We start from the raw sequence: 144,179 nt of genomic DNA, 5'->3' as shown, positions 1-144,179 counted from the left end.
CACTTAACAGTTCACATCAACATTCTTCCAGTTCAAAGCAGCTGGTGTTAACTCATTCTATTCTTTTTTTCTAAAAACAGTTTTATGTCTATATTTTAATAAATTTATATGTAATTAATATATTTATAGTTATTTATTTAATATACATTTGTATATATTTTATATGTTTAATAGTACACCCCTGCCCCATAATGAATATTCAAGCTGCTTCCAGTTTATCCACTATAAATAATCCTGTGAAAATCATCTTTATATAAATGTTTGGTTTGGGTTTCCTTTTTTCTAAATTCTCATATATTTCAGCCATAATTTCATTGTATTCTTCTTCCAATTATTAACACGTAGTAATTATTTGTATAATAAAATATTTACATTGTGTCTGTGATTTTCTTTTCATTTTCCCCAGCTTACTGGTCAATTTCAAGCACTTTAAAATGATATCTTCATAAAATTAAAAAAATTACTAATAAACTCAAATATATCTTCTCCTTTATGGCCTCCATTTTTTCGCTACCAAATATACATGACAAACAGAAGATGTAGATATATAAACAAATACACTTTTGCTCTTATTTAAGTATTTAAACTTTTTGGAGGGAACTATGGAATAAATGTTTATGCTGAAGCCCTAACAATGAATATGATGGTATTTAAGGATATGTTTTTTAAGAAGAAATCAGATCAGGTAATGAGGGTGGATCCCTCATGAGGGATTATACCATTACAAAAAGAAGAGACTCAAGATCGATCTCCCCCTTGTAAAACTACCAAGGACAGGGCCTTCACCAGGAAAGGAGCCTGCGAGCATCTTGATGTTGGTCTTCCTAGCCTTCAGGACTGACAGAAATAAACGTTTGTTGTTTAAGCCACCTGTGGTATTCTGTTAAAAAAAAAATCCAAACTGATTAAGACAAAGAACACATTAGAATATGTAAACAGTGGGTTACCTCTGAGGGGAGGAACTAGAAGGAAGCCATTTTTCCCAGTATTTCTAATGTATATAATGGCAAATGTTCAAAGTTCTGCTCTAACACTAGCTGTGGGACTTCATCAACACTGGTTTATATTCGTATTTTGATAACATTAATTAATTAATAAGATGTATATTAGAATGCAGTCATTACAGCTGAAATAAGTCGGTGTGTGTAAAGCATTCAGAGTCTCAACAAGCAAATTATATAATTATAATTAGCTTTTTCAGTTTTTATATCACCAGAAACACTGAGAATGACTAACTATTAAAATAAGAATGGATATGACTACCGATGTTAAAAAAAGATAAACATAATTGAGTTTTCATTAATTTTACGAACTATTATATGTGATTGTATGACTAATTCAAGAGAACACGAAAGAATTCAAAGCCCCCCAAGAAGATGATGTGGGATACTTCACAGAGAAGCAATAAGAGCAGACATAGAAACAAAAATGGATTCACATGAAGGTACAAAACTATGCATTTAAACATAAAAATATCTCCAACAGATATTAAATTAAAAGAGGAACTGTTGAAAATTGTGTATAAAGTGCTATCATTTGTGTAAAATGTACATTCTTAGTGTCTAACATCTATATGAGTTGCAATTATATCTTTTATGTTCTGTCTTCTTACTCACTTAGTGACAAAAAAAAAGTAGTTAATTTTGATATAGTACAACTAACAATATTTTCAGTTACAGTTAATGCTTTTTGGCTCCCTGTTTTCAGAAATCTTTCCAGAACCTTCAAATCATGAAGTTATTATCTTAAGTAGAAACTATAATTTTATTTTCCACATTTATATGTATGACTTGCCTGAAAAGATTTTTATAAATGGTGTGAGGCAGATACCCAATTAATTTTTTTCTCCCTCAACACAAAATTTTCTCAGTATCACTTATATTTTAAAAAGATTATCTTTCCCCAAGGCTCTGCAGTGTCAAGTTCTTATAATCAGACATCCATTAATGTGTTCATATTTCTGGGTTCTATGTACTGCTGCAAAGATTTATTTTGTGGCAATATTACACCCAATTTTTATATCATTGTAATAATTCTTAATATCTCATAAAGAAGTCTCACACCTTCTTCTTCTATCAGAAGTCTGAAATAACATCAATCCTTTCTATTCCCATATATATCATGGAATTTATTTGCAAATTTATTTATAAAAGTAGTTCCCTGCTGGGTTTGTGTTCTCACAACTAAAAGGCTCAGGGGTCACTCCAGTTGAACTGGGCTGACTGGGCTGCGCAAAATAACCTCACAAGAGACACAAATACTTTTTCTTTGGGGTCCCTGTGATGTCTCATCTGACCTTAAGGGTCCGAAGGAAGAGAGAGAGCGAGAACATGCTCTGACCCCTTTTATTGAGGAGAAGCTATTCAAATGAGGCAAGGGGTCAGGTTTCAGGGGGCTGAGTCTATCTTCATGATGTCCACTGTCAGCAGGTTGACTGTCACCTGGGTAGGCCACACCCAAGGGCACAGTAAGAGAAGGGGACACACACAAGGCACTTCCATGGAAGATTCTATCCTAAACAGGGCAAGGGGTTATATTACAAAGGAACAGTTGAGCTTAGCTTCACCCATGGGGCTATAGCAAGACACACCCATGCACGAGACACTGACCCTCTCACCCAAGAAGGGTGGGGAAAGCTCTGCCACATTTCTGCGACTGAGCGCATCAGCACCCACCTGGGGAGGGGAGTGTGACTCAGTCACGTGTAAGGTTGGTCTCCCACAGTTCCCCACATAATAAAAAATTAAATTAAAAAAAATAAAACTGCAGATATTTGGAACTGACAATGTACTTTAACTACATGAATGTTTTTTATAATAATACTGAGCATCCCGATCTATGAACACAGTACAGCTCTTTTTTTTTTTAGATATTCTTTAATTTCTCTTAATAAAATCTAGACATTTACTCAAACATTACTGCGTATTTCTGCTATAACTGTTATTGGCCATTTTTAACTATCATAAATATATCTTTTGGAATTATGCTTCCTAATTTTCAGTGATACATGTGATACAATATGTGATCATTTTAATGATATATGTAATATATTGTGATTATTTGGATATTATTTCTAATAATTCATGCATATGTTTTATGTTCTTTTCATACTTAGCATTCATTTCACTCAGTATAACATTTTTATTTGTCTTTTGCCTGTCTGTATACCTTTCACCTCTTTTTTTTATGTTTAACTGGACTGATTAGGTCCTGCAGTAAAATGTTCAATAAAAGTTGTTGTTGTGTGTGTGTGTGTGTGTGTTTGCAGGGATGGTGTTTTAATTATACACAACTTTTTCTCAGAGGGAAAGTTTCAAACAATTTGCTATTAAGTTTAATCATTGTAAATACAAGGACAATTTTTATTAGGTTAAGGACTTCCCCTTTTATTTTCAGTTCTCTAATTCTGAATCAATGTTGAATTTCAGACAAAGCTTTGCAGTACAGGACAATGTGATTATATTATAATTTTTCTTATAATCTGCTAATTTGCTGGGCTACAATTGATTTTGTAATGTGAAATTAATCTTGCTGTCTCAGAATAAATCCAACTGAATGATGATGTACACAGACAGAAATAGATACAAATACAAAGAGACTGTTAAAAATACAAACTTTCAAAAAAATTATTTTAAAAGTCAGGTTGGCTTCTATTAGTGATTTATAAATTGAGGAAGCACCTCACCTAAAGATTTAGATAAGGCACTTCAATGAGCATCATAGAACATTCAGTTTTGATAAGAGAGTTTGAGCAGGAAGGAAATAACATAATACAAAAAATACTTCAGACTACTTTATTTGTAAGGTTAAAACAGAAGAAACTTCCTCATCATGCCAACTAAAACTTGCTTATTTGAGGATATGGTGTGTTCTCACTCCTATTTCTCTAAAAGTTAAATAAACAACTTAGTTTCAATTTGGAAACATGGAACTTTAGCATGAATGACTTCTTTTTAGATTTTCTATTAGAATCTAGTATACACACTCAGTCCAAATCAGTGACCTCCCACGGGTTGTTTTTTTTTTAATTGATTCAGTTTAGTTATGACAGTAGAATTCATTTTGATATCATTATAAAAGTGTGAAATATATCTTATTCTAATTTTATTTAATAAGATAAAAACATGTATATCATTGAATTCAATTTGATGCTACTTTTTCAGAATTTTTATAGCTATGTTAATAAGTAAAGTTGGCCCGTAATATTCTTTTTGCAGTTCAAGATTTGCATCCAGATTATGCTACCATCATAATATTAGGAAGAGAACATAATTTCTTTTTTGTTGTTGTTGATTGACAGAATTTGTATAAAGTTAGATTTTTGCTTTGTCATATGTCTACTTGAACTCTGGCAAAACCATCTGAACCTAGCATTTTTATCATAGATTATGAACAAAATTAATTATTTTCTCAATTTCTTACATAATAAAAGTATGATTCAATTTGTAGCAGCACAATTCACAATAGCTAAACTGTGGAACTAACCTAGATGCCCTTCAGTAGATGAATGGATAAAAAAAAATGTGGAATATTATTCAGCAATAAAAGAGAATAATATCATGGTATTTACAGGCAAATGGATGGAGCTGGACAATATAATGCTAAATGAAGTTAGCCACTCCCAAAAAAACAAATGCCGAATGTTTTATCTGATATAAGGAGGCTGATTCATAGTGGGTAGAGAGGAGGAGCATGGGAGGAATAGAGGAACTCTAGAGAGGGCAGAGGGTGGGGGGGGAAGAGACGGGGCAGGAGATTAGCAAGGATGGTGGAATGTGATGGACATCATTATCGAAAGTACATGTATGAAGACACAAATTGATGTCAACATACATTATATACAACCAGAGATATAAAAATTCGTGCTGTATATGTGTAAAAAGAAAGGTAATACATTCTGCTGTCATTTACTTTTAAAAATATCAATTAAATTTTTTTAAAAAAATGAAAGTGTTTCTTGGAATATTTTTAAGGATCTGTCCAGTTTATCTAAATTTTTCAAATGCATATGATAAAATTGTTTATAATAGCTTCTATTTTTGAATGGCTCTCATTTCTATAGTGATATTGCTTTTTTCCTGATATTCATTTTTTAATTATCTTTTTTTGTTTATCTTTTTCACCAAATGTTTTTCAAAATTCAAAACAAGATATCATCTTTTCATTATGTGGTTCCTTTATTTTTTATTTAACAATTTTATCTTTATTATATCCTTTTTGCAGTGTTTTTAGGTTTTATTTTGTTGTTTATTCTCTAATTTTTGAACTAAAATAATTCACTTATTAAATTTTTATCTTTCCTTTAACATATATAACTTTTGCATATATTTTTTCTTAGAACATAATTTCAGGTGCATCTCATAAATTTTAATCAGTAGTATTTTTGTTATCAATTAAAGAAATTTTTTAACTTAAAGCATATATCTTTAGAATTTCAAGTTGTTTCTTACATTTTTTTCATTTATATATGTATATGAAAACAAATATTTTTAAATCGCTCTATACTATATTTCTCATGATCTAATCTCTATTTTATTTGTTCTTTCTTCCACTGTACCAAGCAGCTGCCTATCACATCATTAAAATTTAAATTTCAGATACAATAATTTTTATTTCTAGAAGTCCTATTTCATTCTTTATCAAATCAGTTATTTGATAAATTGGCTTTTTATGAATTCCTATTATTTATAAACCCTTTGCTATTTTAGGTCATGTCTTTGAATATATTGGGCAATATTTTTCATAATTTAGATTAGAAAATTCTAATATCTGAAATTCAATGAAGGATATTAGGCTATTTACAATTTTTATTGGTTCTTATTACCAAAATCTATTTTCCCAAGATAACTGGTACTTTCATGAGAAGTTTCAAGTCCTTAAAAATTATTTTTAGGCTGGACATGGTGGGGCACACCTGTAATCCCAGCAGCTCCGGAGGCTGAGGCAGGAGGATCATGAGTTCAAAGCCAGCCTCAGCAATGGCGAGGCACTAAAGAACTCAGTGAGACCCTGTCTCTAAATAAAATACAGAATGGAGCTGGGGATGTGGCTCAGTGGTCCAGTGCCCCTGAGTTCAATCTATGGTACCAAAAAAAATTATTTTTAGAATCCACCACCCTACACCCACTCAAATAAAAGCACTGACATTTATTTCCCTCAGGAAAATTACATCAAATTCACAGGCTGCGGTTCCCTGGACCACCATGTTTTATATACCTAGCCTGAAAATTTGCAAATAATTAATCTGTAGCCAACACAGGTGGTTTTTGCTGCTCTCTTTACCCATCCCATCCTCTCGGATACATGATAAGAGAAAAATAATGTAATGATTTGAGGCATGTTCTTACCTTAGGTGTTGTCTTTTATAATCATTTAATCATAGCTTAATGTGTTAAGCACAATCTTCAAAAAGACCTGCCAGGCTTTGGGTCTTGGTTCCTGTTCTCTTTAATATGGTCACAAAACTGAAAACAAGTTACATGAAGCTGGAAATTCATTTAGGGTGAAAGTAAATCTGGATTCTTTTAATCTATTCTCAAATTTCAAGGGCAGATTTTTAATTGACCTAAAAACAGAATCTTGATCTGTCTTATTAGTTTTACATTATTTTTTTACTTGATTACTCATAAACTTAAAAAAAAGTAAAAATTACAGTCTCCATGATGACATCTATTTTCATTACTCACATGTCCTATCTTATTGGATTTTCTTTGCTATTGAATTGAAGAGTCTTAAAAATGTATATTACTATTTTAGAAATCATGTTTATTTCATTTATATTTATTAATAACAGTATAAATATTTGGTGTTACTTCATGTCATCTTGTCATTTCTGTTTGGAATGTAAATGAGATTGTGATGCAGTTGAATAAAGATTCCACCAGGCAAAGTGAGAGAATGTAAAGTATTTTTAGGTGAAAAGACTAAGGGAACTTTGGGAAGAGTTATATGATGGAGGAGCAATCATGGGATGCCTCTAGACTCCATGGTTTCTGTGTCCCCACAGGAACATGAAGATGTTGTAACTATCACTTACATGAAGTGGGCGTTCCTCTGTGCTTTTAAAAGATAATTTTTTATTTTCATGAACCACCTAAGCTTACAAAATCTGACTTCTTTCTTGCCTGCCCAACCAATGTAAGAAGCTGGTACAAACAGCCTTAGCTTTTCCCACAGTGTGTAGGCAGAGATAAGTAGAGTGAAGATCAGCTTCCCCAATGTACCATCCCTTAGCTGAACGAAACCTAAAGCCTGCCTGAAGTCTACTTTAACAGTCCTCCTTAATGACTGTAATGTTAATCTGCTTTGTCTGAATTCTTTCTTATTTTTCTTCCTTGCTTTCTTTTTGCTTTTACATTCACCTGTTATATTTTCATCAGTTTTAAAATATTTTGGCTTTTAACTGCCACTTTATTACATGTGTCTGCCTTAAAACATATCTATTGAATTAACATAATTCTGGTTATTTGATTGAGAAAATAATTCACTTGCTAAGATAATTCACATATCAATTATTTTCATTACATCTTAGTTTCCATTTACTATTTCCTTGCTATTTAACACATTTTATTATCTTTTCTTTACGCTTCATTAATCTTCTCAGCTTAAATCAACTTTCTATTCATTTTCTCTCCATGCCTTTTTTTCATATCAATTTTACAGTGTACCTATGCATTTTAATTTGGTAATGGTCATAATTAAGTCTATATTACTCCATTATTTAATAAAAAAACAACTATGTCTTTCTCTAATATCTCTTTTTAACTCTACCTATCTCCCACAATTGCACTGAGCTAAATTCTTTACAATCTAGATTTCCCATTAATAGAGCAGTCTGTGATAGCAAGAAAAGATAACCCCTCACATTTTAAAAGCAAGTATATGCTTAAAAAAATTAAAAACACCATTTTATTTTTATTTATGTATTTATTTGTTTATTTTTGGCAAATAACTAGAAAATTTTCATGTAAAGAAACATACTAGAATAGAATAAAGAGAGACCACAAAGGCAGGCTATTTTGTTTGGTAAAGCCAAAAGACTCACAGTAGTATAGAAACCATCTGTAGCCCACAGACCTGACGTTTAAATACCCACTTGGAGAGGCATGTCCAGGGCACAGGCTTTGTGCAATCATAAAGGCCAGCCCTGTTTCTGAAATAGAGAATCAAAAATTCTACCTATCTGCTTGAAGAAGTAAGCTGAATGCTTCTTTTTTCTTCAAGACATGGATAAAAATAGATTTATCTGTTAGAAATTAGAAACCCAAGAAGATACCTCTTGTGGAGAGCACAAACTGGAATATAAACCACCTGGGGTTTTGTTAAAATTCAGGTTCAGATTCAGTAAGAGCTCAAGATTCTACATTGCTAACACATTGCTAACAAGGATCCTATACTTTGACTAGCAAGAGCTGAATGAATCCTACTACTGAGAAATAAAGCCCTCAAATGAAGGAATTACTATAAAAGTTAACCTGCAATGAGTGAAAACTTCAAAAGCAAAAGTCAAACTACCTTGTATGGAACAAAGGACATCATTCACTGCAAACATTCTCCAAGTTGAATTCAGAATAAAAAAAATAACAAATCACAGTAAGAAACTAGTCAGCAAATGTGTTAAATTTATAAAACTACATCAAATACCTGAAGCAATCAACTTATAAATAGGAAAGTATTATTTTGACTCACAGTTTTGGAAGTTCTAGTCCATAGCCAATTGACCCCATTGTATTTGGTGAGACAGCACATCATGGTGATGCAGCAAATCATGATTGAAGTACACGGCAAAACAACATACATACCCTCATGGCTAGGGAGCAAGACAGCAGGGGAAAGAGGCCAAGAAGGTTTCACTATCCCCTTCAAGGATATGCCATCAATGTCCAAAAGACCTCCTACTAAGCCCTCTTCTTAAAATTCCTACCAATTCCCAACAGCAGCAAGCTAGGGATCAAGGTTTTAACATATGGACCCTTGGGAGACATTCCATACAACAACAGGCTTAAAAAATAAAAAGTGAATATTTCAAGAACTTCTATAATAATACAAATAGAAGCATATTTTATAAAAAGTATTTAAATTTTCAGAGAGCTTAAGGAAGGAATAGTAATCAAAGGCAAGTAAAAAGATAATGTTACAAAAATAACAAAATATAAGTCGAAAAGCAAGTATAGGTTTCAGTAATTTCTCAAACCTGAAGAATGAAATGAAAAATCAAATACAAGAGTCTTACAGAACCTCAGATGTACAGTTATAGCTCACCCACACCAAGACACATTACAATGAGAATGACTAACACAGAGATAAGGATAAAGATCTTAAAGGTCATGAGATTAAACAAATATGTATATAGCACCCCTTCCTGTTCAAAACACTAGAAAAACTAGGGATAGTAAGAACATGTTCAACATCATAAAATGTGCATCTGATAAACCAATGCCAACATAATTCTAAATGGAGAAAAATTAAAACAATTCCCTCTACAAACTGGAACAAGACAAGAATGCCCTCTTTACCATTTCTATTCAACATTGTCCTTGAAACTCTAGCCAGAGCAATCAGACAGGAGAAATAAATTAAAGAGATGTGAATATGAAAAGAAGAACTCAAACTATCAAACTATCACTATTTGCCAATGACATTATTATTCTATATTTAGTAGAGCCAAAAAATTCTACTAGGAAACTTCTAAAACTCATAAATGAATTCAGCAGAGTAGCAGATTATAAAATCAATACCCATAAATCAAATGCATTCCTACATATCAATGATGAATCTACTGAAAGAGAAATTAGAAAAACTACCCCATTCACAATAGCTTTAAAAAAATGAAATACTTGAGAATCAATCTAACAAAGGAGGTGAAAGACCTCTACAATGAAAACTACTAACAGTAAAGAAAGAAACTGAAAGACCTTACAAGATGAAACAACCTCCCATACTCTTGGATAAGCAGATTTAATATTGCCAAATAAGCATACTAACAAAAGATTTATACAGATTTAATGCAATTTCTATTAAAATCCCAATGACATTCTTCATAGAACTTGAAAAAGCAATCATGATACAGTTATTTCATACTAGATAAAGGCACCCAAAACATTCATTAGAGAAAAGATAGCCTATTCAATAAATGGTGCTGGGAAAACTGGAAATCCACAAGCAACAAAATGAAATTAAACCTCTACCTCTCATCCTGCATCAAACTCAAATCAAAGTGAATCAAATATTTAGGCACTAGACCATAGAACCTATGTCTAATAGAAGAAAAAAGTAGGCCTGATCTTCACCATGTTGGATTAGGATCTGACTTCTTAAAAAAAAACTCCTAAAATGCAAGAAGTAAAATCAAGAATCAATAAATGGAATGGATTCAAACTAAAAAGCTTCTTCTCAACAAAGGAAACAATCAATAACTTGAAGAGAGAGTCTACAGAATGGGAGAAAATCTACCACACACACCTCAGATGATCATTAATCTCCAGGATACATAAAAAACATAATACACACACACACACACACACACACACACACACACACACACACACACACATAACCTAATCAATAAATGGGCACAGAAAAAAATATAATTGATCAACAAATATATGAAAAAATGTTCAATATCTTTAGCAATTAGAGAAATGCAAATAAAAACTACTCTAAGATTTCATGTCACCCCAGTAAGAATGACAATTATGAAGAATACAAACAAGAGTAAATGTTGGTGAGGATGTGAGGGAAAAGATACATCCATTTCCACATTGCCTGAATGCAAATCAGTGCAACTATTATGGAAAACAGTATGGACATACCTCAGAAAACTTGAAATGGAACCACCATTTGACCCAGCTATTCCACTTTTTGTTTCATACCCAAAGGACTCAAAGTCAGCAATATTACAGTGATACAGCTACATCAATGTCTATAGCAGCTCAACTTACAATAGCTAAACTATGGAACCAACCTAGGTGCCTTTCAACTGATGACTGGATTTAAAAAAATGTGGTATATATACACAATGGAATATTACTCAGCCTTAAAGAACAATGAAATTATGGCATTAGCCAGTAATTGGATGGATCTGGAGAATATTATGCTAAGTGAAGTAAGCCAATCCCCCAAATCCAAAGACCTAATGTTTTCTCTGATATGCAGATGCTAATTCACAATGGTGGTGGGGGAGCTAGGAAAAAAATAGAGTTACTTTAGATTAGCTAGAGGTGCATGAAGGGAAGGGAGGGGGAGTGGGGATAGGAAGGAAAGTAGAATGAAACAGGTATCATTACCTTAGTAAATACATGACTGCATGACCAGTGTGATTCTACAACATATACAGTCAGAAAAATGTGAAATTATACTTCATTTATGTATGATATATCAAAATGCATAAATGTATTCTACTGTCATATATAACTAATTAGAAAGAATAAAAAAAATTTAAAAAGGTCTAGGAATGAAGCTAGTGGTAAACCACCCTTGGATTCAATCCTCTATAATGGGAAAAGAAAATCTTTGGAGATGAGCAAGAAAGTCCTTGGAGAGATGTTGGACACCAAGTCAGGAAGGAAAGTGAAAGTAAGTTTGTAACTTTGAAGCATATGTGGTTGGAAACAGTGAATCCAGTGAGTCCTACTGCTAGTTACCCAGTAACAAAATAATGAACAATTTTAAAACAAATGCCTTTAAAAAAAAAAAAAAAAAGGAGGGGGAAATGCTTGATCTGTAACACACTAAGCCAGAATCTTGAATCTTGTTTCCCTAAGTTTTTTCTCTGTGAAATAGTATGGACAAGAAGTAAATGTAGAAAAGAATGTATTTTTGGAGGATTAGTCATAAGATATAGCTGTTATTTTTATGGTCAGAGGTCTAGCAAGTAGCAAAGAAGTAGGATAATAATATATATGTATATATAGTCTATTCCCTGGAGCTGAGCAAACTGGAAAACACAAAGAAGCTTATATGTCCATAAGGATATTCTAACTGGGAGAAATAGGAGGAAAAATGACTACTAGCTTGAATACAGTGATTAATAAAGTACAAGGATTACTTCTAGTAACAAAAAGTTAAGAGTTGGTAGAGTTAGTTGGTGCAGATTAATCCAGCCTCTAGGCCCTAATGGTGCCATTAGAACTCTGATGGTTTTCATTTGGTAGGTATTTAGCCTCCAAGTTTTCCTCCCATGGTGACCAATAACTATTGTCATTGCAAGCAACACATCTCACCTGAACATGTCTGAAAATGAAAAAGTAGGGGAGGGACAATTCTCACATGTCTCTCTCCATTAAAAAGGAAAACCTACCTGGTAAGTTTCACCAAATGGCTCTACAGAACTTGCATAAATGTATAGAGATATCTCTATCCCAGCCACAGGAAAAGGATAATATGGTGAATGTTCTTGGCCTAGCTCTATTATGATTCATCTTCTGGTGCTGGAGAGGTTGGCCTTCTGATTCCCGATCCCTAGTCATAATTGGTGTTCTGTTCACTACAGAGAAGAGGGGAATGGCCATTGGTTAGTCAATAGTCCCCATTTAATGTTATTTATTTTTTTTAATTTGTAATTATTCTCTAATAAGATTGTTTCACCTGCCTGCAATGGAGGTTGTATCAGGGTGACAGTGAGAATATAAACTAGAATTTGGATGAAAGGCACATTCCTGTCTGATGTCCCAAAATTCCTTGTGCTACCTCTTAAGTTAGATTTGCATATAATCACTTTACATTATAGAAATGAAATAGAATTTGTAATTTTTTTCTGCAATGACAGAAAAAATAAGAAATATAATACTTAAGAAATTTGTTAGGACAAATGCCAAAATGTAGATGTGATATTGTTTAAATTTTGGACAATCTCTTTCATATATACATATTATATGACTTCTTTTATCCTTCAATGAAATACATTTTTAAAACATGAATTTAGTAAGAATATTTCAAGCTTTGACAGAAACCTGATAGCTGTCCAAGTTATAATGCTTGAGAGTTAATCTAACAAGAAATAAAATTCTGGTGACAAATCATGAGTCTACTAAAGATAATCACTTTATTAAAGTAACGTGTCAAAAGAGATTTACTGTCTTTCACTTTCTTAATATAATCCGCAGGAAAGTATAATATTAAGAAACTCAAGAAAGTTGATCTAACAGGTCATAGTTAGAGAGGTTCTAGTGTGTCTTCTTGTTTTTCAGAGAAAGCTAGTTTTGAGAATTAGAATATATTACCAAGAAAAAACAATATGTTTCAAAGTAACTGCACTCTCTACTCCTTAATGTGTGTGTGTGTGTGTGTTCATTCTGTTCTGTGCTAAGTCAAAAGTTTCTACTCAAAGGTCATGAAGGCTCAGAGACAGAACAAGATTAAAATATCTAACTTGCCTATTTGCTACTTCAATAAAAATGCAAGATATTCAAAAGTGCCTCTCAATTTGATGACCCTTCCTCACAGTTCAAATGAACAGGAAGAAACATATGATCTATCCTTCATAAATGCTATATGAATGAGTAAAAATAAAAATTCAAATTCCAGGCCTTATCTTGGCATATTGTCTCCTTCAATTCTCATCACAAATTTAGAGTTCTCTAAATGTTCTTGCTTTGTTGAGGTATATAATAAGGAAATAGATTTTCAGATCTAGGAGAGAACAGAACAGGTGGCTGTTGTTTCCAAAGCTAGAATTTGTGTAGGCTGTAGATGGAGTTCAAGCAGAGGATGTCATTTGAAATGTGAGGTAGGATTTGGGGAAAGCTACAGGAGTAACTATGCATATGGCAAGCAGTCAAAAGCATTTATGGAAACCCTACAGGGCACGTATCCATAGTTCAACTTTGTCAAGATTTTGTGGGTTCTACTTTGAATATATTAATGAGTAATAAATGCTTTATTTTTTTCTGAGAAATTCAAATTTGGGGTTTTCAATTATCACTACAGTAAACAATTATTTGTAAATTCATTATGAATATATTTCCACATGAGTCCCATCTATAATTTAAAAATGAAAAGTTCCCTGACCACACATATATTTGGAGAAATGAAAGAATTCCTTAGTTATGTGGCATTTTATAGTTTGGTGAAAAGTTAAAAATATAAAACGGGAAAAAAAGTGTTGTATGTCCATCATCTCTGACCTTCATAAAACTTTTGTAAAAAAGAGAAGAGTGAAGTTTAGCCTGGTTAGTTGGTTTTCCCAATGTCACAGCTAAAATGCCTTGAGTCATGAAGTTAAGGATTAGAACTTCAGGTCACTCTTCAACTAAAGGTCTCCCAACCTCAGATCTAATGCACATTCAATTTTGAATAACACCATGAGGTTGATTTTTTAACATAACACATTTTGTAAAACTGCACTGGTTAAACCAAACAGACCAGAAAAAGGGCACCAAGAATTTTCTTCCAAGTTGAATATTTCTCCCCCAAATATAAATGGGCAAGTGGGTAGGAAGAGCTTGTCCTTCTCCTCTTCTCTATCACTTTTCCTCTTTTTTTAGTATGTATTTTAATTGTTTGCCAAAAAAATCATATTTAACTAAATTGTCTCATATGAATAAAACTATTCAGGAATATAACTGCCTCTGTTTACTTTAAAGCAGTGAGTGTTACCATTTGTTTTGTTTCCTCTGGGATGTCCCTATATTACTTCATCTTATCAGGGATTCTTTTACCTTTGGAGACTTGAAGGTAGGAAGGAAAGGAGGAAGGAAGGAAGGTTGCTTGGTTGATTGTAATTCAAAAGTTTGTTTCCATTTTAATACTCGAAACAAAGAAGTAAATGTTCACAAGGTGGCAGATTGCAGGCAATGTGCACTCCCCTGCAGTGTTCCAAGCTCAATTTAAACAACAGGAAGATTGCACCTGAGGGTGGTGGGTGGATAAGGGAATTCACCAAAATCCAACTTTGGACAGTAAAATAATTATACAGACACAGAGAGATGAAAACTTTGAACATCAAATAAGAAATAATACACTAATATGCTAGAGAAGTTCCAGGCCATTGCAGAGGGGAGAGGAAGCACAGGCAGCGATAGAGGAAAGTGCAGTGAATAAATTTGGCTTGGGGGAACCTGTGCAATGGTGAAGAAGGCTGACCTTAACCAATTTACAAATGGTGAGGGAAGCTGGTAAGTGAAAAGCAACCAAAATCACTTGGCCAAAAGGCAGATAGTCCAGTGGGAATCAGAGTCATAGCAATGGAAAGAACCCTTTTCAAGCCACCATGCAACAGCAAGTAGAGGCAGGAGATCATGAATACATAAAGGAAGTGGCCAGCCTGACCCAGCAGTCAACTATATGGGGCCAGAGGGTGACAGAACCAGTGTAGTATATACTGGTGCAGAGAGAATTGTGCTTTGGATGATTCAGACTGGAGGTGCCAAAGAAACAAAGCCCCCTTTCCTATTGGTATCCCATACAAGCACTGGGAAAATGCCAGTCACTGGACAGACAGGCACATCTGCACTCCAAGCCTGATTCTGCGTAATTCACATTCGTGATTCTGAATATGTGGGCCTGTCAAGGTTTAGATTCCTCACCCTAAAAATGGAATTTTTAGGAGGCTTCTGAGACACAGATGTCCATCAGAAATCAGCATCTGCCCAGCAATAGAGAGCACACATCAAATCTCAAATACTCACCAAGAATTCTAAAGGTCAGCCAAGCACAAATACCACCTACTGGAACTTCCAGTTTAGAGCTCTTCACCAGCCCCACCATGGAATTACATCATTTGTTAGCACTCCGCATTTTATCCATCCTATTTCATGAGACAAGAAGATGAATATTACTATAACTAGTTTTGGCTCCTGACCACAGTGGCAGGTAGCTTGGTAGGAAACAGAGAAGCAGGACTCCACAACCCCCAGCCCTTGACCAAAGGGCCGCAAAGCCCCAAAATAAATAAATAAGTACATAAGTACAGAGATTGGCACAACACTACAAACAATGAGCATCCATCTCTGCCAACAGTTTTGACCACCTCAGTGAAAACAAGCCTTTATTTCTCATTAAGATTTTTGTTCCTTTCCACTCCTTTTCCTTTTCTTTAATTTTAAAACTTTTATTTTATTTTATTCTTGTACATTTCACAATCTGCATGATTATATGTGTGATTATGTTCTAGCTGTACCAATAGGTTAAAAAATTACTGACCCCATCATTCCTCTAAAGTGTTACAGATGTCAAAGTAGACACCAGACAGTATTTTTTAAAATTTATTTATTTATTTACTTATTTTTTAGTTGTTGATGGACCTTTATCTTTATTTATTTATATGCGGTGCTGAGGATCAAACCCAGTGCCTCACACATGCTAGGCAAGCACTCTACCACTGAGCCACAACCCCAGCCCAACTGGACATTTATTTTAAGGCTGTACATCAATTGCTAACATTATTGCTCATCCTTGCTCACCCTTTCTAGAAGAAGGGCTAGGAAATAGTGACTGGGATGCTTCAAGTTCACACAGTAGAGATTCTTCTGCTAAGCAACACTCACATGTCAGGCAAGGAAAGCAAATCTCCCTCCATACATGAATTAGCCCAAGTTGAGCCTCTACTATACTGCAATACACAGAACAGGAGAGACAAAACCCCCAAACCAATGACCAGATGCCAAGTAGGAACAATTAAAGTAGGACCTCAGGTTCCACTCCTGAACACCTATTCTGATTGCAAAACCAGAGAAGTCCTCCGGAACAAAAAAAGATAACTACATACCAAACAACACACACATAAAAGAGGAAAATGAATCCATCTCAACTGATGTACAAGTCTAAGACCTCTAAAAACACGAGGAAACAGGCAAACAAATCTTTCCCCATAATCAGAATCCTCCAACAAAAAAATCCACAGATATGGAAATGAATGAAATTTCAGGAAATATCTCCAAAGGTGTGATTATGAAAATGTTCAATGAACTAAAAGAAGATCTAAGGAACAAAGTAAGGGAACAAATATAGGAGGTCAAAGATCATTTCAATAAAGAAACATATATTGAAAAGAAACAAATCTTATGTCCTAGAAAGAAAAGACACAAAGAATCAAATTAAAAATTTACTTGAACATATTACCAACATATTAAGTCACATAGGAAATAGAACTTAAGTCTTGAAAATGAAACTTCAAGTCTTGAAAGACTGGATATGTGAACCTAAATGCTCAGTACTCAATAAAGGATAAAAACAAAAGAACACGATCAGAATATACAAGAACTCTGGGTCAGCATCAAAAGACCAAACATGAAAGTCATTTGGAGACACGTCATGGAGATAAAGGCTAATGGCATTAAGAACCTCTTCAGTGCAGGGTGGAGGGTGCAAGTTGCAACTCAGTGAGACCCTGTCTCTAAATAAAATAGAAAACAGGGGTGAGAATGTGGCTCGGTGGTCAAGTACCCTGAATTCAATCCATGGTACACCCCCCAAAAAAGAAAAGAACCTCTTTAGTGCCAGGTGTGGTTTCACACACCTGTAATCTCAGTAGCTCAAGAGGCTGAGGCAAGAGGATAACAAGTTCAAGGAAAGCCTCAGCAACTTAGCAAGGCACTCATTGAACTCAATGATACCCTGTCTCAAATAAAAAATAAAAATAAAAAGGGCAGGGAATGTGGCTCCATGGTTAAGTGCCCCTGGGTTCAATCCCTGGTACCAAAAAAACAAAACAAAGAAAAAAAAAAACCTCTTCAGTGAAATAATAGCAAGAAATTTTCCTAATCTAAGAAATGAGACAGACATCTACACATGGAACCCCAAATAGACAAGATAAAAAAAAAAACAAACACAAAACTCTATGATACAGATCATATTAAAAATGCTAAACATGCAAAATAAGGAAAGAATATTAAAAGCTGTGAGAAAAGAAACATTTGATCAAATTCAGATAGAAACCAATAAGGCTCACTTATGACTCATCTAATTAGACCATAAAAGCAAGGAGGGATTGAGGGGCTGGAGTTGCGGCTCAGGGGTAGAGTGCTTGCCTAGCAAGTGTGAGGCACTGAGGATCATCTCAGTACCATAAATAAATAAATATATATATATATATATATATATATATATATATATATATATATATATTCATTGACCACTAAAAAATATTTTAAAAAATCAAGGAGGGACTTAAATGAACTATTTCAAACTCTATAAGAAAAAAATTACTAGCCAATATTGCTATATTCAGCAAAGCTATTTTTCAGAATCAATGCAAAAATAAAACCTTTTCATGATAAGGATAAACTAAAAGAATTCATTACCATTAATCCAGCACTAAAAAGAAAATTTAAAGATATGGGCTGGGGATGTGGCTCAATAGGTAGCGTGCTCGCCTGGCATGCGTGTGGCCCGGGTTCGATCCTCAGCACCACATACAAACAAAGATATTGTGTCCACCAAATACTAAAAAATAAATATTAAAATTCTCTCTCTCTCTCTCCCTCTCTCTCACTCTCTCTTTAAAAAAAAAAGATATACTATACACAGAAGAACTCAAAAACAAACCTCAAATCTCCCAAATAGATGAAGCTCACTAGAAGAGCAACTAATGAACTAAAAATAAGGAACAAAATTAATATAGCAAACACACCAAAATGGAAAGAAATAACAAATATCTATTTATAGTGACACTGAATATAAATGGTTTCAACTCTCCAATTAAGATATAGATTGTCCAGGTGAAGTGGCGCACACCTGTAATCCAAGCAACTCAGGAGACTGAGTGAGAAATGAGGATCATAAGTTCAAAGTTAGTCTCTGTAACTCAGTGAGGCCCTAAGCAACTTAGCAAGTCCCTGTCTCTAAATAAAAAATATAAAAGGGCTTGGGATGTGGCTCAGTGGTTAAGTGCCCCTGGGTTCAATCCCTAGCATGCACATACACACAAACACACACACACACAAAAAAAAAATCCAGAAAGAAAAAAGAAAAAAAACATAGATTGACAGAATGGATTTTAAAAAAAGACATCCAACTATAATATACTGTTTGGAAGAGATTCATCTCACAGAAAAAGACACCAACAGACTGAAAGGAAAAGTATAGGAAAATATATATCACAAATAAAGTCCAGAAACAAGCAAAAGTAGCTATTCTCATAATTGACAAAGGAGATTTCAAAGAAAAATTAATCAGAAGGGACAAAGAAGGCCACTACATCCTGGTAAAAGGAACAATACAACATGAAGATATAACAACTATAAACATTACACTTCGAATGTCAGTCCATGTAATTACATTATAAAAAACTCTTCTTGACTTTAAATCCCAGATAGACCACAATACAATAATATTAGGCGATTTCAACACAACCCTTTCATCAAGACAGGTCATCCAAACATAAAGTCAATAAATATATGTATGATCTAAATACTAGTATAAATAAAATGGGTCTAACAGACATCTACAGACTATTCACACAAAAAGGGCTTAATTCACTTTCTTCTTAGCAGTTCATGGAAACTTTTACAAAAGTAGACAATAATCTAGGTCAAAATCTTAGCAAAGAAAAAAAAAATACAGTTGCAATCCTGTGCATCGGATTAGTCATTATGGTCATTATGGAATGAAACTGGAAATCAACAGCAACAAAAATTACAGAAACCACATATACATAGGGAGATTGAAAAATACTATTGAATGAGGCATTGGATAATAGAGGAAATGAGAGAAGAAATAAATAAAATTTTAAAAAGGAGTTAGAACAGAGATATAAACATATCAGAAACTCTGGGACAGTATGAAGGCAGTTCTAACAGCACTGAGTGCCTACACTAAAAAAAAAAAGAAGAACGAAACCAGAAACATCTCAAATGAAGAATCTGAATAATCTAATGCTATACTTCAAGGCCTTAGGAAAGGAAAAACAAACTAATGGCAAAATTGGTTGAAAAAGACAATAATTCAGATCAGAACTAAAATTAAAGAAATTGAGACTAAAAAAAAAAAATAATACAAAGGATCAGTACAAGGAAGAGTCGGTTCTTTGTAAAGATAAACAAGATTAAGAAATCCTTAGCTAAAATAACCAAAGAAAAGAGAGAGATGCACCCAAAATACAAAAATTAGAGATGAAAAAGGAGACTATCACCACAGACACTTCTGAAATACAGAGGATAATTAGAAATTATTTTGAAAACTTATACTCCAAAAAACTACAAAATCTAGACATACTGACTGATTTCTAGACACATACAATCTTTCCAAATTGAACCAGGATATAGAAAACTTGAACAGAGGATCCAAGATGGCAGGCCAGAGGGAGGCAGCATTCTGTGTTGCTCCATAACCTGGGACTCAAGTAGTAGGAAACTATTTCTCTGGGAGCTATATTCCTGCTCCCCCACAGGAATCATAGCCACCATACCCATGAAGGGCTCCAGGCCTCAGCATCAGAATAGGTCTCCCAACTACTTGCCCATGCAAGACTACTGGGTGCCCAAGCGGGACCATCGGCATCAGCACACACACAGAACTTTCGGCCACCCACCTGAGCAGAAATCCCAGACACCACTCCCACACAGGACACCCAGCAGCTCCCCCCATGCAGGAACTCCAGCCACCACTTCCATTTGGACCCCCATTAACAATGTGGGGCTCCCCCAGTTGCCTCCATCTTGGGACTCTGCAGCAATTGAGATAGTCTCCTACCTGAGGTAGCCGGCCTGCACCCAGAAACTTCAAACAGGCTCTGAAGACAGCCAAAACCGCACTCTGCATGCCACAAAGCTCTCTCTGAACACATCGTCCATGTCCAATGCCATCACCTGGCTCCCCCAACCGGACCCTACACCCCTTTGCTGAAAGCAGCTGCCTCCAACTTGGGTCACCTTCATCACCATCTTTAGTGGGGGCAACTCTCAATATGGAACTCCAGCTGGCCAAGTACCCAGTTTCTAACTCCCCTCTTTCCCCACTAGCCACTAACCTGGCACAGTGACACCCTGCTTGCCTTCACCATCCTGAGGGCAAAGTTACCAGCTAACAACAAATGACTCTACCTATTGGATGAAAAGGAAAACAGGAAACAATCCTTGTTTCTTCCTTCTTTTTTATTCTCCTTCCCTATTCTCCCGTCCTCAAAACCCCAATATATATGAAATCAAGTAATTTTCATGAATTAGGATTTTGTGGACTGGGACATCTGAGTATTATATTAAAGTTGTGTTGTATATTCTTTTTTCGTCATCCAAGTTTTAGTATTTTATTAATTTTTCTTAATATATATGTGTGTTTGTTTTATGTACTCTACTGTCCTCCCACTTACTTGTCTAACCAAAATTACTTCCTCTCTATTCTCCTGCTACTAAACTTCTAGTTTAGATTTCTCTTTCACACTTCCTAAGATATAATAACTCTATATCTCACTTCCTACCTCCTCAACATATCACCTCAACCCTGGTTCTTTATCCACTGTCAGAAACTTTTACAAACCTACTGATTATATTGTAGATAATAATTGGATTCATTATTTCTGTACAATATGACCAATCTGTAAGTGTCTTAACAGCAACTAATTGTTTTTAAGGTTGTATTTTGTTTATATTTGTATCTGTTAACATCGTTCTTCCCCTCAAAGGAGAGGTATTAGAACCTTACAGGGACACTATAAGCCTACAGGGTAAAAACGGTAATGCCTCAGATCCACAGTGCTAGAAGGGAAGAAAAACTGACAACACAAAAAGACAAAGAAGAAAAATGCCCCAAACAAATCAAGATACCACATTATTAGAATCCATGGCCAGCACAGCAAAAGAGATTACAGAGAGGCTGTACAGAATGTTCATAATTAAAACATTCTGTGAATTAAAGAATGAAATAAGAGATCAAATACAGGCAGCAAAAGATTATTTCATCAGAGAGCTACATAAATAAATAAAGGAAGCAAAAGATTACTTCAATAGGGAGACAGAGGTTCAAAAAAAAAAAAAAAAAAAAACAAGCAGAAATCCTTGAAATGAAAGAAACAATAAACCAAATTAAAACTTCAGTTGAAAGCATCACCAACAGATTAGACAGATTTGGAAGACAGAAGCTCCGAAAATAAAGACAAAATATATAATCTTAAAAACAATGTAGACTACACAGGGAAAAAGGTAAGAAACCATGAACAGAACATTCAAAAATTTGAGATATCATAAAAAGACCAAACTTAAGAGTTATTGGGCTAGAGGAAGGCATAGAGCTCCAAACCAAAGGAATGAACAATCTATCCAATGAAATAGTATCAAAAAATTTTCCAAACATGAAGAATGAATTGGAAAACAAAATTCAAGAGGCTTACAGGATGCCAAATATATAAAATCACAACAGATCCACACCAGGCACATTATAATGAAAATGCCCAACATACAGAATAAGGAGAGAATATTAAAAACCATGAGAGAAAGGAATCAGATTACATATAGGGGGAAACCAATTAGGTTATGTGCAGATTTTTCAAACCAGACCCTGAAATCTAGAAGATCCTGGAACATATATCAAGCTCTGAAAGAAAATGGGTGCCAAACAAGAATCTTGTGTCCAGCAAAATTAAGCTTTAGATTTGATGATGAAATAAAAACCTTCCATAATAAACAAAAGTTTAAACAATTTACAGCTAGAAAACCTGCACTACAGAACATCCTTGGCAAAATATTCCATGAAGAAGAAATGAAAAATAATGAAAATCATCAGAGGGAGGTATTACACTAAAGTAAAAACTAATCAAAGGAGAAACCAAGTCAAGTTTCATACCAGAAATAAACAAAAATGGCTGGGAATACAAATGATGTCTCAATAATATCCCTGAATCTTAATGACCTAAACTCACCAATCAAAAGACATAGGCTAGCAGATTGGATTTAAAAAAAAGACCCAACAATATGCTGCCTCTAGGAGACTCATCTCCTAATAAAAGACATCCACAGACTGAAGGTGAAAGGTTGGGAAAAATCATACATCTCATATGAACTGTGGAAGCAAACAGGGGTTTCCATCCTAATATCAAAAAATTAGACTTCTAGCTAAAGTTAATCAAAAGGGATAAAGGAGGACATATCATGCTGCTGGAGGGAAACAGACACCAACAAGACATAACAATTATAAAGATATATACCCCAAATGATGGAGCATTTTTGTTCACCAAACAAATTCTTCTCAGTACAAGAGTCAAACTGACCACAAGACAAAAATATCAGGTGACTTTAACATACCTCTTTCACCACTGGATAGATCTTCCAAAAAAAAAAAAAAAGATGAACAAAGAAACTATAGAATTCAAAACTACAATCGTTAACTTGACTTCATTGACATATATAGAATATTTCATCCTTCAATGAATGAATACACTTTCAACTCAGTAGCACATGAATCCTTCTCTAAAAGAGACCATATATTAGGTCACAAAGCAACTATTTGCAAATATAAAAAACTAGAGACACTACCCTCCATTCAATCAGATAATAATGGAATGAAATTAGAAATCAATGACAAAATAAAAACTAAACTAGCCTCAAAAAAATATAAAATTTTTGGGAATCAACCTAATGACAGAGGAAAAAGCCCTCTCCAGTGAAAATTACAGAATGCTAAAGAAAGAAGTCAAAGAAGATCTTAGAAGATGGAAAATCTACCTTGATCTTGGATAGGCATAATTAATATTGTCAAAATCACCATACTACCAAAAGCAGTATAAAGATTTAATGCAATGCCAATCAAAATCCCAATGGCATTCCTCACAGAAATAGAAAAAGCTATCATGAAATTCATCTGGAAAAATAAGAGACCCAGAATAGCTAAAGGAATTCTTACCGAGAAGTGTGAAGCAGGGGGCATCACTATACCAGACCTTAAATCATACTACTGAGCAATAGTAACAAAAACAGCATGGTATTGGCACCAAAATAGAATGGTAGACCAATGGTACAGAACAGAGGACACAGAGACTTACCCACATAATTACAGTTATATTATTTTAGACAAAGGTGCAAAAAACATACATTGGAGAAAAGATAGCTTTTTCAACAAATGGTGCTGGGAAAACTGGAAATCCATATGCAACAAACTGAAATTAAACCCCTATCTCTCACCATGCACAAAACTCAACTCAAAGTGGATCAAGGACCTAGGAATTAAACCAGAGTCCTTGCGTCTAAATCGAAGAAAAAGTAGGCCCAAATCTCCATCATGTTGGATTAGTCCCCAAATTCCTAATAAATCTTCTACAGCACAAGAATTAAAATCAAGAATCAATAAATTGGATGGACTCAAACTTAAAAGTTTCTTCTCAGCAAAAGAAACAATCAGTGAGGTGAATAGAGAGCCTACACCTTGGAAGCAAATATTTCCCACTCACATATCAGATACAGCACTAATCTCTAGGGTATATAAAGAACTCAAAAAATCAAACACCATAAAAACTAATAACCCAGTCAATAAATGGGCCAACGGACTGAACAGACACTCCTCCAAAGGTGATATACAATCAATCAACAAATATATGAAAAATGTTCAACATCTCTAGCAATTAGAGAAATGCAAATCAAAACTACTCTAAAATTTCATCTCACTCCAGTCAGAATGGGAGCTATTATGCATACAAACAATAATAAGTGTTGGCGAGGATGTGGGGGGAAAGGCACACTCATACATTGCTGGTGGGACCTCAAAATGGTGCAGCCAGTATGGAAAGCAGTATGGAGATTCCTTGGATTACTGAGACTGGAACCACCATTTGACCCAGGTAGCCGACTCCTTGGTCTATACCCAAAGGACTTAAAAACAGCATACTACAGGGACACAGTCACATCAGTGCTTATAGCCGCACAATTCACAATAGCTAAATGGTAGAACCAACCAAGATGCCCTTCAGTAGATGAATGGATAAAGAAAATATGCTATATATACACAATGGAATTTTACTCAGCAATAAAAGAGAATAAAATCATGGCATTTGCAGGTAAATGGATGGAGTTGGAGAATATAATGCTAAGTGAAGTTAGCCAATTCCAAAAAAGCAAATGCCGAATGTTTTGTCTGATATAAGGAGGCTTATTCATGAAGATGGTGGAATGAGATGGACATCATTACCCTAAGTAAATATATGAAGACACAAATGGTGTGAATATACTTTGTATACAACCAGAGATATGAAAAAGTGTACTCTATATGTATAATATGAATTATACCACATCCTGCTGTTATATATAACAAATTAGAATAAAAATAAATTATTAAAAAAAAACTTAAATAGATCAATATCAAGCAATGGAAATAAAACAGCAGTTAAAGCTTTCAACAAAGAAAAGTCCAGGTGGAGACAGATTCTCAGTCTAGTTTATCACATTTTTAAAGAATAATTAATACTAGTATTCCTCAAATTATTCCATAAAATTAAAATTGAGGTAATACTCCCAAATATATTCTATGAAGCCAATATAACCCTGATATCAAAACCAGACAATGAAACATCAAGGAAAGAAAACTAGAGGTCAATATCACTGATGAACATAGACATAAAAATCCTTAATAAAATATTAGCCAACTGCATTAAAAAACACATCAAGAAAATGGTACACCATAATTGAATGGGTTCATCTCAGGGATATAAGGTAGATTCAACATATGCACATCATTTTGAATTAAATTATAATTCACCTCATAAATACAACTAAGGAAAAGAATCCATATGATCATCTCAGTACACAGAAAAGACCTTAGATAAAATCCAGATCCCTTTCAAAATAAAAATGCTGGAGAAAGTAAGGATAGAAGTAACTTACTTCAACATTTTCAAGAATATATATGACAAACCCCAAACCAACATCATACTAAAACTGAAAGTATTTCCTCTATAATCAGAAACAAGGCAAATATGCCCACTCTCACCATTTCTATTAAATATAGTTCTTGAAACTCTAGTCAGAGCAATCAGGCAAGAGCAGGAGATTAAAGGGATAGAAACAGGAAAAGAAGGCAAATTATGTTTGCTTACTGATGAAATGATCCTATATCTAGAAGACACCCCCCCCAAAAAAAAAAAAGCTTTACCAGAAGACTTCTAGAGTTGATAAATAACTTCATCAAGATAGAAGATCATCATTCAAAATCAGTAGCTTTCCTATAATACACTAGTGATTTAGCTAAGAAAAAAATCAAGAAAATCACTTCATTTACAATACCTCAAAAATAAAATACTTGGTAATTAATCTAACTAAGGAGGTGAAAGACCTCTACAATGAAATCTATAGAACACAAAGAATGAAATAGAAGATGATCTTAGAAGATGGAAGGATCTCTCACGTTCTTGTATAAGCAGAATTAATATTATCAAAGCATTGATAGTACCAAAAGCATTATATAGATATAATCCAATTCCATCAAAATACCAATGACATTCACCACAGAACTATAAAATACAGTCCTGAAATTTAATTTATTTAGAAGAATAAGAGGACCAGAATAGTCAAAGTAATCTTAAGCAAGAGGAGTGATGCTAGAGACATCCTGATACATGATCTCAAATAATACAACAGAGCTGCAGTATAAATAAATAAATAAATAAATAGATAGATAGATAGATAGATAGATAGATAGATAGATAGATGATAGATAGATAGAGCAGCATGGTATTGGCATCAAAACAAACATGAAGTCAGTGGAATAGAATAAAGGACCCAGAGACAAACCCATATAGTTACACTCATCTAATACTTGACAAAAGTGCTAAAAATATATGTTGGAGAAAAGATAGCTTTTTAAATAAATTGTCCTAGGAAAACTAGACATCCATACATAGAAGAATGAAACTATATTCTAATTTCTCTCCCTGCACAAAAGTCAAATCAAAATGGATCAAAGACTTAGGAATTAGTGCAGAAACTCTATAGCCACTAGGAAAAAAAATAAAAACACAACATAGGATCAACATTACAACACACTGGAGCAGTAACCAACTTCTTTAGCAAGACCTCAAAAGCACGTGTAAAACCAAGAATCATTAAGGGGGATGCCATCAAATTAAAGAGCTTCTGCAGAGCAAAGGAAGCAATAAAGAATGTGAAGAGAGTGCCTAAAGAATGGAAGAAAATCTTTGTCACTACTTCTCTGACAGGGGCTTAATATCCAGAATTTTAAAAAAATCAAAAATCTTAACACCAAAACCAACCAAATTATCCAATCAATAAGTGGGCAAAAGAGAAGAATGAACATTTCTCAAAAGAAGAAATAAAAATGGCAAACAAATCTATGAAAAAAAATGTTCAACTTCCCTAGCAATCAGGGAAATGCAAATCAAAACCACATTGCAATTCCATCTTTCTACAGTTGGAATGATGATCATCAAGAATACAAATAATATTAAATGTGGATGAGGATGTGGGAAGAAAGATACATGCATACATTGTGGGTGGGACTTCAAATTAGTACAACCACTCTGGAAAGAACTATGGATTTCTTAAAAAACTAAGAATGGAACCACCATATAGCTGAGGTATGCCACTCCCTAGTATTTATCCAAAAAAAAAAAAAAACCCACATCATATTATAGTGATACAACCCATCAATGTTTATAGCAGCACAACTCATAATAGCCATGTTATGAAACCAGCCAAGTTACCTTTCAAAGATGAATGGATTAATAGAATGTGATATATTTTCACATAATATAATTTTGCTCAGCCACAAAGAACGACAAAATTCTGGCATTTGCTGGTAAATGAGTGGAACTGGAGAAATCATGCTAAGTGAAATAAGCCAAACTTAGAAAATCAAGGTTCAAATGTTTCATCTCAAAAATGGATGCTAGAGCAAAATAAGGGTAAAAAGGAGGGGATTCAGATATTATAAGAATAGAGGAAAGATCAGTGGAATAGAAGGAAATTGAGGGGAAGGATGGGAAAGGTTCCCATGTGGAATGAATTTGACAAAATCATGCTCTTTTTTGTGTATATACACACATCACAGTGAATTAAACCTTAATGTGTATCTCTAAATCACCAATTTGAAATAGATAAATAAATAGAAGGAACACCAGTAGCATAGAAGAAGGGGAATAAGGGAGGGGATGAAGGAGAGAAAGTAGAGGCACCAGAGGTTAAAGTGAAGAAAATTAAATGCCATACATGTATGATTATATCAAAATGAACCCACCTATGACTACAATGCACTAATAAAATCATTAAAAGAACACAAAAAATAGAAGTAAATGTTTAAAACTCCAAAATTTTGACCATAAGGATTTTTTAAACATCAATTTTGACACTCTTTTTCAGAAATAATCTGCTATTAAGACTATAAAATACTTAGAAAATTTGCAATGCCTTTTTGGTCTTTTTCTGACCTGTAAGGTCAAGGCTCCGGTGACCAAAAGGAGGCAGATTAAAAGCTGCTGAACAAGGCTTTATTGAGATTTGCTCCTAGGCAAGACCCTCCAGTCCAACAGACTGGGTCAGGGGGAGTTGCACCCAAGCTCAGCCAGATGGGAATTTTATAGGGCTTAGGGCAGGAAGGGAGGGTTTGGGACAGGAAAGGGAGGTTTTTAGGGTCCCTTATCCTCCTGGGGTTGGTCAAGAGACCCCGCTGATTGACAGGTGGTTATCACTGCTTGTTTGTGGGCACCTGATTGGTTGTTCTTTTGCCAGGACAGGTTGCCTGGTGCTTTGTTTAAGGGAACAAACCACCTCAAACCTACCTAACACAACCTTAGGACTGGGTTCTTTGATTAAGTGTTTCATATACTAATGCAAGTCTTTGTGCTCAAACAAAATATAATCTCAGTGAAGACCATACTAGAATCATGCAAATTTCTTGCTTTTCATACTCACAGAATTTGCACTCAACAGAACCCATATAACAGGGTCAGGGGCACATCAAAGGGTATCAAGGAGGCAAATGGGGGAGGGGTCAGAGTCAGGAAACCTACATATTAAAATTTTTCTATAAAACTAGATACATCTTGAAATTATTTAGGAAGGCAAGTAGACCTTCTAAGGAAACAAGTAAATATGAACAGTACCTTCTCCACAACTGGAAAGCACACCTTCTCTTGGTAAAGACAACGATGCAGCCTGACCTCAGGGCCTAGTAAACAACTGGATGAAGGTTGAACTCAGTCTCCCCTTCAGTTTCTTTTACTATGGGTTAACATGCTCTGTGCAGCGAACAGATGACCTAAAGGTTCCCAGAGGTGAAATAGGACAAGAGCTTGTACTTTATTGCAGACACTGAGATATCAGGAAGCCTGAAGGGTGCAGGACCATCCTCAGGGCACCAAAGAACATGCCAGTCAGAGCACCAAGTGGGTTGAATGGTGCTGTGAGGGAAGCCCCAAGTCTGGTAACTAGAGGGAAATCTTTGCCATCTTAAATTGCACAGCGATCCAGGTAATCCTTATGAAAACAGTTCTCTCACTTTGATTTCTGTTTGCCTTCTCAAAAAGCACAGAAACAACAGAAGAACAATAGGAACTTACCCTTGGAAGTTACCGCGGAGGTTCCAGTATTTGAAAAATAGCATCTAGAAAGTGGATAGCAAGCATGTGCACTCTCTCACCCTGGCATGCACACATGCACACACGCATTCAGCATGCAGGGGCCTGAACATGCACAAACCTTCCACGGTGTAGGCCAAGCTCCTTTGAGACCAGGCAGCTCAAGGAAGATACCTGCAGAGCTGAGCCTTTAATTAGAGTAAGAGTAGGAAGAAGAGAAAAGGGCTCTATGGTGTGATTCACTGTCTCCAAGTAATTTTAATTGCGACTCGCATGTGGAAGCACACAGCATCATTTCTAAAATTCTAATAAATGATGATCTTAGCAAACCCTACGGCTTAAAAGTAAATGGGTAGAGAAAGAAGGTGAAAGAAAACGTCCCAGAGCTGTAACAGGTTGAGGGAAGAGAGGAGAGAAGTAGAGACTTTTGTAAGGTCTTTTGTATGGGGAGAAGGGCCTGGAGGAGAAGTCCATTAGAGCATGGCAGTAGGTAGACACCGAGTCCATCTAGGGAATATTTGGTCCATTGTGCAGAACTTACAGTAGAATCATCTGGACCTCATTAAAAGAGCAGGAAGAGGGGTGGTAACCATCGCTGGAATGAAAATATACAGATAGCAAACCTTCCAAATGAAAAAGAAAATGTGAATAAACAGCACACTGAGCAAACTAATAATAACTGAAAGAAAGGAAAAGAAAGAACAATACAAACATCAAAAAAATATAGGAAACCATGAAACAAAAAGCAAAAGAGAATGGAGTAGACTCATGCATGCATTTTTAACCAAAATACAGTCAAGTTAAAAGCAGAAAGCAGCTATATGCACTTGAAAGAAACAGCGTGAAAGGAAAGAGGAAGAGAAAAGGAAAGGGGTGGGTAATGAAGAAAGAGACATGGGAAAAGAGAGAAGAATGCACATCAAAAGGAAGTGGTCTGTTTAGGATCTTTAAATGAGTTTCCATTCTGTACAGCAATATATATCATCTATGCAGGAACAATTGCTTCCATAGTAATGTTGAATGCTTACCAGTGATTAAAATGGAGACTTTAGAGTGGTTCTCTGGTTTTGTGGATTTGGGAACCTGCTAAACATGGAATTTCTAGTACCCACTGCAAACCTAAAATCATACATTCTCTGGAGATAAAGAGTCAGCAGTCTGTGATAACAAGTCATTCTGATGATTCTCTTTAGAATCTACATGACCTTATAAATATGCTAATGGCATTATTAGCCCGAAAGCAACCCTTTGCCAAAGATACACTGATGTTGGCTCTGGTCAGGGAGAAGCATACCCAGAGCTGATGGGCAGAAAGGAAGTGGTAAAGGAATTCTAAGAAATGTGGATAAGCCCCTTTTAGCTTATTACAGGTAATAAGGAGCCTCAACAATAGAGTTGTTATAGGAATAAACATATGATGATCGTCTAAATTTAGCTTCTCTGTGCTTTATGTTATATTTAGAATTGTTTTATTAGGCATATACCATTATCATCTCCATTTTACAGATATGAGAATTGAGTCATAGAAACACTGGCTGAAAGTTACCAGCTGGTAAGTGGCAGAGCCAAAATGTAACTTAAACAAGGTGTCCCTGAAGCCTGAACAGTCACAACCAGCATATGCCTCTTCATAATGATGCTTATGACAATATATGACTCCTCTTGCTATGACTACTCAAGACATTCAAATTCAATTTATTTTTCCACTTTGCTTTTCACCTTATATCCTTGGAGGTTTAAGAAATAATGGGCTGCTCACCTAGGGGGAAATAAGTGATAGTAGAGTCAGATCTCGTCTATTAACAAAAAGGATGACCCAAGATTTGACTATATAAATTGTCATTTTACTTACAGTTCATTCACTCAATGCACTAGCACAAATCTTTCCTTAGCTCTGCATAACATAGTCAACAGTACATATCTTGCTAGACCCTCTGCCATCTAGCTGGGATGGATGGTCTCTCAACTTAACCCCTCTCTCGTGCCAGGATCCTCAATTTCCTATCAGCATTTCCTCTTCCAATACACTCACTTGGCCAGATTTCACACTTGAATAATTTATTCACTCTGCCTACACCAGTGCCACAGAAATTGATGGAAATTGACCCAACTATTATGTGACAATGCATAAAAAGAAATTAGCATATTAGTAAGCATGTAATAAGTACACAGAAGAAAATGCCAGCTATTATCATTACTAGTCAATTTTCCTTCATTCTTAATAACGGCTACTTTAGACATTGTCTATTCTCTTCCCAGCAGAGAACTGACCCCTGCAATCACTTAAGAGTTTGCTCAGCTTCTTGCCTGTAAATAACAGGCTTACTTGCATCCACATCCACAATTATAATTTCCGTCATATCAAAGGAATAAGATATCATTTCTATTATTAACTTTCCATGCTCATTCAAATATGCTGGACCTCAGACCATCCTGCCTTTTCCAGGTCTTGTTCATTTGGTTATCCCTTCTTGTTCCTAAAGCTTCAATTTTTTTACTTTTTTTCCTTATTTTTCAGTCAGCAGAAATTTTTTTCAAGTGTTTTCCTTATTGATTCTTTAACCATTTGAAAACTGCTTTTATTCTGCAAGATTCCCCTTGTAATTAATCTTACCAAAATTGCCATTTTCTTTTTTTTAAAGCATCATATAGTGTGGAAATTCATCTTGAGGACATTATCCAAAAGACACAAAACACAAGAATCACAAGATATTTATTAAAACTCATTTTTATTCAAAATGTTAAAAATAAGCCATATTTCCACAGGTAGAGACTGTTAAAGCAATTACAGTATGTCTGTCTGTAAATCTATCTGATTGAAAACTATGTGATTTTAAAATAGATAATTATGAGCTAAAACAAAAACACATGAAAAATCCTACATAAGTTTACTGAATAAGTAGGAATAGAGTTGTTATAAGTATATCATGATTTCAATAATGGAAAACACTGTCTGAATGGAAATCAAAACAAGAGTCCACGAATATTATGCTCAGTTTAATGTTTAAGGTTTAAGATTATGATTTATATCTTCCCTCTATTTGACAAATTCTCTGCATGTTGTCATATGGGTTTTATAAGTTGGAGAAAAATCTTTCTATTTTCATGGACTAGACAATTCCTGCATAAGTCATGACATATCACTAAATCTGCCAAGGTTTTGGAGCACTTATCACATTTAAACAAATATATTAAGAAGTCTGTGTTTTATTCCTGAAGATGGCTGGAGTTTTTGTGTGTGTATTTGTTTTATTTCATTTTTAGGTGGTATCTTCAAAGTTTATTCTGTTTGTAGAAACCTCTACTGAACTTGTGACTAGTCAACAAGTAAATTGGAAGTTGACTTTGATTGGCAAAAAGACCATATTCATCTTCTCAGATATGTAATAAGAAGACAGCTGTCTGGCCACACTAGATTATTAACATGTCTAAGGTTAATGTTAGATCTAAGTTCAAAAACTTCTGTATTAAGAGATAAAATATGAAGCCCTCTGAGACAAGAGGCCTTATTTACTATGCCCTCATCTGTCACAAAATGTCTGAAATGTGTTTGTCCATTAATTAGTATCAAAACAACTTTAAATAAAAATAAATTACACATACCATGGTAAATGAAGAAGTCTTTATATTTTTTATTCTAATTTGTTTTATATGAAAGCAGAATGCATTACAATCCATGTTACACATATAGAGTACATTTTTTCATCTCTGGTTGTATACAAAGTATATTCTTGCCATTAATATCTTCATATATGTACTTAGGGTAATGATGTCCATCTCATTCCACCACCTTTGCTACCCCCATGCCTCATGCAGTAGCCTCCCACCCCTTGGCCTATATAGAGTTTGTCTAATCCTCCCATACTCCCCCTCTCAACGCCATTATGAATCAGCCTTCTTTTATCAGAAGAAAACAGTCAGCATTGGTTTTTTTGGATTGGCTAACATCACTTAGCATTATATTCTCCAACTCCATCCAATTACTTGCAAATGCCATGATTTTATTCTCTTTTATTGCTGAGTAATATTCCATTGTGTTTATATAGCACACTTTCTTTATCCATTCATCTACTGAAGGACATCTAGGTTGGTTCTATGGTTTAGCTATTGTGAATTGTGCTGCTATAAACATTAATGTGGCTGTGTCCCTGTAGTATGCTGTTTTTAAGTCCTTTGAGTATAGACCAAGGTGTTGGCTATCTGGGACAAACGGTGGTTCCAGTCCCATTTTTCCAAGGAATCTCCATACTGCTTCCCATATTGGCTGTACCATTTTGAGGTACCATCAGCAATGTATGAATGTGCCTTTTCCCCCACATCCTTGCCAACATTTATTGTTGTTTGTATGCATAATATCTGCCATTCTGACTGGAGTGAAATGAAATTTTAGAGTAGTTTTGATTTGCATTTCTCTAATTGCTAGAGATGTTGAACATTTTTTATTTATTTGTTGATTGATTGTTTATCACCTTTGGAGGAGTGTCTGTTCAGTCCCTTGGCCCATTTATTGACTGGGTTATTAGTTTTTATGGTGTTTGATTTTTTGAGTTCTTTATATACCCTAGAGATTAGTGCTGTATCTGATATGTGAGTGGTAAATATTTGCTTCTAAGATGTAGATTCTCTATTCACCTCACTGATTATTTCTTTTGCTGAGAAGAAACTTTTAAGTTTGAGTCCATCCAATTTATTGATTCTTGATTTTAATTCTTGTGCTATAGGAGACTTATTAGGAAGTTGGGGATTTATCCTACATGATGAAGATTTGGGCTTATTTTTCCTTCCATTAGACACAGGGTCTCTGGTTTAATTCCTAGGTCCTTGATCTACTTTGAATTGAGTTTTGTGCATGGTGAGAGAGAGGGGTTTAATTTCAGTTTGTTGCATATGGATTTCCAGTTTTCCCAGCACCATTTGTTGAAGAAGATATCTTTTCTCCAATGTATGTTTTTGGCACCTTTGTCTAATATAAGATAACTGTAATTATGTGGGTAAGTCTCTGTGTCCTCTATTCTGTACCATGGTCTACCATTCTATTTTGGTGACAATTTTTGTTACTATTGCTCTGTAGTATAAAGTCTGGTATAGTGATGCCACCTGCTTCACTCTTCTTGCTAAGGATTGCTTTAGCTATTCTGGGTCTCTTATTTTTCCAGATGAATTTCATGATAGATTTTTCTATTTCTGTGAGGAATGCCATTGGGATTTTGACTGGCATTGCATTAAATATGTATATTGCTTTTGGTAGTATGGTGATTTTGACAATATTAATTCTGCCTATACAAGAGCAAAGTATATTTTCCATCTTCTAAGGTCTTCTTTGACCTCTTTCTTTAATGTTCTGTAGTTTTCACTGGAGAGGTCTTTTAACTCTGTTGTTAGGTTGATTCCCAAGTATTGTTTTTGGTTTTTTTTTTTTTTTGTTTTGTTTTGTTTTGTTGAGGCTATTTTAATTGGGGTAATTTTTCTTTCAGAGGATTTATCACTGATATATAAAAATGCCTTTGATTTATGGAGTGCTGATTTTATATCCTGCTACTTTACTAAATTCATTTACTAGTTGTAAAAGTTTTCTGGTGAAATTTTTTAGGTCTTCTAGGGATAGAATCATATCATCAGCAAATACTGCTAATTTGAGTTATTCTTTTCCTATCTGTATCTCTTTAATTTCTTTTGTCTATCTAATGCTCTGGCCAGTATTTAAAGAACTATGTTAAATAGAAGTGGTGAAAGAGGATAATATCACAGGTCTTGTTCCAGTTTTTAAAGAGAAAGCTTTCAATTTTTCTTCAATTAGAATGATATTGGCCTGGGGCTTAGCATTGATAGCTTTTATAATGTTAAGATATGCTCCTGTTATCCCTAGTTTTTCTAGTGTTTTGAACATGAAGGGGTGCTATATTTTGTCAAATGCTTTTTCTGCATATATTGAAATGATCATATGGTTCTAATCTTTAAGTCTATAGATGCGATGAATTACATTTATTGATTTCTGTATGTTGAACCAACCTTGCATCCCTGAGATGAACCCCACTTGATCATGGTGCACTTTCTTGTTGATATGTTTTTGTATTTGATTTGCCAGAATATTATTGAGAATTTTTGCATCTATGTTCATTAGAAATATTGGTATGAAGTTTCCTTTTTTGGATGTGTCTTTTCTGGTTTTGTTATCAGGGTGATATTGGTCTCATAGAATGAGTTTGCAAGTGCTCCCTCTTTTTCTATTCCCTGAAATAAATTGAAAAGTATTGGTATTAGTTCTTCTTTAAAGTTCTTATAGAACTCAGCTGTGTATTCTTCAGGACCTGGGCTTTTCTTGGTTCGTAGGCTTCTGATGGCACCTTATATATCATTGCTTGAAATTGATCTGTTTAAATAGTATATATAATTCTGATTCAATTTGGGCAAATTGTATGATTGTAGAAATTCATCGATACCTTTGGTATTTTCTATCTTATTGGAGTACAAGTTTTCAAAATAATTTCTAATATCTTCTGTATTTCTGTAGTGTCTGTTGTGATATTACCTTTCTAATTATGTATGTTGGTAATTTGAGTTTTCTCTCTCCTTCTCTTCATTAGCTTTGGTAAGTGTTTGTCAATTTTATTTATTTATTCAAAAAGCCAAATTTCTGTTTTGTCAATTTTTTCAATAGTTTCTTTTGTTTCAATTTCATTGATTTCCACTCTGATTTTAATTATCTTCTGTATTCTACTGATTTGGGTATTGATTTTTCTTCTTTTTCTAGGTCTTTGAGATACAATGTTAAGTCATTTATTTGTTGACTTTTTCTTCTTTTAATGAATGAACTCCATGCAATGGACTTTCTTCCTAGAACTGCCTTCAAAGTGTCCCAGAGATTTTGATATGTTGTATCTGTGTTCTAAGAATTTTTTAATCTCCTCTTTAATTTCTTATACAAACCATTGTTCATTCAGTTGCATATTATTTTGTCTGCAGGTGTTGGAGTAGCTTTTATTTTTATTTTATCATTGATTTCATATTTCATTCCATTATGATCTAATAGAATGGAGAGTAGTATATCCAGTTTTTTTATATTTGCTAAGAGTTGCTTTGTGGCATAATATATGGTCTATAGTAGAGAAGGATCCATGTGCTGCTGAGTAGAAAGTGTACTCATTCATTGAAGGATAAAATATTCTATATATGTCAATTAAGTCTAAGTTATTGATTTTAGTATTGATTTCTACAGTTTCTTTGTTCATGTTTTTTTTTTTTTTCTGGAAGATCTATACAGGTGTGAAAGCAGTGTGTTAAAATCACCCAGAATTATTGTGTTTTGGTCTATTTGACTCTTGAACTTGAGAAGAGTTTGTTTGATGAATGTAGATGCTACATTTTAGGGGCATATACATTTATAATTGTTATGTCTTGTTGATGAATGGTTCCATTAAACAGTATGAAATAAACTTCTTTATCCCTTGTGATTAACTTTGGCTTGAAGTCTACTTTATTTGATATGGAAATGAAAGCCTCTGCTTGCTTCTGCAGACTGTGTGAGTGGTATGATTTTTTCAACCTTTTACTTTCAGTCTGTGGATGTCTTTTCCTCTGAGATGAGTCTCTTGAAGGCAGCACATTTTGGGGTCTTTTTTTTTTAAATCCAATCTGCTAGCCTATGTTTTTTGATTAGTGAGTTTAGGCCATTATGATCCAAGGTTATTATGGAGACATCATTTGTATTCCCAGCCATTTTTGTTTATTTCTGGTATGTAACTTGACTTGGTTTCTCCTTTGATTAGTTTTTCCTTTAGTGTAATGCATCCCACTGCTGATTTTTATCATTGTTTTCATTTCCTCTTCATGGAATATTTTGCCAAGTATGCTCTGTACTGCAGGCTTTCAAGTTGCAAATTCTTTTAATTTTTGTTTATCATGGAAGGTTTTTATTTCATCATCAAATCTAAAGCTTAATTTTGCTGGATACAAGATTCTTGTTTGGCACCCATTATCTTTCAGAGCTTGATATATGTTGTTCCAGGATCTTCTAGATTTCAGAGTCTGGGTTGAAAAATCTGCACATAACCTAATTGGTTTCCCCCTATATGTAAATCTGATTCCTTTCTCTCATGGCTTTTAATATTCTCTCCTTATTCTGTATGTTGGGCATTTTCATTATAATGTGACTTGGTGTGGATCTGTTGTGATTTTATACATTTGGCATCCTGTAAACCTCTTGAATTTTGTTTTCCAATTCATTCTTCATGTTTGGAAAATTTTCTGATACTATTTCATTGAATAGATTGCTCATTCCTTTGGTTTGGAAACCTATGCCTTCCTCTATCCCAATAACTCTTAAATTTGGTCTTTTTATGGTATCCCAAATTTCTTGAATGTTCTGTTCATGGTTTCTTACCATTTTCACTGTGTGGTCTACATTGTTTTCAAGATTATATATTTTGTCTTTATTTTCTGAGGTTCTGTCTTCCAAGTGGTCTAATCTGTTGGTGATAGTTTCAATTGGACTTTTAATTTGGTTTATTATTTCTTTCATTTCAAGAATTTTGCTAGTTTTTTTAATCTCTATCTCCCTATTGAAGTAATCTTTTGCTTCCTTTATTTATTTATGTAGCTCTTTGATGAAATGATCTTTTTCTGCCTGAATTTACTCTCTTATATCATCCTTTAATTCACAGAACTTTTTAATCATGTACATCCTGAACTCCTTCTCTGTCATTTCTTATGCTGTGTTGGCCATAAATACTAATAATGTGGTATTTATTTGGGGCACTTTCTTCCCTTGACTTTTCATTTTGGTTGTGTGTCTTCCCTTCTAGCACTGTGTATCTGAAGCATTACCATTTTTACCCTATAGCCTTATAGTACTCCTGTAGGGATCCAATACCTCTGTTTTGAGGTGAAGGGCAAAGTTATCAGATCCCAATATATCTGTGGCATGCAGTGTGTGGCTGTGAGCTGACATCAGGGCCTGTGTAAAGTTCCCATGTGTAGGCTCCTAGGGGACTATCTCCACTGCTGCAGAGTCCCAAGGTGGTGGCAACCAGGGGAGCCCCAAGTTGGTAGATGGAGTCCACATGGGAGTGGAGGCTGTATTACTGCACATGGGATGCTACCAGGTGTCCTGCATGGGAGCAGTGTCTGTGATTTCTGCTAGGGTGGGTGTCCTAAAGTTCTGTGTGGGTGCTGATGCTGATGATCCCGCTTGGTCACCCAGTAGTCCTGTGTGGGCGAATAGTTGGGAGGCCTACTCTGAGGCTGAGGCCTGGAGCCCTGGATCACATGGGTGACAGTAATTCCTGTGTGAGAGCATGAATATCACTTGTAGAGAAGCAGTATTCTCACTACTTGATTTCCAGGTCATGGAGCGACACAGAATGCTGCCTCCCTCTGGCCTGTCATCTTGGATCCTTAAAGAAATCTTTTTAAAAGTTATGTATCCCATGTGTTATTAGCAATATTCCCATCAATCAAGAAATTAAGAGAGGTCAAAAAGATTTACTAAACTATCAGATCTATTAAAAACAATATGCACAAAAGTGGTTTCTGACATGTAGCATTGCTTCACACAGCATAACTTTTATACCTTCTTACCAAAATATTAAGCTTTTTCTTTAATCTCTTAATTTCACCCCATATATTTTCCAAGGATGGTGGGTTATAGGACAAAGTCCTTCTTAGGCTCCCATTCCTGGGATGCTACCAATTCATTTTTTAATTTTTAAAATATTTTTATATTTTATTTTTATTTATGCATGACAGTAGAATGTGTTTTGGAAGAATATACATATATAAAGTATAAATTTATTCTATTTAGGTTCCTGCTCTTATAGTTGTACATGATGTGGATTTACCCTGCTCATGTATGTAAATACAAATCTAGGAAAGCTATGTCCAATTAATTCTACTGACTTTCCTATCCCCCTCTCCCCTTATCTTCATTTTCAGTGGATTTCTACTATTCAATTCCCCAACCTCCCTTGTTTGGGCTTAGCATCCACAAGTCAGAGAGAACATATGGCCTTTGGTTTGAGGGGATTGGCTTATTTCAATTGGCATGATATTTTCCATTTCTATCCATTTACCAGCAAATGCCATAATTTCATTCTTATGTATGGCTGAGTAGTATTCCATTGTGTATTTATACCACATTTTCTTTATCCATTCATTTGTTGAAGGGCACCTAGGTTGTTTCCATAGCTTAGCTATTTTGCATTGAGTTGCTATAAACATGGGTGTGACTGCATCACTGTAATATGCTGATTTTAAGTCCTTTGGATATAGACTGAGGAGTGGGATAACTGTGTCATTCTAAGTTTTCTAAAGGGTAGAATCTCAGTGCAGTTTTAATTTACATTTCTCTAATTGCTAGAGATGTTAAACATTTTTTTTTTTTTTTGCTACAATGGATTGAACCCAGGGGCACTCAACCACTGAGCAACATTCTCAGCCCTATTTTGTATTTTATTTAGAGACAGGGTATCACCAACTTGCTTAGCACCTCACCATTCTTGAGGCTGGCTTTGAACACTCGATCCTCCTGCCTCAGCCTCCTGAGCCACTGGGATTACATGCACCCAGCTCATATATTTTTTGATCATTTGTATTTCTTCCATGAAGTGTTTGTTCAGTTCCTTTGCCCCTTTATTGGTTGTGTTATTTCTTTTTCTGGTGTAAAGTTTTTTGAGTTCTTTGTATATCTGGAACTTAATGCCTATTTGAGATACTGGTGGTGAAGATTTTCTCCCAATCTGTAGGATCTCTGTACATGTCCTTGATTGTTTCCTTTGCTGTGAGGAAGCTATTCAATTTGATATCATCCCATTTATTGATTCTTGATTTTAGCCTTGTGCTTTAAGAATCTTGTTGAGGAATTTGGTTTCCAAGCCAACATGTTAAGAAGAACTTAGAAAATGGAACGATCTCCTATGTTCCTGAATAGGCAGAATCAATATAATAAAAATGGCCATACTACCAAAAGCCCTATAGAAATTTAATGCAATTTCTATGAAGATCCCAATGACATCCTTCATAGAAATAGAAAATACAATCATAAAATTCACTTGGAAAAATAAGAGGCCCAGCATAGCCAAAGCAATCATTAGCAGAAAAACGAAGCAGGAGGCATCACAATACAAGATCTTAAACAATACTAACAGAGCTATGGCAACAAAATCAGCATGATATTGGCACCAAAACAGACATGAAGACCAATGGAATAGAATAGAAGACACAGAGGCACATCCACATAAATACAGTTATCTCATCCTAGATGAAGGTGCCATAAACTTAAGTTGGAGAAAAAACAGCCTCTTCATCAAATGGTGCTTGGAAAAGTGGAAATCCATATGTAATAGAATGAAATTGAACCCCTATATCTCACCCTGCACAAAACTCAACTTTAAGTTGATTAAAGACCTGGGCATTAGACCAGAGAACCTGCATTTACTAGAAGAAAAAAAGGGCCAACTCTCCAACATATTGCTTCATTTTTTACATCTTCCAATGAAAAGGGGGATATGACAATTACTCATTAAGGCCTGTCATTTTTATTAACTTTCCCAAAACAAATCTGCACTCTAGATCTGTGTTGGTGATTGATGCTCTGAGATTTTTCAAGGAGCATTCTCCCATTGGATGTTCTCATTTATTCTGGTTTTTATAGTTCATTCCTACTTTGGGTGTGATTTTATACACATCCACCATGTCAGTGAAGAATGAAATAATAAGAACTCTCAAATTCAAAAACCAGAAGACTGTAGCTCCTTGTAGAGCACAAAGCCTAGAGCTTGACAGACACCAAATAAGATGAAACTGTGCAGAGATACAGGTTTATAAAAGAAGATTCTAGAATAGTCTGAGAAAGATGGAGATTAGATTAAGCTGTGTCTTTATTAGAATATAGGTGTTTGTTTCTTTAGAAGCCTATTGTGTAAAACTACCTACTTTATGTTTGTTTCAGTCAGGGAAGTAATAAGTTAGTTAAGCAAACAAAGAATTCTGTCGAAAGGATATGAGAGGCTCACAGGAGAGATGAGATGTGTGGAGCTCTAGATTAGATACCTGTCTTCCAGGAAAGATATAAGAAGAGCTCTTTATAGTGTAAAGAACTACACTGAGTTCTTTCTATATACCAAATATAATCTGTTACATGATCATACTCAGCACTTGCTATGGCCACATCACTTGCTTACAGTTAAGGCTCATAGAAGTTGATAATTTGCCCAAGGTCACACCTGGGCAGAAAACACCAGGATTTTAACTGTGAAACCTGGCAAATATTTGGTATTTCACCAGAACCACTTCTAGTCCCCAGACGTTTTGGGGGTTAATTAGAAATACTGCATCTAGGAGAACTTTCCAGGAACAAACTCCATGCTGCAGCCATGATGAGAGGTTGCACAAGTGGAGTGAAGAGTGACAAGAACAATCTCAAATTCAGAAGAGCAGCATCCCATGTGGTAATTCTAGAATAGCTGAAATCCAACTTACATTGGAGCAGACCTCCTCAATTTTTTTTATTTTGTTCATGTATTCCCTAAAATAATTTTGAATAACTATGCATTCCTCCTACGTTTTCCTAAATTGATAAGTAAGACTGTCATTATAAGTTTAAATAGCTGAAGAAGCATGCAATTTCCAACATATCATAAATATTGACATTTCAAAATAGAAATCCCATCACTTTCAAATGTATCCAATGGAAACTGCAGGCATTCAAGTTGATATACTCCATCATCTATTTTAAAGGTACATGAACAAGCTACTCCTTACTATTTTGAATTTTACCTTTCTCTTTTCTTCTTAAATGTGTATTTCATTTTATTTTCCTCAATTTTATTCTACTGAAACATATTTTATTCTGAAAAGTCTTTTATTGTTCTCTTACCACGTTTCTCTGCACCCAAAATGTATTCTGTTTTGTGAATTGAAACAATTATTTTATTGCCTGTGATTCTAAGTTTCTAATATTTAAAAAATCTGGTTTATCATTTTAGAAGTAGCAAACCGTTGATAAAACTAAATAAATATATATTTGAAACATTGACAAATCAATATTAAGTGCATCAAAGATTTTATTGGAAATGCATCTTCCTCAGTGAGATAAATGGGAATAAAAAATTGTTCATGAGTATGTAGGACAGATTGCTAGAATGACATGTGGCTGTCTGAAATTTAGTGATTTAAAGTGAAACTTGTGGTCTTTTACTTTCACACTTGCTCCCCTGATCCTTACATTTCCTACTTCTATTCATGGTCCTTTATGTTATCTGCCTACCTCACAGTTAACCAGAAACAAGAAATTCATGTATTTCTCTCTCCCTCTTATCCACCAACATGCAACCAGGATGCAGGTTCCATCTGTTCTGAGGCCATGCTGTCTGCTTCTACCTTGGATTGCATTGATAGCTATTAACTGACCTGGCTCTTTCCTTTTTCTTCCCTAACTAATCCATCTTAAATATTGCTATCAAGCCAATCCTACTTACTCAAAGAAAGTTTGGGTCTTGTGACTGCTCTGATTTAAAACCTTCTATCATCCCCCATTACTTTAAAGAATTCCTTCCAAGTGCTTTAACTCAGAACAGCACAGTCAAAGCCAACCACAATCTAGTGTTAATCTTCTTTGCTATACTTATTTTCCACCACTCGTATGACCAAATACATGCCCAGGCTTCTCAAACTCAAGACTCAAACCTCCCAGGTTATGGGACACTGACTGTCCACAGGATCGTGGTATCTTCCTGAAAGCAATAATTATTAAACATGAAAAAAAGTTCTTGTATTATGGAAGGATATGCAAGCTTTGAATTATTAGGAGAAAAGATTAGGCTTCCAAGAAATTAAACCCTATAGTGTTCTTTGGTTATGCTACCAGTTTCCTCTTGACTATTGGTACACTCCAAAGAAAGTTTTTTCTTTCTTCTTTGTTTTGTTTTGTTTTTGTTTTTTTCTCCTGACTTCGATTATTTCTTAGATGAATAATGTTTTTCTACTCTTGACAGGTACCAAGATAAGCAGGATAAGCAGCATACCTGATAATTTGGGCCAAGAACAAAAGATGCTTAGAACATTGTTAATTTATATTCATCCCACCCCCTCTTGCCTTTCTTTTATGTTCTTTACAAATGTTTAGGGTTTTTTCTTCTCTTTAATGAACTATTTTGTTGTTGTTGTTCTTTTTAGTCATACATAACAGTAGAGGTTTTAAGAAACACTGTCTTAGGTGAAAGTTCCTGACTAAACAACTGTAATGAAAGTTACTATTTAACTCTTTAGCTTCTTTTTCAGAACCCATTCTTCCTGCATAGGCTCTGCACCTTCAGACCTCCTTTGGATGTATCTGCACTGTTGCCTCTCCCTAATGCTCTTCATAAATACATCTTAAAATCATATCTACCCCTCAAAGCTTAGATTTAAATGTTGCCTTCTTCATAGGGGTTTTGTTAATAACAGCCTCTCAGTTTTCCCTTTTAAAAAAGTAATCCTGTAACTTTTTTTCTCAAGTGCACATATTACTTATCTTTAAGAGAATGTTAAGCATAAATGTACTTAAGAGCAAGACCTATAACACCTAAATAATGTGCCCAGACACTCTCCTCCAATAGCATGATAAGTGCTCAATAAATAAATAGTTGAATGACAATAAACAATTAAAGCATTCACTTTGGTTCCCAGTATCATCATCCAAGTTATGGTTGCTTGGCTTTACAAATCTATGATCCCTTTTTGTTGAGAACATATAAAACATAAGTTCATCTCTACTCAGAGTAGCAGATCACGGTCCACAGTGAGTCACTGAAAACTGACTCAGGAGAGTATTTTTGGCATTTAGTTTGAAACCAGAAGAGTATTCTAAATCTTCTCAAAGGTCAACAATATAGCTAAATAACTCATTTCAATTGCCCATGTGCCACCCTTCTAAAGAAAGCACAGAGCTTTCAATGGCATCTTTAAAAGGGGATCATACCTGATATAAATAAAATACTGAAATATTTACTAGAGCTAGAGTCTTATGTGTATATAAAGGAGAACATTACTGTAGGGTGTCTTTGCAGCACAGCTGCTAGGTCATTTCAGAAAATATGGGTCTGACAGATGGAGAGAAACTAGAATTAAACCTGCAGGTATTTCTTGTTCTTTCTCAAGTCATGTTTAGTTTAATTAAATTAGGGAAAAGAGAGCCTCATTTCTTAGAGGGAGAAGTCTTAAAGGACTTTCATCTCCCTACCTTTCTCCCCCCTTGGAGAATTCTGAATAGGGGCAGGGTGAGGTGGTAGGAGGAGAAAGCCTGTGGCATTTTATGATTGGCATGAATAACTTTCAAAGGGAATGATATATTCTTCTTCTACAAATGTTTAAGAGATTATGCTGTTTAAGCTGTTAAGGTAAAGAGTCTTCAATTTGGAGGTAAAATGCAGACAGAAACATAAAACCAAATTAGGTATCAAACTAATTAGAATCAATTAGTTTGTGCCAATAAATCCTGCATTTGTGTCTGATGCATTACAACTGCATGTTATTTTTTAAAGGGGGATTATCTAATTATCATAGCAAGATATGAATTTACAGACTTTTTTAACTTTCTTGTGAAAAATGGATTTATGGACACCCATGTCGTCTCACGTCAGAAAGCTTACTCTTATCAATTTAAAGTATATCCAGTGCCTTCTAGTATCAATTCCATTCCATCTAAGTAAATATGCTGCCAATTCAGTATTTTCTTTCTCCATTATTATTTCCCCTCTGCCAGGGATAAGAGCCAACAGCAGGTGACCTACATTTCCAATGTCCTGCTATTTTCTTCATCAATCATTGTTGTCAGTAATCATTTTTATAATAAATGCCAGTAACTTTTGAAGCATTTTTAAAATGGCCCATTTTTCTCAGATTGGAAAACTAAAGCTGAGAAATGAAGAGGAAACCAGGTCTCATAAGGATTTAAGCCTCTGTCTTAGGAGAGAGGTCTTTGACTTTCTACCATGTCCTTGAACCTGGTTGCTGCTGAGGCAGTCGCCTTTGTTGGGTACCTAGGTCTGCCACACATGCACTGGAGTTCCAGAAGCACCTTCTGCTACCTGATGTTGAGTTCTAAGCAGGGCATGCATAGTGCATCTGTTTTCCTTCATCCAAAACTTCTCCTGCTCCACCTGTCTAAACTAGGAAAACTTCTTAATAAATAACTGCCAAGATTTGTGGTTGAATAGTGATTTGATATTAGAAACTATTTAAAAGATAGTAAAACTATTATTATTCATTCAAGCAAGTAACTTTAAGGAAATTATAAGATTTCTGTATTTCAAGGAATAGTATATATAGAATTCACAAGCAAGTGCAACTTCAGAAGCCTTTCAAAGAGTGCCAGGTAGCAAGGAAGGCATAGAAAGAGCCCAACAGTGCAAGGGACTATGTGACAGGAGCAATGAACATCTCAGCAGTCATCCATGTACACAGGTGACCAGGATGACAGGCAGGGACCTTTCCCTTCCAATGTCTTACCTCTGCAAAAGGACCCAGATCCATGTTCCAGTCCAGGAGGAGAGGAAAGGAAAAAGCAGTCAAGCTTCACATCATCACAGCAAGAGAAAGCCTCAGAAGTTGGATTTGTTTCACTCTGAAAAATTTTGTGGATCTGAGAATAAAGGATGAGAATCACTCCAACTACCATGTTACCAATTTTTAATTTGAAGGTGAGCATGTATATAAAAATGGCAAGAAACATAGGAAGGAGGGGCTGGGGTTGTGACTCAGCAGTAGAGAGCTTCCCTAGCATGTGAGAGGCACTGGATTCAATCCTCAGCACCATATAAAAATAAATAAATAAATAAAGACATTGTGTCCAATTACAACTAAAAAATAAAATATTGAAAAAAAGAAATATAGGAAGGGAACTTATAAAGGAGCTCACTGCCAGTGATAAAAACTAATTTCATCTTCTATTTCCAAATCTTAGACAACTAGGAAAAGTATGTATGTAGTCATGGTCAAACAAACACTGTGTTGAGTATTTAAAGATATAATGGGAGAACTGCCTATCTGAGAGGAAGTTCTGACTCAATAATCAATATCTACACATTCTAGAGACACTTTGAAATTGTTTGAGGTTTGGCAGAAATGGTCTTTTTGTGAATGTATCTCTATATTGTGAATTCCGTCCAATGAGAATAATTAAGTAAATGAATCAAACTGGTTCGAGCACCATTTGGCCTGAACACACAGATGCTAGAGCTCTTCTATCCTGGCAGAGATGGCTGGCTCACTTCTCTATGATGAGCTCTGTGTTGTTCTTTAGACAGGTGTTTCCTGAAAATTGACACCAAGAATGTCAAAACAAAACCACAATAACAGGTTTAATCAGACACACCAAAACAGACACAGAAAAAGCAACTTCTGCTTATAAATGATAGAGATTCAAAAACAAGTAGGAAATAATGAGTTCATGAAAATATTTTGAATTTCGTCCTTCACACATAACAGAAATGACAAAATTCCTAACAGGATGATGTTCTACATCTGGAACCCAAAGAAACATCTTCTAGAGAACAAAATAAGCTGCATAACATTATTAATTTGAGAACCTCTGATTCTCAAAATATGATACTTAGCCTCAAAAACCAAAATGATATTTTAAACGTGGAACATGACTTAAGCTCAGTTGAAATCATCTCGCATACTTTGGATCAGAATAGGCAATTAACTTTGGTGAGGAAAGGGGGCTGTTCTTCCAAGGAATTAAAATACAATACAAGGATGTTTCAAAGTTTCTTATGAACACATGGGTTGATTTTGGATATATGGGTAAAAATAGAAGAACACCCCATCCTGGGTATCAAGAATTAGCTGGCCTCTCAGGCTGGCTACTATACCTATGGACACAAAAGCTGCCAGAATTAGCAGTTTCATTTCCACCCACTGAGTGTGCTGCGGTTTGAATTTCCTGAAAACCACACTCAGAAGGAATTAGCGTACAGGAGGCGATTGGAGGATGCCCCTGTGATCAATGCCTACTGAGGGGGTAAGGAAAGAAGAAGGACTGACTTGACAGAGAAGCTGACTTGGTCTCAATGTGAGCCTTGAGGAAGTTCTGAAAATACAATTTCTTCTGCAGCTGTCCCAAATTGGACTGAGAGGCCAGGCTCTTAGAAACACCCACTTCCTGCTCCTACCCACATCTGTCCCTGGAAGAGGGCATGACCTTGGACACACTAGTTTCCTTCAGCTGAAGCAGGGGATTCTTTGAGTATCTGTGGACAGACCAAGGATCAAACAATCCAATATTGCTTCCCAAAAGAATTTATTATAAATTGAAGGAATGAACATGCTTCACTTCCTAATCTATGTTTAAAGTCATTATTTCTCCTTTGTGTATAATATATGTTCTCATTTATGGACAAAGAAAAATGCAGACAAAAATAATTACAAGAATATTAACATTAGAGGTAATATCTTTGAATTGCAGTCTTTTTTTCTACCAAAGGTTTGTTTTCTGCTACTTTTCTTTATGGTCAAAGAAACTAAATTACTGTTTATAGTTAATCAACAAGGGTGATACAATTATAGCAAACCAGAAAAAAATATTTAGTCTTGCAACTGTCTCATACTAGCTAATATACAATTTATGTTAGGCTTTGCTGTCTTAAAGGGAAAAAAGATCAAGTCAGAGTTTGTCCTATCTACTTTCATAAACCTTAGAATGAAAAATCACAGGATCAGACACCTCTAAGAAAGAAATATATTTTATGGCAAAATTATATCAGACTTGCCTATTCCCTTTTAGTTGATCTCAGTAGCTAGCTTTCATGAATCCATCATAAACAACTCAACCTATTTAGCTAACTGTTATCAGAAAAAAAAGTCTTTGAACATACATTAATCCAAAAATTTAGCCAATCTACTTTTGAATTGACTGTTGGAAAAGACATTAAAATTGTGGTAAAATTTTAAATATAAAAAAGTTTCATTTCACTCCTTGGTCCTCAGACTCTAAATATTGCAACAAGTTCTGGTTATGTATGAAAGTTTGGGATGGAGAATTCAGGCACTGGGTTGTAGTAGAAAAGAACAATGGGAACAGGCAGAGATGACATGTTTTGTTCATATTGCTTCAATTAAAGTTAGACCTTGTGCCCAGAGGGTCAGCAGCTTTGCTCCCTATTACAAAAATGTCCTTCTTTTGACATCAACATCTTGTTTCCTAGCAGAAGCATTCCACTGAGATTTGATGCATCTCATCAACACCATTCCATCTCCTGTGTTAAATGTGCTATTAGGAAAGGTTTGCAATGTCTAGAAGCTGGAAGGGGCTATGCACAGGCTATTCCAGCAGCTTAGCTATTGCACTGGCACATTGCCAGCTTCTCTGCTAAATACATAATTAAATCTCACGGTCGACATGGTGTGATTCATTCCCATAAAGTGTGAAAACAAACAACTGTGCATGCGCTGTCCCCAATTTCAAATTCAAAACAAAAATATCCTGGAATCTTCTATTTCCCTGAAGTTCCAAATGTAATTAGACTGTTTTTAAAGACAAGTAGTCTTCCAGCTTCCATGTGTTAAATCCAATCTGTCAGTTACAAATGGGTGGGTGGGTGGGGGGGGGACAAACGACTGCGAAATGTAACATCTTGGTTTCCTCTCTTTATAATCAAGTGTTCAAATTGACTTTTTTTCCCCTAGAATTACCAAAATGTCATTGCTCTCTCATGCAGAGCCTTTGTATATTTACCAGTTTACAGCCAAGAGCAAATGTTCACAAGTAAGTAATCAGACCCTCAAAGCGCTGTTGACTAATGCAAACTTACAAACCGCAACCATGTGACTAAGGGCAGCTGAGATGTTGGTCTGGGCTTAGACTTCAGTCATAGGAATTCAAACTAGATGCCCAGAACCTCTGTAGCCATCACTACCAGATTCTTTTGTAGGGCAATGATTCATTTCCTTCTTCCTAATAAACTTCACATATAACGAACTAGATTCTTCCAGCTGCTTCCCAGAAGAAATTCAGTACATGAGGGACTTTAAGCAAGGTTTTCAATCAAACAGATATTTTACTGTATATTTGTACTGGTAGAGTTCAAAACAAACCAGGAAATATTTCTGGACAAGATGGAAGTCAAGGGTCCATTTTTATTTTAAATAAATATCACTTTTGTAACAAGTTTCAAGTTCATAATCCAAGTAACTGGAATATCAGCTAATATGTGAATATAAATTTATTAAATTTGAATATATTTTATACAAATGTGGGACACATATATTACACCGAATATATATATATATATATATATATATACACACATATATATATATATATATATATGTATGTATGTATTCCTTCAACGAGCAGTACTTTTCTATTACATTGTCTACTACTTTCCAAATCTGATTCTATTCAATTGTATATTTTTCCTTGTAATACACACACACACACACATACACACACACACACACACACACACACTTCCTGATACTATACTTACATACTTCGTCTACACTTTAGCCATTCTAGGAAACTTATTTTCGCAAATACGACTTGTGCATCCCCGCCTCTATAACTCTGCTAATTCTGTTCCCTTAGCTGAGAATTCTCTTCCACAAACTGTCAAAACACCTCCCTGATATTTCACAACCCAACTCAAATGCCACTGACAGCTAAATATTTGTCTCCTCTTAACCCCTCGTAATATTTTGTTTGTGCTTCTTTAGTTTCATTGCTATGATTTTTTGGTACATTGGTAGATGCACTGTTATGTTTTTTTTTTTTTCTCTCCACCTTTAAAATTGTGAAGGCTGATGACAAAAACTATGTCTCCCTCATTTTTTAATCTTTTTCAAAGGCAAGAGCAGAATTTTAAAGATGGTCCCTGCTCAAAAAATAAGCTGTTGATCAAACAAAGAAATGAATGCACTAATATCTCTGGCATGTTGCTTGTATATAAACCTTTTGAAAAATGAATAAGAGCAAAAAATAAGAACATTTTAAAACACCCATAAACCATATGTATGCCTTTTCATGGTTTGTATGTACAAATAGTGTAGATAAACATTTTGTACTTGCAAAAATGTACTCTATTATGTAATGTACCACATTTATTTAACACTACTATATATCGTGATTGAATGTGTCATAATTTTTTTCTACATACTACATAAATTTATCCAACAAATCATTATGTGGACACAATATAATTTAGATAATCTTCTGTTAAATATTTAAATTGCTTATTTTTCTGGCTCTGTCTCTCCTCTGTTCCAATTTTTTTAATATAAATAATTCTCCACTTCTTCTAGTAATCCTATGCTTGAAATCACAGACTTTACCTGAGTCTCTCACTTCAACTGTTACAATAGCCCATGAACTGGTCTACATGGTTTTATATTTGACCTTCTTTAAAACATTCTCAAATTTGCCCACAGGGTGGTCCTGTAATCTGTCAATTATGTCCCTCATTTTCTTGAAATCTTCTAATGTCTTCCTATTCTCCTTAAGGAAAAAGTCTAATAACAGATTAGTATACTGTCTATGTAATTCTATTCTTACCCTCTTACAAATGTTTTTGTGGTCCAATCTATTATTTTTTCCCTTCTCCCCTTGTGCTCCACCCATGCTAATGAATACATATTCCTCAAACATATGAGCTATTTTACTTCAGGACTTTTCCAATTTCTGTTTCCCTAGCTGGGCCACCTACCTACCTACCTCTACACTGACTTCAAGGAAAAACTGTCTGCTATGTCTTTGTTCCCCACTGCACTTTGCTTGTGTTTAAACCATTAAAGAATACCCACTTCCCATTCTTTTCAATCTTATTCTAATATTAGCTTCCCAGTGAGGGCCTAAAACTACAGTCTTTTAAATTTTTTTTCTTTCTTTTTTTTTTTGCAGCCTTGTGGATTGAACCCAGGGCCTTGTCATGCTAGTCAAGCGCTCTACCCACTGAGAAACTTCCCCAGTCCTGAAAATTATAGTCCTTATACCAACTACACTTTATCTTTCCCATAGGCTTTTCATTATCATATGTATTTAATTTGTTTAATGTCTCTACCCCAACTATGGACTCTAAATTTCATAAGAGTGGAGATTCATAACTACTCTATTCATATTGTATCTTTAGCCCCTAGAACTTTGTATCTGACACAAAATTGGCACTTTAAAAATATTTGTTGAATAAGTAGATTTTTTAAAAAATATTTATTTTTTACTTGTAGTTGGATACAATATCTTTAATTAATTAATTAATTAATTAATTTTTTATGGTGCTGAGGATCAAACCCAGGCCTCGCCCATGCTAGGTGAGTGCTATACCACTGAGCCAAAACCCCAACTCCCATATGTAGATGTTTTGATGAGACTTCAGCTACCTCTATCACTACATTCAAGATCTAAGATTAGTAATCTAATATGCTTTTATCTCAACTTAATTATCTATACTCAAAACAGAAGTTCCCATAAATGATAAATTGAAACTTAAATTGTTCCATCTCTGAAACATATATGTTCTTAGGCACATTGTGCACTTAGAGTTAGAAAACTAGAACTACACTCACATTTCTGCTCCCACTAGTTGTGTTATATGTTTAATAAGAATCAATTGTTTGTTCCCAAACCTGTTTATGTCAGTTGTACTTGTTGTAATTACACAACTTCACAACTAGTAAATCAAGAGACTATGGATCTAAAATAGTAGTATTACTATAAAAATTCCATCTAATATTTTAGTAAGATTCAGTGAAAGCAAGTTGCTAAATAGAAGAATGCTAAAATGTAGCAATAAAATAATTTGAAAAATAATAATATAACACAAAACATTGGTTTTAAAAACGTTTTCAAGTATTTACTCCCTCCAAGAAAATAGAAACCATGAAAAATCAAAAATCACAACAAGGGGGTGATTTCTGTTTTTATAATTTAAAAATAATAGACACTTAAAAAATTATATATATATATATATAAATGAAAGGCCTTAGCCCATGTCAGGATGTACATTTTTGTGTTTAAAATGTTAAGGCATATAATATGTGTTTAATATATAGCATATACCTGTATATAAATAGATTTACATAATAAGGTTGGCTAAATTTAAAAAGATACCTTTATTGTTTGACTAACTCACCACTGGGAATAATGATAATAATAGATTTATGTAATCTTTCTGCCCCCTCAGTTTTCTTATTAATTCAATGGAAAAAATACTAGTTGTGTTGCCTACAATCTTCATCCATTGTAAGAATAAAATAAAGTTACATATCACAAAGTGCCCTGAAAAGCTATTACAGAAGAAAGCTGGTGTCATAATTAAATGGATTTAAGGAAAAGCTGAAAGTAATAAAAGACACCTTTCCTACTTCATTCCCCTTAGACATACTCCTTTCCTGGAATTATCAAGGCATTTTCACATAATACTGTTCTAAACTTGAACATTCAAATGCATCAGGCATTCCAAGCATAACTGGAACAAATTCAAATGAACATCAGATTTCCATTTAAATCCAATTTTACTCACTTTCTCCTTCCACTGTTTCAAGTCTCAGAACACTCTTTCCTCTTATAACTGAGTTCATTTCTCAGGAGTCAAAGAACTCACTCGGGTCAACTTCCGACCCGGGGCACCAACCATCATCTTCAAGGAGCTTCAGCTGTGCCTGCGTACCAAGGAAATGCCCACACCAGAGCCTCTGCAATTTGCTCAGCTAATTCCTGACATGCTCCATGAATGCAAATAACCTGAAACAAGGGGAATGCAGATGAGCAAGGGACCCAGGTTCCATGAAGCCAACCATTCCAAACCTTTCATCCATCAGCTTCCATCTGAACCAGTGGTAGTCAGAGCCTACCTTGCAGGGCAACAGCCCAGTTGCCTTCCTGCGTAAGCCATTTCATGAGCAGTGTGACATTAAACTGGCATGTATTTAGGTTCTGGCTTGAGAAAATGGAAAGGATTCTGCATCTATCCAAATACTTCAACAGGAGAGGGGAATAGGAGGTGGTGAGTAGGGCATAGACTTTGAGTTTAGATCTTTACATATGTTTACATATATTGTGACTTTGCATAAATTAATCTCTTAGCCTCTGTTCCTCATTATAAAATAGGCATAAAAATGCCTACCTCAGACTGAAGAGTCTAGGTTTCCTTTAATAATTAAAACAATATATTAAAGCACTAATTTGCCAGGATATATAACATGGGTTGATATTATTATTAATACATTATAAAACAATATAATTTAAAGATAAGACAGAACTTGGTGATATTTCAGACTTCTTATGGAGACGTTTCTCCCTCTTTCAAACAAGGGGAAAGAATGTTGGCATAATTTGAAGAAAGTTTTATGTGTTCTCTTTTTGTATTCTGTTCCATTCAGGGAAATGCTTACACAGGGGTATAGTCCTTCTGGTCAACATCAGGTAATTATAACCTAGCTGCTACAGAAATATTTTTAATAATAAAAAACAAACAAACATGAGTAAGAGACATACAAATTCCATTTTCTTGATCTCAACTCTGTCCTTAACATTCAACAATCCTCAGATGTTCAAATTAATCTCAGAGGAATTAGAGTTTTAGTTTTAGAATAAAGATTGTTAAATTAATAACTTTTTAAGTATAACAACAGCCCCAAAATACCTCATACTATTCCAAGACAGCTTGTATATTGTAAAAACATGCTTCCTAATAACTATAGGGGAGCATTTTCTAAATTAGGTGTCTGTTTTTAAATTCTCTCTAAATAGATGTCAATTAAACTATCTTAGAAATCCTTGTAACAATATATAGAAAATAATTGCAAGACCATGACTCTACATAAAATCATGATACATATGTTTTACAAGTTGGTTTAAATAGATTTCTGATTTTAAAAAAATAGAAATTTGGGGCTGGGGATGTGGCTCAAGTGGTAGCACGCTCGCCTGGGCATGCGTGCGACCCGGGTTCGATCCTCAGCACCACATACAAACAAAGATGTTGTGTCCGCCGAAAACTAAAAAATAAATATTAAAAAAAAATTCTCTCTCTCTCTCTCTCTCTCTCAAAAAAAAAAATAGAAATTCACCATTTTTAATTGATTGAATAAATATAAATTCTTATCATGTTACCTCTCCCCAAAAGATAAAAACTCTTTCCAAAAAGAAAAAGAAACTTTCCTTGGAGTAGAAGTTTAATTTAAATAAAGAAAGAAAGTAAGAAAGAAAGACTCAAGCAAATCTTGTGCCAACTGAGGGGGGAAAATGGTGAATTCAAAGGACTTTTGTGTTTTGCATCTGATATCTAATATATTTTTGTATTACAGCTAAGCTGAAGTTAATCATTTCCCATAATCTTTATAAGAAGCTACAGAAGGCCCAACCACATGCAGATCTGGTAATGGAGCTCTTAAATTGGGAGGTGGTCATCCCTTCAGGTGAATTCATCTCATTGTCACATCTTCAAATCCTTTCCTGCCCTCCAGGTTCCTAACTTTCCTCTGACTTTTCCTTTATTGTATCTACTGCATTGAGAATTTTAACATCAGCTCTGGTTGTCAGCTGGCCATAAATTTCATTTACACCCTTGGGGACACATAAAAGGACGTTGCATAAATATTTGAGAAATATAAATGATATATAAAAGGAAACTAATAAGTTTGAGAAAATGGAACTTTAAAATACTATAAAAGCATTTGTGTGTCTTGAGCAAGGAAGAATTCAAACATTGGGTAATGTCAACTAGAAAACTAATGACAAGAACATGAATGCTTTCAGAAAAATATATAGCTATCTTCCAGGTCTAACAATTAAAATTTCTTTCAAACATTTTACAGAATTCTTTATGTAAAATTTGAGGTGTCTTTGCTAACAGTTCTAAGGATTTCTTTAGAGAAAAGATTCAATTACCTTCAAATGATCTAAAGGGGAAAAAAAACTGAACACTGATTATTTGAATGGCTGCTTTCTGGAAAATACTATTGAGTAAAAGAGGGACTGACATAAATAATTGCCACTCCAACCTCAAAGCCCACTGCATCATTTCAGAGCAGTAAGATACTTCATACACTGAGTTTAGAAAAAAATCATTAGTAGTATATTCAGCTCAAAGATTTAAGAGAACTTAACCAAGTCAATGTATTAAGATTTTCTAGCCTCAGAAGCCAAAGTTGCATGGCAGATATTTTAGGTGCTGTTCACAGGTGAAATGAAATTATGAGGAATGTTACCGGCAACCTGGGAGGCTGAGGCAGGAGGATCACTAGATCAAAGCCAGCCTCAGCAACAGTGAGGCGCTCAGCAACTCAGTGAGACCCTATCTTTAAATAAAATACAAAATAAGGCTGAGGATATGGCTCAGTGTTTGAGTGACCCTGAGTTCAATCCTCAGTACAAAAAATAAATAAAGAAAGAATGTTACTGAATGTTTAAGTTTACTATAAAGTCCTCCTTTGTTTTGAGAACTTGATCTGAGTTAAACTTCTTCAATTAGGTCTGATTGAGGGATGCTTATATTCTTATTCATTTTTTGAAGGTCCAGCTCAAATGCCACATCCTCCAAAAAGTTTTCCATGAAAGAAATTATCTTTATATTCATATAATATTTTATATATCTTTCCCTATATTTTATGTTATTATTTATAGATCACTTGCTAAGTAAGTGGTAAGACTTGCTTCCCATCAAAATACAAACATATATGAAGATAGCATACTAGTGAAATTACAAAGGAAATATATATACTTCAGCTTACATACACAGTTTTAGAACGCATCCAGCATATGTAGCAGCAAACATTAGGTACTTTCACTCATTTCAAACTATAGATGCATTGGGATGTTTAAGGGTGCAAGGTAAGCATTTCATTCCTTAGCAAATCTATGTGAGTATCAAAGATCCACCAGATTTTAAACTTCATGAAGTCTGACATAACTTTTTTTAAGCATTGTTGGGTCCCCAGGATCTAGTACAACATCAAGTAAAAGGTATTCAGTTGATATTTATTAAAAGATTAAGGTAATATAGTGTCTCATTTAAACTTCAAAACAACACTGAAAGAGTAAATTCCTTTCATCATTACTTTATAGATGAGGCTACAGAAATAAAGAGGTTAACTAACTTGTTTAATAAAATACAGATTGGAATTGAGGGCATTCAACAGGCAACTCCCTGGATCCAAATCCTACTTCTAACTATTTCATATGCTTCTGGTCATATGATCAGCAAGCAATTCCTTCTTTCCTCTTTGTATTTGGGTAACATGAGAGCAAGAGGCATGCCTTCATACCTAATTTATGAGATCTTATACATGATAAGCATCAGCAAGTATTTGCTAAATCAATACTGGAAATTAATGAATCAATCTAATCTGATGATTTCGATAGTGAATTTACTAGGATCTTAAAGCAAATCATATTTTTAAATAATTAATATTTGATAAACTGCAACTATGGGACAGGGAATTTTTTGTAATTATATTTCTAATTTCAAGATTGTTGTAGACGTACATTAAATTGTAAGAAACAATATGTAGAAATGCTATATATAAGTTACCCAATTTTGCATAATGGTAACATAGTATAAAACTGTAGTACAATATTTCAATGAGGATATTGACATTGATGTCATCAATGTATAGAACAGCATAGTCACATGGATCTTGCCTACTCTTGCTTTATAACAACATATACCATCATCACCACCATCATCTACAATATTCTTTCTCCCTAAACCACCAATAGCAACAACACCCCTACCAACACTACCAACACCACTACCATCACCACTGCCACTCCAACCACACTATTTCAACCACCACCACCAATGACAACAACAACATATCTACCACCATCACCGCTCCAACTGCCACTAGGATCCCAACCACTGCCCCAACCACCACCACCACCATCATCACCACCATTGCTCCCACTATCACACCATCCCATGTGTTGAGACTCTTCGAAGTTGAAATGTATCAGTAATTTATTCCTTTTTACTGATGAATAGTATTCCATAGCATAGATGTATCACATCTGGGTTTGTGTGATATTTTGGCATGGGGCCTTACTGACCCTAAAGAAAACACCCCCCAAGTCCAGAAAATTCCTCCAGATAATGACTCCCTGGTAACTATACTTTTTACATGCAAACTGACCAAATGTAGAACCCACAGCACTTCTCTCTATCAAGATCTTACACCCCAAGTCAATTTTTCTCTACTTTCATATCCAGGGTCTAGTACCAGACAAGTTGAAACTGCCCAACTTGTAAAATGTGTGTGTGTGTGTGTGTGTGTGTGTGTGTGTGTGTGTGTATTTACATACCCCAGAACCTGCTGAAATGATTCAAACTAGCCAATCCTAAACCTGCTTGCCCTGCCATACTTATTCCTTCCTGTAGAAATAAGAATTAAGGGTCTTATTCATATTTTCTTCCTACTTCTTCATTATCCTTAATGGCCCTGGTGTTTCCCCTTCCCCATGTGGCCCTGCATGGTGTGGCATGTCCCTTACTCATAGATCTGTGAATGGATCACAAACTATCTTTTCAATCTGTCAGTCTCATCATACCTGAATAAAAATAGAATCTACATTTTAAATCATGATGACTTTAATTTGAGACCAGAGTAGATAAAGCTGCTATGAACATTCATGTAAAGATTTTCATGGGAGCAAAATTTTTCATTTCTCTGGAATAAATGCATAGAATTGTAATTGCCAGGTCTCGTGGCACTTGCATGGCTAGGCTCTCTTTTAAGGTCTTATGTAATCCTCTTGGCAACTCTAGTGTTGGTACTCTTATTATTCTGATTTCATGAGGATAGAGAATTGTAATAACTGATTAAGATCTACAGCTAGTATTAGACAGGGTAAGGATTCAAACTCAGGAAAAGTGTGTATGTATTTCAATTCTACTAATAAGAATCAACATTTTACTTGGTTTTATCATGTGCTAATTATTAGTACCTTGAGGACACTTTATCACTTTCCAGTATTTCTGGGTTAATTTGGACATAAAATTTTTTAAACTACTTGCATCAGAAAAAAAAATACTTGCATTTATTAGGAAAATGTAAGGATTGCATTCAAATAACTTGTATCTTGGGAGATACAGCAGGATGGTTTTAAGAATGTCTGTGCATCCCAACTACTCAGTAGCCTGAAGCAGGAGGATTACAAGTTTCAGGCCAGCCCGGCCAATTTAGTGAGTTGTCTCAAAATAAAATAAAAGCCATTTGGGAATGTATTTCAGTGTTACAGTGCTTGCCCAGCATGTGCAAGGTCCTGAGTTTAATACCCACACTCAATAAATAAATAAATAAATTTTGACAAAGTTTATATAAATGTAATTGTCCTTCTTCCTATTGCAAATGTTTCTTTCAAATTCCCCTGCCATATCCATAATAATATATATCCTATGTTAAATGAAGGAACATTATGCTAAAAGATGAAAGGAGCAAGCTTTGCTGCCCAGTTGGAGACCTTTGTTCTTCAAGTCTCATGGAATGACATTATCAGGAACTCCTGGTTTCTTATCTTTTGCAGTCCTGAAAATGTCCTGAGATGAAAGAAGTTGGCAGCTGGGGTATCATTTAAATCTATACTTATTTTTCCCAATGTCTAGGGGAAAAAAAACAGCCAAAGATAAAGATTCATTCCAACCCAAACTTCACAAATGTTACAGAAGTGTATATAGGATTTTAACAGGTGGCATTATCCTTTGATAATTAAGAAGGATTTTAAGCAAGATACACTTGTAATTACAGCTACTCAAGAGGCTAAGGCAGGAAGATTGCAAGTTCAAAGCCAGCCTGGGCAACTTAGTGAGACTCTGTCTCAAAATAAAACATAAAAAGGGCTGGGAATGTAGCTCAGTGGTAAAGTATCCCTGAGTTCAATCCCCAGTACCACAGAGTAAGAAAAAAAAAAGGATTTTAGAGGACTATAACAATGTTTTCTAAGGAAAAAAAAGTAAAAAAAGAAAAAAAAACAAGAAGAAGAAGAAACTCAAGGCTAATTTGAAACATCTTCCAAACATAAACAGAGATCATGATCCTGGGTTTTGTTTGCATCCTCTACCATTTTTAAAAAAAAAAAGTACTTTCAAGTGAAGCCCTTGGTAGATTCCTAAACAATTCCATTCTTCTTTCTTTCCAGAGATAATGCTTTCCTGAATTTTGAATTATCATCCTCATGTGTGTTTTGTTCTTTATATAGATAAATAGATAGATAGATATAGATAAATAGATAGATAGATATAGATATAGATATAGATAGATACCTAGATATAGATATCTTTAAATAATGAAAGTTTATACAGAGATTAATTTTTATATGCATGGCTTCTTTTTACACTTGACATTTTATTTTTTGGTCTTCTCATATCTATACATTGGCTCAAATTTTCATGTTCACTGCTTAATAATGTGATACTATATTATGAAACCTCAGAATATTGATCCATTATCATATTTTGGGCACAAATTATTTTGATAAGCATTCACGCATAGCTGATGGAGCCAATGAATTTCAGGGATATTTCCTCCTCAAATCTTTTGCCCATTTTTATTCTTAAGTCAGTTGTCCTTTCTTTTCTTTCTTTTTTAAAAATATTTTTTTAGTTGTAGTTGGACACAATAACTTTATTGTATTTATTCATTTTTATTTGGTTCTGAGAATTGAACCCAGCGGCTTGACATCCTAGGAGAGCACTCTACCGCTGAGCCACAACCCCAGCCCCTGTCCTTTCTTTTAAACATACTTCCAATGGCTTCTTCCAAGTTTTTCTCTACTTCAGTTTCCACGAGCTATATCACATTTTCTTATTCTCCCATATGCAACTGATTCAGCTCTTGCATGTCCCAGTGGTGATTTCATGACTTCTTTTTATCATTCATTTTTCTTGAACTTCATGAAGAAACTGAGCACTACCAGTTACTTAGATAAAGGGCCACTATTGAATGTGCAACACACTCCATCCAATGTCCCAACTCAATTATATATAAAAAAAAAGAACTGATGTTATGTTTTTTCTGTCATGTGTATTTAATCCAAGAAAGTATACTCTCTTCCATTAAGGAAATAACATAGGAAGGAAGGAAGAAGAAAAGGAAGAAGGCAAGAAAGTAGAATGAGGAAGAAGAAAAAAAAAGGAAGGAATACTTCTACCAAGTGGAAGGACATGTATCCTTTACAGCTGACCTCAACTCTAAGGGTACCACTGAATAGGACTCATCTCTTTCCTTAGTCTCACACTGAAAAATCCAACAAACATTAAAGTACAGAAACATGGAAAGGAATGATTAATATTTTGGGCTAGAAAAATTAAGTTGGTTACATTAAACATTTTCCCATTTCTTCAAGCAACAATGATTCTCAGAATGTTGAATAACTGTGAAAAAATGAACAAAAATTTAAAAACAAAACTTACATTTTAGTTTGGACAAATTGAAATAAACATATATGCAATTATACATCAATTATACGAAAGTCTGATTTCGGACTTGACTAACATTAAAAGATATGGAATTAATTTTGATCAATTTTGTTCTTCCTCTTTGAATGTTGAAAATTGTTAATAAAGAGCAAGATAGTTCAATATATATATATATATATATATATATATATATATGATTGTTGATAAATTTCACATGTAACTTGATGATTTGCTATTTTTCAAATATAAAGTTGTTTTTTTTAAAAAAAAAAAATCAGCCTAAAAAGCATGTTTTCTCACAGTGAAATTGTCTTTACCAGAAAAATATTTTGTGTTTCTGACTTTTAAGAGTTATTTGCCAATGCCCTGAAAGCATTGCCATATTATGTATTTAAAATATCAATGCTATAATTATAGCTATAAAGTGAAATATTTTATCAGGAAATCCAGTAATAAAACTGTGATTAAAAACAAAAGCTATGAAAATAATACAACAGATGCTGAAGCATCCGTAGAGGGAAATTTATATCTCATTGCTTACAGAAGGAAAAAAGAAAGATGGAAAGTTAATGATCTATGCTTATATGTTGTTAAGAAGTGAGAAAAATAAAAGCAAATTAAATCCAAATCAAATAGAAAAAAAATAGGAGAAAACACAAATAAATACAGAAATCACTAGTGAGTACAGTATAAAAATCAATAAAGTCAACAGTAGTTTGTTTTGAAAAAATTAACAAAATTGTTAAAATTTTTATAGGTCTTACCAATGGGTAAAAAAAAAAGAATTTCCATTACCAACTTTGAGTGAAGGATTGTAACTACAGACTTTTGGGATTTTAAGATTTAAGAAGATCATTCTGAACACTTGATGCTGATTGATAATTTCAGTGATATAGGTAAAATGTACAAATATCCTAAAAATGCAAGTTATGAAAACATTTATAATCAGAACTGCATTATCAGAATCTACATTGATTTAATAACTTAAAACTTCCAACCAGGTCCAGATGGATTCACTAGTGACTTTTATCAAATATTTAGAGAAGAAATAATACCAGTTTTACACAGATTCTTTCAGAAAGTAAAAGACAAAGAAACATACACTAATACATTTTATGGAGGCAGAATAATTGATACAAAAATTACACAAACTAGTATCCCCATGAATATAGAATCCAAACTCCTTAATTAAGTATTGGTAAATAAAATCCAGAAATATATTTAGAAAGAATTATACATAATAGGAAAGTGGAATTTACCTAAAAATGCAAAATTGGTTTGACATTTGATAGCCAATATGTATGACATTCATAGAGAAAAATCATATAATAGAGATGTTGAAAAAGCACTTAAATAAATCAACTTCTATTTATGAAGTAAAGACAAAACAAAAACCTCACCCAACTAAGGTTACAAGAAAACTTCCTTAATCTGAGAAAAGTCATCTACATAGAACCCATAAATGCTATTACATTTAATGATAAAATACTTGAAGTTTTCTCCCTATGATAGGGAATAAGACAAAAATGCCTTCTCTTATAACTTTTCTTCCACATTATACTGGAAGTCCTAGTCAGCACAATAAAGAAGTAATTTGACTATATAAGTAAAATTGAAAAGAAACAAGTAAAACTGTCATTATTTAAAGATAGCGCAGCTATGTAGAATGTCATGAAGAATCCATGAAAAACTTCACAGCTACTAGGTAAATTTAACAAAGTCATAAAACATGAAGTGAATGGGAAAAATCTATTGTATTTCTTAATATTAGCAATGATGAATTGTACAATGAAATTAAAAGTATAATGTTATTTATAACTGAATAATGAAACATAAAATACTCAGGAAAAAATTATCAAAGACAGGCAAAATATCTGCAAGAAACCGTAAAGAATAAAGAAAAACTTAAAATGGCTTGGAAATATAAATATATATACCTATACAATATTTAGAGATCCAATATATTAGAATGTCAATTGTCACCAAACTCATCTATACATTCAATGCAGTTCTAAGCAATGTCCAACCAGGAAATTTTCTATAAAAATTGACAGGTTTATTCTAAAATTTATTTGGAAAAACAAAGAATCTAAAGCAATCAAAGCTAAATTAATGTTGGAAATGGATGATATTGGAGTAATACCTGCCTTCTAAACTCACTCCAAAGCAATAGAAACCAAGGAAGTGTGATGTTGGAAAAAGTATAAAGAATATGTGAATAAAGTTGAATAAAGAATCCAATAATAAGCCCACACATATAGTAAAATAATGTCCACCCTCTAGACAGTCCATTGTTCTGGAGCTTATGATTTTTGAAGAAACACTGGAATGTGAAATTTTTGCAAAAATATCCCAATTTTTAATTTAATATTATTTATTCAGAAGTACTGAGAACTTAATGCAGTTTTTTACTATTGAACTATGTTCCCAGTCCTTTTTTATCTTTTTTAATTTTGAGAAACGATCGCACAAACTTGCTGAGAGTCTCACTAAGTTGCTGAGTCTGGCTTGGAACTTGCAATGCTCCTGCTTCAGCCTCTGGAGTCCCTGGGATTACAGGTATAGGTCACCACACCCCAAATATCTCAATATTCTAAAAAGTATCTAATGAGTATGTTTAAAATAAAGCAAATAAAATATATGCATGTGCGCGCGTGTGCGCCCCCAAAGCACAACTTTCTAGCAAATAGATACCAGGCGTTTGCAAACTCTGGTCTTGGTCACATTCTGTACAATTTGTCTTTCAGCTATTGCTTAACTTACCTAATTTCTAGAAATTGCTGAATAATAGTCAATAAGATTTTCATTTCTAGTGGTGGGAGAATTACTACTACATTGTAGTTAATAGAGAAGAGCCAAAGCCATCTTATCCTCTTGTTCAGTGGCGGGTCTGACTTTTTTTGTATCAACAAATTATGATCCTCTCTAACTTCCAACCAGGAAGATCAGCAACCTTTACAAGTGATGGGTAGCATGAATGCCAAAAGTCAGGGCCAGTTCTTTCAAAAGGGGAAGAAAGGAAAGAAAATCTGTTTAAATATTTAAACAAGAACTTGGATGGAGACTCAAACCTTCTATTATACAGAGTTTGAAAGACAGGATTTGACTGGGACAAATTTCAGGGCAGTGAAGGTATTTGTATTCAGTCAGCTAGTTCTTGAGGAAAGTTCTGTATGAATATATGGAATGCCTGCAGAGCCCATTTGCATGATTAGAAGCAAAAAATGCAAGCTTTTTACTCCCTCCAATGTTTACAGGAATATTTTGAGGCCAACTTTAAAAAAGCATTATTATCTTAAGGTTGGCCTACAAATGATAGAAAAAAGTGACAAAAAATAATATTACTCTTATTCTCAACAAAATAAAACAAGATCTATAATTACTATGATGAAATAGTTATATGTAAATCCACTATTCTAAAACAGTTTTTAAATTCTATCAACAGTGACAAAAACCAAAAACTAAAGACAATTTGCAACACAGATGATGTTGCTATAAAAAAAATTCATCTTAAAAAAATGTAATAAGAAGAGAAAGAAAGTCGAAAGATCAGGCTTATTTTTATTACATTTTTTTTTACCATGAACTAAGAGTTTTGCAAGTATTGATTCATTAAAATTGACTTCCAAGCAGATATGATATGATATGATATGAAGAAACATAAACAAGTAATTGGCCAATTTATGTGTTATTCTCTCTCTATGTCAAGTGCCAATAGTGCACAATTACCTTAATTTTTCTTTCTATCCAATATCTAGTATTTTTGTTTCACACTGGTGTGATGTTGGGAGTAAAATTGTACTATTGGCTTGTGATTTCATTTAACCTGAAATCTCAACACTGTAAAAGGTTCATGTAGTGGTGTATGTAAATTTGAGAATCTCAGATCAAAGTCACTATAGGAAGAATTTAGAATTTAGAAATTAAGTCTGTAAAGAAAGTGACAAGTTAGAGGTTCATTATATAAGACAGCAGTCTTTTACCTGGCTAAAACAAAAATACTTTTGTTCTCCTCTAGGATCAAATAATCTCCACAAGGACATATTTACCCTCTCAAAAGAAATAACCTCCTAATTTTTATTTAAATTTCTACCCTTATTATCTAATAAGAATGCAAGAAAATATACATATCAACTATTTTGCCTATTTACAAAGGGCTTCCAAACTGAAATGTTTCTTCTGTATTTTGAAAAACAATTATGTAAGCTTAGATCATCTCACATACCTGTCCATCATAGAATTCTATCAACAAGAGACCCCTTCATTACATCTTGACAATAACATAAGTCAGTAGTTTTGATATGTAACAAACATACTCTGGGAATTTTCTTGATGTATATGCTTTACTTTGTAAAATTTATGGGGGATTGCACAAAAGAAATTAGATTTGCAACACAATGGTTAAATTGGATTTTGTTCTTTTTTAGTTTTTTCTTTGTATTTATTAGATTTAACCATATCACACTTTTCTTATCTGACTTTGAATCCTCCAATGTCCATTGCAAGTATAGAAAAATATTGTAATGCAAGTAAGTACTAAAGAGTATTTCTATATTCTAGGCTTTTAATAATACAGGGATATCTACATTGCATATGTATAAGAAAATAGTATGTTATTCAAAAAAAGTATGCCATAAATTCACTCACAGAATAGAAATGCAACTTTAAAATTTACCCATACATTTTCTTAAAGTCTTAGTATGTTGTAAAAAAAAATATTAAATTCATCAGATAATCCATGAATTCCCTATGTCTTTCATTTATTCTTGCTCTTAAGTTGTGTCCATATACTAGTTATGACCAAAACATACGCCTCTTGGGATAAGGCAGTTAAGAACCAGTGCATCTTGACCATTAGTGCATCTTTTCCCTTAGGACTACCTGCTCCTCTGCAAGCAGGGCTATAAAAGAAAAGGGGGTCTTTACTGTATTCACGTGCTGAAATTTCACAGTGTACCCACAGCATAAGCTATTCAGTATTGGTTAACATATGTATAATTTAAACTGAAGGAGATTTGGAGAATACAAATATATATATGAGCATAAGCAGAAAATGAAGTGGTAAAGACACAAACTTTAGTCTATGATGGACCTGGGGTCAAAATCAAAGAAGTCAAACTCTCTCACCAAGCCCACTATAATGTTATCATGCTAGGAAGTCAGCACTGAACTGGATTTAAAAAAAAAAATGAAGCATAAGACAATGAATACAAGAATCAGAGAAATGTTCCGGAAATTGTCTGTAATGACAATTGGAGAAACTTCAGGATTATAAAAATGGATTTTTCGTTAGCGCCACTTTAGAGTTATAAAAATGATTGGACCTCCATTACAGAATAGTAAAAAAGAATTCAATCATGAGCTGAAGAAGGGGAACTAGGAATTATTCTGCTTTGGAAGTCAAGAAGACATGCCTGTAAGTATAGGAAATGGATGACTGGGAGGACACAAAATGTTGGGAGGTGAGGCACCCATTGGGCAATACCGTGGAGTAGATGGAGCTTGGATCTTAGTGCTGTCCAATCTATGCCTGAGTCCCAGTTCCACCATGAATATGCTGTGTAACGTTGGACAAGTTGTTTAACCTCTCTGAGTCTCATGTCTCCCACTGTACAATAGTATAATATGAGGTTTCTAATAGTACTGCCATTGTTTGTGCTAAATGAGTTAATTCTCATAGAGTACTAGCACAGTGCCTAGCACAAGTCAAAGCAAAACTTACTTTAAAAAAGCTACAATGTTAAGCAGAATAAAAATACTGAAGATCAAATTTTATGACAAATTATACAAGCATAGCACTAAAATTTAGCAACAATTCCCTGAACTTAAGCTATGCTTCAGTATTTTAAATTGAGTGAAGTATTTCCATAGGCACAGAGAACTTGGAACAATTCATGTTCATTCACTTCTCAAATGTCTACTTACAAACTCTTTTTAAATGGGAGGGAAAGAGAAATGTCTGATTTATTCTGATCTCATGGCTTAAATATACTGAGATCAAAATTTAAGTTATTGTACTATGTGGCAATTATTTGCAATGAAATATTACTCAGATTTGGAAGCTATTACTCAAATTTAGTTCAGTGGTGTTAGATGTTTTCACTCCAAATATGAAAAATATAAGACAGTGATAGATTATTATCTGATTTTCATCCTGAATTTATAAAATAATTTGACAACAATGAACCCAACAAGAATAAAGCATGCATCAAAATAAGGAAGCCTGCAATATCTATGCCATTTTTCATGCACATCAAATTATCCTTGACATACGACATTTGAATTTGTTATATTTTCCTTCTACCATGACGATTACTCTATTTTGGCATCCTTTGCCTTAACAATAAAAAACACAAAATATTTGGAGAAACTAAGCGTGGTTGGAGGGAAAGCACCCCCTCAACCATTATAATTTTATCGCTCTGTCTAATAATTAATAGTAAGGATGTTTAAGCTCCAAGTTAACAATCACTAGAAACTGCAGTACCTTATTTAGAAGATGCATCATTCAGATTACAAATTGATGTAATGAATTCTAATGAATACTTTCCTCCCACATTGAAGCTTAATCCCTATTCAAAGTGGATTAGTTAGTATTTAAACTTATCATAGGATCAAGAGTGATTAGTGGCCTATCATAAAAAAGAATTCTATGAAATTCATGGTTCTTAATCACATGCAAGACTGATGGTGAGCCATTTGAAAAGTTCTGAGGATGGTGCATTATACTAAAAATTTTGCAAATGATGCCTGTTCCTGAGGTGTTCTGCAGTATGATGCAGCCCTGAAAGAATAAGGTCCACTTATACGAAAAATTATTCCCTAAGGAATGAAACAGCTGCATGCTAATGGTTTGCTAAGTTCTTATTATCTTCATTCTCATTCAATGCTCAGCTTTACAATGTGTGATTCTAAGACTCTTTTGCCTGCAAGATTTTCTAAGGAGCTTTTGAAAACCTTAAAGCTCCTGAAAGACTTAGCACTAAGTCTGAAGTTTGACTAAAATGAACATACCAGAGATATGGTTTAGTAATTGAAATTGCCATTTTCCTTTGATTGTGTTTATGTCTTCCCAGGATAGGTGTAAGAATGAATTAACTTTGAGTATACATTACACAAAACTCTGAGATACCAAAATAATCAGAGTACTAATGACACTTAAATGCCGTCCTTGCTCAGGATGACATTCTGTTTCTGGTAATGGAACACATGAAAATATTGAGGTAAATCAGAATTGCTTTTCATGTATCATAATAAAAAGTCAAAGGTGTCCTCCAACGCATCCTTACTTTCTCTTAATAGAAAGAATGCAAATATCTTCAGAACTCACATAAACCCATCTCCACAATACAGTTAGGCTCAGTGATAATTTATTAAAGTCCATTTCTTTCTAGAATAAAACAAAATGTTAACAGTGTTTGGATTGTCAGTTTACTGTCACCATAACCAAAAAACACAACAAAACAAACAGAAGAAAAACCCCTGCTAAACCATAGCAGTGGTTATTGACTGGTAAAATGGTAGCATGGTAGGAGTTTTTTGTTGTTGTTGTTGTTTTTTGTTGTTGTTGTTTTTTCAGATATCTCCTCCACTGTGATTGCTTTAGATAGCTGCACATTGGTCTTTTTAACTAGAGAAGCTCTGTGTTGCTAGGTGCAGAAATACTACCTTTCTCTTTGCAACTGAATCCCCTAATTTTAGCTGAAAATTCTTCTGTTCTCCAGACTACAAGGTCTTATGTTTTCTTAAAGTACTTGTTAATTTCTAATGTATGTCTTACAATTTTACACAAGTTTTTGTCTGTGGATCTAACTTCATGCCTTCATCCTTTCCCAATATTATTACTATTATTGTACCATTTTCTGCAGGAAATGGAGGAGTTAGAATTTTTATATTGCATTTATTTTTTAATATTTATTTTAGTTGTAGTTGCAAACAATACCTTTATTTCATTTATTTATATTTATGTGGTGCTGAGGATTGAACCCAGGGTCTCACACATGCAAGGTAAGTACTCTACTGCTGAGCCACAACTCCAGCCCCAATATTGCATTTATTTTAAAAAAATATTATTATATGTATAATGCAAAACAACTCAACATAAGGTCCAAATAAGCTTATTTTTTTCTAGGTCAAATGGATATATCCTTGTTTATGACATTCATGATTTGAAATTAAGCTTAACATCTCCTTATCTAGACACTCTATGATTTTATAAACACTGTATTTTATCTTAGCTTTTATTCTGCAACTGCTGGTCACTCTTGTATATCACACTGTTTCTTAACGATGGCACTATTAACATTTTGGACCCAAAAATGCTATGTGGTAGAGAGCTGCATTGTAACTTGTAGGATATTTAGTAGAAACCTGGCCTCTCTACCCACTAGATTTGCATACCACCTACCAAGTTGTAAAGATTAAAAATACTTTCAGACATTGCCAAATCTCACTTAGGGGAAAAAAAATCACCCCCAGGTGAGAGCCACTACATAGCTGTCTGTGTAATTACAGAATGGTTTTATTGTCAAGTCTGACCAAAATATCATTCATTTAAAATAAGCAACGTAAAGATTAGTATGCCATTTTTAAGATGGAAAATTAAGGTTTAAGAGTTACTGGTAAATTCAACAATTTTGTTTTACTCACTGAGAAGCTACAAATCAGTTTTCTAATCACTTCATGATAGTTATTATTTAAATATTTTAAGAAAAAAAATAGTTTAATTAAATAATAGGTTGTTTCCATTTTCCAGAACAGGTAAAACAAAGACAGAAGAGCAATAAGGAAAAACAATACTTGGACAACAGTATAAAACAACTAAGCCTGAGAGACATTTTAGCATACTCCACCTACCAACAAGAGTGTGCCCACTTCTCAAGAGCACATGGAACATTCTCCAAGATAGGCCATATGCTAGGCTATAAACCTTAATGAATTTTAAAAAGTAGAAATAATACAAAATGTGTTCTCTAATCACAATGGAATGAAATTAAAGACCAATAGCAGGGAAAAATTAGTGGAAGTAACAAATGTGTAGTCATTAAACAACACATATAGAACCAATGGGTCAAATAAAAATCAAAGGAGAAAGGACAAATAACTTTGAGATGAATAAAATTAAATAACACAACATATTTAAAAAATCCCAAGATGCATCTAAAGTTGTGCTTAGAAGGAAATTTCTGGCTGTGATGTCTTTATTAAGAAAGAAGATCTCAAATCCAAAACCTAAGTTAAAACAAGGAAAAGAAAGGTAAACTAAACCTAAAGCAATGGAAGAAAGAGAAAAAAAAATTGAGAAAGTCAATGAAATTAAAAGCTGGTTCTTTGGGCTGGGGATGTGGCTCAAGTGGTAGCGCGCTCATCTGGCATGCGTGCGGCCCGGGTTCGATCCTCAGCACCACGTACAAACAAAGATGTTGTGTCCGCCGAAAAACTAAAAATAAATAAATAAATTCTCTCTCTCTCTCATTCTCTCTCTCTCTCTCTCTCTCTCTCTCTCTCTCTCTCTCTCTCCCCCTCTCCTCTCTCTTTAAAAAAAAAAAAGCTGGTCCTTTGAAAGGAAATTGATTCACTTTCAGTTAGATAAGCACACACACACGTGTACACACATGCACACCACACACATACAGAATATATATTCAACATGACTAGGAACCTAATTAGAATAAGTTATACTCCATGTATGTATAATATGTCAAAATACATTCTACTGTCATGCATAGTTAAAAAGAATGAATAAAAAATAAAATGAAAAAAACAAATATTTGAATTTGTAGAATCAGGATTTTGAAGAAGGACATTACTGCTGACCATATAGGAATAAAAAGAAGTATAAAGTAAAAAGAATAAAAAGAAGTATAAAATGTACAAATAATTGTATGTTAACTAATCAGATAGCTTAGATAAAATGGACAGATTTTAAGAAATATAAAAACCAATTTAAAAAAACAAATAGAACATCTGATTGGACCTATAATAAAAGAAACTGAGTTAATAATCAAAAGCAACACACAGGGCTGAGGTTGTGGCTCAGCGGTAGAGCTCTCACATAGCACGTGCGAGGCTCTGGGTTCAATCCTCAGTACCCCATAAAATAAAATAAAGGTATTATGTCCACCTACAACTAAAAAATAAGTATTTAAAAAAGCAACACACAAAGATAAGCCCAGACACAAATGGTGAATTTTAAAGAAATATTTAAAGAAGAATTAATGTAAATTCTTCACAAACTCTTCCAAAATATTTTTGAGAAGGGACTACTTCCTCCCTCTTTATTTTATAAGGCCCATTATGTCAATACCAAAAGTACAAATAAGAAAGAACAACTATAGATTAAGCGTTCTTAGAATATGAATGTAAAAATTCTCAATATAATATTAACACAATGAATCCAACAACATACCAATAGAATTATAAATCATGACCAAATAAGATTTATTCCATCAATGCATGGTTGTTTTATTACCTCAAAATAAATTAATGTAAAGCATTACATCAGTAGTAATGAAGAAAGTATTCAACATTTTTTATGATAAAAACACTCAACAAAGCCAGAGTAGAAAGAAACTTCCTCAACATGATAAAGGTTATCTACAGATAACCCACAGATAAAATTGACTTGAATATTGAAAGGCTGAATTCTTTCCCCTGAAACTAGGAACAAGGCACAAGTGTTCAAGACCTTAATTTACTGTTGTATTAGGGTTTCTAGCCAGGATAATTAGACAAGAAAAAGAACTAAAAAGCATCAATATTCGAAAGAAAGAACTAAAACTATTTCTATTCACATATAAATTCATATACAGGAAATTTAAGGAATCTGCTAAAATTAAAAAAAAAAGACTAATAAGGAGTTCAATAAGGTTGCTGTATCTAAATACAAAAATCAATTGTAAGGCTGGGGTTATAGCTCAGTGGTTGAGCACTTGTCTAGCACATGTGGGGCACTGGATTTGATTTTCAGCACCACATAAAAATAAATAAATAATAAAGGTATTGTGCCTATCTACAACTAAAAAAAAAATTTTAAATCAATTAAAAAACCCCAAAGGCTGGGGTTATGGCTCAGTGGTAGAGTGCTCACCTAGAATGTGCGAGGCCCTGAGTTCAATCCTTAGCACCACGTAAAAATAAAGGTGTTGTGTCCAACTACAACTAAAAAAAAAAAAAATCTTACTGTGAACAAATCTGAAAAATGAGAAGAAAATTCCATTGACAATAGCATCAAAAAGTTAAAATAGATAGAAAATTAACAAAATGAATACAGAACTTATACTTTGAAAATATAAAATATAATTGAAATAAATTAAAGATCTAAATAAATGGAAAACCATCACATATTCATAGATTGGAAGACTTATCAGTGTTGGGATATTAACACTCCCCCAATTGACTTACAGACTCCTAGTTCTAGCTGACATCTTTATAGAAATTGGCAAGCTGATTTGGAAACTCATGTGGCATTATATGGGACCTCTAACACCAAAACATTCTTGAAATAGAAGAATAAAATATGAGGACTCATACTTTGCAGTTTCAAAATTTAGTACAAAGTAATGGTAATCAAGACAGTATGGTACTGGCAAAAGGACAGACATAAGACCAATGGAATAGAATTGACAGTCCAGAAATAAACCCACATCTATGAATAGTCTTTTCAACAAATGGTTCTGAGATAATTGGATATCTGCATGCAAATGCTGAATTTGGACCCTTACAGCATTTGCTAAAGTTAACTCAAAACAGATCAAAGACCTAAACACAAGAACTAAGATTACAAATCTTTTAGAATAAATTTTAGAAATGAATTTATGACCTTGGATTTGGTGAAGAATTCTGAGATTTGACACCAAAAGCATGACCAACAAAAGAAAATAAATTAGATCTCATCAAACTAAAATCCTCTGAGCTTAAGGGACACCATCAAGAAAGTAATAATAATAATAATAATAATAATAATAATAATACCACTGAATGGAAAAAATACATTTGTAAATCATTTCTGATAAGAAACTTACATCCAGAATATATAAAGAACTCATAACTCAATATTTTAAGAGACAAATAACCGATTTGCCTATAGGATAATGATGGAATAAGCATTTTATCAAGGAAGATGCATGAATGTCCAACAAGCATGCCGCAGTCTGGCTGGGCATAAATCACTAGCCACTGAAGCAGGACCAAACTTTATTTTTAAACTGCAGGAAAACACTTCACACAGCTCCCGGGGAATCCTCCCGAAAGCCACCGAGGCTTGTCCAGGAACCCCCAGCCGGAAATATCTCTCCAGGAAATCCCTCCTCCTGCACTTCCCCAACCAATAGGAACTCTCGGGGAATCCCCGGAAATCCCCACGAGAACTCCAAAATAGTGCGAGAACTCAAAAGTTGCGGCAGAGGCGGATAGTAATGCCTCGCCTGTCAATCAATACTGTTGGCAAAATGCCAAGGGCCATACAGACTCGGCAGTGGCTCTCAGCACAAGCATATGAGAAAATGATCAACATTGTTTATAATCAAATAATTGCAAATCAAAATCACAATGAGATAACATCTCAAACCTGTCAGCCTGGCTAAATAAAAAAGTTAAAGAAAAACATGTTTTGGTGAGGTTGTAGAAAAATCAGAACTCTCATGCACTGCTGGTGGAAATGCCAAATGTGCTACCATGTTAGAAAATAGTCTAGTGGTTACTCCAATAATTAAACATACTGTTGCCACATAACCGAGCATATTCAACTTCTATACCCCCCAAAAGGTAAAATCATAAGTCCACACAAAACTTATATTAAGATGTTTGCTGGAGCGGTGGTATATGCCTGCAATCCCAGCAGCTGGAGGCTGACACAAGAGGATATTGCGTTCAAAGCCAGCTTCAGCAAAAGTGAGGCACTAAGAAACTCAGTGAAACCCTGTCTGTAAATAAAATACAAAATAGGGCTGAGGATGTGTCTCAGTGCCCCTGAGTTCAATCCCCAGTAACACCGCCCCCCCGAAAAAAAATGTTTAATTAATAACAGCTAAAGGTAGAAACTAGCTAAAAGTCCATCAGCTGATGAATGGATAAACCATATGTGGCAAATAGGCTATCATTGCCATGAAAAGGAATGCACTACTAACACATGTTATGACATGAATGGACTTTTAAAATATGGTGCTATGTGAAAAAACTAGTCATGATGGACCAGATATTATGATTCCATATGTATAAAAGTCTGAATAGGAAAATATAAAATGTAGAGAGCAAAATTAGTGGTTTCTTTACCTGAAGGGATGGGAACAAAGGTAGATAACTAAAGAATATTGCATTTCTTTTCAAAGTGATAAATATTATAAAATTGTGATGATACTTGGGCTGGGTTGTGGCTCAGTGGTAAAGTGTTTGCCTAGCACATGCGAGGCCCTGGGTTCAATACTCAGCACCACATAAAAATAAATAAAATAAAAGTATTGTGTCCAAATACAACTAAGAAATAAATATTAAAAAATAAAAATAAAAATTGTGATGATACTTGCACATATATGTGAATTATCCAAAACACCACTTAAAATGAGTGAACAGTATGGCATATGAACTATATATCAGTTTCTAAGATAAAGGAGTGCTTTCTTTTTTCTTCTTGAATGTCTGTAATTTTGGTTTTCAGAAAAAAACAAGGTGTTTCCTGTTTTACGTCTAATAATATCTCTGAATATGATCATTAATCTGTTTATACTTAAGGCCAGAAAAAAGAACGCTACCAAGGATTTCAGGATATTACCCTACATATTATTTTGATATTGTTCTTTACCTGAAATGGTTAGGTATAATCTCATTTTTTTTTATTTCTCCCTAGAGTAAATTTTCTCCCATTTATTCAATGACTGTGTAGCAGAGAGCCAATACCTTGTAATATGTAGATAGATAACTGACAGATAGTTAGATCCTGTTGTTCTGGTTCTCTGGAAAACACTGACTAATGCAACTATTAAAAGGAAGAATTTGGTCTAATACATTGTAGAATTAGTAGGAAGTGAAATAGGAAAAACAGCATATTAGTTTCCTATTGCTGCTCCAGCAAATTGCCACAAATAGTGGCTTAAAACAACACACATTTCTTATCTTAACAGTTCTGGAGGTCAAGGAGGTCTCCCTGGGCTAAACTGAGAGTGTTGGCAGAGCTGCATTTCTTTCTAAGAAGCTCTAGGGGAGAAACCTTGCCTTGCTTTTTCCAGCCTCTACAGCTGTCTGCATTCCTTGGCTCATGGTCCCTTTCCATCTTCAAAACCACCAATAGCTGTTGCATTTTTATCAAACACATCACCCTAACTCTGATTTCTCTGCCTTCCTCTTTTACATTTAAGGGACCTTGGAGATTACATTGGACCACCTGGATTTAAAAAAAAAAAAAAAAAAAAAAAAACTCCTTATTTTAAGGTCAGGTATTTAGCAACCATCATTCCATCTACAACCCTGATTCCCACTTGCCATTAAAATGACATATTCATACATTCAGATATCATTAGGAGACCATTATTTACCTGCCATAATCAGCAAGTTTAAATCAGCAAGTTTAAATGTGTGTCTTTCACATTTTAAGCTTGGTTTCTGAGGGGGGCAAGGAGATAGAGGAGCAGATGAAATATCAGTGGGGCATGGTAGTGATTTATTTGCAAAGACAAGACAGACTTGAGTACATGTCATAGAAGAAAAGGGGATAATCAGCAGCAATGAGCTTTCTGAGGAAAAGACAACGTGAGTTTGTGATGGGAAGAGATATTTAGGACTGAAATGGAACTGTTAGCTTTGGAGAGCTGCATGTCCAGGAGGAGAAAGAAGTAAATGTGTGTGTGTGCAGATTTCTATGTTTGGTAGCAAGAAATTAAAGTTCACTAATTAGAAATAGAAAAGATAACCATCTGTTGGAAGCAGGGGTCGGCAGTAAGTTTCTATGCTTTAGAAGAATGGAGAGTATGGCAAATGGGGGTCTGAAGTAATCAGGGACCCATGGAAGATAATCCAATAATATCTACAGCCCACTCAGGCTTAAGGAGCCAGGGGTGTACTGTGGCACTAACCTATATTATTTCATTATTTTCACAGGCAGTATGAAGCATCCCTGGAATAAATATGGACATTTGGATTGATTGAGAGGTTCTCCCTACCTGAGGAATGCTTCCACAAAATATTACAATAGTTACATAGTTTGGAACTCTATTCCAAAGTCCACTCTGCCTTGAGAACAAGAGTATTTCCTTTCTAATGTTAAATCAATGGATGTGTAACTGATGTGATTCTGCAATCTGTATACGGGGTAAAAATGGGAGTTCATAACCCACTTGAATCAAAGTGTGAAATATGATATATCAAGAACTATGTAATGTTTTGAACAACCAACAATAAAAAATAAAAAAGAAAGATAAAGGGACATAAATTTCAGAGATATCTTTTTTTTTTCTAAATGCCAAAAGTCTGCAAAAATATTTGAAATAAGTTGAACCTATGACCATAAGTGAATCATAGGTATCTTTCAAATCAATCTACCTCCATCAAGAAAGAAGCAGTAAATGAATGGAGCTGGAGAATATCATGCTAAGTGAAATAAACCAAACCCCCCAAAAAAACAAAAGCCAAAAGTTTTCTCTGATAAGTAGTTGCTAATCCATAATTGGGTTGGTGGGGGGTGAAGGAAGTTTGGATGGTGCAGAGGGGGAATGGGGGGCAGTAGGGATGGGAAGGACGGTGGAACGAGACATGTATGATTACACTATCAGTGTGCCTCTGCACCATGTTCAGCCAGAGGAAGGGGGAGTTGTGCTCCATTTGTGTACAATGCGCCAAAATGCATTCTACTGTCATGTATAATTAATCAAAGCACATTAAAAAATAAAGTAAGTAAGAATTTAAAAAGAAAAATTATTAAGAAAATATCTCCAAAAAAAGGCAGTAACATAGTTTTAATGGCAAGGGTAGATACTTATAGTAGAGTAGTAATTTTAAAAATATATGGTATTTTTAAATCAGACTAACAGATTTGCCTTGTTTTACATTTTATTGTTTGTTGTAATATGCATTAAAAGAACCCACAAGCAGAATACCTTGAAATGTTCCAGAAGTAGATGCTTCAGGAACCTCACCATTTCACTGGACTCCTGTCCTAATTCCAAATGCCTGGATTTCTTTTCCAGAAGGACTTAAACCCTCTTTGCTCCCCATTCAGCACATCTGAAGCGATATCTACCTCCAAGAGCCCTTCAACAATGACTGATAATGGAGGATGTTCAAATATCTCACAGAAAGTCTAGTCACGTGGTTTCCTTCCCTTCCCTCCTTTCGTCCCTTCTTCCAGTGTTTCCTGTATTATCCAAATTAAATTTCTTGCACTTGATCTAGAGGCTTTTGAGGGAACCTAAACTAAATTAGGCTTTACAAGACAAAACACAGCTTATCTTTAAAACAAACAATAACAAATCTTCTGGATTATAAGTCATGGAATCTTCTTTGGTAGTTTTGCTAAAACAGTAAACTTCAAATAAATCATGCTACAGGTGCAATAGAATAATGATCTAAATCACTGTAGAGTGGAACAAACTACAAGGAGGAAGTGAGAACCAGAAAACTCTGGTGGTACTATTGTTTGTTTCTGAGGTGAAGAGTCAGAAAGTAAACAAACTGAGTCAAATACTATCGGGCAAGTAAATCCAACCACAAGCCAGATCATTTCAGGGTACTAGACTTTGGTTTGTTTCCATGTCCTAGTTATTAGGAACCATTATAGAAATTTAAATGAAGATCATGGCCTGAACTACATTAGCAATAATCTATTATATTTCAAAATATCAGCAAACCTCACATTGTAACTCCATTTATCTGCCAAAATAAATAAATAAATTCATAGCAAAAGTCAAAGCACTGTGTCAAATTCTCATTCAACTTTGAGTTCCTCTAATTAACAATGAGAAACTACATCTCTTCTGATTTGTCCAAATTCCTCTTGGAGATGATAGAGTCATGTTGCATGCTCCCAGAGACAGAGTAAATGTTGACATGCAAGTATGTCAATGGATCACAAATGGAAAGGATTATTTTTTTAACGAAGAAAACAGTGTAGAGTGTCAGGTGTGAGGGACCCTGGTCATACATTAAACTCTAGAAAGAGTGAAGAAATCCAAATCAGGTGGATACATAACAAATCTTAATAGAGAGTGAGAATCAGAACTTTAAAGTGGGGAAGCAATGGGTACCTGCTTCTACATATCTCTGATCATATATTTATGTGGTAATTTAATGCTTGAAAACATTTCTGTGTTATTTTGTTATATGCAACCAATCTATGCCTCAACTTTTATTGAGTTCCAATAACACAAGAATGCATTATACTTACAGAGTTCTTAACCTTACACAAAAATTAGGGGTCCAAATACTTTAGATGACAAAAAAGATAGCGACCTTATTTTCACTAACCTCTAAAACTTATCATTTCCTTTAATTATGCCTGTAACTAGCAATAAATCACAGAGTATCAGGGAATTCCTCTGCTTTGCCAGTCTGCCCCTGTAGTCTATTACACACCCCAGGTTAAGCACACCAAGCATGTAAATTTTAGAGGAGAAGCCACAGCCCCAAACCTTAGTTGGAGGCAACCCAAGGTCCTTAGGTTCTAGAGCAAATTTACTACAGCAGATTTTAGTGAAAGGAAAACCCAATTCTCATCTTTACTTAGCTGAATCATTTCTTCTTTCCAACCATGTAATAGTCATATTCAAATTTTATTTTAAAATTAAGTGTATGTAATAAAAATCACATATTTGTGGAACTTGCTTTAACCAGCCTTTACCTACATCACCCAGTATAATACAATCCATTTTTTTTCAATCTCCCGGTGGTTCTACTGAGCTATACCCACAGTCCTTATAATGTAGCCTTAAACAAACAAAAATAAATGAAACAAAAAGTTCCCTAAAATCTTTCGACATCAGGCTTTGCTATTCTTCTGGATGTAAAGCCTTAATCCTTGTGCATCTCCTTCTTAAACCTCAGCCCCAGTTCCTTTTATAACAACATAAAGCATTGTTTGTCTACCTTTCCAAAATGGAAGTCCTGCATTTTTACAGCTATGTCCTGGGCTCCTTGGGGGCATGAAGCTCAGACCATCTCAGCTGCCATCTATTCTAAGGTTTTATGAGGCTAATCATGGGGATCCCCATTCTATTTCAAATACCTCAGAAAGATCTATCATATATCTTCTATTCCTACTGAGCAGTTCATAAAAGTTAAGTGTCAGGATCCTTTGCCTTTAGTGGGAATTACATCCATTCAATACAGATGATCTCCTACATCAGAAAATCTGTTTAGCAGTTTTTTTCTGTAATTTCTCTTTTAATAGGAAAACACATTAACTAACACAATATTTGTAGCTTTTGTGAGGGTCACATAAGATGTAGTTGATGAATGTTTGAATAGCAGGAGCCCATGTAGATTTTCAGAGGTTTCAAGTAACAACAATACAACTTCACCATTAAATTTACACATTTTAACTAAAAATTTAATCATAGTAAAAAAAATTGTGGAAGGGATATTTTCTTTTTAAGTCTGAATAAAAAATTTGAGAGCAGTTAGTGATATAGGAGAGCAGGCCCTAGAGGAATGCCAAGACACTGGAGTTTGGAGAGGTAGGAGAGAAGATTCATAGCCGAAATGTCAGGAATCAAAAAGCCAGATTTGATCATGTTGCAATTCTGCAGAGGGCCATGATGCCAGGAAGGGTTAAAACAATCATCTTGCTTCTGGTTTGAGCAAGCAGGTTTCCTTTACAGATGTATCATGTTAGTTTGCATAAATTACTCAACCTGGTTACATAGAAATACCTTGGCTCCACAGCTGGCTTTGTTGCTTCTAGAAGATGTTATGGATTATGCTGTCTTTTGACCAGGTATTAATAGAGTGCTCCTCAGCAATCCACAAGTGATTAATGAGATGAGAAGAGAAAATGCCCCACCTGCTCCAGCAGCCTAAAAACAAAATTAATGAGGGGGAGAGAGAGAGAGAGAGAGAGAGAGAGAGAGAGAGAGAGAGAGAGAGAGAGAGAGAGGGAGGGAGGAGAGAGAAATATCTAAGATATCTGGAAGCAGTTTTGATACACTGTACAAGGCAAATCAGCTGCCTATCTGACTTAGTTTCTAATGATGATGTTTTGTGAATGAGTTAGTACCTTCTGAATTAGTACAAGAGCAACAGCCAATTTAAGAGAAATTATATATTCCTAAAATAATTACCATGTACACTAAGAAAATTTTACCGGCCTATTGATAGGACTATGATATTGGGGCGGGGGGAGGATAAAATCTTTATCTTCATTACTCCATATTTAAGCAAAATGAACTGAGTTTAAAATTAAAAAAAAAAAAACAGCTGTAAGAGTACATTGAATGGAAATTCTCTTGATGCAGAGCATAGACATGTTATCCCGGGCTATGTCATTTGTACTTATTTCCAGAGAATTAAGCCAATAGACATTGCAGGAATATATTTACCGGTTCTGTATCAGTGGGGGAATGCAGTCCAAACAGGAGGGATTTTTCTGTGTTATATGAATAAGGAATATGTGTAAAAATGGCAATACATCATTTATTGTACAACATGTTACTTCCAACTCTGAAAGTCAGTCCTCCCCTCGCCCCCACCCCCATACATAGTCTCTATCCCAAGAAGGAGTTGAAAATTTGATTGGTCCAATTGTGAAACTATAGGACCATGTATAACACTGGACAAAGTCACCGCCATACAATGTCTCTCTGCTTTGCCTCTCACCTGTACTACAGGTAAGGGACCCTCATGGCTATAAGCATGGTAGTCAGTCTGGGCACAACAGAGGTGAAGATACAAGGACAGGCTCTTCATGTGGTTTGAGCCAGTCACATGCTCCAGACCTTCTCTATCACAGAGATCTGTCTTGAGATAGAAACAGTCTGTGCTTTTTTTTTTCTTAAGTCAAGCTGACATGTTCCATGTATTATTTCTTTGCTTACTAGAACATAAGCTCTGGAACATGGAATTTTTGCCTCCTTTGTTCACTGCTATAATCCCCTAGCACCTAGAATAGCACTTGGTATGCAGAAAACAATGAAAATTTTTGCACAAATGATACTAATGATACTTTGATTTCCATTCACATGGTACTGAATATATAGTATATTTACATTATATGTTAGAAATATTTACATTAGAAATATATAACATATATGAAATATAGCATAAAATGAGCTAAAGTCCACAAGGGATTTAGATATACCTGAGATACTTAACTGTACAGTTACCTTGAGATAAAAAAATCTAAGCTTTACCATTAATACTAGCTTTTTATTCAAGTAGAGAAAAATGGAAAATAAGTGCTATATTATGATATTTAAGAGCTAGAAAAATATTTACTATAAAAATATATGAAAATTTTTTGGAGGGCCAATTCAGCCAATAAAAATTTCATATCTAAAATGATGTATCATAATCCAAGATAAATAGAATAAAAACACTTCCTTGAAGTCCAGCACCTTTTGGCAAAAATTCTGTAAAGACCTTTCTTTTAATTGATCCCTATAAACTTAATAACATAGCTAGTTTAGTGTTATGATTTTTAAGGGGTATGTCAGATTTATAGGGACTAAAATACATGTTTCCATTAAAAAAGAGTAGCATCACCTATATTTTATTTCTAATAGGAATTCTTGTCCTTTACCAAAAATACATAGGGGATAAATTCCTTCCTTTTCTAAAATGGGCACTCACTTAAGTCCTTAAACAAACTGCTTTTATTGTAGTTCAACATTAAAATATTCAGCACCATCAATTTAGCAAAATTTTTATGGGTGTGTGTGTGTGTGTGTGTGTGTTGAAATGTATTACCGTTGGATGCAGAAAAAAGTCTTTCTAGTGATGTTTCTATTGTTTGCTAAAATAAGTCAAATATAAACCCATTTTATAAGACAAAACTTATTTTGTAGAGTCATCCCCCCTTTTACATGGGGTGCATATTTCAAAATCCCTAGTGGATGCCTGAAACAAAGTAGTATTAAAATCCTATAAATACTATGATTTTTCCTGTGTACTTACAGATATTAAAGTTTGGTGTATGACACAGCAAGAGGTTAACAACAATAGTTAATAATAAAGCAGAACAATTATAATAATATGCTGTAATAAAATTATGTGAAAGTGGACTCTCAAAGAGTTAAAGTTAAAACAAATATTAGTATTTTCAAAGCATTGTTGCCTTGTGGTTGAAACCATGGAAACCAAAATTATAGATAAGGGGAATTACTACAATTAGCCTCTCAAACAAGAAGGAGTCAATATTGCTCTAATAAAAATCCTGAAAATGGAGTCCAAGTTTCTATTTTGTAGTCATCCAGGGGAGTGGAAGAGAAGTCCTTTCTCTTTGAAGGACTACATCATAGTGTTTCTGAGATACAACATACTTTGGGGGCATTCTGTATTTTTATTATTGGGTCAATCCAAAGCACTCATTAGATCATATTCTCTGTCCCCCTATGTATTTACCAATAATTGGTCATAGTCTAACTTAATGGAGCCCAGCTGCATTGAAGGATTCTATAAAAGTTAGCATACAGAACTCACTACTGGGTTTATTGAAGAGAAGATATTACAGATCTAAGTCTCTACTGCAGTGTCAATTTTGTGTGAAAACCCATAGGAGACGTTACTCCCAGAAACTCAGAAAACTATACTTCTAAGCGACTGGCTTTTGTAAATAGAACTCTGTCTGTAATACAAAAAACAACATTGCTCTGAATAAGCAACACTGCTAAATTTTTGCTATAAAATAAGTATAGGATCCTGTAGTCTGTATTTAGCGACTCTAACATTGTCTCCCACACAGTACTATGGGACAAACAGGGACTCAAAATTAGTGATTGAAATGAAAAATGCTACGTTTGAAATAATTAATGTAGTTTTTCAAGCATTCCCAGTCAGTTATAACCCAGTAATTATAAAATTTCATCAATAAGATGAAATACAATGATCCCCAATCGCTGGGGTCAATAATTATCCTCAGGAAAAAAAGAAAGAGAAAATTAACAAGGTAATAAACTGTATGATGATACTTTGAAAAACAGCACTAGAGATTATCTGACTAATTGTCATCATGTCTCATTTCCTCTGAATTGGTATCTGAGTTTTCCAGCTCACATTTTGGAAAACCTCTCAAAAGAAAACATAAAAGCTACATTAGAAAAACAAAGTTTAATAAATAATAGAGAGCTCGATGGGCCTCCTGTGTTTATAACTGCAGGGTCGCTTCTTCCTCCTTTCTCTTCTTTCCTTCCTGCAACATCACTGAGTTCTACAAACTTTGGTCATTTTTTTTTTAATAAAATTATTCACACTACCATCTATTTTATCTCTTGAAAGGAGAGTGCTAGGAATGTGGTTCTCATTATCCTAAAACCATAGGAAAGTGTGAATTAGTCTCCCATATTTTTCAGCCTTTCCTCACAATACCCCAAATCAAGCACCCAGACAAGCCCTTTGGCATAAGGGATACAGCATAAGTATTCAGACCCAGATAAGGGGGCTCAATTTACAATCATGGGGAGATTATTCATAATTTTGTTTCTCATATTTTACTCCCTATTTATGTGTTTTTGTTTTTTTTTTTGTTTTTTTGTTTTTTTTTTTAGAGTCAGGAAATTTTATTTTAGCTCACTGTTTATTATAGATTTAGTTCATGGTCAGTGGACTCATTGCTCTGGGCCCCAAATGAGGCAGAACATCATGGCAGAAAGGCATGGTAGAGGAAATCAGCTCAGCTTGTGGGAGCCTAGAACCAGAGAACATGAGGTGCCAAAATATAAGCCCTAAAGGCACACCCCCAGTGACTTACTTTCTCCAGCCACATCCACCTGCATACCATTACTATCCAGTTTGTGTATTCATACTAGAATGGACTGATGAGGTTAAAGTTTTCATGGTCCAATCATTTTACATCTGAATATTCCTGCATTAATACAGGAATTGGGAGGAGAGGTACCTCATATCCAAACCATACATGATCCTTCTGGAACACTGGATCCCCAAGAGAAAAGGTATCTTACAAAAACTGAGAATTGCAAGAAACCCGAGATCCAGCAGTCCTCACTATCATGCATCATAAGAATCCTCAGAGTCTTCTGAAGAATAGAGTCCTAACTCCTTCCTCTCCCTACCACCAGCAACTTTGATTCATTTTATCTTGAGTTGTTCTCAGAAGTCTTTATTTTTCAAAAATGATTTATATTATGCAACGAATTTTTTTTTTCCAATGCTGAGGATCAAACCCAGGGTCTTGTGCATGCTACACTCCTACCCCTTTCCTAGCAAATATGAAAAAAGCTCTTATTTATGATAAATGAGTTGCCTGTATTAGAACACTTATCATGCAGTTTCTCCATGAATTTATTTGTTCTAGTTGCCAGACTTTTACTATCTACTTAATATATTTGTTATTTTTTTTATGTGTATATGGGGGGGGTGCACAAATGTACTACTAAGCACTTGATACACGTCAGGGATGTGAACCACAAGGATGGTTAGATTGCAATCCCTGGCTCCTAGAAGCTGGTCTCTGGTCAGACTCCAGTTTGTCTATAATGTTAGTGTAACAGCCCATGAACAAAATATTACAGTAATGAACTACCCATGACAAGAGACTGACTGCATTTTTCTCAGTATGGCCTAAGTTGAAGATAGCACATTAAGACTATTAAAAAAAAAAAAAAAAAAAAAACACTAGTTCTAAGGTCATTGGATGACTGTGCTTTCTGATCTTCATTCACTGTATTTCTGCTACATTAATGTTCTCCCATTTTAAAAAAATTAGAATTGACCATTCTTAATGCCATTCTAATATCTCCAAATGATACAACCAGTAATATTATTAATATTATAAAATTCGATTTTGTACATAGTACAAGTTATTTCTTTGATGCAAAAAATTCAGATAATATAGAAATCATGTTTGTTAAATGAATCCCAAGGAGGTAATCACTCTGTTATTCTTCATATGGGCAGAACCCTATGAAATATAAGTCTCCTGTCAAGTTTCACATCTATAAAAAATAAAATAAAGAGTAACTTACAGAATACGGTTCACATAATAGGTATAATGACAAAAAGGAAGGAAAATGACACCTGTGAGAAAAGATAAACGAAATTGAAATTACTAGTCTATAATAATACTAGGGAAACTGCATCATTAAAAAATAAAACTCAGGTGAAAAAATAAAAGTTAAATCTTAAATTGGTAGTTGATGCTACCTTCAAGCCCTTGACAATAATGAGTCAAACCATGCCAGGGAGAATTAACCCTCGATGGCTGCCTGTCAATGGACCTCCTGCTCCTATTTCCATGGAAACTAAAGGAGATTTGGTAGAATAAAGCACAGGAGAGTTTTCTTTTTTTATATGAAGTCCTTTCTCTCCTCATGTTAGCAGAACACCACTCAACTTCTGCTCAGCCTCAGAAACTGTCAGGCCAAGGAGAGTAAAATATTTTGTTACCTCTCAGGCGTCCTTTTTCTATTCAATTTCCACTTCATGAAAAAGAGAAGAGGATAATGCAAAAGGGAATTTGTCATGTTTTTTTTCTTCAATACTATCAAAAGTTCTAGCCCCCAGTTACAAGACAGAGTGATGCAAACTCCAGAATCCAGTGTTGATAAGTAAGCTATATGTAAAGACAAAGGTATTTTAAGAAAAACTGGCCTTCCTAATAGCCATTGGCCAATAGTTTCATGAAGAGATATCCTGAGGAGCCTTGTCTACAGTTGTTTTCAGATCTTCATCATTTGGCTAATAAAGCACTTCTGTGAGGACAGGCTTGATTTTGGTCACAGATGATTAATGTTCAAGTTACAGTGGAAAGTCTTACCTGCGTCTCTTTAATCTTTTCTACCTAGGCTTCTTGCTGGAACCCCATGTTCAAACAATTATCCTTCTCTACTGAATTTCTCCTCAAATGCCATTTAGGTATCATTCTGGATGCTTTCATCTTTGAGCCCCTGAAATGTAACAGATAAATAAAGCAGGAAAAAAAATAATGTGTGCTTTGTTTGTGATTTAAAATTCTAGCTCTTGTTTATCTGGTGATGGGAATAATGCAGAGGCAGATATTGACAATGATGGTGCAAATATTTATTTTGAGAAAGCAGAAATCTTTAGAACTGAGAGGTGTTGGGTTTCAGAAGGAAGAGGATAAAGAACAGTTTCTTACTTGGGGCAGAAGGCTAGAAGGGAGGTCAGACGTAGGTATGAACTCATGACATTTTTCTCTTAGGAAGATGGTAGAGCTTAGTGCTGTGTTTCTCTTTCCCCAGTATTAATGGATCAAGTTGAGAAGTAAGCAGGGATTTTGACATAATAAAAACACAGAGGAGAGGAAAGCTTAGTAAATAATTGCCAGGCACTACTGTCCCTCACTCAAGGCCGATGATTCTGATACAAGTCTACTAGTTTACATGGTTCACATTCTCCAGTAATATTTTCCTGCAAAAGTCTGGAAAATATAAGCTGATTAGGGTTGGTTGGGGATCGAGTTCTGTCAAAGAGAACAGACAAAGACTGAGAAGTGAATTAAAGTTGTAGGGAAATGACTACAATGATGAATCTTAGAATGTAAGCTCTATAAAGAAGTAAGTGCAGGTCATAGAAACTTTCACACAGAGGGCTCACATAGTAGACAATTTTATCAAGTCACGCAATTTTACTAATGATTCAATTGAGTGTCACCATTTATAAAAGTGATAGTTCAGCCTGTTAAGCAGAGGTTCAGTGCTTCTCATTCTGGTTCAAAAGCTAATGAATGATTAAAAAGGGGGCTTGTGTATGCTGACTACCTGAAGAAGTACACTGGGCTCACCAGGGTCTGCTGCTTTCACCTCCATACCCCTCTTTCTACAGCCTCCTCCACACCACAGACCAGGAGCCTGCATGACACATTTCTAAAACACCTTTGCTTGTTGAGTTCCTGATGGTTTCTGTCAATAAAAGGCAAACAGCAGGAGATTGCTAATGAGGGAGAAGGGAGAGGACATTGTTTTCTTTGACCCACTCTTTGGTGGCAGCAGTGGTAGGCCACTAAGAAAAACTGCGGGTAGCAATGGACTTGAGGTGTCAGAGACAATTTCAGCAGCCCCAGTGGGAGTCCAGCCTCCTGAATGAGTCCAGCCAGCTGGCATCAGAGAGGTTCAACTACAGCACAGGCAGTGGCAGATCCCCCAGCAACTCAGTAAGGGAGTGGGCAGAGGAGGGGCATCCAGCACTCTCAGCTCTTGCATTTGTACAAACCAACAAACACCTTTTGTTCCATCCAGTTCCCTCTCTGTCTTCTCCTATTCGCTTTCACGAATTTCCAAAGGCTTTTTAAACAATTCCCTGAATTAAATCCCTCTACGTAATTTTGTCCCATCTTTCCAGATGCAGAACACCTATAAAAAATGTAAACTGAGCAACAAATATAACACAGTAACTTTGACATAACATTTAAACATTTATAATGTTCACAGAATTGAAAACTTGGATTTGTGGGCTCAAGTATCTTGAGATGTTTCTGATTCCCTAAGCAGACACTGCTTGAAAAAGAAAGGTAGGTAAGTAGGAGTACCAGAAAGATGAGTGGGAACCATTACTATCGTGGCCAGAAGCCAGATGTCAAATATAATCCAGAAAAACTGTAAATACATGTATACCAGAACTCAGGACCAACTGAGATCTCAGAAATATATTATGGCCAGAAGCACTTATGAATTTACAAATTGTGCCACAACTGAACAGGGGTTATCCCTTCTCCTGCCATTTGATAATCCAGCAATTGCTTAAGGTTTTATAGAACCAACAGTTCTTAGAGATAGATGTTTTACAAATTAAAGGGTTTGTGAAAAGATAAATTTTAGACATGCTCAAATTACTGGTTTTTTTTCCCTTTTCAAAGCACATTTGTGAGTTAAACTTTCTGCAGAACCCTGAAGTAATAAATCTGTTTAACTTCAGTTCATTCAAATATTTCTGATTATATATATACTGTGAGTATACACCCTTCTCTCTTTCTGTATCTCTATCTTTGTTCCTTTGCTCATAACACCTAGTAGCATCCCATTTAACACCCCTCAAAACAAGTATTCTGCTGAGTGCACTTTGGGAAACTCTTCTGTGAGGGAAGCTGCCCATCTGGTCTGTCTATTCTGGACTTTCAAATCTCAACTGCAGTTGGCAGTGCAGCACACTTTGACCAGATATCTATATATAAAAATGTTCTAGAAACTTTGAAAGCAACAAAAAGATTAGTGGGAACGATTAAACCAACACTGTGAAACAAATAACTTCCAGCTTAATAGTTAATTTCATTCTAAATGAACCTGTGGATGTGCTTGCATATAATAGTCACAAACTCAGTGAATGCTGATAAACCTTTTCACTGAAATAATTAGTGAAATTGTTGCCCCATGCCCAAATAAACAAATGTGCTAGACACTGAGAGAGTTCTCCACTCAACCAGCTAGGCTGCTCACTAATTCATTATTGGTTGCACTTTCATTCATCTTTTTCATCCAATGAACATCAAATTGTGCCCTTCCTCTGCATTAGGGCTTGATGTTGGGCACATAAAGAAAAATAAGACAGAGTCGCTGCCCTCAAGATGTTCAGGCTCAGAAAGTGGGAAAGATAAACACATAAAGAGGTGGTTATGAAAGTCAGGTGCTTAGGGAAGTGCATTTTGTACAATGACAAGGAACATTGCAAACAGCAAAGCCAGATGCCTAACACCACAATGAATGTAGGTGTTTGTGTACATACAGCTGTGAAAAAGAGGGCAGTGGAGGTTGTATGTGAAGGAAAGGATACAGCTGTAGGGAAAGCTCCCTTTCAATGCTATTTGCAGTGGCAAAAGTCACCCAGGTAGAAGCACAAAAAGCATCCCAGGAAACTGCTGTTTAGCATGTTGGAATAGGAAAACAATAAGTAAAACGTCTGAGTGTTATACAAAGGAGACTCTGAGTTATAAATGGGGGTACATTTTCTATGCAATCCCCACCTTTACTGGAGGACACAATTTAATTCAAAGAAAACAATGTTTTATGGAAGAATTTCAGATTGCAGCCATGGGTACATTGCTCCTGCCTGCACCTAACCCATAACATACCCTGATTTACCTCTTATGCTTCCTGAAAGAAGATAACACTAAAAAAGATAAGAAATTCGTGAGAAGGAAGGAAAAACACTGCATAAATTATTCTTTGAAATCCATAGCTGTCTTTTATGTTTTTCCTTCTTTCTCTATTTCCGAGACCCAGCCAGCTAGTTCAGGGATTTCTGATATCACCTATTGGTCACCTCTCACATCTCATGCAGGAGGAGGCACCTTCTATTCTACTTATGGAATAAAAAAGGGAATTTAGAGGCTTAAAAAATCATTTAAATAGGTAATTTAGTATGAATATTAAATATTTCAATAAGTAAACATTAACAAAAGTCCTCAACAGTGGACACAAATTCCCAGGCTCCTCCAATCCTGGTCACACTCCAGAATCATGTCTCCAGGAACTAACTTATCTCCAGAGGAAAGTGGGCAACAGCTTTATTGTGTCTCTGTTATCAGGAAAATGTCTTAGATATTAAACCTCTAACTGACAAAGATCTCCAACATAGAGATGGATAAATAAGATTCCACAAAATCAACAAACTAAATGTAACAACCATGGTGACCTTTACTAACAAATGTGAGCAGGGCTCCTGCAATGTAGCGGCTTGTCAAGTGAAGAATTGCACTGAAAAGAGCAATTATCTATAATATGGCACCTATAAGGATGGCGGCAATGAACCACAAGCACCCATGAGTGCGGATTGTGATTTGCAACGTGTAAAGTATAGATGTAAATTCTATGTAAATTATGGAAGGGGTTTTAGAGATTACCTAATGCAACTCTTTTTATTTGACATATGTGCCACTGAGGGCCAGACAGATAAGTCTGCTGCTGAGGCCATGGGCAGTATACAAATTAGAACTCACGGTTCAGTCCCTTTATGGGCCATAATGGGCTGCCTTGTATATTCTTCAGAGGTGTCATACTGTTGAGCGATATATCACTTCTCAGTACAAAGCAGCAATCAGACCTCCTAATCCCACTTCTCTTTTACACAGATATTACCATTTCAATGTGTGGCTTCTCATTTTGCTGAGAGGTTTTTCTTCCTCACCCACCCCCTCCTTAAATCAGGCAAAGAGACAAGTAACTGACTTCGGTTTACAAAAATGTAACCCGCAAGTGCATAATTCTTCCTGTCAGATTTCCTTTTCTGTAAGTTGGTGAGTTTATTGTGGTAGCACTCAAAAGGCTGAGCCTGAAAAGTTCTATAACATATGGCATACATTTAACATGGCTTGTGAATTAAAAATAACAGCCTGCCATCTGCCTCTGCAAGTTGATTTTATCAAAGTCTAAATGAGAAACTCAAAGACGTGAATGTTGTCAATTAAAATAAGAAATTCTCAAGTTCAATACAGTGACCAATCCACGCTTTTTCCCCCCTTACACTGGACTAGAAGTTATCTATCCCCTCCACTCCTGCAAACTGAAAGAGCTGACCAATTTTCAATCTACAGAACCATTTTGTAACCATTACATCTTATTTCTTTCCTAGCTTCCAAAAAAACCTTTGTCCCAAACTCAGCTTCCAAAGTTACCTTCTTCTAGGAATACATTATGTGTATTTCTTTTTAAGATGCGTGGACTCATAAACAATTGATTACAGTTCATAAAGTCTTTCTTCTCTATAATATTTTAATTTTTTTTCTCCTGAACTCGAGGAGAGTAAATTAAGTAATAAAAGCAGGAGTAAAGATTTTGATGATTTTTCATGATCATACAATCTTACATCCTGTAAAAAATTCTGGAAATGATCTAATGTTCTTCTAAGTTGGAGGCAGAAACTCATGTATTAGTTAGGTGGATTCGCATTTATTGAACAACTATACCAGGAAAGGCAATGGGCAGCCAATGACCAGGTGAAAGGTTTAAAACATTCTTACTTTCAGAAAGCTAGTTTCGTAACTGAAAAGACAGAATTTGTGCCAAAGAAGCAATTATATATGAAGTCCATCTTTGTGTGACCAAGTGCTCACCTTAGTATACTGTCAGTAAGTACAAGAAAGGGTTCTGAGAAGAAAGAATCCTCCTCCTGAGTGTCTTTTATTCTTTATCTAAGGGCAGGAGGCTTATCCTATATGTGTCCATTTTATTACTATGTAAACACTTTTTTGTGCAGAGCAATGAAATATATAATTATAGGAAGTGCTAAAATTTGTAAGCATTTTATAAAAGCTAAAGGGACAAGTATAAAAAATCATAAAATAATTTAAATAAAGTGCTCAAGCCTCAAGGCCAACTTGATTGAAATTTAAATGGGAAAGCTATATACATACTTGTAATTTCTTGACTTAGGTTTAAAGAGAAGTAAACCAAAGAACCCTTCAGAGATTCCACGAATTGAGTGTCATGTATACTAACATTGGAGAGTAAATTTTGCAATGAATAAGTGCATGTTTACTAACCATGAATGTCAGGATAGTCTCCTCCATCCATGCCAGTATAAACACACAGTACAAGTCTAGGTGGAGCTATCCACATGGGCTTCATTATGGACATTGGTAGTTTCCTACGCTTGCACACAAATTACCAAAAATATGGTGGCTTAAAACAACAGACATGTATTCTCACACTGTTATGGAAGCCAGAAAAAAGCCCCAAATTGAGGTGTTGGCAGGGCCCTGTTTCCTGTGAAAGCTCTAGGGCAGAATCCTTTCTTCCCTCTTCCTGCTTCTAGAGGTTTCTGGTTTTCTGGTTCCTCACTGCAGGCTTTCTGGCTGTGGCAGCATGACTCAACCCCTGTTTCCATTTGTACTGGACCTTCTTCCATGTTTGTGACAAATCCTTCCTTCCTCTTACAAGGACACCAGTCTATGGTTTCTGGGCTCTTCCTAAATCCAGAATGATCTCATTTCTAGATTTGAAACTTAATCATATCTGGAAAGACCTTATTTCCCAAATAAAGTCATATTCATGAGTACTTTCATTAGGATGTTGGTATACCTTTTGGGGAACACAATAGAATTCACTAAAAGTACATAGGTATCTTCAGTTTCAAATTATGTGTTCTAAAAATCTGTATTAGATATTATAAATTATATTGGCCCAAAACAAAAATTTTTCTCCAGAATTTTCAATAAGTATACCTGTTCATTTCCCTCTCTGTATCAAATTGCCCATATCTGACTATGAATCTATTTCCATATATTTATATATAGAAAGATAAATATATATGTATAATGCATATGAATATATACTCACATGCATACTTACATAGACACATATATAGATACATATATATGTACATATGTAAATATTTATCCCTGTTTTCCCCTGGATAAGATCTTCTAGTATGCAAGGATTCACTTAGCTCAATGACTTCATAGACTGGTAGTTGAAAGGCGTTTCCAAATGTAATCCAGAGCCTAAGAAGAACCAGTGTGAGCTGGTTCTACTTCTCTTAGTGTTAAATCTTGAGCATTCTTCTGATTATAAATCTGATTCCAATTCTAAGAATAGAAGTCTGAATAAACTTACAATTCCTGCAATCAAGTAAAAGAGACATCTAAATGTTAAGAAAAACAATGCTCATTAAGCAGCCTCCCCAAGCCCAGAAAAGCATTCAGTGATTCATATCTTCTTTCTTCAAGGATAATAAATTTTTCCCTAGCCAAGGAAAGGCATTTGGCAGAAGGCATGCTCTAAACCCCATTAATGGCAATGCAAGAGAAGAGCCCAAATGATGAACTGTGTACATTATAAAGTGAAAACTCCCACCACAGGAATGCCCACGTATCAAATAAATCAATGCAAGCAATCAATCATCTTAATGAAAGCCTATAGTTAGAAGGTGTAAATGCTACTGTGCTCTCTTACAATTACGAGCAAAAAACCCCCGATTATGGACATAAACAATTCACTGCAGTTACATACAAATCAACCTCAATAGCATGGATTAAATGGAAACATAATTGGAGTTGGTTAAACATCTACAGTCTCCTCATTTATCTTTCAAAAATAGAGGCGAGCTGGAGGGATTTTCCCACCAGTAATTAGATGTTTCTTCCCTAAAAAACCCATCAATAGCTGTTTAAAACAAAATGTTGCCTTCCATTCAAATTACTGCAGTTGAGTGAAAAGGAAAACAAAATATAAGACTAACACCCGGGTTCTTGAAATAGATGTCCTAGGTGCCGAAGTTTAAGCCCAAATTCTAAGTCCAGAATAAATATCTGATAGAAACAGAAATCAGTCAGTGGTCAAGAAGAAACTGTCATTACAAGAATCAGGTGTCTACTGTCAACTCCAATTGGTCATGTCTGATACTTTCATCTGTTATAGATAGGGGGTTGTGGCTGTGGCCTTTCTGAACTAACCAGTGTGGTGATCTCCATTATATAGGTATTCATGCCCCTATTTGGGATTAGTGTGAAGTATTATCACCAAATTCAGCTGGGTTAAAATACTTTGTCTATAAGCCCCGTCAGTAAACCTGAAGATGCAGTTTCGCAAAATTGATTACATATGTGGGCAATTTATTATTTAAATTTCAGTTGGTGATCACACCTGAGATTTTCTATGTCTCGAATTCTGACACCATCAGGAGATACACTTAACCCCGTGTGTTGTGTTCATCAGGTAGACGACTTGCAAGAATTAATGAGAACACATTAACTTGTGATTTAGGCAATCAGCGTGGCTGACACTGTGGGTAAATCCACCAGACTATAAGTGGCTTTAAGACTATGGAATAATTCATTGACAAAGTGATATTGATTTTAATCCAGTTATTTCAGGTTTGTTATCTTACTCCTCAAATGAGAATCCTGCCTTGAAAATGAATTTCTTATCTTTGGTTTTACGTTTCTAGTGCATATTTTTATGTCATTTGTAAAAGTTTAGGGTGGGTATAAAATAGAATGAAAGGAATTCATTGCTATACCTATTAAAGTGTGATATTGGTGTCTCAGAAACATATTCTTAAATCTACCCTCTACATTTCCAATACTACTATTTTGTCACTTCAATCTCAGAAGATCCAAAAACAATGAAAATCTGACAACCAATTATCTTTCAGTTAATGGCTATTTACTTACACAAAGATCCAAAATAAGTATCAGTTACTATAAAACACTTTTGTGTAATTCAAATCAGAAATCTGGCACTTTAAAAACTTTCTCAATGCAGGGGAGGAGGTTGAGGATAACATGGGACAGTGGGATAGGGGGCAAAATGCTACCACACTGAAAGACCACCATGAAAATGTGGGGCAGAGGGAAAAGTTGCAATGAGAAAGGAAAGAATAAAATTTCAAAATGCTGTCCTCATTGAGAAATCTCAGCTAAAAAGCACATGAAGATTCCAGTTGGCTGTTTGGAGCCCTCTGCTTCTCTTAGGAATACTTCACCTGGCCCAATACTCCCCAAGGGATGGTCCTTAAGAAGCAAGATGCCTCAGGGGACATCTCCAGACATGAAACTGATCATTTTACCCTATTGAGCCTCCTGGATCCAAAACTGACAACAGTTCAAAATGCTTCTTTTTTGCAGTCATAATCTAGCCAGATAAAATTTTGTCCAGGATAAAAAAAGATACAACAAATGACACAAAAATTTTACATAGGAGATAGATCATGCCAGCTACAAACAGAAAACAAGGCTTGTTGTAGGTTCAGTATGAAAAAACAGCAATAAAAAGATTGTGACCTCAGAAATGAAGTCCTTAAAATTGAACTAGCAAGGGCAAATAGTTCTAAAAGAGCCAAAAAAGAAAAAGGTAATTTAAATCTTGGTGACTTTTGGAATTCTCTATTAAACAACAATAACAGAAAACGACAGTTCGAAACAATGCTAAAACGAGAAAAAGTGTTGGTAAAGTATTTGTGTAATTCAATGATAAATATGTTTGGCTTTGTAGACTATATAATCTCTCTTGCAACTATTCTGCTATTTCAGCAATGTGAAAGGAATGAATATTTCTGTGTTTCAATAAAACTTTATTTACAAAAATACAGATTAGGACTGATTAGGCCATCTAGCTGCAGATTATCGGCTCCTGAACAAGAATATAAACTTACATTTTTGGTGTGTGTATTCATATCCTGACATTTTCTCTAATAATTCAGAGACTTGGTTTTGTATTTACTACAAACTTGTAAGCCCTATCAGGTAAAAGACTGCATCCTGCATTTAGTTACCAATACTATAAGTAATTATTAAAATTATTATATCATTTAAGGCAAAGTCCCCCCTTTCTTCATAGTAAGCACCCATACATATTTCATTTAACTGCAATTTCCCCATCAGTAAAATATTGCTTTATGAATTTCTAGTGACTTTCTTCATTAATTCAGTCTTGAAGCAAAGATGTCATATAATATTAATTTTGAAATTGGAGGCAGGCAAATGTTATGTCCAGATGAGATACAGTAGCTTTGGGTAGAGCAACAGTTCCACTGAGAATATTTTTAAAATCTGAGTTAAAATAAACCTGTTTGTGAGCATTAGACTACTGCTCAGGAAGCCAATATTTAGGGACAAACATCTCAGAGAAAGGAAATAGCTCCTGCTGGCATGTTCCATGAGCTACTTTTCTGCTCAAGGCATTCCTGCGTTTTTGGTGAGGTGAGAGGCTGAGAGTCTGGGAAGCAGAATACTGCTAAGAGAGTCAGAAAGGCCAGAAGAGCTTTTGAAATTCTCAAAGAGCTGAGAAGATCAAGTTTGGGGCTTTTGCTGGAGCTGGGATGTATGGAGCAAACGTTCAAAAAGAAAGGGAGGTGCAGTGAATTGAGCCCAGTGATCAACAGCGTGTCACTTGAGTATTTGTTGAACTTTTCAACTGCATAATGGAGGAGGCTAAGAAGCCAAATAGAAAAGCCCTGAGAACAAAAAATAATTTCAGCAGTCTCACAGTGATAAGAAAGAAAAAAAAAAACTATAGTTGAGAATAGAGATCCTGTTAAACAGACCAGTCCTAAAGTCTGAGATTCAAGAAGACTACATCTTAGTAATGGAAACAAATTGAAAAGCAGATCAATGCCATACAGACTTTTAACTTAACCTCTATTCAGCTCAGTCTCCGAATGCATACGTTTCTGTTCCTCTCATTCAAGCTCTCAGTGATAGGACAGGAGGATGGTCTCTAGAGGAAAAATGCCTTCATCCCAAACTTCTGTAGTTTGTATGCAAAATATCTAATGATAAATTTAAAAGATCAATAGGCAATTTAAGATCAAGGGCCAAGAGAAAAAACAGACAATAGGAACAGATCCATACCTAACTCAAATATTAGTTATAAAACATGGACCTTAAGTGTGATAAATACATGTAAGAACATAAATCAGATGTACAAAAAAAAGATGCAAAAATTTACAAGAAACTATGAATCATACCAAGGAATCAAATACAAAACCCAGGGACTGAATTTAAATAGAGGGGCTTACTAAGAGAAGCATTATCAGAAAATAATGTTTGCACTCTAGAAAGTAAGATAGTAGAAAATAATCAGAGTAAACCACAAAAAATGAAAGATATTGAAAATGTATAAATAGAACATAAGTAATATGTGGAATATAGCAAAAAGTTCTAAGATACATGTAATTGGAAACATGAAATACGAGTAAATAAAAGGCAGAAGCAATATATGAAGAAACAATGAACTAGAACAATCCAGAACTGCTGAATAACCATGGCACAGAGCTACAAAACAAAGTTTCAAGTCGGATGAGTGAAAAGAAAACCACTTCAAAGATAACATAATAAAATTCCTTCAAACTATATACAAGGAAAAACACTGCCCAGGTAAAAAGGCATATTACCTCAGAGAGAAAAAAATTAATGAATAAACAGAACTGACAGCTGACCTCTTGACAGAAACAACAGAAATAGAAGGTAAATGAAAGGTACCTTTTATGTACTGAAAGAAAATATCCGAAAGCCTAGAGCTCTGTGCTCTGTAAAAATACCATTTGAATGTGAAATGAGTAAAAGATGATTAGACCATATGGCAAGGAGGCAAATAGTAAGATTTTAAAAATATAATCCTGTATTTAACAATAATTGTGTTTTTATAATGATGCTTATAAAATAGATATTCCGATTAGAAGATTTAGATCATTAATCTGAAGTAGAAAACAAAACCTGATTACTCACCATTTACAATGGACAAACCTTAAACCTGTGTTCTACATGAACATAGGAAGACAAAAGCAAAATCCTGGAAAAAGTGAACCAGGAAAACACCACACAGAAGAAAGTTGATATGACTGTAAGAACATCAGTTAAAATGGACCCTAGCACTAAAAGCATTACTAAAGAAAAGAAGCATTTCATAAAGATCAAAAGGTTAATTTTGAAGAAGACTCTAAAATGCTCAATTTCATAGGGGCTATAGTTGATAATGTATACTGAAAATGTGCCAAGATAGATTTTAGATACTCTTAACACATACACAAAGAAACTGGTCACAGATGTTAGATGTGTAAATTGGTTTATTATATATATTAAGGTGTACAAAATGGTATTGATATACATATACATAGTGAAATGCATATATTAGAAAAGCAAATCTAAGCTAAAAATAAGTTATCTAAAGTGCAGTCTCCAAAATTAGAAAAAGAACTAAACTAAATTAAAGCCAAGTAAAGTAGAAGTGAAATAATGAGTAAAAAATAATGGAATGGACAACAAAGATATCATGAAGGAAAACCAAGATGGCAAAATTCTGCTCTCTGGAAAAGACTGGTAAATTTCTGTCAAGACGGAGAAACAAGAAACAAACAGGACTCTGAATGGTGGCGCAGGCCTGTAATCCCAGCGGCTCGGGCATTTGAGGCAGGAGGAAGTTCGAGACCAGCATCAGAAACTCAGCGAGATCCTGTGTCAAAATGAAAAATGAAAAACGGACAGGGGTTGAACGTCCCTGGGTTCAATTCCTGGTTAAAAAAAAGAAGAAGAAAAGAAAGGAAGGAAGGAAGGAAGGAAGGAAGGAAGGAAGGAAGGAAGGAAGGAAGGAAGGAAGGAAGGAAATTAGAATGGAAGGAAGAAATGATATCAATCTTATAGCATTCTAATAAAGAAAAAACAATGATGATTTCCCAAATCATTCTATGACATCAGTATAATAAAACCTCATATGGACATGATAGAAATGGAATAATTACAGGCATATTTTTCTCATAAATATACATCTAGAAATAATAAATAATATATTAGAAAATTAAATCCACAAATATATTAAAAAGATAGCTAAGCTGGATTTATTCCAGACATGCAAGATTGATTTAATTTTCGAAAGCAGCTAATGTATTTCATCACATAAATCAATATTCAATATATAAGATGAACAATTGGACATCTCAATAAATTAAAAAGAAATATGTAAAAAAATTTAATAACATTCATAATTAAAAATAGAAGGGAACTTTCCTAACATAATTATAAAATTTTAAAATCTTCTAAAAACATCATACATATCTATGAAATATTAAAAATTTCCCATGATTCAGAAATAGTCAAAGATGACCTCAGTCACTACTTTCTTTCTAGATTTTACTCTAGGAGGCCTTCAACCTCCATCCTACTGCATGAAGCATAGATGTAATGTCTGGAGCTCTGGAAGCCATTTTGGACAAAGACCATACTGTAATAATAATGAAACATTGCAGGAACCTGTAAGTGATGGAGTTAACAAACAGGACTGAACTGCCTAATTCTGGACTTCTTCTACATGAGAAAAATTAAGTTTTGTTTAAACATTGCTATTTGGGGTTTACTACTGTTTGTGGCAAACATCAGTCTAACCAATGTGTTGCCCATTTATGAAAATACAGTCCAGGATTTCTATAATTTTGAACCATGGTTGGTGGGCAGCCCCAGTTGCTCAGTGTGTGTGTGTGTGTGTGTGTGTGTGTGTGTGTGTGTGTCTTAGTGCTAAATCCTGGAGAAGAGACATAGAGAAAATATCCCATAGGGTTTTTTTTTCCCTACGTATTAAACCACTAGGTTAAGAGAATCAATAGTGGTACCAAAATTATTTCATTTAAGTGACTACATTCATCTTCAAGAATCTTCTCTTGTGGAGGTAATTCTTTCCTATTTCAGAGACTCCAGATGGGACCTTTCCCAGCATTCAAGTCCCAGGAGTTATTAGCTCTACTATAGGGTATGTAGAATAAATAAAGGTGAAAAGATCACAAAAATGAGACCATATGTCCAAACATACTGCATATGCATTGGCAGGGAGAATCTAAGTGTTAAGACAGATCATATTCTGCTTGCCAGAAAATTATATTTAAAAAAAAAACAGAATAAAATAGCTCTTATCATTTCTGTTGGGCAGCTTGACAGCAGCTCCCCTGAAGCTTAAAAAGTGAATTTGGCCAATATATCAATACCTTCTTACTCCTACTCCTATCCTTTGACACTCCAATGTCAGAAAAATAATGCTGAGACCTTAAGAATAAGAAACTAAAATTTGTTTGTGTCATGTAATTATAAATCTCTCAAAAATATATAATAAGTAGAATTCATTTCCATTGCCCGCATTGAGCCATTTTCTCTACAATAACCCTGAGGAGCATGATCCATGATTTTATTAGATCCAAAAATATATTTCCATTGCTTTTACCATTTGGCTCATCATCAGTGGGGTCTACTGCTTCCCATTGTGTGGTTATGTCTCAATCTGCCAGATCAAATGGGCGAAAATAGAATTTAACCAACCAGTTCCTCCTAATAGCACATGAGTTTATCTAAACCAAGCCTTCCTAAACCAGGACACTAGCAGAGGAGCTTTAAGTGAGAAAATGGAAGTAGGAGTCTCAGAGTTTTCAGTGATAGAAAGAGGATCAGGAAATGACTAGGTGAAGAATTGGGGTTTGGGGATGTTGTGGGTTATTTTGAAGTCCATCTTTCAATAAATAATGAATCAGAGAAGAAATCCCCTTTGAAAATGGGTGGATGTATAGTTAAACAGATTTTTCAACAGAGCCTGAAGAATTTCTTCCTAAAGAGATAACTCACTCTCAGTTAAAAACTTATAGAGGACTAAAGACAAGGTAATTGGTATTATATCAAGAGAATATTCTAGTTAGCCTGGAACCCTCAACAAGTCACATCTCAGAGTTGCTAATCATCCCAAGGATGGCATTTGAATGACAGACAAAAGAAATTCCTGGACCAATTTCCACATTCTCAAAATCTAGACTGTCCTTAAAAATGTAAGATTTGTTATTTGAAAGGAGAACCGCCTCTTTAGGGAAGACTCTATTTTCTAAGAAAGTTAAATATTCCAAGCAGAAAACCTAACAAATTAAAACTAATTCCAACTTTTTAAAAAATAAGTCTTATAGAGAATAGACCTACTCTAGCACTTGTAATCAGAGATTAAAATAAAATGTAAATAATCACAACAAAATGATATTCAGAGAGTCTTCTATTGATCCTGCCAGAAAATGAGATGAAATAGACTGGTAATAAATAATTTGGAAATTTTCTCTTTTGAAATTGGTGCTAGGACTTTTTAAATATTACTTACTGAGGTATTTTTCCTGCCTACCTTGTGAGGTCTAAGAACTCCTGACTGCTGGGAGCAGTTACATTGGAAACAAGGTCCAGAGCACCACACCAGCCCTGGGATCACCTCACCTGCTTTTGACCTGTGATAGGCAGCTGGAGTAATTAATTCAAAAGTCCAGTAACATACTTGGGAGACAAGTGACTTTATACATTGTTGTGAAAATAATAATATAGTGGTATAAAATACAAGTTAAAATTTCTTCCCTAGACTTCAGGTCATTCTTTAGAGATAATTACTCACTATTAACAAATTCTATTTCCAGATATTCTTACAGTTATCAAAAATAACTTAAGCAACATAGATGTGCTTCTGTGTACTAGGGTGGAAACAATGGAGAATGTTCTTAAAAAAATAATAAAATAAAACATGGAGTGTATTTCCATTACTCTTTCTCCACTTCTTTCTCTACCTCCCAATTTTTGTTTATAATTTTTGTTTTAAAATAAACTAAGAAATTTAGACTTCCACTTCTTGATTTAGTAAGTTTAGACAGCATCTACTGACTCCTACTTAGAAAAATAAATATTTTTATTGTAACCCAAAACTTGTTCCCACCAGCATGCCCCTTCTCCAAAAGTGTTACTCATAACATGATTTAAATTGTGAAGATTCATGTTTATATTGGGTTCTATAACAATAATTGGCTTCATGTCCTACAAATATAAATCTAAGAATAAAAACTAACATAACTCATTATTATAAATGTATGAATACTTCATATATATGTATTCTCAAACATAAATATAATAAAGCTGTAAAAATTATATGAAAGGCTAACATCCTTGAAATAAGGTGGTAGTGCCATGGAATTGTGTAGATTAATGGGACAGAAGAAAAAAATCAAAAAAATGTAACAAATATTTTAAACACATTTAAATATAACAATATATATATATATATATATATATATATATATATATATATATATATATGATAGAATCTAAAGTGAAAATTTCATATCAATAAGAAAAGCAAGGATACTATACCTGTATGGAACAGCTGACTGTTTAAAAAAGAGTACATTATATCCCAATTTATAGTGAAATAAATCCAGATGGATTAAAGACATAAATGTGCATAATGGAAACATAAAATTACTCTAACATGTAAAAACATAGATAAATTTCAAATTCATTATATTGACTAAGAAGTGCAAGTTGTATAATAACTTATACCATGTGCCATTTGAATAAAAGTTAATTTCCCAATGAAACATTTTCATATTTAGAAAAGTATATAGTTCAAGTTCATGACATAAGAAGAATGCACACATATTTTTGTTAAGTGATAGGTTGGAAAATAGCAAGAGGAATTCAATTCTACCTACATATCCTAAAGATAGGACATCTGAAATAAATTTGGTACACTGTTAAATTGAGATTTGTGTACTGGATTACAAAAGTGATTATTATAATCTCTCTACTTCTCTTATTTATAAGAGTTCAAAAAAAAAAAAACAAAAAAAACACTTAAAGAAAATATAGTAAAAATACCTGGTGTCAATTAAGTCTTCACTTTACTCATCTGTATTCTAAGTAATATGACTGTCTTTTGTCACTCTCTGTAGTATCAATATGATACAGTAGAAGTTATAATTATCCAGATTTTAATATGTGGAAATTACATAATAGAGATTAAATATAAATAATGTGCCAAGTGTAAACAGTCTCTCCATGGCTATCTGAAGGCAGAATCTGCATTATAAAACATTTTGTTAAATGGCCTTTCTATGAAATGTGCAGCTTTTCTAGATATGACACAAAACTCAAAAAGCTGTGAAGGAAAAGATTGATATATTTTGACTGCGTAAAAATTTAAATTTATGTATGTGAAAATTACCACAAACAAATGACTAAAGAAAAAAGATTATCCTTTTAAAGAGATTGGCTGTATTGAGGTATAAACTTCATACTTATAAAAGTTCTCATTTTAAGTGTATGATCCAGTGGTTTTGTTAACTGTAAACCATGCAACCACCACCATATTCACGATATATTACCATCTCTCAAACAAATTCTTGTGTGCCTATGCCCAGTTAATTGTCCCCTCATTCAGTCACCCCACCCACCCTCAAGCAAGTATTAACCTGATTTGTTCCTATTAATCTTTTCTAGAAGTTAATGTAAATGGAAGCCCATAGTAAATGCATATTCTTTTGTGTCTGCTTCATAATATTTTGAGATTCATTCATGTTGTTTATATAAGTAATTTCTTTATATTGCAGATAGTATTTTAATATATTTTTATTATGATTTATTTATTCATTTGCCTGATGAAGGACATTTGGTTGTTTGATGTTTTCAGATATTATAAGTAAAACAGAAATATTCAAGTACAAGACTGTACCGACATCCATTTTTTTTTAAATTTCAAGTAAACATAGTGGGAGAAGGATGACTAGGCTATACATTAGGGCTATGTTATGTCTGGCTCTCAGATATGCCCAAACTATTTCACCAAGTTGTTATACCGCTGGGTATTTCTGTCAGTAATATATGAAAATTCCAGTCAACATAAATTAACCAACATTTGGTATTTCCAGTCTTTCCAATTGTAAGCCTGTTAGTGAGTATGTTTAGATATCTCATTGTAGTTTTATTTTGTTCTTTTCTGATAACTGATGACTAATTTCATGTGCTACTGGCCATTCATGTATCTCTCCTGTATAGTGTCTGTTTGAAATTTTTGTTCACCTTTCTATATGGTGATTTGTTTTCTTGTTACTAAATTTTCAGGGTATATATATATATATATATATATATATATATATATAAGCATATTCTACTTACTTCGAATTTGTCTTTTAATTTTCTTAATGATGGCTTTCAAAAGAGTTTAAAATTTTAATCAGTTACAATTAACTTCTTCAAAAAAAATATAGTTTGGGATTTTTGTGTTCTGCCATTTTGTATTTCCTACCATTGTGTTGCACTATGTCCTCCTATGTAATCCTCTAAAAACTGTTGTTTGGGCTTTTAGGCTCAGCTCTATGATCCACTTTGTGTTAATTTTTGTGCATAATGTGAATTAAGCTTTGAGTTTTTTGGAGCAGCTGCAGCTCCTCCTCCTCCTCCTCCTCCTCCTCCTCCTCCTCCTCCTCCTCCTCCTCCTCCTCTTCCTCCTCTTCTTCTTCTTCTTCTTCCATGGATGTTTGGTTGTTTCAGCTTGCTTTGTTGAAAGACTTTCCATTTCCCTCTGAATTACTTTACATTTTTGCAGGTTTACTTTTGGACTATATTCTATTCCATTAATCTATGTGACTATTTTCATGCCAATACTATATCATATTGATACTGTAACTTTATATACATCTTGAAATTTAAATATTTTTTTTGTTTGTTTGTTTGTTTTTTTGTTTGTTTGTTTTTTGGTACCAGGGATTGAACCCAGGGGAGCTTAACCACTGAGCTACTTCCCCAGTCCTGTTTTAACATTTTATTTAGAGACAAGTTCTGGCTGAGTTACTAAGTTTCTCACTCATCTGTTGAGACTGGCTTTGAACTTCTCCTGCCTCAGCCTCCTGAGTTGCTGGGATTACAGATGTGTGCCACTGCGCCCAGCAAGTATGTTCTTTTTTAAAAAGTGGTTGGGCTTTTAAAGATCCTTTGTTTTTCTATATAAATTTTAGAATCATATTTCCAATTTTTTTAGGTCATCTGAGATTCTGATTATGCTTTTATTTACTGTATAATATCAGCCAATTGGCATTAACCAATACTAAATCAATACTAAATTTTTCCGATCCATTTACAAGACATCACTCCATGAATTTAGGCCCTCTTTAATTTCACTTATCAATGGTTTGTAGTTTTCAGTGTACAGGTATTTTGTATATTTTGTTAAATTTATACTTATGATGTTCATTTTTGTACCATAAATTATATTTTTTAAATTCAACTCTCAGTTATTGCTAGTATGCAGTTTATTTTTACATTGACCTTGTTTCTGCAAACTTGCATATTCACTTATTTAAGTATCTGTTTGCAGATTTCATGGAATGGTCTTCAACACAAGGTTATAGAGAAGAGCAGGCAATCTTGCTTTTCTAATAATCTTAGGAGAAAGTTTTCAATATCTCTCCATCTAGTATGATATTTGTTGTATCTTTTTAAGGTCAAGGAATTTTCTTCTAATCTGTTTGCTGAGAGTCTTTTTTATCATTAATGTGTATTAAATTTTTCATATGCTTTTATTTTATTCATTGGAAAAAATATATTGCTTTTATCCTTTTTCTATTAATATGGTGAATTACTTTTTTAGTGTTAAAGAATCTTACGTTTCTAAGGATAACCTAATCATGATGTATTAACCAGTTAATGACATTTAAAACTTTTTAAACGAGAAAAATATCTCTTTCCCATTCATTTTTCTCCATTCCTTCATACACACCCAAATTGCAATTTGATATGGTTCAACATTTAATCTAGCTTGGATACTAGTAATACATTTTGTTCAGCTCTTGTTTTTATGAAAAGTCTTCTAATTGCCATTACTTTTGAAAGATACTTATGCTGGACATAAAATCCTAGGTTGACATACTTTTTAATAAGAACCTTAAAAATGCTGATTTTTTTTTTCTGCTTTCTATGGTTTCTGAAAAGAAATAAATGTAGTCGTTCTTAGGTTCATTCCTCCATACACAATGTTTTACTTTTGTTGTTCCTGGATGATTCACTATTGGCTCCTAGTAATTTGATTTTGATGTACCTCTGTGTGTTTCCTTTTTACTTATCCTGCCTGAGGCTTACTGCAGTTTTTGGATATGTTGATTTATAATTTTTATCATGTCTGGAAGATATTTTATCTATTAATTACTCAATGATTACCCTCTGCCTTTCTCTCTGTCTTCTCTCCTTCAAAGACTTCAATTGAAAGTGAATCTTCTAGACACAGCCCAATAGGTTAATGGGCCTCTGTTAATTTATTTTTTCTGTTTGTACTTCAGTTAGAACAGTTTCTATTGTTTTTTCCACAGATCAATTTGAGCCCATTCTTCAGTATATTTAACCTTTATTATCCTTATCCAGTAAAATTGTCATTTCAAAAATTTGTTGTAATTTCTAGAGTTTTCATGGAGCTATTTTTTCATATATTCCATTTTGTTCATGTTTTCCCTTACATATTTGAGTGTAAAAGTTTATTCTGGTAAATGTGGTAGGTTTTTGCTAATTCCATCATTCTTGTCATTTCAGAGTCTCTTTCTGTTGAATGATTCTCAAATGGATGTGTTGTCCACATACCTAATAATTTTTACTTATATGCTAGAATTCGTAGTCATACATTGTTATTAATTTTATTATGTGTCTATGTGCTGTTGAACTTTTCTGGAAGGCAAATAAATCATGTATCAGTTTGATCCTTTCAAGGTTTGTTGTAAGTTTTGGTAGAGCAGACTAAAATATCACATTCTAGGGATAATTTAGCTCTATTACTACTGTAAGAGTCTACTAAGTCATTACTTGATACTTGGAGTTTAGAATGAGGACTCTACTCTTGATTGAAGATTAGTTACTTCCCACTCTGTGAAGTTTGGCCATATAGCTCCATCATACTTTGCTCAGGTGTGTAAAGTTTACTCAGTATTCAGTAAAGACTGAAAAACAGATGCCTTTCAAAATTACTGAACCTCTTCTTTCTCAGTGGTGTCTTTCTCTAGGGAACTTAAACTTTCAATACCTCAGTCAACCCCGGTTCTGATCTTTGCTTCTCCAACTCTCCAAGAAGACCATGTACTTCTACAGAGCCCCTTCCCTACAGCAGGGGCCAGAATGTACCCAGAACTGGAAGTCAGGTAATCACATTCTTATTTCACTTTTCTTCCTTTTCAAAGTGATCAAAACTGTTCAACAGCTCAAAATAATTGTTTTATATGATTTGTCCAATTTTCTTCCTTTTTTTTTAAATGAAGGGAGAGTAAGTAAAAACCCTGTTTTATCCTCATGGATGGCCAGAAACTGATTTTTAAAGCCAATCAACAATAAAAAAATAACCATCTAAAAAGGAACCTAAGATAAGCAGATGAGCAAATGATAGATTGATTTCTTCCCAAGAAAAGCAAATAGTGAATAGATATATGGTATTATTAGTAATTAAGGAACTTAAATAATATAAACATAGTTTTTTTCATTTATCAGATTTTACCAAATATTTAAAATTATGAAATTTGTAAGTAAATGGATGGGGTTGGAGAATATTATGGTAAGTGAAGTAAGCCAATCCCCCAAAACCAAAGTCCAAATGTTCTCTCTGATAAGTGGATGCTGATCCATAATGGGGGCATGTATGTGGGGGGAGAGGAAATGGAGGAACTTTTATTGAGCAAAGGGGAGTGAGGGGAAGGAAAGAGGTATGGGGGAAGGAAAGATAGTGGAATGAGAAGGATATCATTACCTAGGTACATGTATGACTGCACATGTGGTGCAACTCTATATTATGTATAACCAGATAAATGAAATGTTGTGCTCCATTTGTGTATGAAGAATGTAAATGCATTCTGCTGCCATGTATAACTAAGTAGAACAAATTTAAAAGTATATATAAAAAAGAAAGAAAAAATCCCATAAAATATAATGCTTCCTTTTCTTCAATGATGAAATTAATTATTTAAAGTTTTCCTTTCAATCTGAAAAGTTTTTATTCTTTTCTGTGAGTCACATTACAGTTAAACACAAGTCTCTCACATTCCTATTCTCTACTATTTGCAAAGATTCAAATTTGACCCCACGCAAAAAACAATATTGATATATATTTATGCTGCTCCCTGTTTGTCATTGTATACTTCTTTTAACTCAGGATTCCTGTCACTATTAGAAGTTAGCAAGTAGGCAAAATTGCCATCAAACCTAGGGTAGCTATACTAATCTGGATTCTGTCCTAATTCATGAAAACCACAAACCCATGCACAGCTAAAACCTGAAGAAGGAAAAATTCTCCTTTAATATTCAGGCCTCGAAAGATACTTTATGTTTTACTGAACAGAAACTAGATTTCAAGTACTACTTCTTTCTTTTTCTACCTTTCAGACAAATGCATTGATGTTACCTTCACCACAAGAACATAATTTCCCTTGGTTCCTCCATGTGGCTTATTTTCTTGACCAAATGTATCAAGAAAAATCGTCACAGTGGTATTGAGACTGGAAATGTAAGGCAACCTAAACCCAAGCCATAGCACAATTGTTCCAGTTTGGGACTTTGAGGATAAACGGGTCACTTCATTCCTATTTGAATCCTCCTTTTGTTCCCTACCTAGTTGTGGACATTTCTCTCTCCCCTCTTGGCTCTAAGTTTCTTTAAATTCAGGGATAGTTTCTTAGTGATCTTCACACTCCTCAGGTGCATCTTCTTCTAAAAGGACAAATAAAAAATAAGAAATAAATGAGCTTACTTGTCAACGTTTTACCAAAGTTCATAGAATTTCCAGGGAAGTTAAGATTATCTTCAATCCATAAATAATATATATAGGAAAAAAAAATCCAGGTTCCAATTTACCTATACAATTTCAAATTACTATGAGCACAATTGGCAGAATTAAACCACTAAAAACTTTCAACTTAAAACAAACATAAATTCACAAATATAAAAGGTAAAAAGGACAGTAACAACTGGAATATTCCATAAAAGTCATGTATTCATAGGTATGAAATATGCCATCAAGCCTTTTTACTAAGTCTAGTTTAATGATCATTAAAGTTAATCAAATTGTGATTTTGAGCTACTTTGTAAAGAAAACTTATGCAATAGAAATAATTCAAGTCTTACATAGAATCATTTGGTAATGAACACTGTTCTAGAACGTGTATACTTGCTAAAATGATGAATAAGACTTAACTACCTTATGCCAAATTTCATATCGATTACAGCCAAAGTGTGAATTTTTTGTCAGAATCAATACCCTATGGTTTTGAGGTGATTATATAAGAATGTTGAATGATGAATATTAGAATGTTTCTATTTCTTTGCATTTATCCCTTAGAGAAATTTCAGTGGCATTCAAATTCTGAATCTTACGGAATATACCAAAAATCATTCCCTTTATATCAAAGAGGTTTTCAACCATTTACTATGTGTCCACTGATATTATCCTGTCTTTGTAGGGTACAAAGAATTGAGATCACCAACAATCTTTTATTTTTTATAGGAAAGAGTCTTGAGTGGTTCAATTCAAGTTCTTTTCTAAGTGTTTCGAGTGAAATCTAACTGTCCATTAATAATATAGATAGTTGGTTATCTGCATTGTCCTAAAATTCCATTAAACCTCCTGTTATCCCATTGAAGGTGGAAAGTACCTCACAGAACAATGAGCAATCACTGGCTTCAAAGGGTAGAGCTTATGACCTGTATAGCTATGTAATGAGCCAGAGAAGGTTTTCCGAGGTCTATAATATATGGGACCAAGATAGTCTCATAAGAGAAGAAAGAGGTAAAGTAAGGATAGTCCATAAATCAGAAAAAAAAATATGCAAGTTCTTGGAAATAAATTTCTGTTTCTGATTTTAACACTCTATTATATCTTTGAAAAGATATTTATGATTTGAATTCTAAAGAGTATATAGGGGAAAAGATTTTGAAAAGGAAAGGAATTATGAGATCAGATTGTCAGATTGAAAACAACACAGGAAAACAGAGAAGATCGGGGCCAAGGATATATGCAAGAGTAAAATATGTGGATAAACACAAACCTAGCGAAAAATACTAAGACAATAACTATGTTGAAAGTAGAAGGCAGAAACACATAAATGTGATATTAATGAATGATGGAATTAATTATTTAACTCCTGTTTTGATTTTGCCTTCTCCATCAAGGAGAATTGCCCTTAAACTGACAAGTGTTGAGCACATTTTCATTTCCTAACCAATGGTCCTGCTAAAAGTGATTTTTGTTGGATAAGACATAAGAAACACATACATGTGTGCCTGCATACACACACACACACACACACACACAATATTAAGCTGGTAAGAAAACTCTAAACAGAGACCAAAAATGGAGAGAAAACAGAAGCCCAGAGAGATAAGCTAGCCCACAGTCTTCCTGCTGGCTGAAATGAGTACATTTCCTGAATCCTAATAAACTTTTTCACAGTTCTCAAGGCATGGGGAGAAAGCAGATAAAGGCAGAGCACCAAACTGGAAGTTAAATAGGAAACATACACACTTAAATTTTAATTTCCCAAGTGCAAAAACTAAATGGGGGTAAAGGAAATTGCATATCTTGGTTCAGGGTTTAGAGAGGCATTTGCCATGAATGAAAATCTATGGAACAGCAAAATCCTATCTCTAAGCAAGTTAAAGTTAATTGGGCATTTTTTTCTGATGGGGTAAGAAAGAGATGGTATTGGAAAAGAGCACTCAAAAGATGTCGCAGTTGATGGAAAGGTTCTAATGACACAATCACACTTAAGTACATAGGGATTTTATGTCATTTCTCCATAACTCAACTAAAGAAAACCAAAACAAAAGATTTAACTTGTAACAGAACATGAACAACTTTAAATACATTCAAAGTTAGGGTCATTACATTTATATGCCAAGCAATGAAGCATTTGCCCATATACTGTCCAAAACTATAATATTTCGAAAATTCATAAATAGATAAAGTCCAAGTTCTGATTTTAAAAAAAGAAGAGAAAAAGCAAAAGAAAGAAAGAGAAGAAAAGAAAAAAGAAATTTTATGCATTTTTTTCATCAATTGCTGGCAAAATTCTAGACTAAGCTGTGAATAGATTTGTGTTCTTCACAGAAAAGAAAGATCTCTAAGCAACATAAGGAATTGACAAGGAATAAATCATTTCATTTTAGACATGCCTTAACTTCAGTTGGACATCTGCAAGAAGGCCTTCACAGAATATTTGCAGGCAATGAGGAAAGCCACAACCTGGAAGAAGCACACAGTTAAACATAAACACACATGGTTCAGCCACCAAAATTCTTCAGTTCTGTCAGTTCCATTCTGTTCTGTTCTATTGCCTACATAATATACATTAAATTACACCTACACACCAGAGGTTGTGTTCAAAGGAAGGAAGTCAGGACAGAGAAGGATCTGGGAACCATAATACATAAAGAATTGACACTTTATCATCTTGAAAAGATGACTCAGGTGTGGGAAAGATGCAATAGTTTTGCCTTGTTTGGTTTTTCTCCAGAATCTTCCTAGAGCTAGATTTTGGCTTTTTGCTACTGTCACTTTTGAAAAGTTTATACACAATGCCTAGAAATATACAACCAGAAATGGTGATTTTTTTCTGCCTAGAAAATGTTATGAAAAGAATCCTTAGATGGAATGTTAGGTTGGACTAGATGACCTCTAAGTTTATCTCAAATTCCTTTACTCTACTCCAGAATTAGATAACATAAAATAACCCAAAATGTCAGGTCAGGAAATACAGTACCTGTTATTCTTTGGATTATGTGGAGCCCACCCAAAGCTCATGTGTGAGACAATGCAAAAATATTCAGAGGTGAAATGATTAGGTTATGAGAGTTGTAACCTAATCAGTGGATAAAGAGTTTTAATGAATTACTTGGTGGTGAATATAAGGTATAGGGTGAGGTTGGAGGAAATAGGTTACTAGGAGAGTGCCTTTGGGGTTTATATTTTGTCACTAGGAAGTGGAGCTCTGCTTCCTGAATGTCTTGTCCTGTGCTACTTTCTTTTGCTGTGCCCTTCTACCATGATGTTTTGCTTAACCTGAGGCCCAGAGCTATGGAGTCGGAGTCCTTGACCATGGACTGAACCTTTGAAACTATGACAGCCAAAACAAACTTGTCCTCCTCTAAGTTGTTCTTGTCAGGTATGTTGTTCACAGTAACACAAATCTGAGAAAACAGTTCGCAAGTTAGACTTGAGTATCAGGAGTAGACTATTTTTATGTTGCTGCTTTATCTTAGATGGCAACCCACAGGAAATACAGCAGAGCTCTGTGGATCACTGCAAATAAAAGAGCCAAAAAACTCCTAACTATCTGATTCATAAGGCATAATGTATGTTGCCTATGGCCCCGAGACAGGGATTTAGAGGTAAGGACCTTGAACCTGGAAAGAAGAGTGGTTTCTCAACTTCATGTCCTTCCTCTCCCCACAAATATTTTGGTGAGGATGCTGGTATCTACCATCCTATAAAGGAAGCAAACAGTGATATAGTCAGAGTAAATATGAACTTACTGAAGAGAGAAAAGAGATGATTCGATCAAATTGATAAATCTAAGCTGAAATAAAGGCTTGCCAGAGCATTACTCTTCCAGAGCAGACGCCAGCCAAACAAATCAGATCACCTTCATCTCACTTGATTGATCTGTTGTTCTTCCCTGTTCTGCATGTTTCCTATACCTTGTCTTAGCAAACTGCATTTAAAACAAAAAGGTAGAAGATAATTTTGGCATTCAATCTGTGTGAAATTTTTGAAAGGGGTTTCTTGAGGAAGACTCATGTCGTTCCAACAGCCTGCAGTCATTTTAACGTGAATAGCTCATGATTAAGGGGTCAGTTCTTACCAACAGCAGCAGATGTTGTTGGCATTATCTGGGTGAATGGTGGGCTGTATGCAAACAAAGTTCCCATTAAGAGAAAGAGTCCAAGTGTATCTTTCCTAGAGGATCACGCTCATTTAAATTTTTCTCCTGGCTTGTTTCCATGAGACTTGGGATTGTTACAAAGATGTGCCATGGAAATTTTCTCCTTCCAGCAGATGCCATCATTAAGCTGGATAAGAATTTCTAGATTTAAGGAGAGATTGGATCATGGCACACAATTGAGTCTTGTTACTTGACTCTGTAAACAATCAGCCTTCTTTATTATTTAACCATCAAGGAGCTTTTTCCTTTCATGTAAATGAAGATGGACCTTAGAATAAAGCTTTGTGCTTCTAACAGGACTGAAAATGTCACTCTTTTATCTTTTGCAAAATTCAACTGAAATAAATGTTAATAGAACCTCTTCAGCATAAACAGTGGGAACCAGAAAATTAAAATATTGTGGTTTTGCAACACATGGGCCTTAATGAAAGTGTGTACTGCATGCTTGATTACCTACTAGTCTCTGTCCCCTGATTCTGCTCTCTGACCTCTTCTGGAAATAAATGCCTCCCTCTGCTCCTTCAGTTTTCCATATGACATGAATGTCAAGATAGCTGGAAAAATTAAAAACAATTAATGTGATGTGAGGGAAAATGGAATAGTCTCATTAAGCATCACATATTTGGAAAAAGAAAATTTTTATTCCTTCTCTCTTCCCTAAAAGGATAAAATAAAGATGAAGTAATTCAGTCAGTCCTAGAAGTTTAAGGTGTGTCTCTGAAGGTTGATTGGCAATATTTACTTTTACTTTGTTTGGACCCACAGACAGCAGAAAAGCTATTACAGTAGTTTCACTTAGGATGTCAGTGGAGTTGGAAAACTAGCCTGGTATCTGAAGACATAGAGAAGATTCTCAAAATTATTATTCTATTTTATTTTATTCTGGTGGTGCTGGGGATTGAACCCAGGGACTTGTAGATGCCAGGCGAGTACTCTACCAACTGAGCCATATCCCCAGGCCCACAAAATTATTATTTTAAAATATGACAGTGAGGAAATTACAGATTATCAAGTGATTTCCGTGGTCATTTCCCCATGCCCTTCTCTCTTCACATGTAGGAGATAAAGAAAATGAAATCAAGTTTTACAGAAAAACTAGTGGATTCATTCTTTAGCCCTTAGTTAAGCTCAATGCTAAATTTTTTAAAAAAATTTTATTGTTGGTTGTTCAAAACATTACATATTTCTTGATATATCATATTTCACACTTTGATTCAAGTGGGTTATGAACTCCCATTTTTACCTCGTATACAGATTGCAGAATCACATCAGTTACACATCCATTGATTTACATATTGTCATACTAGTGTCTGTTGTATTCTGCTGCCTTTCCTATCCTCTACTATCTCCCCTCCCCTCCCCTCCCCTCTTCTCTCTCTACCCCCTCTACTGTCATTCATTTCTCCCCCTTGTTTTTTTTTCCCTTTCTCCTCACTTCCTGTTGTATGTAATTTTGTATAACCCTGAGGGTCTCCTTCCATTTCCATGCAATTTCCCTTCTCTCTCCCTTTCCCTCCCACCTCTCACCCCTGTTTAATGTTAATCTTCTTCTCCTGCTCTTCGTCCCTACTCTGTACTTAGTTACTCTCCTTATATCAAAGAAGACATTTGGCATTTCTTTTTTAGGGATTGGCTAGCTTCACTTAGCATAATCTGCTCTAATGCCATCCATTTCCCTGCAAATTCTATGATTTTGTCATTTTTTAATGCAGTGTAATACTCCATTGTGTATAAATGCCACATTTTTTATCCATTTGTCTATTGAAGGACATCTAGGTTGGTTCCACAGTCTTGCTATTGTGAATTGTGCTGCTATGAACATCGATGTAGCAGTGTCCCTGTAGTATGCTCTTTTTAGGTCTTTAGGGAATAGACTGAGAAGGGGAATAGCTGGGTCAAATGGTGGTTCCATTCCCAGCTTTCCAAGAAATCTCCATACTGCTTTCCAAATTGGCCGCACCAATTTGTCAATGCTGAAATTTGAATGTGAAAATCGCTTGGACCAACACTTGATTTATAATGAGAAAAATGAGACCCCCTGAAATGGGGTGTTTTTCTTGTCACACAGTGGACAGAATCAGTATACTGGAACAAGAATTTCAAATTTAATTTCATTTATTTATCAAATGGATGTCATTAATAATCCATCCATATCTACTGACAATTATTTAAGCATGGATTTGACCAATGCAACTTGAACCTGATTTTCCCCACTGAGTTTATAATCTAAAGCAGAAAATGCACTGATAAGGAATTAGGTTATTCATTCAAAACTGTTTTATAAAACATAAAATAGAACCTATTCAATTTTAGTACATGATATCTTTTTAACCTACATTCACTATCTGTAGCTTTGAAAGCTCATACTACTACACCAATGCTGTCCACTATTTAAAAATATGTATATGTATATCCAAAAAAGTCTTTATAAAAGATTTTAATCAGGAAAAAATTACTTATTCTTAAGCATTTATATTATCCAGCTCCTACCATATTCTCTGCTGAAGCCATTAATAATACTTTTCACTGTCTTTGCATAGGGTACAAATTAGGATGCTGATTTCTTATTTAAAATTTTTGCGATTAAGAGCCCAAGTCTGATGGTGAAGAGGCTCCAATCTGATACTAATTAGCTAGGTGACTTTAAGTAAATTATTTAATGGTTATGTGCCTTGATTTCCTCATCTATAAAATGAATCATCATAATATTCTCCTGCCTATCTGTGAGAGTCAAAGACATAATTAAAGTGAAACTGCTTTGTAGAGTTAATAGCACTTTTTGATTGTAAAACTGTGGGAGTGAGGCTGGTGATGATGATGATTAATATATCATGAATATGTGGGATCTGTGATCAGATATTCAGTAAGACTACTAGATCTCAGACCCATGTCATTTCTTTATGAGGTTACAGACTGAGCTGCCCTTATTATTGCTTGAGTCACGTTTGACTCACTACTAGGATTTATGTTGCTTCCTGATTGTTAAGAACTAAACCCTTTATGAAATATTAGATTTCTGCAATCTCTCAGTTATAGTTCCCCAGCTGCCCTTCCCTCACCCACCAAAAAAAAGTGAACATGTCACCTGCTGAGGAAACCCTAAGAACAGCAGTCTAGAAGATTTCCATGGATGCATTCAAACAGTTTATACCACTCCTTTTACACTGCTGTCTTGGGAGAAGAGTCACAAATTGAGTGGGATGACTGTAGACCTCCTTCTCCTAACCAGTTCTTCACAAAGGTTGCTGCGATAAGAGATGACGTACAGACAGGATTTTATTGCAAATGACTCTGAATTGTGCTTTGTAGAGTTTGAGTCACCTATTTATATCTGATGGAGTGACTAAGATTAGGGGGAAAAAGTAGTAGCTACTTACAAGTTAGTAATGTTTGTAAGAATGCTCAGGAAAAGAGGAACTATCTGTGATGCAAAATATCTAATAAGCAAAATCATGAGTTCAACATTTAAAAGCAAAGAGAAAAATCAAGTCTTTTTTTTGTAGATGGTCACAATACCTTTATTTTATTTATTTACTTATTTTTATGTGGTACTGAGGCTCAAGCCCAGTGCCTCACATATACTAGTAAGCACTCTACCACTGAGCAAAAAAACCCAGGCCTAAATTTTTTTTGGGGGGGGGGGTGGGTACTAGGGATTGAACTCAGGGACACTTGACCACTGAGCCACATCTCCAACCCATTTCAAGTCTTGACCTTTAAAACAAATATTTTCTATAAAACAAATATTTCCTCACTTTTAATTTTATACTCATATAATGTGGTAATAACTGTGCATTTAAATTCTTAATGCCATCATTAAGTATAGAACAGCCTTGCTAGATGGCTTAAATTGGATTAGAATAAAGATAGGGACTTCTTTCCTCAAATCATTGATGAGTGTGTGGATTAATTTGGCTAAATAATTATCCCTTTTTTCTTTCAAAAATAAGCTGTCTATTTCAAAAGTCAACAGGGACTTGATGAAATAGTCTTTTCTCCAACAATCCCCAGGTTAACACCATCATTTTGGAGTGATGCTCTGCTTTCAAAAATCAGTATGTCTATAATATGATTCCATTTCTACTTTGCCCTATAAATTTATATCATTATGGAAGGTAAAAAGTTCTTCCCAGGCTTTTGCCTTATTTGGGGACTTTGAACCTGAGAGACCATATCCTATAGTTTACATCTTGAATGCCCCGGTAAAGCCCATATGCTCAAGACTTGATCTCCAGTCTGTGGTGCCACTGGGCGATGGTAGATTCTTTAAGAGATGGGACCTAGTTGGAAAAGTTAGGTTATTGGGGGTGTAACCTCCAAGGGGAGTTTTGGGACTCCAGTTCCTTGTCTCTCTCTTTGCTTCCCAGATGTCATGAGCTGAGCAGATTTCCTATACCACAGGCTCCTCACTATGATGTTCTGCCTCATCACAGCCCCAAAAGCAATGGACCCAAACCACCATGGGCTGAAAACTTCTTAAATGAAAACCAACATAAATCTTTCCTCCTTTAAGTTGTTTATGTCAAACATTTATTATAACCACAGAAAGTTGGCACACAATATTTATGTAGATTTTCGTTTGATGCAATGCAAGAAGTTTAGTGGCTGTCTCTGGAGTTCTTAATGCTCCCCTAAGTAATTTCTTAAAATCTTTAGGACCTGAGAAAAGTGCAAATGCTGTCACAGTAACTCACCCATTACAAAATACAGTAATATCTCTGATGGAATACAAGTTTTTTAGTTTCCTGCAGACTGGACAGTATCTTTCTTGTGTATTTTCTCCAAAATTCACTGAACATGGCTTAAATTTGCACTAAACATCTGTATATTTAACCAAGCACAAATTATCTTCTACTTAAACAATGAGTTCCCAAACTTTTATTTATTTTTTAGCTCTATATTGAATATTTCTTTTTTTTAGCTTGTTTCTTCCAAGCCCAGCCTAGGATTGCCAGCCTCTTTACAAGAAAGAATTACTCTCATCTCCTCTGCTTCTTTCCTGCACTTACTTTCTACTGCTAAGGAATCCTGGATTTAAAACTCATCAACAATTGATCAGCATTGTAAATCCGACTTGGCAAAGGCTTCCCAATGGTTTTCTTTCACAAGTACAATGACTATCCAACTTGAGTCACACCACAGAAAAAAATATAAATATGTATATAGAGACTTTCCTTTAAAATGGAGGCTCATGTTTGTATTAATTCTGTTTTTTTTTTTTACAAATAATTAACTGTATCATTATCTTATTAAATAAATGCATTGTATTGACTAATATTGCTTGCTCCAAAAACTAAAATGTCTCATGGATATGAACTTCACTACATAAGAAGGGCCTATAATAGTGGTCAAATTAACATTTTGACCAAAGAGAGAAAAAAATTCAAAGTGCTAAAAATGAAGGTTTATGATATACTATTATAGCACTTTGGTTAAAAAAAAACTAAAGAAAATTACTACAAAGAATAAATTAAACATTTTATATTAGTTTGTAAAACAGTTCAAGCTTGTGGATAGAGATATGGGCAAATAGAATTCTTAAAAATAATTCTTTGCATAAACAAAGGATAAAGTCCATTAATCATTGGGTGTGATAACTTTTGTGTGTCTATTTAATTGAATACAAATGATTCACACTCTAGAGCTACTATTTAATGTGTTTTTTCCACTCAGTTAAGTAAATTTTGAACAAATGGTTAATAATTACAATAGCCATACTGAATACAATAGTAAACACTTCTTTTTGCTTGTTTTTAGGAGAATATAATGGTGCTTTATGTGATTCTACGTATATGTGTTTCATCTGGTACAGCAGTTTCATTGATCCCAAGATCCTAACTGGCCCTATAGAATTTATTATAATTCTATCAGTAACACACTTGAAATACAAATTACATTGAACATTCTATTTTCTTCCATATTGCAATCTATATACATTAAAGGCAATGTTGTCAACAAAGGATTCTCTCTTGCTCTCATTCTTATACAAAGTGTAGACTTTGGACAAAGCTAGAAATATACCCACTTTAATGATTTACCTTAAATATATATTTTCCCCAACCATATTCTTTTAAATGGTCTGAATTCTTCTGTATTAGACATGTCTTGTAAAAACTGTGTAGAGGTGAACTTTTTAAAAAAAAATCTTGTCTCTTAATTGGAGCATTATATCAATTTACATTTTTTATAAATTATTCCAGTCTAATAGCTAGTTATTTGACCCTTTACTTTGGTCAAATGACTAGCTATTAGACAAAGTACTTTTAATTCCATTAATTGCCTTTTGGAATTAAATGTCATTGCTTTTTGTGGATTTTTATTATATATGTGTATATATAATATATATCATAGTACAATACATATAATAATATTGCCATTAGTATTTACACAGGCAATATTCATTTAGATTTAGACCATGGATATATAATGTGCATTACTCTTCATTTCTACCATCTCTTTACATCCTCCTGAGATATTTTTCCTCATGCTTAAAAAACGCCCTTTAATAATTCCTCCATTGTAAGACCATAGGTAACAAATAAACATTGATCTACTCTAACAAATAATATATTTGAAAATGTCTTCACTTAAGCCTCAGTTTTGAAGAGTATTTTTACTAAATGCCAAATTCTTTGTTGCTGATTATTTTATTTTACTTTACAAAGGCATTTCTGGCTTTCATTCTTTTGATGTAGAAGTCAGCGGCCATCTAAGAATTGCTCCTTGGAAAACAACCTTTCTTTTGTATGGTTGCTTTTAAAGATTTTTCCTTCTTCATCTTTGATTTTTAGCAATTTTATTATTATAACAAGCTTACTCATGGATTTTCTCCTGCATTTGTTTCATATGAATATTTGAACCTGTGCCTTAAGATTTATGATTAGTTTTGGAAAATTCATGATCACTAACTCTTCAAAATATGCATCTGGCCCATTCGTTTTCTGTCTTCACCTTGAACTCTGGATAATGTATATTATGTCTTCACTCCATATCACTGTATACTTTGTAGTTTTCATCCTTTTGGTCTCATAGTTTCAGTTTAGATATTTTTGTTTGACTTCTCTTTCAGTCTGTCTAATTTGCTATTAAATATATCTGGTGAGTAATCAATGATAATCACTAAATTTTTCCATTCAAGAACTTTCATTTGATGTTGGTAAGGATATAGGGGAAAAGGTATACTTCTCCATTGCTGGTGGGACTGCAAATAGGTGCAACTACTCTGGAAAGCAGAATGGAGATTCCTCAGAAAACTTGGAATAGAACCAGCATTTGACCTAGTTATTCCACTCCTCAGCATATACCCAAAGGACTTAAAATAAGTATATATAGTGACACAGCCACATCAATCTTTATAGCAGCTCAATTCCCAATAGCTAAGCTATGGAACCAACTTAGGTGCCCTTCAACAAATGAATAGATAAATAAAATGTGTTATATATACACAATGGAATATTACTCATCCATAAAGAAGAATGAGATGACGGCATTTGCCATTAAGTGGATGGACTTGGAGACCATAACGTTAAGTGAAATAAGCCCATTCCCAAACCAAAGATTGAATATTATCTCTGAGATGTGGATGCTAACACACAATGGCAGGAGAGAGCATGTAGAATAGAAATGCATTGGATTAGACAAAAGGTAATGAAGGGAAGGGGGGTGGGAATAAGAAAGACTGTAGAATGAATTGGACATAAATTTAATATGTTCATATATTAATACGACCAGGGTAGCTCCACATTATGTACAACCACAAGAATGGGAAGTTATACTCCTTGTATGTATGATATGTCAAAATATACTCTACTGTCATGTATATCAAAAGAACAAATAAAAGAAGAAATATAAAAGCAAGAGTTTCCATATGATTCTTTACTAATTATTTGCATCTTTACTTCCTTTAACTTGGTTAGGCTTGTTATTTTAGTCTGTGTCCAATATCCCTGAGGACTTATTATTGTATATTATGGTTTTATTCCTATTGATTTGTCTTTTTTAAAAATATTTATTTTTTATTTTTAGGTGGACACAATATCTTTATTTTATTTTTATGTGGTGCTGAAGATTGAACCCAGTGCCTCACGCATGCTAGGCGAGTGCTCTACTACCTCTGAGCCACAACGCCAGCCCAATTTGTCTTCTTGAATTATGTATTTTTAATATTTAATACTGAATATTTTATTTACCAATTGTTCATAGAAATAGTTGAAGAATGAGAATGATGTTATCTTCCTTCAGAGAAAATTTACCTTTGTTCTGCCAAGAACTAATAGGCATTAACACTTTAGAATTTTTTTTTTTACAAGTTCAAAGCAATATAGTGGTTCCTCTTTTTTCCTAGGGTTCAGCCTATAGAGGTACTTGCTCTAAAATGAGAAGTTTTCCTACCTCTTGACCTGGGCTCCAATGCCTACCCATTCAGCCTGAAGTTAGTTAAAAGTGAGTCCCACATCCTCTATCACACCTAGGATTGACAAATTCTAACTTCAATTTGCTTTTTTCCAAGGGGTTAGAAAACCCAAGTTCCAAAGCCATTTCTCTAGACATTTTATCTTCCTTACATCCTACTTGGTAAGACATCATAGATTTTTGACATATTGGGTTTTTTAAAGGATATTTTTGAGGTTCTGTAAAGCACAGAGGAAACAATTAGTGATGTCAAGAGAGAGCCTACGCAAAGGGAGAAAATCTTTGCTAACTACTTTTCTGAATGAGGATTAATATCTAGAATATATAAGAAGCTCAAAAAACAACCTCCCAAAACCCAATAACCTTATTGATAAATGGACAAATGAATTAAACAGACACAGTCTAGTTAAAATTTAACTTTCTGACATGCTTGCTGCCAGAAAGGTTTAAATTCTATTTTATCTATACACCCATACCTGCCATTTTAATCCAGAACTTGGAGAATTTCTACTTATCATCATTCTACATGTATCCCTTTATGCAAAGTAAAATTTTTTGTTTTGTCAGGAAACAAAACAATGGACAATGTATTTAGGAATTTTAAAAATTATTATTATTATTATTATTTATTGTTCTCATCATCATTTTTGCACTGACTTTGCACTTGTTTAGCACTTTCCCAACACACATGCCCTAGGAATCCTAACAAAATAATATTTAATGCAAAAATCAATGGGGAAAAATGTATCATTATCATTTTAATGACAGTTTTCCAAATCAAACTTACCCCATATACAAAGAATCGTGTGGTATTTTAAGTTGGATAGAAATAATTATGCCATTGCAATTTTATTTCAAGACTATCACTACTCTGCTAGATTATTGGAATCACAACTTGCATCAACAATATAAAAATATAAAAACTCATTTTTTATATCCTGAGGAATATAAAAGTAAATTCTTTCAAAATAAGGGGAAAAAAGACACCTGTATGTCAGATACATGAAACATAATCTGAAGGGGCAGAAAAGTTTGACATAACTCTTGGAACACTAATTGGGAGAGTAAAGATATTCTGAATTTGTTCTGCAGTTTCTAATTCTCTATGTCCAATTCCATTGTTATATGTTTAATATATATATAATTTCTTTTTTCTATCATTAGTGTGAATATTTTGTGCATTTTTTATTTGAATTCTATGTAATCCATTCTACCTGGAGTTCTATTCTTCAATTCTTGTTATCCAACATTCAGTGCTTCCACAAGGCTCCTTCGTGCACACAGAATGCTTATCACCCACTTTGAACAAAAACAAACCTTATACAAGTTGAAGTTAATGGTAATCTTAATTTGGATGATCTAAGATAAATGCAGCAACATCTAAGATGCTGTGATGAAAAATATACTCAAAACCAGGTGAATCTAACCACAGATTGCCACTGTCTCTTAAACCAGATGGCCCAGGGTGTGGTCGACTGAGAGCATATTTAAACTCATTGAGGTCTGTGCTTCAGATGTACTGAATTGATGGATACTAGAAAAACTACAGGTCTCCACAAGCACTGCTTGTATGGATTTCCATGTTTCTCCATCACTTAATTTTCAGAATGGTAATGTGCTATTTTTTGTGCCCTCTGGTACCACTCAATTTTATGACTGTTCGGTCTGAAAGAGAAAGTAAGTGTATGTGAGCATAGCACATGATGGTGTATTATGAGTGTGTTCATATATGAATACATGACCAGTGTAACTCCATATCGTGTAAAACCACAAATATGGGAATTTATGCTCCATGTATAATTGATATGTCAAAAATACATTCTACTGTCATGTATAACTAAAGAGAACAAATTTTTAAAAATTGTTTTAGAAGTACACTTAAAAGTCCATAAAGCAAGTCTTCTGATTTAAATGTGATTAAATCTGATTCACAAAGTGTAACATAGCCTCATCTAAGTTATCACTGAAGTACTTATGTAAACAAACAAAAGGATAAAAACTAACAATACCACCAGCTAATGCTAGAATGAAAGTGGGATTTTCATTTACCATGGAGCAGATGGAGCTGGATTGTTAAAAAATATGTGATGGCTTCACCTCTTGACACTGCTAGACTTCATCTCATGAAATAAACACCACTTGAGAAAAAGGAGGCAGGCACTTTGCGCTTCCCTCATCATATGACCTTGAACTCAGACATAGTGGGTCTGTGCCAGCAGAAATTCTGGACCATTCTCTCCCTTGTTTCCTAATGAACCGAGTCCACTTTAGACTCACTGCATTCAGGTCTCCCTGTCATCCTGACTTCCCACTTACAAATGTACAGCTTGAACAAATTCCTTAAATTTTTTAAGTTGCTTAACATTTGTAAGACAGCATCTACTTCATTGGTGTGGACACACCTAAGTATGTTATGACAAATGTTACTTCATGTTACTTTGAAGGAAAAAAGATAAAGATTCTATTATATAAATATAATTTTGTTTTATTAGTTCATATAAGTAGTGGCCTAGATCACCAATTCTATTTGCTGATTATTGCCAAACAGAGGCACAGAGAAATTATCCTAAAACTAAACTATTTTTGGAAGCCATTATATTACTTTTAATTGGTGTATAAATAACAACCCCATACAATGAGTTACCTCATTTAGTTATTTTGGTGCATATTCACTAACAGTTTATCTTGGAGGGTACACCAGGAAATAGCTCTACTGAAAGCTTAGCATTTTATAGGTACTTTAAGGATATTTTACTTTTGTCCAGGCAAGCATATGATTTCACTTGCCCTAAAAATTCTTCAGGTATAATTATTTCTGCAATAAAATATGGAGTATAACTTGGGGGCCTTTATTGCTCATTTGTGCAGGCACAGAAGCCAATTTGAAACTATTTTCTGAACAGAATCTTGGCCCCCTGGCATGATTACATCCAAGCAGAGATAGCATGCATGCATTTATATTAGATTTCTTCGTTGTTTCCCCCCAAACTAGGTAAATTTACCCTTAACTTGATTGTCTCCTAGCAATTCTGGGGCTATATACAAATGGGAAATAAATCAGTCATATTCATGCATTTTTAAGGAATACGATCTGGAACTCATTGAAACATATGTTAGTCTTGAAAATATGGTCAAGATAAATAAGATTTAGGGATTGGGTTTCAGAACACTGAGACCAAGCACTATCTCTTATTTTAAAATATCCAAATGAAGTCAGTTGCCTATGTATCTATGCAGAAATAATTTGTTTTCATCTCTCCCCATCATGAGAAACTACTTCTATGCATCATTTGGTGGTATAATGCATCAGCGGATGTGAAGAGTACTTGGAGTATAACTATAGAAAATACGTCATGTATCTACTTCTATATGTTTTCTAGGACAGTATTTATTATATTACAGTAGTTTTCATTATTATTGACAAACAGAGGCACAGATAAATTATCCTAAAACTAAACTATTTTTGGAAGCCATTATTAGACTTTCCCAACCCTCTTATTCTTTCTAAATTCCCAGACTCAAAAAAGGCAGGTGTTCACATTCCTGGTCTCTCTTTCAGCTTTGAGGGGCCATGATGACCCAATTCTGTTTAATCTGACATGATCAGAAATTACTGGAGGGAAATATCAAGAAAGATCTTCCTCTGTCTCAACAAAAGTGACAGACATGAGAAAAAATTCTCCCTTATACTATACTTCCACCTTTTATGCTTGGAACACAGTAGATATCTTGTCATCTACAAAATGAAAACTAACAAATCAGAAACAATGCACTGCATATGGGAGAAGAAAGAAAGAAAAGACTCTAGGTTCTTCATGACACCCAAACCTCACTAAAGCCAGTTTAGGATGCTTATCTCCAGATTCTCTATTGTGTGAGATCATCAAATGTTCTTATCTTAAAGTCACTGTTGATCAAGTATTGTATTATTTACTTCTGATAATATTCATAGCTGATATAGAACCTGGGAAGAAAATTCCATTGATCTTCTTATAAAGAATCAGAAATTTTAAAGTTTTTTTCTTTTCCTCTCTCTAAAGGACATTATGAACATATTATTAACAATGTTTTCTTTTTCATGTTATTGTCTATAAAAGCTAAATTGAGTTTCTGCTGGACTCTGTGTAAAGAGTTATGTGATGCATTTTATTTTGCTCTAGTTTGCTTTCTATTCTTATTCATGACTTTATTTTTCCGCTTTGGCAAAAAAAGTCTCACTTTTTAAAAAATCCATCCTTCTCTCATTTGTCTATTTCATAGAAACTCCTCTCTACCTATAATTTCATCAGGGAACACTATTGATCCACTAGATGGAACTAGATGTGTCCTATGTCATGTTCCTTAGAACACAAAGACAGAATCAAGGATGAAACTGAAAAAGCTTTATGAGGAGGTATAAGTTCAGAGGATCAAGGATGGGGATAAATGGAAGTAAAGCATGCAAGATGTGAAATGATATTCCAACAGCACACTGTACGTTGTTGAGCAGTTGTATCTGTTTAGTGCACAGAACTTCTCCAGAGAGGCTACAAAGAAATACTTTGCTTTAAGAATTCTATGAGTGGTCTAAGAAGGAATAATAAAGGAGAAAGTGCTCCTTCTTCCTCTGTTCTTCTATTTCTTGTTGTTCCAAATTAATCCAAAAAGAATCAACTACTTGTATAGACTGTTCCCATTGGCAGCCACTCAGAGCACCAACCTCCATGCTCTCTGGCGTCATGTTCCATCTAAAGTCAGATATGGTGCAAGAGTCAGAAAATTTAAATACACAGCTATATTGATTGTAGAGGCCAAGTAGAAAACTGGTTGAGGTGAAGAGCTGATCTGCCTTCAGTGCCTAAGTGCTTGATCCAACAGGTGGCCAAGGTCAAGTAAATGGCTGAAGGACACAGGGAGAAAGATGAATCTGAAGAGCTTTTGGAAATGCCTATTAACTCGGAAGTGTGGTATGTGTGATGTCTTAGTCAATTTTTTGAGTAGAAATGCTCACCTTCCATTCTAATTTGATCTTTCCACAGACTAAAAGCTAAAATATGAGTGCTGAACAAGGCAAAAAGATACAATGACTCTGTCTGAGGATAACCTCCTGGAACACAGCTCCTAACTGCTCTGGACTGCTTACCTGTATCTGGACTACTATATTAGAGATAAACAAATGTCTCATTTAAGTATTGTATAAATGTGTCTTTTGGTTTCAATGGCATCAATTTTTTCTTTTTTTTTTCTTGCCTCTTGATGTATTTTAATGTTTGCCATCTTCTGACATCAGACACGTCATTCTCTTTGATGACAGCATACATGTCCTTCTTTTCCAAAGTGTGACCCACAATATTTATTTCCAAACCTGAATCCCTGGCTATACTTCTCTGTCTGCCTTCTTCCTCTCTGATGGATATTATCAGTGGGTGTCCTTATTCTCTGCCTTCCAGTCAGAACTGGTGAATGCAGTGTTTTCAAGAAATAAAGAGATGGAGTGAGAATGACATCACGGCATTTTTTTTCATCTTGGATCCCGTATCTTGGTTCTCTTCACTGAAGGTCATCGATCCTCTCAAGGCAGCCCTCTCTAGAAAATTTTCCTGGCCTCTAGTAATCACTGTCTCCCCTCATTCCTTTAGGCCTACCCGTGGTCGCTCCATGGGTTAACTGGAGCTACTATACTATTGCTTAGCATTCTTTCATCAAGCCCACACTTCTGTAATTGGTTGCTATGTAAATACACTTTCTTGGAATATTTTAAATTTATGCTTGACATCTGTTTCCTGTTCAGACCCTGATAAGAACAAAACAAAACAGTGTGTAAATACAGAGAATTCCTAGATATCTCTCCCCTCATCCCTTTCCTTACCATCACTGTTTCTCTCAGCTTTTTTGACCTTTGATGGATATCAACTTTGTAGTTACTTAGAAAGCTAGAAACTCACAGAGAAGATGGACTTCTGCTGCTTTTCTGACTCTTCTCTGATTTCATATCACTTTTGTTGTCTCCAGGATTTATCTAAAGAAGAGCCCAGTTCAATAATACCACAGATCTGCAAGGACAATGTTAGTGGGTTTCCACCACACTTCTTCATGATTTTCTAAAATAATGAATGCCTTCTAACAGATTTTAGTCTTCACCTTCTCTTAGCTTTTGCATCATCTTTAAAACTCATTTTACCTCTCTAGGTCTCCATTTACTTCATTGATAAGGTAAGGTGACTGAGCCAAAAATATCTTCAAGATATTTTAATTCAACATGTCTATATATTTTTTATTATATTAGGTTCTGAAAATAAATTGAATATATTTATTGGACCAGTGTTTTGTATAGACTTTACAGAACCAAGGTTCATATGTGTACATGTATGTCAGTAGGCTTTATTTATAAAGTATAGGTGCACAAAGCAATTTTTCTTTAATCTTGAAGTCAGTATCCCAGTGCCAAAAATGTAGTTTTATGTCCAGAGAAAAATGTAAAAGCTCACAAAACCACTGAATATCATCCTGTAGGAAGGGCATTTGTTCAAAGATTATTTTCAACTTTCAATTTTCACTAAATCATGGGTCTGTTAATCATCCACATACTGTCTGATAGAGACTCCAAGAATCCCAAACTGTCATTTTGATTTTGTGAACTAAAAGGAAAGTAAAATGTATCCAGAAATTATTTCCCCATTTTTTTTAATTCACTCCCTGAGCTAGAGTTAAGAATAAGTTGACAACTGTCAATTTTCAACTTGATGTGACACAGCTAGTTGTGGTGGCATACCTATATAATCATAGCAGTCAAGAAGCTGAAGAGGCTGAGGCAGGAGAATCGCAAATTCAAAGCCAGCCTCAGCAACTTAGTGATGCCCTAAACAACGTAGTGAGACCCTCTCAAAATAAAAACTAAAAAGTGCTGGCTCAGTGGTTAAGCAACCCTGGGTTCAATCCCTAGCACTAAAAAAGAAGAAGGAGGAGGAGGAGGAGGAGGAGGAAGAAGAAATAATAACTTGATGTAGCATAAATAGGGAAATACCAAATACCTTGAGATTTAGATGATTATATTATAAAAACTATGCATTTTGAAGTTTTCAAACAATACACTAATAAGTTGTGTTTCTTTAACCAGGTTGGATGCCATGTTAATATCCACCCATATCTGAATGACCCACCCACATCTCAGGAAGTATTGGTTTTTTTATCGTAACTGGCATCTAGCACAGCATCTGCCCCACAGTAGATTTGCAGCATATATTTGTCAAATTAACACATGCCTCGATGAAAGATTGTGCCCCTCCCTCGTCGTCTAAACCTTATACAGCATATATTGATCTTAACTTCCTAAAAAAAATCTGAAAGTTTAAATTCCAAGTCTTATATAAATGAACATAAAATTAGTGATCTAATTTTCTAAAGTAAACACTTAATTGTCCCACAAAATGTATATCCAGATGCAAGCAAGTAATTGCATATGCAAAACAATAATTTGCAAGTAAAATGGCTTGCTTGCATGTGTGAGGACATATTTTACAGGTGCAATTTAGGTGCAAATTTCTGAAATTTTGAACCCAGTCATTCAACCCATCTAACACATTTTTACTGTGATGTGAAGAATAAAATAGAAAAGCTGCTTTGGTTCTGAAAGTGTACTAGCACCTAGACTGCTATATCAAGCAGCTTAATGCCTTCGGGTATTTGGGCAGGGGGAATTAAAAATAATAATGGAGTTATTTCATTTGGGAATATAATTCTTAACTCAGAAGTTACTTGAGGTTTAAATCCAAAGTTTTCTCACCAGCTCATACTCTCACAGGGGACTACCTTCAGGCAAAATCAGAAAGCCAGTGGAGTTTATCTCAGGAACCCATCCTTTGTTCTTTAGTTTTCTTCTTCTTTTTTCCAACATCAAGGTCATTCCTCCATCTGTAAGGTTTTCCAAGTTAGCTGGCCTGAGAAACCAATTCAAAGCCATAGTACTTCATATATCAGATATTTCTGACCTGCGTCATGTCTCTTTTATTTTGATTTTGCAGTGCCGAGACTCAAATCCAGTGTCTCACACATGCTAACTAGGCAAGCCATCTACTACTGAGACACATTCCCAGTCCTCTCCCACCCTCTTTACCAAGATCAAAATTGGTTTATTTACTTATGTTAAAACAATGGCTTATGAATTTGGAGCTTATTATTAATAGATTCTATGGCTCACCTAATAGATATACTGATTCTGTAGGGATAGTAAAAAGTTATTTAAGAAACAGTCTAGGTGATTCTGGTATAGACCAGATGTTGATAAACACTTCCTTAAAGCTCTGTTTCTTACTTTCTATAGTGGTGTTTAACCAAAAGTTTTGAGTTCAACTATTAATCTTTGGTACTGGATGGATGATAAGTTTTAGCATGAGAATTAAAAGGGTCTAATAGTTTAATGCATGTAATTAAGGCAGTCCAGTATAGTGGAAAAAACTCAAATGATGAGGAAGGTTGCATTTGCTTTAAAATATGCACTTCTTCTTGTGGGATATATGACAACAGACAAGTCCTGGAACTCCTCGGAGCCTCAGTTTTCCTGCAAGTGGATTTAATTAAACCTTCCCTCCCAGGTTGTTGAGGGTTGGATGGCAGTGGAGGAAGGAGGCTAGGTGGCTGACACTTGTGGAAGCAGACCTCTCTCTGGGGTCATGAGGGAGCAGCTGTGTATGGCCTGATGTCCTAGAACAGTCCAGGACTTCATCTTTGATTTAGAAGTTTTGTAGGGCAGAACAAGGGAAGCACAGAGGGTGAGCTAAATAGATCAAACTCTCAGAACTAGACCTGTATGAAGATGTCTCAGCAGATGTCAGCACTCATAGGTGAAGAGACTGGGAATTAATCCCCCCTCCTGGCACTTCATAAGGCCCCTTGATTAAAACACACAACTCGAGGGAAAAAAAATAAGGCTGAAATTTGAATTAACTTTGTGAATATAACTTGGTGAACTGGGGATTCAAAGCAAAGATTCAATTTAATTATTGAAAACATGACAGTTTCATGTTATGAACCTGAGGTAGGGGCTAGCTGTACGCCCCGTATGTGGAACATTCTGGACTGAATGTCTTACATGGAGTTCAAGATACATTTGGTTGCTTCAGCATTCACCAAAGGCAAGCAGTTCAGAAAACAGAAGCAACCCAGGGGCGGCCATGTGGCCTTTCACTGACATAGTAACTTTGGTAAAGTTATATCATAAAGAAAAAGTAAAATGCATGATTTTGTGCTGCTCATTCTAAAATTTTTTTAAAACATGGTTCCTGCTTTCTGAAAATGAATAAGGAAGGCAGATAGGATCAGACCTCATGGAAACTGGCTATTGATCAAGGCAGATCACAGTGGCAAATGTGAGCGTGGAAGGAGCAGTGATATTTTCTGAACTGGAGAAAGACTAATAACACTGTGCGCCAGCTTAAGGATGATGAAAGTACTTTCTCTAGTCATCTGCCACCCCCAACAGAGCAAAGCCATCGCTTCTATTCCTCTCCCAAATAGGTTAAAGGAATAAAAAGAGGGATGATTTTGAATGAGTCATTTCTGTCCTATTAGTTGCCACCTTTTTTTTTTTTTTCATCTTATGCTGGGGATTGTACCCAGATCTTCGTGCACGCTAACCTCACATCTTACCACTGAGGTACATTCCCAGCTCTTGTGGTCATCCATTGAGCATCTACCTACCATAGGTCCTGCCCTGAACTAGAAAAGTGCACATCATTCATTCTTTCAACTGATGTTATTGTGTCCAATATATGCAAGGGATTCAAGGTTCAGAGAAATCAAGTGACTTCAGTGAATTCATGAATTCAGTGTCACAGAGGAGGTGGGCTTCCACTAGGTCTATCTGATGATCCCAGAGCCAACTGAACTCTGCTGTCTTTCTGGCCCGTGGCTTTCCATGAAGTCACTGAGCTTACCTGTCTCTCTCTCTCTCTCTGCAAGTTCTTTCTACTTTCTTCTCCATCGATCACAAAATAATCTCTTCACAATTTCTACAAAGTAATACACTCTGTTATATCTGTTATATATCTGTTTTTAAAAAAGAGATAATAAACTGAAAATAAGGAAATACTTAGGTAAATAAATTTCAATGGAAATGTCAGATATTCCTGATCATGATTATTCTCAAATTTACTGAAAAGTAGTCTGTGGGGAATATTCCCAATTTTACTTTCTTCGGTTTTCTTTTTTTCCCAGCCTTAAAACCCTGGAGAGACTTATGTTTGTATTTTTTCCCCCAAAATATTTTCTTCTTACACAAAGAACGCAATGCCAAATATTGGCTCAAGTTGCTGAAAATAGAAACTTCAAATGAAAACAGTATCTACTATACCTGTAGCCTTAATAGCATGGCACTTTCCTGTAGAAAATGTGCTGAATTTCAGTCAAAACATACCTCTTTCTTTAGGTATGCTATTTAAATTAGTCTTTTCTTCTACAGCTTTTGCTAGGCATGATATGATGACCAAATGTTTTGTAACAATAGTCAAATATTATACATCTCTCCTTTTACACTTTACATTATCCAAGTGTTTGACTGTCCCAAGATAAATCTTCCGTTTGCTGATGAAAAATTGATGTTTGGAGAGGGTTATCCATCTCGCCTGAGGCCACACAAAGCCAACAGTAGAACTACAAAGTTAATTGTGGAATCAAGTATTCTTCTTTCCCTTGAGTTTACTCTTAGATATCTCTACTTTTAAAACTTACATTTAAAAAAAATCAACAAAAGTCTTTATTTGGGCGCATTTTCTCCCAAGACCATCACTTTGTTGTAAACTTCTTGAGGGTAGGAACATTCTATTGATTCATGGTACCCAGCAATGGAGACCTAATGGGGATTTGTTAGAATCACATAATTAATCATAGTCCTGCCCCTTCTTATCTCAGGAAGTATTTAGAGAAGCTTTCAAGAGCATATAGGCGTCTACGTGATAATATGAATTTTTAAAAAAATGTGAAAATGTAGATGTGAGAGGTAAAAGCAGATGTCAGAGAAAGCCAAGGTTATGGCGTCAATGTGTCTATTATCCTGCAAAATATTATCCTGGCTATTGACCCCATATATACTTCTAAACTCAAAAACAACAAATATGCAAAGGGGAATTTGGTCAGTTACCCCATTTACAGTCTACTTAAGAAATCAGCTGCAGAAGAGAAGGAATGTCTTTCATATAACAAGCTGGTGTGCATATTCTCCAGTGGGCTGCTAAATATGTGTTAAGTGACTTCTAGTGAAAGTGGTTTTTTTTGGATCAGTTTGTTTTGTTTGCTTGATTTCTACATATTTCTCTATGTTTGGGAACTTGACAAGTCAACTTGCTGTTAAATTTGTAACGTTCTAACTCCCTAAGACAAACAATATCTCCTATTCTTAAATTTGAGTTGAACAATATCAAATCACATAATTAGAATCTTTCCTGGGAGGTGATCAACAATCTCGGTACTGTCTACACATCCGTCTCCCAGCCTTTACAGCTCCACAGCCTTCACCTAGCCTTTCCTACAAAATCTAGTTTCTGGGCCTGTCCCCAACACAGGTAGGCAGCAGTCAGGGGAGAAGGCAGCGGTGCCACCTGGTGCTCAAAGAGATGGGTGTCACAGGGACCTATGACTCCTACCTCCTACCCCACCTGTCACTTTTAACAAGATTATCTATAAAAATCAGTCCTCTTGGACCTTCTGCACTCAATCCTTAATGTGCATTTTGCAGGCTTCCTCCCAGACTCCCTTTGATGCTTGTTTTATCAGTTTTCACTTGTAAATACATCAAATGGTGGGAGGAGAGTCACATGATGTGAGTAACCCCACAATCCTGGCTGGTACCAATTCCAATGTTAAAATAAGGATGTACCAAAGTAAAAATATTTATTGCATTTTTGGGCATTGAACATTGAAAGGATTCCAAATATCGAGGACCAGGGAGGAAATAAGCACAGATGCCGCCATTTGGTGGGTTGTTGTTGTTGTACATTTTAGAGACAAAATACAGTAAATGTTTTACAGACAGAGTTGCATTACTATGCGTCCCCTGACATATTGTGCTTGTCACTTTATTATTTAGCATTTATGCTGTATTTAAACTGTCCTATATTATTTTCCACAGGCCTATCAAATAGACGAGTTTTGTCCCTGTGTAGAACCTGACCACAAATGGCCAGAAGTGTTAAATTACCCCCCAGCACACTGACAGTTCTGCCAAAGGGAATTTCAAAGCCTTGTCCTTTGTCTCCAATCAACCAATTTCACCCATTCCTGCCATGGCCACTTAAGTCCTCATTTGTCCAGGAAGGAAAATGAGATGAAAAATACAAGTGCACCCCCATGGAGTTTTCCACCCTAGTATGGCTGGGGATTCCTGAGGACAAAACTAATATTTGCACCATAGTGTGATTGCTCCAATGTTAAAATAATGATACACCAAAGTAAAAATATGTATTGCACTTTTGAGCACTGAGCATTGATTCCAAACATAAAGGAGGAAGACCAGCGAGAGGAGTAAGCATATATGCCACCATATTGTGGATTGCTGCTTTTCTGCCTAAAAGATAATAAAGTAGAATCAAGTTACCCACAGTGCAGTATCATCAGTTAGCCAGCTTGTATTAAACTAAGCAACTATGGCACAAGAGAATGAGAGAAAGAAGTAACAATGTAAACAGAGATGGCCTTCAAGAGTTCTCATAGTCAACCTCAACTCCCTCTTGGTGTGGAGTACCTGTCGAGTTTTGAAGATACTATAGATCTTTATTATTATTATATAAAGTCAAGAATCACAAGTTAAATATAAGCCAACTGCTTTACTGATAATTAAGGAAAGCACAAACTGCTCCAACATCTGAGGAAAAAAAATGCTGTGTGGGACTCAGAGAGAAGCAATCTCTAACGTGAAATGAATATAGACTTCCAGGGTGTATATTACTGGGTGGGCAATTTAAGGGCTTTACAAGGGCAATTGTAAATATTTGTGCTTTCCACCTTGCATCCTAATCTCAAACTATAACATGCAAGGAGATGTAACTCAAATGTTTAAGTTGCTCTGGGAAGGAGGAAAGAGTGGTTTCTTATTTGTGTGCAACTGGAAAAGTCTGACAAAGGAGGTAGCCTGTAAGTGAGTCATAAGGAAGGACTAGGATTTGTCTAGGCTAATTAGGAGGAGAGCTCATTCAAAGCAAAGGAAACAGCAATGTGCAGAGGCAGAAATATTTGAAGTAATGGCATTTTCTAAATATATGAAATAATTTGATATGATCAAAGGATAAAGAGTATGTGGAAAAGTACTGCTGAAGCTTTGGATTTTGCAACATTGGGACATCAGACATAATTGTCAAACAAAGAAGTTGCATAATTATGTCCTGAAAAAAGGCTGTCTAGTGGCTGTGTAAAGACAGCATTTGAAGTGACCAAGCAGAAGCTAAGTTTGGAAGCTATTGCCAAGGTTTATGTGAGAAACAATGAGAGATTAAACTAAGGCGTTTTGGCAGCAGGATGGAGTCGAATGCACAATTTTTAAAGAATATTGGAGTCAGAAATGACAGGATTTGGTGACAGATTGGATGCAGATGATGGCATGATTCCCAATTCAAAGATATCTAAAAAGTTGATTTTGTCAAGCCCTGAAGAATAAAAGTAGCTATATATTCGTAAATTTTCTCCAATTCATGAGCCGGGCTTGGGAGTTAGAAATGGACCAAAAAGTCATCACTGCTTAATAATCTTGGGCAAAATGACCTTCATTGATTTTATAGAGTCTCTTTACCAGAAACAACAACATGAAAATGGCTTCTCCATTTACTATAAAATAATAATTCTTAAAAATCTTACCTATAATATGCAATACAAATTATCTGAGAAAGTATACCAAATCTTAGAATTTAATATTTGGAAAAATCATCACTATTAAGAAAGTTGTCTTTCTTAATAAAAGACTACAGAACATAAAAATGTTTCTCTTGTTTCCTTGTCTACTAGGAAACTCAAAATTAAATTTAAAAGCAGTCTTAATATGACAGTTAATTATGTGTATTAACTTGGCTGGACCATGGTATGCATTTTTTATCAAATATGATTAGAGATGTTTCTGTGAAGATATTTTTGGGTATGATTAATATTTAAGTCAGTAGACTTTGAATAAATAACACAGATTACTGCCCCCATAATGCGAGTGGTCTTCTGTTGAGGACCTTAATAGAAAAAGACTGACCTCACTTATGGAAGAGAAAAAAGTATATATATGATTCTGTCTCTCCAGAGAACCCTAATGAATACACTTATAAATTATAGTTGTCTTGTTAGTTTGGGGATGTCTTTTAAAATTAGAAAATGTGTTTTGAAATTTGAACACATAGAAATCAGGCTGTGCTAAAAACATCTTTTAATGTCAATCCTTAAAACAGCTTTGCATGAAAAATAATATATTCCTTCAATAAAGATGAGGAAACTGAGATACAGAAATTTTAAATGACATTTCCAATTTTCACAGCCTGTGATGGAAGCCAAGATCCATCTGACTCCAAGTGACCCCCCCAATAATGCAATCTCTACAAAGAAAAGCTTAAATAACCCAATATAACAAACTCTGAAGACATCTACCAGCTCATTTTAAATCTCTTATGACTCAATTTACCAATATGCTTGGGAATGACAACTTCTGAAAGAAGCAGAATGTCTTTGGCATCATTTCACCAGTGTTATGTGATTAAAAGCTCAGACCTGAAAAGTAGGACCTTTGTTTCACTGAATCAGCTAAGATGCATTCTAGTAAGCAAAGATAGAACTGGAAGAAATTTAACAAAGAATGGGAAGGAGTTGAGCTTCATCCAGAAATATGAAGAATTGGCTCAGGTTCAGTGGTGTATACCTGCAATCCCAGTGGCTTGGGAGGCTAAGGCAGAAGAAATGCAAGTTCAAAGCCAGCCTCAGCAACCTGGTGAGGCCCTAAGCAATTCAGCGAAACCCTATCTCAAAATAAAAAATAAAAGGACCTGGGGATATGGCTCAGTGATTAATCACCCCTGGGCTTAACATCTGCTACCAAAAAAAATAAATAGATAAATAAATAAAAGAATATGAAAGATTGAACATGGAGGTGGGGTAGAAGAGGTATGGATGATGGATGGTGGATGAGGGGAGAAAGGAGTCAGCAGTATGTTAGAAGCCTGGAACACAAAGGATTTGCTTGTGGTAAACTTTCACTGGGAGAGGAAAGTCTAATATATTCAAGATTAAGTTATAGACCATTCTGGAATATTAACCATCTTCTATTTATTCCAAGGACCAGTGGAATCATCTGATATCTTATGTAACTGCCCTATGTATAATGCCTTGCAAGGGTCTGTTTCTCAGACAGCAACCACCAGCTGGAACTAAGCAGCAACTGGCTCCTGATGGTTCCCACTGTCTGATTCCTACTTGTGCTGATGCAGGGTAGAGAGGAGCAATGGCCACTTGGATGCAAGCGAGGAGTGAGAAAGATGTTCACAAAGAAAAGAGGTGTCATGATAAAATATTCCCTGGGAACTTGTGGGAATCTTGGAGAAGGCACTGGATACCAATTGGAAGGAAAATGATATCATTTTATTTAAATGGTAAAGATCTGCCTAAGAAGGAAGAAATCAGGAAAGTATAGGTAGCTGATTCATGAGTCCTATTAATTCTCATTGGTGGCCCCTGGTTCCTCAATTTTCAGAAAATCTCCAGAATCTACTTGAACTTTCACCCCTCTAATTTCTACCTTTGCATGGTTTACCTTGACAGCATCAACTGGGGACGTGTTCAAAGCTTTGTGTTACTTTTCATATGGATTTTGTTGTGAGTGGTGATTCTTGCCCCTGTATTGTTGGATATATGGATACATATGGAAAACTCATGTATCCAAAGTTTCTGTATCATAAACTCACTGTAAATATTACCCATTAAGTGACTTGACAGGATACCCCCCCACACACACTGGTCTACAAATGACAAGGCTACTGGATATAAAAAATAGAGTTTAGGGCTGAGGTTGTGGCTCAGTGGTAAAAGAACTCACCTGATTTGCATGAGGCACTGGGTCCAATCCTCAGCACCACAAAAAAAAAAAAAAAATTTAAAAATAAAAGTATTGTGTCCATGTACAACTAAAAAATAATATTTTTTTTAAAAAAAATAGAGTTTAGTGATCAAATTAGATGGATCAGTATATCATCAAGCCAGATGAACCTTGTTTGAGGCAGTTTCTAAATAAATGTTTAAGCCATTATGTACATATCAGGAGACAAACATAAAAATCATGATTTCCTGCTTCTTTAGGAAAATCAGATCTGGTAAACTTTGGGTGGTGTGTGTGCTGCTCATTTTCCCCAGTTGACCCACTTGCTTACTTAGATGACCTTCCTGGCAAACCATTTGAGTTTGTCTGCTGATCTGACCTCTGTCCCAAGGATTCTCATCATGGAAAATGTTCTGTCCACAAGGCAACCCAATCTACTATTAGACTGCTCAGGAAGTTTTTTTTTTTTCTTGTATATAATAAAACTATTTCTGTAAAACTTAAATTGAATTTACCAAATGTCCATCTTCTCGTCTGGTCAGCCTCCCAAATCTAAAGGGCATTGCTTTTATTTCTAACAGGGAGTTCACAGTTTTCCCTAAGATGTCTCCAATCTAGGTTACATAGCCCAATCATTTTAATCTTCCCATCTATGCCAGTGACTCGCAACCCTTTCCCCCCTCCAGTCAGTCATTTTCCTCTGGATATTATCTAGACATTAACAACAAAAGAGAAATTTCCACAATCCTCTTGTCATGATGAAATTAATATCTATGTCAAACTGTAGTGAAAGCCATCATTTTCCCTTTTTTCATGTGAATACTTACTTTTTCCAATTTCAATACATTTGACTCTTACTTGATGCCCTGCCATAATAATGCAGATATGCTTCAGGAATTATTACTGTCATGGATGAGTCCATAATATATTTATTCTATCCATTCTGCATCCATAATGGATTCATCATGATGTGGCCTGTGAGTGCAATGTATTAATAATTAAGTAAGTAAGCACCACTTGTATATTGTGATTTAAAGTGGGGTGATTTGACAAACCTAGCAATTGACTTGAGGTGAGTGAAGATAACATAAGGAAGCTTGTGTGTGTTTGTGTGTGTGTGTGTGTGTGTGTGTAAAAGCATTATTTCTATCTTTTGGTATAACTCTTGCAGACATATGGAAAAAATAAAATGCTAGGGTTTTACATGGGCTTAGAGTACTTAGAAAAATGACAATTTAAAGCATAAGTGATCTACCCACAGTCACAGAGATAATAACAGACAAAAACAAATCTAGAATCTAGATTTAATGGCTCCCATTTCCTTTCTTTCAAAAATAAAAATATTGACTCTCCATATTCTTCTAGTAGTTTCCCAAGGTAAATGTATAATTAATGCATCTTTAAGTGTTTTATATATTCAGAAATTCAGAATCTGAAAGAAATTAAACATAACCCATTAAAAATTGGGCTGCCTACCTGTAAGGATTACAATCAAAAATCTTATAAATCATCTTCATCTATACAATGTTCAAAACTTTGGGAAAACAGGTGCCACATTGGCCTTGGAGGGTCAAGGCATAGATAGAATTTTAAATCTCTGGTAAATGTATTTATTCAGCTTAAGTTGCTGTAGCTCACATCTAAAAAGATTAAGAATTTACCTAAAGGTGAGTGAGATTTAAACTTCCAAAAGAATTTTCTATTCTTTTTCTAAAATCCTACATAGAATCCTACATAGACTGATTCTAACCTAATTAAATGAGGAGGCATTTTCTAGCCAGTGAGTTTTGAATTTCAACATAAACCTAATTTCAAAGGATCTGTATGACAGTAGTGTATAATGCAGATTTATAGATAAAGGGATGGAGAAATTTTCAATCAATCAATTAAAACTTACTTTGAGATATGTAAGTACAAGGCAATGCCAAGAAAAAGTAAACTGAACTCCTTAAAGAAAAGCAAAACTGATCTTCCTGCTATACATCAGCACCTGAAGCCAAAATAAGATCAATAACTACTACACTAAGTTACTGCACAGACCTCAAGGGCTACAACAGTAACTACAGAGGTTTTCCATCAACAAGTTGAAAGGCATGATGGGTAGAAGTCAGTACAATGGCCTCTGAGTTACAATCAGGGTACCAGCACAGCACTTGATGGTCACTGTGCATTCACTAGGAGTTGGCACTGATTGACAAAATTCCAAGAAGAGAAGAATATTTCTTTGTTCCTCAAACTACAAATCATGTTAGTAAGGAATATTACTCTGCTTATCTGATTATCTCAACAAAACTGTCCATCCTGTAAGTCCCAAAGTAAGCCTGGCTTAAAATGAGAGCCATTCCTGATTCCAGGTTAATTCTACTACCGAATTTACATTTAGGATGATGCACTTTAAACTCGTGATTTTGACTGAATTATTAATAGTATATCAAGATATTTTCTCAAAAAGCAACCATTGCACAATAAATAGAATAAATAAAAAGGTAATTCAAAAAATGAAAGAAAATATTTGCAATTCATGTAGCTGACAAGCGGTTAATATGTAGACTATATAAAGAATACCCACAACTCAATAACAACAAAAAGATCAGATCAAGCAATGAGCAGTAGATAAGAATTTTCATTTGAAACACATACCAACCTAAGAATATTTTTAAACATTCAATCCATAATAAAATATAAAATATTTATTTATTTTTGTTCTAAATGATAAACATAACTAGGAGATCAGTGCTGGGATTGCTGGCATCTGAATAACCCAGGACAAAGAGCTAATGAATGGCAGGATGTATATTGGCAAGTACTGAACACTGTTGATAGCCACTTGCCTGCTTTGAAGAGCAGCACTGGATTTACACCAAAGTCTTTATATGGAGGAAAGTAACAGTAGTTGAGCAAGTTGAGCCCCTCAGCAGTTTAGACCAGGATCAAAGGGTTATAACTAAAGATGCCCTAAACCCTGCAATAAGCAGCCCATCAATAAAAGTGAAGATGAGGGGGAAGAAACAGCCCACTTAGAACCCCAGAGAAAAAAGAAGTTTAGAAAAAAAGAAAAAAAAAACTCTAGTTTATTTTTCCACAAAAAAAAAAAATACCATCAGAAACCTCTTACAAGTCATGGAGAAGGGATATACAATATAAAAACATATAAAACAAGCCTAATTTTGGTCATAATAACCAGAAAAATAATGCTGCCTTACTAAAAACTTGTTAATTTCCAGATTGTCTTATAGTGTGTTTTCCTACTGGATATGTTGTAATAATTCTTCTAAAATGAACTTGTTCTTTAAGGAGATTAATTTGTTTTTAAGATCTACTCTATAATTCAGCAACAAGTAATAAGAAGGAGAGAAATGTGAATATATACAGAAAAGCATTGCTTATCCGGATTTTATCAACTAGAAATCTACACTGAGTCACTTCAGTATTTCAATTCTCAGAAAAAATAAAATAAAATAAAACCCTCAGTTGTTTATATAATGCTTGCAAAGTTCTAAAAGATACTGACGTGCCTCATGAGTCATCAAAAGAAAAATGAAAGAGGCTGGCTGAAGAGTGCATCAAATAGCAGCCTGAATCATGTAAGGTTTGTTTAATGGGCAAAGAGGAGTCTTTGGGAGGATTTGACAAGGCAGTGACATTACCAAAACAGGAAACTTCATCTGTTGTTCAAAGGCAGTTTCAATTTTAATAAGGAATGATTGGAGAACGTTAGGTGGATGGTGAAATAATGCAGGGAGGGGAAAAAATCAGTACGCTAACTGGGTTTTGTGATCATCAGGGAGAAGTGAGGTAGAGATAAGGTCACGTAGGGATATAAGGTGACTAGACATCCCTGTTTACCTAAGAGTGAGGCATTTCTAGGGATATTAAAGGTTCAATTTCATAACCCAGGATGGACAATAACCTCAGCAAGTCAAGATGGACAATAGCCTTATTTGGAGTTAAGAGCAAAGAGAGAAGTATCATTATTTGGTTGCAGGGATACAGAACTGGGACAAAAATCTGAAAATTCCTTGCTAAGGTTTGAGACTAAAATGCCCTAGAGGCTCAAAAGACTATGGGCTTGATCCCATCCGGTATTGCGATTGGGAGGTGATGGAACATTTAAGGGGTGAGAGCCAGTAAGAGGAGGTTAAGTCATCAGGACCATGTCCTTGAAGGGAAGGTTGCTACCCAGGTTCTTTCCTATATCTCTTTTTGCTTCCTTGCTGCCATGAGGTGAGCAGTTTCCTCTACTACAGGCTCCTGCCTTGCTACAGACCCAAAAGCAGCAGACCGTTTTACCATGGACTGAAACCTCTGAAATTGTGAGCTGAAATAAACCTTTCCTTTGCATAAGTCAATTATCTGAGGCATTTTGCCACAGTGACAGAAAGTTGACTAAGACGCTCTTTAATAGCAAAAAGCTTAGGTTAACCAAAGGGCGCCCATTTATCATTGTTCTGAATAGTCACAATACACCATACATATGGAATCAAAAGTAAGAGCACTTCAAATTAATAGATAATTTTATATGAGGCTTTGTTCTATTTCAGCTACACTGTGGGGTACAACAGGACAGAAGTCAGAAGTCTGAATAAGTTATAACAGAGAGCAAATGTTAAATGTAGCAAAAAGGTAAATAGTAGGTCAAGGAGTAAAATGTTTGCTGAAGTTACCAAGGTGGAGTGCAGAAGAGCTTAGTATGAGTTGGGAAGCTGAATCAATAAATAACAGAAGTGATAAAGGGATAAGAAATGAGGAAGAAATGCACACAGGAGTAGTCAGTGTCCACATCTTCACCAACTTCCTGATGTTCAAAAGCAGCTTTGACTTTAATAAGTAAATGCTATAGACCAGTTAGCAGACTATTGAAATAATCCAAAGTGAGCGAACATCAGTATTACCACTTGCATATCTTGAGTTCACTAGTTCCTACTTCTTATTGTCCATTTTTACCTTTCATTTAAAACAACACTTTTCCTTTCATTTCCTCCACAAAAGATGACAAAACAGAATGACAGAAGGTAAACGGTATGAAGTATAACTACCTATTGTTTGAGTTTCGACTGTCTAGATATCTGGGGGAAAGGAAAGAATAGATTTTGGAGAGATGATGGATGGATATATGGATAGGTGGAACAACCAACCAAATGATCTCTCTAGATTTGTTAGACTCTATAATCGTCCCATGTCTTAAGGTGTGAATTGGAAGGAAGGAAGATTTTGAAGAACTGAGGAGGAAAAAGAGGAAGTGGACAACCTGAAGTGCTCAGTCTCAGACCAAGAAACATCATGACATAGATAATGTGGCATCCAGAGGCTTCCCAGCCACCACTACAGCATCCACTGTTTCAGGCATGTGCTACCTTTACAAACGGCTTCTTATTCTAGACAGAAATCTCGGGGAAGTCCTTGCTGTTCCACTCCCTCTCACCACATCTTAGTCCTATTGCTTCCATTTCCTGAGTATCTGTGAAATTAACCATCTGCCCATCATTCTCTCCACCCCTAGTCCATTCAGTCCACGCCAGCCCATGTTCTGCCTGTTACAACACCTTCTGATTGGCTTTTCTGAATCTCGCTAGTCTTTGCAACCAATATATTAGTTTTTCTGATAGGTGTTGTTGTTAATTGGCACATAAACCTTAGGTTAAACTGATTTCATAGTTCAGTGCATGCTCATTCATAAATGGGCTATAATAACAGTAGATAACTTACCAGATTGTTCAGAGGATTAAATGGATTCATATCTGTCAAGTATTTGTCACCCAGTAAGCATTCACTAAGTATGAATTATCATCTCTGTTACTATATTGTTGTTAAAATTATAAAATTCAAATATTTTTCTGCAATCACCTATCAAATGCCAAAGTTTGATATTGACTTAGGCTGAGTTTGGTTGAATTTAATAAAAGGTGAGACAACTTACACCAAAAAGGGATTCTCTGCTAGCTCTAGGCCAAGAGTGCCACTGACTGCCCAGGTCCCCAGGATGGTGGTCTGGGAAGCATCACAGTCCATCAAACTGCCTTCTTTTTAAGAGAATGTTTTTTACTATATACAGTAATGTAACTCAAACTAGTAATTTATTAAAGAATGAGTGTTCTGGTGTACCTGTTTTAATAAATAGAATCATTAGATATAAAGGCATTTGGTTCGTATAAGTACCTATTTCCAAAATGGTTTAAATGTATTGTGGAAACAGTTTATTTCATGTAAACTAATTATGTACTTAGCTGTCAATTCACCATACATTTTATAGTATGAAAAAATATGTGTTTTTCAGAGATGATACAAGAAGAACCAGCTTGGCTGAATAAGTCTGAATATTGAACACACGGAGGCCATTCTAATAACTCCACTATGCCTGTCTATTTGTGATGACAGCTAAATACAACTGCCATTTCTTCAAAGCTACCTGCTACTTTAAAAAATCTCTTCCCTTTATAATGTCTGTCTCTTTAGGGTTGTATTCAATTCTCAGAACCATATGGCACATTTTCTCTCCTTTTGTTTCCCCTTTTCTTCTTCATCTTATTCAATTTTTTCTACACTGTGACTAAAGTCTAGTGCGACTGTTGGAGGACCTAAACTGTTTTCCTTCTTCCATCTACTCCCGCTTCTCTGCAACATGGTCACATTTTTAGGGTTCCACACACATTCACTTGCCTCCCAACGTTTGTGACTCTAATTTCCCACTTTACTGCTTGAGACTTGACTTTGCTAGTTGCTTTAGAATGAAATGGTTAGCAGAGGCACTTGCATGGTTTGGCTGGTGTCATGTGCCTGGTGGTTTACCTTGAGAAGAGTTCATCCCAGGTAAGTGCTATTCCTTCTAGCTGAGATTGGTGACACATTGAACAGACTTGAACCCAGTGCCCAGCTTGGAGTTAAGCCCAAGTGGCCTTGCCATCTGAATCATTCCTGACCAGATGGGCCTATCCTAAATGTAAATTACCTGTTGGCCTTGGAAGCCTAAGGGCATGCCCACAAATTCCCATTGTTGCCAATTACTGCATTTGGAGGTTTGTTAGATAGCATAGTTCTTGCAAGAATTGGCTGATATAAAATTCTTCCCAACATCACCATTCTTCATAACTATAAAACATATGAAAAAAATCTTCCAATTTGTGGAATTAAGCAACTCTCACATGACAGCACTTATATACATCACAAAAGCTAAATGAACTGATTTGGTCATGATTGAGCACTTAATGTATGCCAAACAATATTTTTATGCATTATTTCTGATCTATCCTTTTACAGGTGATAAAATTAAGAAAGTTCTTATAACTTTCTCAAGGATATCACACTAGAAAGTGACATAAACTCTTAGGTTTGCCTCAACCCAAACATGTTGACCTTCTCTTTTACACTGTATCTTATCATTTGTGCTGCAAATTAAAATGGCAGTCATACTAATAATTAATTTAGTCCCCAGGTTAATGGCATATTCAGATAATTTCTGTCCATGATTTGTATTTGATGATAGAAAATGGTTACTATTCTCTTCATACAAAAAGTTGAAGATATTTAAAGCATTTTAATTATGTATCTGGCCTAACTGACATTTTTTAATTTAAAATTTCAAAATATTATGGAAGTTGTCATAGCAATTTTGGAAGGTGGTTTTTATTTGCAGTACCATGAAAGT

The sequence above is a fragment of the Marmota flaviventris genome, chromosome 13, assembly GCF_047511675.1.
Source record: "Marmota flaviventris isolate mMarFla1 chromosome 13, mMarFla1.hap1, whole genome shotgun sequence".
In the NCBI taxonomy this organism is placed as follows: Eukaryota; Metazoa; Chordata; class Mammalia; order Rodentia; family Sciuridae; genus Marmota; species Marmota flaviventris.
This window is presented reverse-complemented; position numbering follows the sequence as displayed.